Source organism: Pelophylax lessonae (assembly GCF_965119305.1).
Source record: "Pelophylax lessonae genome assembly, chromosome: 6".
NCBI lineage: Eukaryota > Metazoa > Chordata > Amphibia > Anura > Ranidae > Pelophylax > Pelophylax lessonae.
This window is the reverse complement of record NC_138773.1, coordinates 95238305-95382483: the sequence shown is the minus strand read 5'-3', so window position 1 is coordinate 95382483 and position 144179 is coordinate 95238305. Positions and strand designations below refer to the sequence as shown.

The 144179-nt window shown below is 42.9% G+C and overlaps 1 protein-coding gene across 1 annotated transcript; it reads left to right on the top strand.

Annotated features, from left to right (window-relative positions):
- The first annotated feature begins 68269 nt into the window (after window positions 1-68269).
- On the top strand, window positions 68270-130724 carry CYP2W1 (cytochrome P450 family 2 subfamily W member 1). Its single transcript, XM_082261865.1, has 9 exons — window positions 68270-68603; window positions 73899-74061; window positions 90132-90281; window positions 91004-91161; window positions 95363-95536; window positions 100576-100717; window positions 104607-104791; window positions 129870-130011; window positions 130486-130724. Exons 1-9 carry the CDS (start codon window positions 68403-68405, stop codon window positions 130671-130673), a joined length of 1503 nt encoding a protein of 500 aa, XP_082117991.1. The 5' UTR covers window positions 68270-68402; the 3' UTR covers window positions 130674-130724.
- Window positions 130725-144179: the final 13455 nt, after the last annotated feature.

The window sequence follows — 144179 nt, the reverse complement described above, 5'->3', positions numbered from 1 at the left end:
GTATCAGTGTCAACACAGCAAAAGAGGCAATATTGTTGCAGGACACAAACACACTTATAAAAGTATACTCAGATAACACCCCACTTCAATATGTGGTATTGGGGGGCCACTGATCTATCACACCAGTTGTACAAAAAAAATGGCCAGGGAGTTTGGCACTGTGTGTATCAGAGTTAACACAGCAGAAGAGGCAATATTGTTGCAGGACACAATACACTTATAAAAGTATACTCAGATGACACCCCACTTCAATATGTGGTATTGGGGGGCCACTGGTTTATCACACCAGTTGTTAAAAAATTGGCCAGGGAATTTGGCACCGTGTGTATCAGAGTTAACACAGCAAAAGAGGCAATATTGTTGCAGGACACAAATACACTCATGAAAGTATACTCAGATAACACCCCACTTCAATATTTGGTATTGGGGGGCCACAATTTTATCACACCAGTTCTACAAATAATTGGCCAGTAACTGTTGTCACTGTGTGTAGCACGGTTAACGCAGCAAAAGAGGCCCAATTGTTTTAGGACTACAATACACTCTTAGAAAAGTATACTGTAAAATAACACCCCACTTCAATATGTGGTATTGGGGGGCCACTGGTCTATCACACCAGGTATAAAACAATAAAAGTGCTTTTGTCACTGTTTGTAGTATTGCTGCAGCAACGCTCAACACACCAGTCAGTGTGCACAATACAAATCCACTATAATATGCTTTTTATATTACAAAGTATATTATACGTGGATTACACCCCTATATAGTGCACTTCACACCTATACCAAATAGCAGCCCTTAAAGGGACTTTTGTGGACCTTAACAAAGCAATTTGTGTCACTGGCAATCTCTGTCACTGATGAACACAGCATACCTGTCCCTACACTGAAAAGAGACTGCAGCCGATCTGTCCCTGATGAACACAGCATTCCTGTCCCTAAACTGAAAAGAGACTGCAGACCTATACCAAATTTCAGCCCTTAAAAGGACTTTTGTGGATCTTAACAGAGCGATTTGTGTCCCTGCCAATCTCTCCCTGATGAACACAGCATACCTGTCCCTAAACTGAAAAGAGACTGTAGTAGACCTGTACCAAATACCAGCCCTGAAAAGGACTTTTGTGGATTTTAACAGAGCTATTTGTGTCACTGGCAATCTCTCCCTGAGGAACACAGCAGACCTCTCCCTACGCTGACAAAAAGCAGAATGGAAAATGGCCGACAGCTCTGGTCTATTTATAAGGTAGGGGGCATGTTCATGTGCTGAAATGTTTCAATTGGCTGTCCTGTTCCACCTGACGGCTGATTCATGGGTCAAAGTTCTCCCCACTGTAAACTAATACAGCCGCCGTGAACAACGCCATGTGTTGCAAACAAGCAAAATTCGCTGCGAACTGACCGCCGGGCGAACCACAAGGCCATCTCTACTGATTAGCACTTCACTGACGCTGGTTAACGCTTCACTGATGCTGGGTAACGCTACACTGGCACTGGTTAACACTGACTGACGCTGGCCTCAGCTAGGCCAGTTGCTAGAACTTCACCTTTGACTGTGGAAAAGTCCCTTTGAGCTCCTCAAACTTCAGGGCTTTACTACTTAGCACCTCCTTTACTGTACACTCCTGGTTAGCTGGCTCCTGGATCCCCTTTAACCTCTCTGGAGTGGTCCCCTCTCCTAGGCAGACCCCTGGGCAGATTTTGAGTACTCACGACACTGCCCAGCAGCTCCACTCGGTCAGCAACTCTGGATCCCTTGCAGCCCAGCTCAACCTCCGGGTCCCTAGGCCGACTGCCTGGACCACCTTCTCACTTTTACAGGAAGAGAGACAGCCATCACCTCCTCCTGGGACTGATGCTCCTGCCAAGAGACACTCTGTCACATGCTCCCCTCCAATTTATGTCCAATCCAGGATGCCTTGCAGAAATGCCCTCCCACTGGAACTGACATAAACCAATGTGTGCCACTGGCTAGGTTTCCTCCACTGTCCAACGAGCTCCCTCATTGGTTGCAGTGGAGACACTCCCTCAGACCCAGTGAATCACACTTGGAAACATGTAACAGGCTAAACTAATAGATCAGGCCCTCCTGATAAGCTTTTTCTAGCACCAACTTAGGAGGGTGCTACACATTTAAAGAGGAAGTATCTTTACATTATCTGTGATGCCAGAGTCAGATGGCTTCTTTAGAAAGCAAGGATAATTTGAGATTAAAAATAAATTCTGGCCTGCCTCATTCTAAAACAACAGATCACTACAGAAGAGATCTATCCCTTGTTAACAACAAGTACTAGATCATAATTAGGAGTGGTCTGCTGCCACAGGCATGTATGAGGGGGCTGGATCAAACGTAAAAAAAATAATAAATAAATAAAGCAATAAAGAAATCCATTTTCCAAGTAAATTTCAGGTCTCAGAAAAATACATTAGATGCTTTTGATGGCATTTGCCTTTGTTCTGTGAGCACCAAACACTTCAGTAAGCAATAGCAATGTCATTAAGTATTTTTGGAAACAATAAAAAGGTTGCATAGCTGTCATTTCGTTCTGTGATAAGAAAAATTACAAGACAGTTTTTTTTAGCAGCTTTTTCCATAATCCTCCCCAAACAAAACCAGAGGAAATAGAAATGTCGGTATCTAAATCTGCTACAAAATAAAGCAAAAAAAAAAAAACATATCATGTTCCCTTAAAGCATGGTATACATCACTTGTGCTGTGTCATTTGCCTCCTGTATCACCTAAAAAACCTGGCTGATCTTGCCAGTTTCTACACTCCCCCCTGTACACTGACCAAGGTATATCATGGCTGCTGAGCCCGTGGTCAGTTTTTGTGCCTCTGTCATTCACAGCCCTGCTCTGTCCTCTCTGCCCTCCTCTCCCCCTCTCCTCCATGCCCGCCCCCTCCTGCTGCTCCTATATTTAACCACTTAAGCCCCAGAGGATTTGGCTGCTGAAAGACCAGAGGTCTTTTTTCAACTTGGCACTTTGTGATTTTAACTGACAATTGTGCAGTCATGCAATGCTGTACCCAAACAAAATTTTCGTCCTTTTTTCCCACAAACAGAGCTTTCTTTTGGTGGTATTTGATCACTTCTGGGCTTTTTATTTTTTGTGATATTAATAAAAAAAGAGCAAAAATTTTAAGAAAAAATTACATTTTCAACTTTGTCTTTTAAAAAATATCCAATATACTCAATTTATGTCATATATTTTGGCCAAAATGTATTTAGCTACATGTCTTTGACAAAAAAAATCTCAATGAGCGTATTTTTATTGGTTTGCGCAAAAGTTATAGTGTCTACAAACTATGGTGTAAATACTGAAATTTACGCAGCTTTAATTTCTGACTGCCTATCTCATTTCATGAAGTGCTAAAATGGCAGGGCAATACAAACAACCCCCCCCCCCCCAATTACCACTTTTTGGAAAGTAGACATCCTAAGGAATGTCCTGAGAGGCATGTTGAGCTCATTGAATATTTAATTTTTTTGTCACAGGTGTTTTAAAAATGACAAAAAAAAATTTTTTTTTACACAAAGTTGTCATTGAAATGATATATTGCTCACACATGCCATGGGTATATGTGTAATTGCACCCCAAAATATATTCTGCTGCTTCTCCTGAGTACAGGGATACCACATATGTGAGACTTTTTGGGAGTCTAGCTGTGTACGGGAGCCCGAAAACCAATCTCCACCATCAGAATTTCAAAGGGCGTACATTTTTCATTGCATTTTCTCACTACCTATAACGGTTTAGGAGGCCCTGAAATGTCAAGATACCACAAAACCCCCCAAAATGACCCCATTTTGGAAAGTAGACACACCAAGCTGTTTGCTGAGAGGCATGGTGAGTCCATGGAATATTTTATATTTTGCCAAGAAAGTTTTGGGGAAATTACAATATTTTTCTTTTATTTATTTTTTTAACACAAAGTTGTCACTAAAAGATAAATTTCTCACACATGACATGGATATATGTGGAATGACACCCCAAAATACATTCTGCCGCTTCTCCTGAGTATGGGGATACCCCATGTGTGAGACTTTTTGGGAGCCTAGCTGTGTACGGGACCCCGAAAATCAATCACCATCTTCAGGTTTTCTAATGACGTAAATTATTGATTTTACTCCTCACTACCCATCAAGGTTTCGGAGGCCCTGAAATTTCAAGATAGCACAAAACCCCCCCAAATTACACCATTTTGGAAAGTAGACACCCCAAGCTATTTGCTGAGAGGCATGGTGAGTCCATGGAATATTTTATATTTTGTCACAAGTTTCGGGAAAATTACATTTTTTTATTTTTTTTTAACACAAAGTTGTCACTAAATGATAAATTGCTCACACATGCCATGGGTATATGTGGAATGACACCCCAAAATACATTCTACTGCTTCCCCTGAGTACAGGGATACCACATGTGTGAGACTTTTTGGGAGCCTAGCTGTGTACAGGACCCCAAAAACCAATCAACACTCTCAGGTTTTCTAATGGCGTAAATTGTGCATTTCACCTCTGCACTACCTGTCACAGTTTCGGAGGCCCTAAAATTCCAAGATAGCACAAACCCCCCCCCCCCCCAAATGACCCCATTTTGGAAAGTAGACACCCCAAGCTATTTGCTGAGAGGCATGGTGAGTCCATTGAATATTTTATATTTTGCCACAAGTTCCGGGAAACATATATATATATTTTTTTTCTTTTTACACAAAGTTGTCACTAAATGACATATTGCTCACACATGCCATGGGTATATGTGAAATTACACCCCAAAATACATTCTGCTGCCTCTCCTGAGTACAGGGATACCCCATGTGTGAGACTTTTTTGCAGTCTAGCCGAGTACAGGACCCCGAAAACATATCCCCACTTTCAGGCTTTCCAAGGGCGTAAATTGTTGATTTCAAGAGACAGTATGGATGAAGGGGGAGATTAGGGTCTTTTTAATCAGAGGTTATAATGGCACCTTCCCCCATGTACAAACAATGGAAAAAGTTCTAGCAAGGGCATAGACCTGTCCCTAGGAAAGAGGTCAAGACTACGTCCCTACAAGAGGAAAAGGGGGTTTAAATGTGCCTCTACAAAAAGTCAAAGTATGCACATGTTCATGTCACATAACAACAGTACACAGCTGTTAAAAAAATCATAAATCTTTATTTATACATGATAAAAACAATAAGTATATAACTCTGATAGATTAAATAGTCAATACATAGTGACAGGATTTGTACAATTACAGATAAAATGCTGGAGCTACGCGTTTCGCATTATGTGCTTCCTCAGGGTCCAGCAAGGGAAAGTATGTAAACAAAGATTCAGTCTTTAATAATCTAAAGGTACATAAAACAGTTATTAGATTTATAAATATACAAATATGTCTATAACATTTTTATTATCAATTTATTATTTTCAGCTCTCAATTGTATGTTGCTTACACTGTTATCTTAGCCTTGAACACATCAATTTTACTCTAATTATTTCAAAATTATAGAGGTAAATCAAATATAAATTTCCCACAGATATAGCTGGTTAATATATTGGTTAATATACTGTAGATTCATTTAGATAACAAAGAGAAAAAGAGAAACTTTTCTACTTATTTATCTCTTTATTCTTTGCTTATCAAAGAGTCAAAGGACTACATCCTACAACTAGAAAGGGAAAACAGGAAAGGGTAAGAGAAGGAGAAAAGAGAAAGGGGATGTAGTCCTTTGACTCTTTGATAAGATGGAACTTATAAACTGATAATGGGGTACTTTGACGCAGTAGTGGGCTTGAGCACGATATGGCCATATGGTGGGACCAAACCCCCATTTTTATTTATGGACTCTCTTCAGATTTGGTAGTAATTTCTTTTGCATTTGCGCGCTATTCTTTTTTAATATACATGTCTTTTGGTTCATAGCTGCAGCAGCTTTGGAAATACATGGGTATGCTCCCCCAAATTTTTTGCCTGTTTATTATGTATTCGGTCTGACCAGACTATCGAGGTTGAGCAGCCCTCCCCACCCCCCACACACACCTGTACTCAATCAGTGTCCACCATCAAGTGGATATAGGAGGAGTCCCCTGTAGTGCATTTGCACATCTCTCCCAGCAAGGAGTATTATCTCCAAGGGTTAGAAAGGCTGGATTCATCTCTTTTTCATGGATAGTGTAGGACCCACTGATAATGGGGTACTTTGACGCAGTAGTGGGCTTGAGCACGATATGGCCATATGGTGGGACCAAACCCCCATTTTTATTTATGGACTCTCTTCAGATTTGGTAGTAATTTCTTTTGCATTTGCGCGCTATTCTTTTTTAATATACATGTCTTTTGGTTCATAGCTGCAGCAGCTTTGGAAATACATGGGTATGCTCCCCCAAATTTTTTGCCTGTTTAGAATACATGAAGGATCTTTGATTATGGGGTTTCTTGCTTAAGTTTGATTTATATAGAATTATTGTGGAACTTATAAACAATAATAATAGTTTCAACCCATGAAAGTAAACACAGATTTGACATGATGACATTGTCAGTAAATGATTTTAATGGAAATAATAGTGACGACTTTATAATTCAAATAATTCCCTGAAACAAAAAGCCTTTTGCAGCATTTACAGCCTGGCAGACCTTAGACATGAAGGATTGGGTGCCAATGCCATGATACTGCTATGCTAAAGAGGAAGTCTCCCATACTACCACATCATTTCTCACTCTAACATCATAATGCCCTGGTATGTTTGCAATATCTTCTATGCAGGATAAGCTCATGTGTGTTTCCATATAAAAAAAAAAATTAAAAGTAATCCCCAATATTTGAGCGGTACTGCTGTATGTGTGACTTCGTGATTGCACATTGGTAAAATACACAATAATGCACCCATACTACACTATATATCTTACCTATTTTGATTGTCTCCACCTCCTGTGTCCAATTTGTCCTGAATTTTGGAAGCAGAATAGCAGCGGCCACCAGCTCTGGGTCTTCCATCATAGAGCCAAAGCGATTCTCAATGCCCACCTGCAAGGCATCCACAAGCGGCTTGCAATACTTCAGAGGCATCTTCATCCTGTTCAGCTTGATTTTCAGGAGCTTGACGGTTGGGAGCAGCCACCCCATCTGGACATTGGTTTCAGCTTGCAAAATGTTAGTTGCTTGGGCGACTGGAGACATGACAGCAGAATACTCAGACAAGAATGCAAGTTCAGCTGGATTAAACATATGAAGAAGACAAGAACATATAAACAATAAGAAACAAAAAACAGCATTGCTAGATGATTGGATGTGGTGATTATCATGCAATGAATTTGGTACATCGTTCAATGTTAATCATTCAATTAAATGTTGTACAAGTAGACAATATGGACCAGAATTGAGTTTGAACAGAAAGAGTACCATAAAACATTTTTAAACTTACATTGGAACCTTCAAATCTGTGCAGAAAACTCTCATTGTTGCCTCTCCCTTTTCTTTCACTATCCTGAGGAGTCTCTCCACAGCCATGAACACAGAGTTCCACCTTGTTGCATTTGGTTGCACAAGCTGGAGGGAGCAAGCATCTTCCACAATTTCAGCTGCTGATGAGGATCTTGAACACTTATTCCAAAGTGCATTGCACTTGGCAAATGTTGAGTAGTATAATTTCTTGTACGCGTCATTGGACACTGCTTTGCTGGCATCGGCAGTGGCTATTAGGTGAAGAATGTGGCATGCACAACGCTGGTGCTTCGGGAGCTGGAACTCAAAACCATCATCCTCATCCAAAAGTGAAGATACATCGACAGACTCGACCTCCTCCTCATCTTTGTCTGCTTCTTCCTCCTCCTCCTCCTGAACTAGAGCACCAGCATTTCCATCTTCACCGAAGAGTTTGAAGGCTTTAATGGAGTTGGAGCCATTGTCCGTGGTTGTTCTGACTATCTTCCCCCAAATGTCATACTCAGCATGGATATCATTAAGTGCATTTGCCAGAAGGTCGAAAGTGTGAGAGCCTCTTAATATTTTACAGGCCAGGGCCACTGAGCACCTTTTTAAACTTTCCGGGTCCAGCCAGTGAGCTGTGACCCCAATGAAACTACGCTGCCTGGCTGACCAACAGTCAGTGGTTGTCGCGATGTGGTCAACAGTTTGCATGGCCTCCATAATGTTGATCTTCATCTGTTTGGCAGCATCATCAATCATAGATGTGAGTGTGATTCTTGTCATTATTTTGCTATTTGGTACCAGGTCTAACACAAAATCGTGGAAAGCTGCTTGCTCTACAATGTTGAAAGGCTGAAGTCCTCGGACAACATACTTCATGATTGCCTTGTCGATGGATCTCTGAGGCATCGTGCTCCAAATACCCATTCATGTGGCCTGCTTGATGGAAGGGGAGGGAATCCCAGTCTTCTTCTTTCGCTTTGCAGATGTGAGTTCCTCAAATCTACTCAAGTGGCAGTCATGCTTGCTCTGAAAAGAGACCAAAAAATATATCGTTTTACCTTCACAGAATTATAACGTGACTGAGCAACATTATAGGTGAGTGTATAACCCTCTGTGACACTATTAATAAAAAGCAAAATTAATTCAATTAAAGTCAGTTATACTTATCCACCATAATTTTATATACAAAAAACTAAGCAAGAAACCCCATAAGCAAAGATCCTTCATGGATTCTGCTTTAGTACTTCTTCTGTGCATTCTTGCTGCAAAACCCTGTAGGCCTAACACTTGATACAACAAGCATGGTTCATGAGAAACATGAGTGCGCGAAGAAGACCACTTGAGATGCATGCAAACAAGTTGAGATGCTTTGTTTGTTGTCAGTCAGCAGCACTTTGATTTCATCACCAAAAGTTTATTTTGACTAATAGTCTAATTTTCTACCATATAATTGAATAAAATTAACAGCTAGCCAACTTGCTTTGCACTTTTTTTCCTGTTTTCACCTCACTCCAGTCCAGTCTAAACTAGGCTAAAATATTTTTTAGGGAATTTTTCTACACATTGTCATATATAATTTTATAAATAACCTGAAATTACTGCAGTACACCAAGATTAAATCCTAGTACTAATTGGGGTGTCAAAGTGACAAATACCCAATAAAGAAGTACCTAGGTCCTAAAATCAATTGTAGAAAGGAAAAGGGAGGAGGAAGCATGAGGACTTTCTAGGTACACTAAGGCTACATTATGTTAAAAAATCATATAAGTTTATTTGGTCACAATATATTAAGAAAGTTCAGAAAGAGTAAGACACAAACAAGGCGTCTAAAAACAACACATATCTTGTCCGCTTCGTATAGGGGTCTTATGTTAACAGAGAGTTCCTAAACATCTAAAGAGAGAGCTTGCATTCAAATCTATCTATCAAAGAAATAGATAAGTTAGAAAAATAATATAAGAACAATATATATTCATATTAATGTTTGCCTCGCATCCCTTGCTAAACAAAAGCAGGTGCAAGCAGAAAAATATATGTGTATATATATATATATATATATATATATCTATATTACACACACATGTAAAAGTACTGTTTATAATATCAGCAGTCCAGTCAGCAGCACTCAGTCAGCAGACAAAGAGACTCACCAGGGCAGGGAAGGAAGGAGGGATGGTAAAGAGGTGCCTCAAAAAAAAATGGTCAATTAATGAGAAAAGGAAGACTAGCAGCAGGTCACAAACACACACCGAATGCATTTTTCTTACCAAGTTTAACCTCCGTCCCGTCCTGGGCCGTCCGTGGAGCCTGCTGTACTGTCTGTCTGTGTAGTCGTGGCCGAGGCTGGCTGACCGGCATCTGCCGAAATTCTATAGGACTCCTGTCCGGCCGCTCACGCCCATCTGCGTGTGACGCGGCCGGACCCAGACCCATAATGCACATGCGCAGATGGCTAGCGCAGCTGACTGTGTCTGTACGACGGCAGGCGGGGAGGCAGATGATGGACATCTCCCCACCCCCCGCCCGGCCAATCAGCACCCGGAAATTCGGAATGGAGAGCCATTCCGGGTTATGGGGCGGGGCGGGCCGCACCGCATGTCTGCCCAAGGGAGAATCCATCCAGCGTTGGAGTGGCCCGCCCATCTGACCAGTCACACTCACCAGCGCTGCGTAACCATATAGCGGCCATGATGGAAAGGGGAAAGACAGTACTTTTACACATACATTTTTCTGCTTGCACCTGCTTTTGTTTAACAAGGGATGTGCAAATAGAGGCAAATTAATATGAATATCGTGAACATTTCTTTCTATTTTGGAGGAAAGTTCTCTTTCTCTCCTGGTCCTGGACTGGTCCTATGATCCCTTTAACATTACAAGTTTGATACACTTTAATATATATGTGTATAGATTAAATAATTAAATGCATATATACACATTTCCAATATTATGCTTTAGTTACTGTATACCATTTCTAATGCCCTGTACACACTATCAGATTATCTGAAGACTTTTGTCTGCAGACTTACCAAAACCATATAATATGAGGTCAAACCTAAACACTTTCAATTTGTATGCAATCCGGCAGGCCCTTGCACTACATAGAAAAGGTAAATCTGAAGACAAAAGTCTTCAGATAATCTGATAGTGTGTACAGGGCATTACTCCAACATAGGACTCCCATGTCCGCCTGGGAGGCGTTTTTTGGTATCCGCTCAGTTTTTGGTGGTGGCCTCCCCCTCTTTCCCCCGGACCATCTTGGCTAAGTCTAAATGGGGCTTTCCTTCGCGGGGTTAAATGTAATGTATGTCACCAACCATCAAGCTATGTAATGTATAAATAAAATAAATGATGTTATGTTATGCTATGCTTTACTTTACATTACCAGGCTGAGCGGCTCTGACCTTCTTTTTGGTCAGTGGCTTTTTGATATATTGCTCTCTTATATTATTTTTCTAACTTATCTATTTGTTTGATAGATCTTTTATTTGAATGCAAGCTCTCTGTTTAGATGTTTAGGAAGGACGTAGGAACAAATTCTCTGTTAACATGATAAGACCCCTTACGAAGCGGAGAAGATACCGCAAAACATGTTGGGCAGCAACAGGGCAAGAAATCTACACATAGGCACTGTGTCCTTTGTGGTAGTCATGATGAGAGTATTCCATTCCCTCATTTATATGTGTTGTTTTTAGACGCCTTGTTGTTTGTGTCTTATATGAACTTTTTTAATGTGACCAAATAAACTTGATTTTTTTAACATAATGTAAGATTAAATCTTACTAACCCTCTCTCACTAAAAAAAATAATGGGCTTTGGTGGCCGCCAAAAACATTTCAATGTAGGAAAACTCCTGAGTCCTGCTGCTGCATTACTTATGTCAGTGACAACAATCTATAACCTAAAAAACACTACTACACAAAAAAACGGGTGTGTGATTATTTTAAGCAGCACCAAAGAAGACATGCTCTAGGATTTATTTTGGCTATGTCATAAAATTAGAGAAAGCTGACAATTAGTGATGGATGGGTCAAAAACATGATTCAACGCGTGATAGCCATTATGAAATTTATGACAGCTAGTTAACGTGTTAAGTGAACGCCGCAGCATGTCGCTACTCGCTACGCTAAAGGGCTTACAGTTACAGCTGATAGCTCAAGCTGGTGTGATTTTGATATTTGTAAAAAATTGTAACTTACCTTGATATGTTTCTTCAAATTCGACGGTGAATTTTTGAAGGCCAGTATTTCACAACCTTTCGGGCAGCAGAGTAAGCACCTCATTCTATATGACTTATCTTTCACACCGACATATGAGAACATCGACTCTAAGTAGGGCCAGGGGTGGTCTCCTTCCTGAGCTTCCTCACTCTCACAGCCAGGCAGATCACTTGAAGTTGAAGGGCCAGGGGTGGAAGGTGGTGTTTTTGGTTCCTCCATCTTTTCAGCTGATCAAAAGGCAGAACGGGAGCATGCGCAGTCTTCTTAATCGCGGTTTGATTTGATTCGCTCAACAATGATTGATGATGATGCCAGCTTCATCAAACCTACAACCCTTTAAGTGAAAAATGCATCAAAAACTACTAACAAAGTGGCTGTGCTAAATGCTAATAAAGTGCCTGCAATTATATATATATATATATATATATATATATATATATATATATATATATATATATATATATATTCTTGTATTCAAAATCATCGCCCACAGTATCAAAAATAAAGTGACATGTCTGTGCTAAATGCAGTGCAAATCATTCCCACAATGTAAATTTAATTCATATAAAATATATATGACAATACAATAAATCACAATAAAATAAGTTGTGATTGTGAATAAGTTAGGTGCAAGTTGAAGTGTGTAAACTTTATAACGAAAAGTCCATAACTGAATTCCAGTGTGCAATCTAAGAAGTGCTTGTCACTTGCTGTCAGATGCTTCCTTCAGTGATCTGCTCAAGTAAAGTGGTGGACTGGATAGCCTCTCTCTCTGCCTCTCACCTTAGTAGCACTGGCACTGCACTGGTTCAAAAAGCTGTCTATATTATTTTCATTATAAGAACTTGTCAGAACATGCTTCCACCACCTGTCCTTCACACTAGTGCTCATTTGCTTTGCTCAAGTGGCCAGGCACAGCCGCACAGGCAGAGGCAGGCCGCAGGAAGCACAGGCACCACCAACACAACACTTATGGTTCATGGACCATGGTCGGATAATCATCATAGCCGTCAGTCTCACTCTCCTTGGTTCAAAAAAGCCGCCCGTGACCCGTGTATATAATATATTAATATTTTATATTGATTGATTTGATTCTCAAATGGCACATTTGCCATGGCAAGGCCATTAGGGCCTCTCCACGGTCCACCTCACTCACATCATAGAAGAAGATGACAAAGAAAATGCTCCGAGTCCTGCTCCCGCCGCCCGCGTCACAACTCCTCTCAGTAAGGGCCCTAAGGGGTGGAGTCTGAGTGACACAACACGTTTAGAGGTGGAGACCTCAAGCGGGGAGACGGCAGCACGGCTCCTCCAGTGCGGTCTTAAATTGATGATCATGACAGTGAGTCCACGGGCCGCGGCACGAGCGAGGCTGTGGATTGATTGAATTGAGTTGTGCTGCCTACTGCTACACGCTACCTACTACTAAATTGTGAGTCAGTATATTTTATTTCATTTTTATATCTAAAAGAGGTATTGTTGAGCACTACTAGCCACTAGATCTCCTGGCTGTCACTTTGTCACATGTTGGGGATGGGAATCACAGCGGCTCGGCTCCAGAAGTGGCGGGTGTCCCCGTCATCCTGCCAGGGCCGCCAAGAAGTTCATCACCTAATCTTAAGTTATAAATAGTGTTGAGCGAACACGGACTGTATTATTCGGGTTCGTACCGGATAATTGGATTTTTGCTACCCGCACACGGACCCGAAAACTTTACTGTATGTTCGGGTTTAAAATCCGTGTTCGGTAAATTAATTTCCTGTTTTGTATGCAATGGCGGGCTTTCAACAGCCAATCAACAAGTGTTTAACTGGTGTGCCTTAAGCCATCCCAGCCATGCCTACTAATGTATTAGTAGCTGTGATTGGCCATCTGAAGCATGTGACCCATGTCTTTATAAGTTCGAGAGACACAGCGCGGTGCATCATTCTCCTGTAGTGTAGGGAGAGAGCACACATCATACGTGCTGGCTGCTGATTAGAGACAGACAGTGAAAAATTGTGCCTGAAAAGAATGCAGGGACAGGTCGGAGTGTAGGCAGGGAAAGTTATTTGAGCATTTTAGGGACAGGCTGGAGAGATTAGGCAGGGACAGAACAATCGTCCGTTAGCGATCTACATCGATTTTGCAGTGTGGGGGGTGGTGCAGTGAACAATCTTTTTGCCCTCACTTGAGCCCACTGAGGAGGAGGGAGAAAAAAATATATTTTTATCAGTCTGTTGTGTGCAGCGTTCAGCTATATTTTACTACAGATTGCTGTTCTAATCTGCTATTTAAAAATTACAAAGTTAAAGGGGAATTTTTTTTTTTCCCTTCATAGCCTGCTGCAGAGCTGACCGTGACATAAGACACTGCTGTGTTCACATGTGCTATTGAGTGATTTTCAATTTTATATACTTTTTTCTATTCCACTATTCAATATACACCCTTTTGGGTTAAAAAAAATTTAATTGTGGCATAGTCTGTACTAATCTGCGATTTAAAAATTACAAAGTTAAAGGGGAATTTTTTTTTTCTCCCTTCATAGCCTGCTGCAGAGCTGACCGTGACATAAAACATAAGACACTGCTGTGTTCACATGTGCTATTGAAAAATCACCAATTTTATATCATATTTTCTATTCGGCTATTCAATCTACACCCTTTTGGGGTAAAAAAAATTAAATTGCAGCACAGTCTGTATCGGTACGTGTGAGATACACCTTCCAAATTTTTGGGGCGCATCTTGCACCGCCGAGGATTGAAGGGTGCTTCAGTTTGCCTCCTGTTGCGAACTCCTCCTACTCCTCATCCTGCCTTTAGGGTACAAAAAATTGTAATCGGGGCCTAGTCTGGGTCTGTACGTGTGAGATACACCTTTTTATATCATATTTTCTATTCCGGGTAAAAAAAATTAAATTGCGGCATAGTCTGTATCGGTACGTGTGAGATACACCTTCCAAATTTATGGGGCGCATCTTCCACCGCCGAGGATTGCAGGGTGCTTCAGTTTGCCTCCTGTTCCGAACTCCTCCTACTCCTCATCCTGCCTTTAGGGTACAAAAAATTGTAATCGGGGCCTAGTCTGGGTTTGTACGTGTGAGATACACCTTTTTATATCATATTTTCTATTCCGCTATTCAATCTACACCCTTTTGGGGTAAAAAAAATTAAATTGCGGCATAATCTGTATCGGTACGTGTGAGATACACCTTCCAAATTTTTGGGGCGCATCTTCCACCGCCGAGGATTGCAGGGTGCTTCAGTTTGCCTCCTGTTCTGAACTCCTCCTACTCCTCATCCTGCCTTTAGGGTACAAAAAATTGTAATCGGGGGCCTAGTCTGGGTCTGTACGTGGAGATACACCTTTTTATATCATATTTTCTATTCCGCTATTCAATCTACACCCTTTTGGGGTAAAAAAAATTAAATTGCGGCATAGTCTGTATCGGTACGTGTGAGATACACCTTCCAAATTTTTGGGGCGCATCTTGCACCGCCGAGGATTGCAGGGTGCTTCAGTTTGCCTCCTGTTCCGAACTCCTCCTACTCCTCATCCTGCCTTTAGGGTACAAAAAATTGTAATCGGGGCCTAGTCTGGGTCTGTACGTGTGAGATACACCTTCCAAATTTGTGGGGCGCATCTTCCACCGCCGAGGATTGCAGGGTGCTTCAGTTTTTCTCCTGTTCCGAACTCCTCCTACTCCTCATCCTGCCTTTAGGGTACAAAAAATTGTAATCGGGGCCTAGTATGGGTTTGTACGTGTGAGATACACCTTTTTATATCATATTTTCTATTCCGCTATTCAATCTACACCCTTTTGGGGTGAAAAAAATTAAATTACAGCATTGTCTGTATCGGTACGTGTGAGATACACCTTCCAAATTTTTGGGGCGCATCTTCCACCGCCGAGGATTGCAGGGTGCTTCAGTTTGCCTCCTGTTCTGAACTCCTCCTACTCCTCATCCTGCCTTTAGGGTACAAAAAATTGTAATCGGGGGCCTAGTCTGGGTCTGTACTTGTGAGATACACCTTTTTATATCATATTTTCTATTCCGCTATTCAATCTACACCCTTTTGGGGTGAAAAAAATTAAATTATAGCATAGTCTGTATCGGTACGTGTGAGATACACCTTCCAAATTTTTGGGGCGCATCTTCCACCGCCGAGGATTGCAGGGTGCTTCAGTTTGCCTCCTGTTCTGAACTCCTCCTACTCCTCATCCTGCCTTTAGGGTACAAAAAATTGTAATCGGGGGCCTAGTCTGGGTCTGTACATGGAGATACACCTTTTTATATCATATTTTCTATTCCGCTATTCAATCTACACCCTTTTGGGGTAAAAAAAATTAAATTGCGGCATAGTCTGTATCGGTACGTGTGAGATACACCTTCCAAATTTTTGGGGCGCATCTTGCACCGCCGAGGATTGAAGGGTGCTTCAGTTTGCCTCCTGTTGCGAACTCCTCCTACTCCTCATCCTGCCTTTAGGGTACAAAAAATTGTAATCGGGGCCTAGTCTGGGTCTGTACGTGTGAGATACACCTTCCAAATTTTTGGGGCGCATCTTCCACCGCCGAGGATTGCAGGGTGCTTCAGTTTTTCTCCTGTTCCGAACTCCTCCTACTCCTCATCCTGCCTTTAGGGTACAAAAAATTGTAATCGGGGCCTAGTATGGGTTTGTACGTGTGAGATACACCTTTTTATATCATATTTTCTATTCCGCTATTCAATCTACACCCTTTTGGGGTGAAAAAAATTAAATTACAGCATAGTCTGTATCGGTACGTGTGAGATACACCTTCCAAATTTTTGGGGCGCATCTTCCACCGCCGAGGATTGCAGGGTGCTTCAGTTTGCCTCCTGTTCTGAACTCCTCCTACTCCTCATCCTGCCTTTACGGTACAAAAAATTGTAATCGGGGGCCTAGTCTGGGTCTGTACTTGTGAGATACACCTTTTTATATCATATTTTCTATTCCGCTATTCAATCTACACCCTTTGGGGTAAAAAGAATTAAATTGCGGCATAGTCTGTATCGGTACGTGTGAGATACAGCTTCCAAATTTTTGGGGCGCATCTTCCACCGCCGAGGATTGCAGGGTGCTTCAGTTTGCCTCCTGTTCCGAACTCCTCCTACTCCTCATCCTGCCTTTAGGGTACAAAAAATTGTAATCTGGGCCTAGTCTGTGTCTGTACGTGTGAGATACACCTTTTTAAATCATATTTTCTATTCCGCTATTCAATCTACACCCTTTGGGGTAAAAAGAATTAAATTGCGGCATAGTCTGTATCGGTACGTGTGAGATACAGCTTCCAAATTTTTGGGGCGCATCTTCCACCGCCGAGGATTGCAGGGTGCTTCAGTTTGCCTCCTGTTCCGAACTCCTCCTACTCCTCATCCTGCCTTTAGGGTACAAAAAATTGTAATCTGGGCCTAGTCTGTGTCTGTACGTGTGAGATACACCTTTTTAAATCATATTTTCTATTCCGCTATTCAATCTACACCCTTTGGGGTAAAAAGAATTAAATTGCGGCATAGTCTGTATCGGTACGTGTGAGATACAGCTTCCAAATTTTTGGGGCGCATCTTCCTAGGCCGAGGATTGCAGGGTGCTTCAGTTTGCCTCCTGTTCCGAACTCCTCCTACTCCTCATCCTGCCTTTAGGGTACAAAAAATTGTAATCGGGGCCTAGTCTGGGTCTGTACGTGGAGATACACCTTTTTATATCATATTTTCTATTCCGCTATTCAATCTACACCCTTTTGGGGTAAAAAAAATTAAATTGCGGCATAGTCTGTATCGGTAAGTGTGAGATACACCTTCCAAATTTTTGGGGCGCATCTTGCACCGCCGAGGATTGCAGGGAGCTTCAGTTTGCCTCCTGTTCCGAACTCCTCCTACTCCTCATCCTGCCTTTAGGGTACAAAAAATTGTAATCGGGGCCTAGTCTGGGTCTGTACGTGTGAGATACACCTTCCAAATTTTTGGGGCGCATCTTCCACCGCCGAGGATTGCAGGGTGCTTCAGTTTTTCTCCTGTTCCGAACTCCTCCTACTCCTCATCCTGCCTTTAGGGTACAAAAAAATTGTAATCGGGGCCTAGTATGGGTTTGTACGTGTGAGATACACCTTTTTATATCATATTTTCTATTCCGCTATTCAATCTACACCCTTTTGGGGTGAAAAAAATTAAATTACAGCATAGTCTGTATCGGTACGTGTGAGATACACCTTCTAAATTTTTGGGGCGCATCTTCCACCGCCAAGGATTGCAGGGTGCTTCAGTTTGCCTCCTGTTCTGAACTCCTCCTACTCCTCATCCTGCCTTTAGGGTACAAAAAATTGAAATCGGGGCCTAGTCTGTGTCTGTACGTGTGAGATACACCTTTTTAAATTATATTTTCTATTCCGCTATTCAATCTACACCCTTTGGGGTAAAAAGAATTAAATTGCGGCATAGTCTGTATCGGTTCGTGTGAGATACACCTTCCAAATTTTTGGGGCGCGTCTTCCTCCGCCGAGGATTGCAGGGTGCTTCAGTTTGCCTCCTGTTCCGAACTCCTCCTACTCCTCATCCTGCCTTTAGGGTACAAAAAATTGTAATCGGGGCCTAGTCTGGGTCTGTACGTGTGAGATACACCTTTTTATATCATATTTTATATTCCGCTATTCAATCTACACCCTTTTGGGGTAAAAAAAATTAAATTGCGGCATAGTCTGTATCGGTCGGTACGTGTGATATACACCTTCCAGATTTTTGGGGTGCATCTTCCACCGACGAGGATTGCAGGGTGCTTCAGTTTGCCTCCTGTTCCAAAATCCTCCTACTCCTCATCCTGCCTTTAGGGTACAAAAAAAATTGTAATCGGGGCCTAGTCTTGGTCTGTACGTGTGAGATACACCTTTATATATCATATTTTCTATTCCGCTATTCAATCTACACCCTTTTGGGGTAAAAAAAATTAAATTGCGGCATAGTCTGTATCGGTACGTGTGAGATACACCTTCCAAATTTTTGGGGCGCATCTTCCACCGCCGAGGATTGCAGGGTGCTTCAGTTTGCCTCCTGTTCCGAACTCCTCCTACTCCTCATCCTGCCTTTAGGGTACAAAAAGTTATAATCGGGGCCTAGTCTGGGTCTGTACGTGTGAGATACACCTTTTTATATCATATTTTCTATTCCGCTATTCAATCTACACCCTTTTGGGGTAAAAAAACATTTAATTGCGGCATAGTCTGTATCGGTACGTGTGAGATACACCTTCCAAATTTTTGGGGCGCATCTTCCACCGCCGAGGATTGCAGGGTGCTTCAGTTTGCCTCCTGTTCCGAACTCCTCCTACTCCTCATCCTGCCTTTAGGGTACAAAAAGGTATAATCGGGGCCTAGTCTGGGTCTGTACGTGTGAGATACACCTTTATATATCATATTTTCTATTCCGCTATTCAATCTACACCCTTTTGGGGTAAAAAAAATTAAATTGCGGCCATAGTCTGTATCGGTACGTGTGAGATACACCTTCCAAATTTTTGGGGCGCATCTTCCACCGCCGAGGATTGCAGGGTGCTTCAGTTTGCCTCCTGTTCCGAACTCCTCCTACTCCTCATCCTGCCTTTAGGGTACAAAAAGTTATAATCGGGGCCTAGTCTGGGTCTGTACGTGTGAGATACAACTTTTTATATCATATTTTCTATTCCGCTACTCAATCTACACCCTTTTGGGGTAAAAAAACATTTAATTGCGGCATAGTCTGTATCGGTACGTGTGAGATACACCTTCCAAATTTTTGGGGCGCATCTTCCACCGCCGAGGATTGCAGGGTGCTTCAGTTTGCCTCCTGTTCCGAACTCCTCCTACTCCTCATCCTGCCTTTAGGGTACAAAAAATTGTAATCGGGGCCTAGTCTGGGTCTGTACGTTTGAGATACACCTTTTTATATCATATTTTCTATTCCGCTATTCAATCTACACCCTTTTGGGGTAAAAAAATTAAATTGCGGCATAATCTGTATCGGTACGTGTGAGATACACCTTCCAAATTTTTGGGGCGCATCTTCCACCGCCGAGGATTGCAGGGTGCTTCAGTTTGCCTCCTGTTCCGAACTCCTCCTACTCCTCATCCTGCCTTTAGGGTACAAAAAATTGTAATCGGGGCCTAGTCTGGGTCTGTACGTGTGAGATACACCTTTTTATATCATATTTTCTATTCCGCTATTCAATCTACACCCTTTTGGGGTGAAAAAAATTAAATTACAGCATAGTCTGTATCGGTACGTGTGAGATACAGCTTCCAAATTTTTGGATTGCAGGATGCTTCAGTTTGCCTCCTGTTCTGAACTCCTCCTACTCCTCATCCTGCCTTTAGGGTACAAAAAATTGTAATCGGGGCCTAGTCTGGGTTTGTACGTGTGAGATACACCTTTTTATATCATATTTTCTATTCCGCTATTCAATCTACACCTTTTGGGGTAAAAAGAATTAAATGGCGGCATAGTCTGTATCGGTACGTGTGAGATACAGCTTCCAAATTTTTGGGGCGCATCTTCCACCGCCGAGGATTGCAGGGTGCTTCAGTTTGCCTCCTGTTCCGAACTCCTCCTACTCCTCATCCTGCCTTTAGGGTACAAAAAAAAATTGTAATCGGGGCCTAGTCTTGGTCTGTACGTGTGAGATACACCTTTATATATCATATTTTCTATTCCGCTATTCAATCTACACCCTTTTGGGGTAAAAAAAAAAAAATTGCGGCATAGTCTGTATCGGTACGTGTGAGATACACCTTCCAAATTTTTGGGGCGCATCTTCCACCGCCGAGGATTGCAGGGTGCTTCAGTTTTGCCTCCTGTTCCGAACTCCTCCTACTCCTCATCCTGCCTTTAGGGTACAAAAAGTTATAATCGGGGCCTAGTCTGGGTCTGTACGTGTGAGATACACCTTTATATATCATATTTTCTATTCCGCTATTCAATCTACACCCTTTTGGGGTAAAAAAAATTAAATTGCGGCCATAGTCTGTATCGGTACGTGTGAGATACACCTTCCAAATTTTTGGGGCGCATCTTCCACCGCCGAGGATTGCAGGGTGCTTCAGTTTGCCTCCTGTTCCGAACTCCTCCTACTCCTCATCCTGCCTTTAGGGTACAAAAAGTTATAATCGGGGCCTAGTCTGGGTCTGTAAGTGTGAGATACACCTTTTTATATCATATTTTCTATTCCGCTACTCAATCTACACCCTTTTGGGGTAAAAAAACATTTAATTGCTGCATAGTCTGTATCGGTACGTGTGAGATACACCTTCCAAATTTTTGGGGCGCATCTTCCACCGCCGAGGATTGCAGGGTGCTTCAGTTTGCCTCCTGTTCCGAACTCCTCCTACTCCTCATCCTGCCTTTAGGGTACAAAAAATTGTAATCGGGGCCTAGTCTGGGTCTGTACGTGTGAGATACACCTTTTTATATCATATTTTCTATTCCGCTATTCAATCTACACCCTTTTGGGGTAAAAAAAATTAAATTGCGGCATAATCTGTATCGGTACGTGTGAGATACACCTTCCAAATTTTTGGGGCGCATCTTCCACCGCCGAGGATTGCAGGGTGCTTCAGTTTGCCTCCTGTTCTGAACTCCTCCTACTCCTCATCCTGCCTTAAGGGTACAAAAAATTGTAATCGGGGGCCTAGTCTGGGTCTGTACGTGGAGATACACCTTTTTATATCATATTTTCTATTCCGCTATTCAATCTACACCCTTTTGGGGTGAAAAAAATTAAATTACAGCATAGTCTGTATCGGTACGTGTGAGATACAGCTTCCAAATTTTTGGATTGCAGGATGCTTCAGTTTGCCTCTTGTTCTGAACTCCTCCTACTCCTCATCCTGCCTTTAGGGTACAAAAAATTGTAATCGGGGCCTAGTCTGGGTTTGTACGTGTGAGATACACCTTTTTATATCATATTTTCTATTCCGCTATTCAATCTACACCTTTTGGGGTAAAAAGAATTAAATGGCGGCATAGTCTGTATCGGTACGTGTGAGATACAGCTTCCAAATTTTTGGGGCGCATCTTCCACCGCCGAGGATTGCAGGGTGCTTCAGTTTGCCTCCTGTTCCGAACTCCTCCTACTCCTCATCCTGCCTTTAGGGTACAAAAAAAAATTGTAATCGGGGCCTAGTCTTGGTCTGTACGTGTGAGATACACCTTTATATATCATATTTTCTATTCCGCTATTCAATCTACACCCTTTTGGGGTAAAAAAAAATAAATTGCGGCATAGTCTGTATCGGTACGTGTGAGATACACCATCCAAATTTTTGGGGCGCATCTTCCACCGCCGAGGATTGCAGGGTGCTTCAGTTTTGCCTCCTGTTCCGAACTCCTCCTACTCCTCATCCTGCCTTTAGGGTACAAAAAGTTATAATCGGGGCCTAGTCTGGGTCTGTACGTGTGAGATACACCTTTATATATCATATTTTCTATTCCGCTATTCAATCTACACCCTTTTGGGGTAAAAAAAATTAAATTGCGGCCATAGTCTGTATCGGTACGTGTGAGATACACCTTCCAAATTTTTGGGGCGCATCTTCCACCGCCGAGGATTGCAGGGTGCTTCAGTTTGCCTCCTGTTCCGAACTCCTCCTACTCCTCATCCTGCCTTTAGGGTACAAAAAGTTATAATCGGGGCCTAGTCTGGGTCTGTACGTGTGAGATACACCTTTTTATATCATATTTTCTATTCCGCTACTCAATCTACACCCTTTTGGGGTAAAAAAACATTTAATTGCGGCATAGTCTGTATCGGTACGTGTGAGATACACCTTCCAAATTTTTGGGGCGCATCTTCCACCGCCGAGGATTGCAGGGTGCTTCAGTTTGCCTCCTGTTCCGAACTCCTCCTACTCCTCATCCTGCCTTTAGGGTACAAAAAATTGTAATCGGGGCCTAGTCTGGGTCTGTACGTGTGAGATACACCTTTTTATATCATATTTTCTATTCCGCTATTCAATCTACACCCTTTTGGGGTGAAAAAAATTAAATTGCGGCATAATCTGTATCGGTACGTGTGAGATACACCTTCCAAATTTTTGGATTGCAGGATGCTTCAGTTTGCCTCCTGTTCTGAACTCCTCCTACTCCTCATCCTGCCTTTAGGGTACAAAAAGTTATAATCGGGGCCTAGTCTGGGTCTGTACGTGTGAGATACACCTTTATATATCATATTTTCTATTCCGCTATTCAATCTACACCCTTTTGGGGAAAAAAAAATTAAATTGCGGCCATAGTCTGTATCGGTACGTGTGAGATACACCTTCCAAATTTTTGGGGCGCATCTTCCACTGCCGAGGATTGCAGGGTGCTTCAGTTTGCCTCCTGTTCCGAACTCCTCCTACTCCTCATCCTGCCTTTAGGGTACAAAAAGTTATAATCGGGGCCTAGTCTGGGTCTGTACGTGTGAGATACACCTTTTTATATCATATTTTCTATTCCGCTACTCAATCTACACCCTTTTGGGGTAAAAAAACATTTAATTGCGGCATAGTCTGTATCGGTACGTGTGAGATACACCTTCCAAATTTTTGGGGCGCATCTTCCACCGCCGAGGATTGCAGGGTGCTTCAGTTTGCCTCCTGTTCCGAACTCCTCCTACTCCTCATCCTGCCTTTAGGGTACAAAAAATTGTAATCGGGGCCTAGTCTGGGTCTGTACGTGTGAGATACACCTTTTTATATCATATTTTCTATTCCGCTATTCAATCTACACCCTTTTGGGGTAAAAAAAATTAAATTGCGGCATAATCTGTATCGGTACGTGTGAGATACACCTTCCAAATTTTTGGGGCGCATCTTCCACCGCCGAGGATTGCAGGGTGCTTCAGTTTGCCTCCTGTTCCGAACTCCTCCTACTCCTCATCCTGCCTTTAGGGTACAAAAAATTGTAATCGGGGCCTAGTCTGGGTCTGTACGTGTGAGATACACCTTTTTATATCATATTTTCTATTCCGCTATTCAATCTACACCCTTTTGGGGTGAAAAAAATTAAATTACAGCATAGTCTGTATCGGTACGTGTGAGATACAGCTTCCAAATTTTTGGATTGCAGGATGCTTCAGTTTGCCTCCTGTTCTGAACTCCTCCTACTCCTCATCCTGCCTTTAGGGTACAAAAAATTGTAATCGGGGCCTAGTCTGGGTTTGTACGTGTGAGATACACCTTTTTATATCATATTTTCTATTCCGCTATTCAATCTACACCTTTTGGGGTAAAAAGAATTAAATGGCGGCATAGTCTGTATCGGTACGTGTGAGATAAAGCTTCCAAATTTTTGGGGCGCATCTTCCACCGCCGAGGATTGCAGGGTGCTTCAGTTTGCCTCCTGTTCCGAACTCCTCCTACTCCTCATCCTGCCTTTAGGGTACAAAAAATTGTAATTGGGCCTAGTCTGTGTCTGTACGTGTGAGATACACCTTTTTAAATCATATTTTCTATTCCGCTATTCAATCTACACCCTTTGGGCTAAAAAGAATTAAATTGCGGCATAGTCTGTATCGGTACGTGTGAGATACACCTTCCAAATTTTTGGGGCGCATCTTCCACCGCCGAGGATTGCAGGGTGCTTCAGTTTGCCTCCTGTTCCGAACTCCTCCTACTCCTCATCCTGCCTTTAGGGTACAAAAAAAATTGTAATCGGGGCCTAGTCTGGGTCTGTACGTGTGAGATACACCTTTATATATCATATTTTCTATTCCGCTATTCAATCCACACCCTTTGGGGTAAAAAGAATTAAATTGCGGCATAGTCTGTATCGGTACGTGTGAGATACACCTTCCAAATTTTTGGGGCGCATCTTCCAACGCCGAGGATTGCAGGGCGCTTCAGTTTGGCTCCGGTTCTGAACTCCTCCTACTCCTCATCCTGCCTTTAGGGTACAAAAAAATTGTAATCGGGGCCTAGTCTAGGTCTGTACGTATGAGATACACCTTTATATATCATATTTTCTATTCCGCTATTCAATCTACACCCTTTGGGGTAAAAAGAATTAAATTGCGGCATAGTCTGTATCGGTACGTGTGAGATACACCATCCAAATTTTTGGGGCGCATCTTCCACCGCCGAGGATTGCAGGAGCCTCAGTTTGCCTCCTGTTCCGACCTCCTCCTACTCCTCATCCTGCCTTTAGTGTACAAAAAATTGTAATCGGGGCCTAGTCTGGGTCTGTACGTGTGAGATACACCTTTTTATATCATATTTTCTATTCCGCTATTCAATCTACACCCTTTGGGCTAAAAATAATTAAATTGCGGCATAGTCTGTATCGGTACGTGTGAGATACACCTTCCAAATTTTTGGGGCGCATCTTCCACCGCCGAGGATTGCAGGGTGCTTCAGTTTGCCTCCTGTTCCGAACTCTTCCTATTCCTCATCCTGCCTTTAGGGTACAAAAAATTGTAATCGGGGCCTAGTCTGTGTCTGTACGTGTGAGATACACCTTTTTAAATCATATTTTCTATTCCGCTATTCAATCTACACCCTTTGGGGTAAAAATAATTAAATTGCGGCATAGTCTGTATCGGTACGTGTGAGATACAGCTTCCAAATTTTTGGGGCGCATCTTCCACCGCCGAGGATTGCAGGGTGCTTCAGTTTGCCTCCTGTTCCGAACTCCTCCTACTCCTCATCCTGCCTTTAGGGCACAAAAAAAATTGTAATCGGGGCCTAGTCTGGGTCTGTACGTGTGAGATACACCTTTTTATATCATATTTTCTATTCCGCTATTCAATCTACACCCTTTGGGGTAAAAAGAATTAAATTGCGGCATAGTCTGTATCGGTACGTGTGAGATACACCTTCCAAATTTTTGGGGCGCATCTTCCACCGCCGAGGATTGCAGGGCGCTTCAGTTTGCCTCCTGTTCCTAACTCCTCTTTCTCCTCATCCTGCCTTTAGGGTACAAAAAAATTGTAATCGGGGCCTAGTCTAGGTCTGTACGTGTGAGATACACCTTTGTATATCATATTTTCTATTCCGCTATTCAATCGACACCCTTTGGGGTAAAAAGAATTAAATTGCGGCATAGTCTGTATCGGTACGTGTGAGATACACCTTCCAAATTTTTGGGGCGCATCTTCCACCGCCGAGGATTGCAGGGAGCCTCAGTTTGCCTCCTGTTCCGACCTCCTCCTACTCCTCATCCTGCCTTTAGGGTACAAAAAATTGTAATCTGGGCCTAGTCTGGGTCTGTACGTGTGAGATACACCTTTTTATATCATATTTTCTATTCCGCTGTTCAATCTACACCCTTTGGGCTAAAAAGAATTAAATTGCGGCATAGTCTGTATCGGTACGTGTGAGATACACCTTCCAAGTTTTTGGGGCGCATCTTCCACCGCCGAGGATTGCAGGGTGCTTCAGTTTGCCTCCTGTTCCGAACTCCTCCTACTCCTCATCCTGCCTTTAGGGTACAAAAAATTGTAATCGGGTCTAGTCTGGGTCTGTACGTGTGAGATACACCTTTTTATATCATATTTTCTATTCCGCTATTCAATCTACACCCTTTGGGGTAAAAAGAATTAAATTGCGGCATAGTCTGTATCGGTACGTGTGAGATACACCTTTTTAAAATTGTTTGGCGCATCTCCTTCCACCGCCGAGGATTGCAGGGCGCTTCAGTTTGCCTCCTTTTCCGAACTCCTCCTACTCCACTTCCTCATCCTCATCCTGCCTTTAGGGTACAAAAAATTGTAATCGGGGCCTAGTCTGTGTTTGTACGTGTGAGATACACCGTTTTATACATTTTTTCCTATTCCGCTATTCAATATACACCCTTTTGGAGTGTAAAAAATGAAATTACGGCATAGTCTGTATCGGTACATGTGAGATACACCTTTTTAAAATTGTTTGGCGCATCTCCTTCCACCGCCGAGGATTCCAGGGCGCTTCAGTTTGCCTCTTGTTACGAACTCCTCCTACTCCTCTTCCTTATCCTCATCCTGCCTTTAGGGTACAAAAAATTGTAATCTATTCCTAGTCTGTGTTTGTAAGTGTGAGATACACCGTTTTATAAAAAAATTTCTATTCCGCTATTCAATATACACCCTTTTGGAGTGTAAAAAATTAAATTACGGCATAGTATGTATCGGTACGTGTGAGATACACCTTTTAAATTTGTTTTGCGCATCTCCTTCCACCGCCGAGGATTGCAGGGCGCTTCAGTTTGCCTCCTGTTCCGAACTCCTCCTACTCCTCTTCCTCATCCTCATCCTCCCTTTAGGGTACAAAAAATTGTAATCGGGGCCTAGTCTGTGTTTGTACGTGTGAGATACACCGTTTTTTAAAAAAATGTCTATTCCGCTATTCAATATACACCCTTTTTGAGTGTAAAAAATTTAATTACGGCATAGTCTGTATCGGTACGTGTGAGATACACCTTTTAAATTTGTTTGGCGCATCTCCTTCCACCGCCGAGGATTGCAAGGCGCTTCAGTTTGCCTCCTGTTCCGAATTCCTCCTACTTCTCTTCCTCATCCTCCCTTTAGGGTACAAAAAATTGTAATCGGGGCCTAGTCTGTGTTTGTACATGTGAGATACACCGTTTTATATCCTTTATTCTATTCCGCTATTCAATATACACCCTTTTGGGGTGAAAAAAATTAAATTGCGGCATACTTTGCATATTTGACTGTGAGATACACCCGTTGTATTTGTATACTGTTTTTCTATTCCGCTATTTAATAAACACCCTTTTGGGGTAAAAAAAAAATTAAATTGCGGCATAGTTTGCATATTTGAGATACACCCGTTTGATACTGTTGTTGTTTTGTTCTAGGGCACACCTTTCTAGGGCAAGATCATAAATTACAGAAATATGAGGAGACCGTCAGATAGGGGCCGTGGCCTTGGTCGTGGTGCTGCTGGTAGAGCTCCTGTTGCAGAACGGGAGCATGCGCAGTCTTCTTAATCGCGGTTTGATTTGATTCGCTCAACAATGATTGATGATGATGCCAGCTTCATCAAACCTACAACCCTTTAAGTGAAAAATGCATCAAAAACTACTAACAAAGTGGCTGTGCTAAATGCTAATAAAGTGCCTGCAATTATATATATATATATATATATATATATATATATTCTTGTATTCAAAATCATCGCCCACAGTATCAAAAATAAAGTGACATGTCTGTGCTAAATGCAGTGCAAATCATTCCCACAATGTAAATTTAATTCATATAAAATATATATGACAATACAATAAATCACAATAAAATAAGTTGATTTGATTCGCTCAACAATGATTGATGATGATGCCAGCTTCATCAAACCTACAACCCTTTAAGTGAAAAATGCATCAAAAACTACTAACAAAGTGGCTGTGCTAAATGCTAATAAAGTGCCTGCAATTATATATATATATATATATATATATATATATATATATATATATATATATATTCTTGTATTCAAAATCATCGCCCACAGTATCAAAAATAAAGTGACATGTCTGTGCTAAATGCAGTGCAAATCATTCCCACAATGTAAATTTAATTCATATAAAATATATATGACAATACAATAAATCACAATAAAATAAGTTGTGATTGTGAATAAGTTAGGTGCAAGTTGAAGTGTGTAAACTTTATAACGAAAAGTCCATAACTGAATTCCAGTGTGCAATCTAAGAAGTGCTTGTCACTTGCTGTCAGATGCTTCCTTCAGTGATCTGCTCAAGTAAAGTGGTGGACTGGATAGCCTCTCTCTCTGCCTCTCACCTTAGTAGCACTGGCACTGCACTGGTTCAAAAAGCTGTCTATATTATTTTCATTATAAGAACTTGTCAGAACATGCTTCCACCACCTGTCCTTCACACTAGTGCTCATTTGCTTTGCTCAAGTGGCCAGGCACAGCCGCACAGGCAGAGGCAGGCCGCAGGAAGCACAGGCACCACCAACACAACACTTATGGTTCATGGACCATGGTCGGATAATCATCATAGCCGTCAGTCTCACTCTCCTTGGTTCAAAAAAGCCGCCCGTGACCCGTGTATATAATATATTAATATTTTATATTGATTGATTTGATTCTCAAATGGCACATTTGCCATGGCAAGGCCATTAGGGCCTCTCCACGGTCCACCTCACTCACATCATAGAAGAAGATGACAAAGAAAATGCTCCGAGTCCTGCTCCCGCCGCCCGCGTCACAACTCCTCTCAGTAAGGGCCCTAAGGGGTGGAGTCTGAGTGACACAACACGTTTAGAGGTGGAGACCTCAAGCGGGGAGACGGCAGCACGGCTCCTCCAGTGCGGTCTTAAATTGATGATCATGACAGTGAGTCCACGGGCCGCGGCACGAGCGAGGCTGTGGATTGATTGAATTGAGTTGTGCTGCCTACTGCTACACGCTACCTACTACTAAATTGTGAGTCAGTATATTTTATTTCATTTTTATATCTAAAAGAGGTATTGTTGAGCACTACTAGCCACTAGATCTCCTGGCTGTCACTTTGTCACATGTTGGGGATGGGAATCACAGCGGCTCGGCTCCAGAAGTGGCGGGTGTCCCCGTCATCCTGCCAGGGCCGCCAAGAAGTTCATCACCTAATCTTAAGTTATAAATAGTGTTGAGCGAACACGGACTGTATTATTCGGGTTCGTACCGGATAATTGGATTTTTGCTACCCGCACACGGACCCGAAAACTTTACTGTATGTTCGGGTTTAAAATCCGTGTTCGGTAAATTAATTTCCTGTTTTGTATGCAATGGCGGGCTTTCAACAGCCAATCAACAAGTGTTTAACTGGTGTGCCTTAAGCCATCCCAGCCATGCCTACTAATGTATTAGTAGCTGTGATTGGCCATCTGAAGCATGTGACCCATGTCTTTATAAGTTCGAGAGACACAGCGCGGTGCATCATTCTCCTGTAGTGTAGGGAGAGAGCACACATCATACGTGCTGGCTGCTGATTAGAGACAGACAGTGAAAAATTGTGCCTGAAAAGAATGCAGGGACAGGTCGGAGTGTAGGCAGGGAAAGTTATTTGAGCATTTTAGGGACAGGCTGGAGAGATTAGGCAGGGACAGAACAATCGTCCGTTAGCGATCTACATCGATTTTGCAGTGTGGGGGGTGGTGCAGTGAACAATCTTTTTGCCCTCACTTGAGCCCACTGAGGAGGAGGGAGAAAAAAATATATTTTTATCAGTCTGTTGTGTGCAGCGTTCAGCTATATTTTACTACAGATTGCTGTTCTAATCTGCTATTTAAAAATTACAAAGTTAAAGGGGAATTTTTTTTTTTCCCTTCATAGCCTGCTGTAGAGCTGACCGTGACATAAAACACTGCTGTGTTCACATGTGCTATTGAGTGATTTTCAATTTTATATACTTTTTTCTATTCCACTATTCAATATACACCCTTTTGGGTTAAAAAAAATTTAATTGTGGCATAGTCTGTACTAATCTGCGATTTAAAAATTACAAAGTTAAAGGGGAATTTTTTTTTTTCTCCCTTCATAGCCTGCTGCAGAGCTGACCGTGACATAAAACATAAGACACTGCTGTGTTCACATGTGCTATTGAAAAATCACCAATTTTATATCATATTTTCTATTCGGCTATTCAATCTACACCCTTTTGGGGTAAAAAAAATTAAATTGCAGCACAGTCTGTATGGGTACGTGTGAGATACACCTTCCAAATTTTTGGGGCGCATCTTCCACCGTCGAGGATTGCAGGGTGCTTCAGTTTGCCTCCTTTTCCGAACTCCTCCTACTCCTCATCCTGCCTTTAGGGTACAAAAAATTGTAATCGGGGCCTAGTCTGGGTCTGTACGTGTGAGATACACCTTTTTATATCATATTTTCTATTCCGGGTAAAAAAAATTAAATTGCGGCATAGTCTGTATCGGTACGTGTGAGATACACCTTCCAAATTTATGGGGCGCATCTTCCACCGCCGAGGATTGCAGGGTGCTTCAGTTTGCCTCCTGTTCCGAACTCCTCCTACTCCTCATCCTGCCTTTAGGGTACAAAAAATTGTAATCGGGGCCTAGTCTGGGTTTGTACGTGTGAGATACACCTTTTTATATCATATTTTCTATTCCGCTATTCAATCTACACCCTTTTGGGGTAAAAAAAATTAAATTGCGGCATAATCTGTATCGGTACGTGTGAGATACACCTTCCAAATTTTTGGGGCGCATCTTCCACCGCCGAGGATTGCAGGGTGCTTCAGTTTGCCTCCTGTTCTGAACTCCTCCTACTCCTCATCCTGCCTTTAGGGTACAAAAAATTGTAATCGGGGGCCTAGTCTGGGTCTGTACGTGTGAGATACACCTTCCAAATTTGTGGGGCGCATCTTCCACCGCCGAGGATTGCAGGGTGCTTCAGTTTTTCTCCTGTTCCGAACTCCTCCTACTCCTCATCCTGCCTTTAGGGTACAAAAAATTGTAATCGGGGCCTAGTATGGGTTTGTACGTGTGAGATACACCTTTTTATATCATATTTTCTATTCCGCTATTCAATCTACACCCTTTTGGGGTGAAAAAAATTAAATTACAGCATTGTCTGTATCGGTACGTGTGAGATACACCTTCCAAATTTTTGGGGCGCATCTTCCACCGCCGAGGATTGCAGGGTGCTTCAGTTTGCCTCCTGTTCTGAACTCCTCCTACTCCTCATCCTGCCTTTAGGGTACAAAAAATTGTAATCGGGGGCCTAGTCTGGGTCTGTACTTGTGAGATACACCTTTTTATATCATATTTTCTATTCCGCTATTCAATCTACACCCTTTTGGGGTGAAAAAAATTAAATTATAGCATAGTCTGTATCGGTACATGTGAGATACACCTTCCAAATTTTTGGGGCGCATCTTCCACCGCCGAGGATTGCAGGGTGCTTCAGTTTGCCTCCTGTTCTGAACTCCTCCTACTCCTCATCCTGCCTTTAGGGTACAAAAAATTGTAATCGGGGGCCTAGTCTGGGTCTGTACGTGGAGATACACCTTTTTATATCATATTTTCTATTCCGCTATTCAATCTACACCCTTTTGGGGTAAAAAAAATTAAATTGCGGCATAGTCTGTATCGGTACGTGTGAGATACACCTTCCAAATTTTTGGGGCGCATCTTGCACCGCCGAGGATTGAAGGGTGCTTCAGTTTGCCTCCTGTTGCGAACTCCTCCTACTCCTCATCCTGCCTTTAGGGTACAAAAAATTGTAATCGGGGCCTAGTCTGGGTCTGTACGTGTGAGATACACCTTCCAAATTTTTGGGGCGCATCTTCCACCGCCGAGGATTGCAGGGTGCTTCAGTTTTTCTCCTGTTCCGAACTCCTCCTACTCCTCATCCTGCCTTTAGGGTACAAAAAATTGTAATCGGGGCCTAGTATGGGTTTGTACGTGTGAGATACACCTTTTTATATCATATTTTCTATTCCGCTATTCAATCTACACCCTTTTGGGGTGAAAAAAATTAAATTACAGCATAGTCTGTATCGGTACGTGTGAGATACACCTTCCAAATTTTTGGGGCGCATCTTCCACCGCCGAGGATTGCAGGGTGCTTCAGTTTGCCTCCTGTTCTGAACTCCTCCTACTCCTCATCCTGCCTTTACGGTACAAAAAATTGTAATCGGGGGCCTAGTCTGGGTCTGTACTTGTGAGATACACCTTTTTATATCATATTTTCTATTCCGCTATTCAATCTACACCCTTTGGGGTAAAAAGAATTAAATTGCGGCATAGTCTGTATCGGTACGTGTGAGATACAGCTTCCAAATTTTTGGGGCGCATCTTCCACCGCCGAGGATTGCAGGGTGCTTCAGTTTGCCTCCTGTTCCGAACTCCTCCTACTCCTCATCCTGCCTTTAGGGTACAAAAAATTGTAATCTGGGCCTAGTCTGTGTCTGTACGTGTGAGATACACCTTTTTAAATCATATTTTCTATTCCGCTATTCAATCTACACCCTTTGGGGTAAAAAGAATTAAATTGCGGCATAGTCTGTATCGGTACGTGTGAGATACAGCTTCCAAATTTTTGGGGCGCATCTTCCACCGCCGAGGATTGCAGGGTGCTTCAGTTTGCCTCCTGTTTCGAACTCCTCCTACTCCTCATCCTGCCTTTAGGGTACAAAAAATTGTAATCGGGGCCTAGTCTGGGTCTGTACGTGGAGATACACCTTTTTATATCATATTTTCTATTCCGCTATTCAATCTACACCCTTTTGGGGTAAAAAAAATTAAATTGCGGCATAGTCTGTATCGGTAAGTGTGAGATACACCTTCCAAATTTTTGGGGCGCATCTTGCACCGCCGAGGATTGCAGGGAGCTTCAGTTTGCCTCCTGTTCCGAACTCCTCCTACTCCTTATCCTGCCTTTAGGGTACAAAAAATTGTAATCGGGGCCTAGTCTGGGTCTGTACGTGTGAGATACACCTTCCAAATTTTTGGGGCGCATCTTCCACCGCCGAGGATTGCAGGGTGCTTCAGTTTTTCTCCTGTTCCGAACTCCTCCTACTCCTCATCCTGCCTTTAGGGTACAAAAAAATTGTAATCGGGGCCTAGTATGGGTTTGTACGTGTGAGATACACCTTTTTATATCATATTTTCTATTCCGCTATTCAATCTACACCCTTTTGGGGTGAAAAAAATTAAATTACAGCATAGTCTGTATCGGTACGTGTGAGATACACCTTCTAAATTTTTGGGGCGCATCTTCCACCGCCAAGGATTGCAGGGTGCTTCAGTTTGCCTCCTGTTCTGAACTCCTCCTACTCCTCATCCTGCCTTTAGGGTACAAAAAATTGAAATCGGGGCCTAGTCTGTGTCTGTACGTGTGAGATACACCTTTTTAAATTATATTTTCTATTCCGCTATTCAATCTACACCCTTTGGGGTAAAAAGAATTAAATTGCGGCATAGTCTGTATCGGTTCGTGTGAGATACACCTTCCAAATTTTTGGGGCGCGTCTTCCTCCGCCGAGGATTGCAGGGTGCTTCAGTTTGCCTCCTGTTCCGAACTCCTCCTACTCCTCATCCTGCCTTTAGGGTACAAAAAATTGTAATCTGGGCCTAGTCTGTGTCTGTACGTGTGAGATACACCTTTTTAAATCATATTTTCTATTCCGCTATTCAATCTACACCCTTTGGGGTAAAAAGAATTAAATTGCGGCATAGTCTGTATCGGTACGTGTGAGATACAGCTTCCAAATTTTTGGGGCGCATCTTCCACCGCCGAGGATTGCAGGGTGCTTCAGTTTGCCTCCTGTTTCGAACTCCTCCTACTCCTCATCCTGCCTTTAGGGTACAAAAAATTGTAATCGGGGCCTAGTCTGGGTCTGTACGTGGAGATACACCTTTTTATATCATATTTTCTATTCCGCTATTCAATCTACACCCTTTTGGGGTAAAAAAAATTAAATTGCGGCATAGTCTGTATCGGTAAGTGTGAGATACACCTTCCAAATTTTTGGGGCGCATCTTGCACCGCCGAGGATTGCAGGGAGCTTCAGTTTGCCTCCTGTTCCGAACTCCTCCTACTCCTTATCCTGCCTTTAGGGTACAAAAAATTGTAATCGGGGCCTAGTCTGGGTCTGTACGTGTGAGATACACCTTCCAAATTTTTGGGGCGCATCTTCCACCGCCGAGGATTGCAGGGTGCTTCAGTTTTTCTCCTGTTCCGAACTCCTCCTACTCCTCATCCTGCCTTTAGGGTACAAAAAAATTGTAATCGGGGCCTAGTATGGGTTTGTACGTGTGAGATACACCTTTTTATATCATATTTTCTATTCCGCTATTCAATCTACACCCTTTTGGGGTGAAAAAAATTAAATTACAGCATAGTCTGTATCGGTACGTGTGAGATACACCTTCTAAATTTTTGGGGCGCATCTTCCACCGCCAAGGATTGCAGGGTGCTTCAGTTTGCCTCCTGTTCTGAACTCCTCCTACTCCTCATCCTGCCTTTAGGGTACAAAAAATTGAAATCGGGGCCTAGTCTGTGTCTGTACGTGTGAGATACACCTTTTTAAATTATATTTTCTATTCCGCTATTCAATCTACACCCTTTGGGGTAAAAAGAATTAAATTGCGGCATAGTCTGTATCGGTTCGTGTGAGATACACCTTCCAAATTTTTGGGGCGCGTCTTCCTCCGCCGAGGATTGCAGGGTGCTTCAGTTTGCCTCCTGTTCCGAACTCCTCCTACTCCTCATCCTGCCTTTAGGGTACAAAAAATTGTAATCTGGGCCTAGTCTGTGTCTGTACGTGTGAGATACACCTTTTTAAATCATATTTTCTATTCCGCTATTCAATCTACACCCTTTGGGGTAAAAAGAATTAAATTGCGGCATAGTCTGTATCGGTACGTGTGAGATACAGCTTCCAAATTTTTGGGGCGCATCTTCCACCGCCGAGGATTGCAGGGTGCTTCAGTTTGCCTCCTGTTTCGAACTCCTCCTACTCCTCATCCTGCCTTTAGGGTACAAAAAATTGTAATCGGGGCCTAGTCTGGGTCTGTACGTGGAGATACACCTTTTTATATCATATTTTCTATTCCGCTATTCAATCTACACCCTTTTGGGGTAAAAAAAATTAAATTGCGGCATAGTCTGTATCGGTAAGTGTGAGATACACCTTCCAAATTTTTGGGGCGCATCTTGCACCGCCGAGGATTGCAGGGAGCTTCAGTTTGCCTCCTGTTCCGAACTCCTCCTACTCCTCATCCTGCCTTTAGGGTACAAAAAATTGTAATCGGGGCCTAGTCTGGGTCTGTACGTGTGAGATACACCTTCCAAATTTTTGGGGCGCATCTTCCACCGCCGAGGATTGCAGGGTGCTTCAGTTTTTCTCCTGTTCCGAACTCCTCCTACTCCTCATCCTGCCTTTAGGGTACAAAAAAATTGTAATCGGGGCCTAGTATGGGTTTGTACGTGTGAGATACACCTTTTTATATCATATTTTCTATTCCGCTATTCAATCTACACCCTTTTGGGGTGAAAAAAATTAAATTACAGCATAGTCTGTATCGGTACGTGTGAGATACACCTTCTAAATTTTTGGGGCGCATCTTCCACCGCCAAGGATTGCAGGGTGCTTCAGTTTGCCTCCTGTTCTGAACTCCTCCTACTCCTCATCCTGCCTTTAGGGTACAAAAAATTGAAATCGGGGCCTAGTCTGTGTCTGTTCGTGTGAGATACACCTTTTTAAATTATATTTTCTATTCCGCTATTCAATCTACACCCTTTGGGGTAAAAAGAATTAAATTGCGGCATAGTCTGTATCGGTTCGTGTGAGATACACCTTCCAAATTTTTGGGGCGCGTCTTCCTCCGCCGAGGATTGCAGGGTGCTTCAGTTTGCCTCCTGTTCCGAACTCCTCCTACTCCTCATCCTGCCTTTAGGGTACAAAAAATTGTAATCGGGGCCTAGTCTGGGTCTGTATGTGTGAGATACACCTTTTTATATCATATTTTATATTCCGCTATTCAATCTACACCCTTTTGGGGTAAAAAAAATTAAATTGCGGCATAGTCTGTATCGGTCGGTACGTGTGATATACACCTTCCAGATTTTTGGGGTGCATCTTCCACCGACGAGGATTGCAGGGTGCTTCAGTTTGCCTCCTGTTCCAAAATCCTCCTACTCCTCATCCTGCCTTTAGGGTACAAAAAAAATTGTAATCGGGGCCTAGTCTTGGTCTGTACGTGTGAGATACACCTTTATATATCATATTTTCTATTCCGCTATTCAATCTACACCCTTTTGGGGTAAAAAAAATTAAATTGCGGCATAGTCTGTATCGGTACGTGTGAGATACACCTTCCAAATTTTTGGGGCGCATCTTCCACCGCCGAGGATTGCAGGGTGCTTCAGTTTGCCTCCTGTTCCGAACTCCTCCTACTCCTCATCCTGCCTTTAGGGTACAAAAAGTTATAATCGGGGCCTAGTCTGGGTCTGTACGTGTGAGATACACCTTTTTATATCATATTTTCTATTCCGCTATTCAATCTACACCCTTTTGGGGTAAAAAAACATTTAATTGCGGCATAGTCTGTATCGGTACGTGTGAGATACACCTTCCAAATTTTTGGGGCGCATCTTCCACCGCCGAGGATTGCAGGGTGCTTCAGTTTGCCTCCTGTTCCGAACTCCTCCTACTCCTCATCCTGCCTTTAGGGTACAAAAAGGTATAATCGGGGCCTAGTCTGGGTCTGTACGTGTGAGATACACCTTTATATATCATATTTTCTATTCCGCTATTCAATCTACACCCTTTTGGGGTAAAAAAAATTAAATTGCGGCCATAGTCTGTATCGGTACGTGTGAGATACACCTTCCAAATTTTTGGGGCGCATCTTCCACCGCCGAGGATTGCAGGGTGCTTCAGTTTGCCTCCTGTTCCGAACTCCTCCTACTCCTCATCCTGCCTTTAGGGTACAAAAAGTTATAATCGGGGCCTAGTCTGGGTCTGTACGTGTGAGATACACCTTTTTATATCATATTTTCTATTCCGCTACTCAATCTACACCCTTTTGGGGTAAAAAAACATTTAATTGCGGCATAGTCTGTATCGGTACGTGTGAGATACACCTTCCAAATTTTTGGGGCGCATCTTCCACCGCCGAGGATTGCAGGGTGCTTCAGTTTGCCTCCTGTTCCGAACTCCTCCTACTCCTCATCCTGCCTTTAGGGTACAAAAAATTGTAATCGGGGCCTAGTCTGGGTCTGTACGTGTGAGATACACCTTTTTATATCATATTTTCTATTCCGCTATTCAATCTACACCCTTTTGGGGTAAAAAAAATTAAATTGCGGCATAATCTGTATCGGTACGTGTGAGATACACCTTCCAAATTTTTGGGGCGCATCTTCCACCGCCGAGGATTGCAGGGTGCTTCAGTTTGCCTCCTGTTCCAAACTCCTCCTACTCCTCATCCTGCCTTTAGGGTACAAAAAATTGTAATCGGGGCCTAGTCTGGGTCTGTACGTGTGAGATACACCTTTTTATATCATATTTTCTATTCCGCTATTCAATCTACACCCTTTTGGGGTGAAAAAAATTAAATTACAGCATAGTCTGTATCGGTACGTGTGAGATACACCTTCCAAATTTTTGGATTGCAGGATGCTTCAGTTTGCCTCCTGTTCTGAACTCCTCCTACTCCTCATCCTGCCTTTAGGGTACAAAAAATTGTAATCGGGGCCTAGTCTGGGTTTGTACGTGTGAGATACACCTTTTTATATCATATTTTCTATTCCGCTATTCAATCTACACCTTTTGGGGTAAAAAGAATTAAATGGCGGCATAGTCTGTATCGGTACGTGTGAGATACAGCTTCCAAATTTTTGGGGCGCATCTTCCACCGCCGAGGATTGCAGGGTGCTTCAGTTTGCCTCCTGTTCCGAACTCCTCCTACTCCTCATCCTGCCTTTAGGGTACAAAAAAAAATTGTAATCGGGGCCTAGTCTTGGTCTGTACGTGTGAGATACACCTTTATATATCATATTTTCTATTCCGCTATTCAATCTACACCCTTTTGGGGTAAAAAAAAAAAAATTGCGGCATAGTCTGTATCGGTACGTGTGAGATACACCTTCCAAATTTTTGGGGCGCATCTTCCACCGCCGAGGATTGCAGGGTGCTTCAGTTTTGCCTCCTGTTCCGAACTCCTCCTACTCCTCATCCTGCCTTTAGGGTACAAAAAGTTATAATCGGGGCCTAGTCTGGGTCTGTACGTGTGAGATACACCTTTATATATCATATTTTCTATTCCGCTATTCAATCTACACCCTTTTGGGGTAAAAAAAATTAAATTGCGGCCATAGTCTGTATCGGTACGTGTGAGATACACCTTCCAAATTTTTGGGGCGCATCTTCCACCGCCGAGGATTGCAGGGTGCTTCAGTTTGCCTCCTGTTCCGAACTCCTCCTACTCCTCATCCTGCCTTTAGGGTACAAAAAGTTATAATCGGGGCCTAGTCTGGGTCTGTACGTGTGAGATACACCTTTTTATATCATATTTTCTATTCCGCTACTCAATCTACACCCTTTTGGGGTAAAAAAACATTTAATTGCTGCATAGTCTGTATCGGTACGTGTGAGATACACCTTCCAAATTTTTGGGGCGCATCTTCCACCGCCGAGGATTGCAGGGTGCTTCAGTTTGCCTCCTGTTCCGAACTCCTCCTACTCCTCATCCTGCCTTTAGGGTACAAAAAATTGTAATCGGGGCCTAGTCTGGGTCTGTACGTGTGAGATACACCTTTTTATATCATATTTTCTATTCCGCTATTCAATCTACACCCTTTTGGGGTAAAAAAAATTAAATTGCGGCATAATCTGTATCGGTACGTGTGAGATACACCTTCCAAATTTTTGGGGCGCATCTTCCACCGCCGAGGATTGCAGGGTGCTTCAGTTTGCCTCCTGTTCTGAACTCCTCCTACTCCTCATCCTGCCTTAAGGGTACAAAAAATTGTAATCGGGGGCCTAGTCTGGGTCTGTACGTGGAGATACACCTTTTTATATCATATTTTCTATTCCGCTATTCAATCTACACCCTTTTGGGGTGAAAAAAATTAAATTACAGCATAGTCTGTATCGGTACGTGTGAGATACAGCTTCCAAATTTTTGGATTGCAGGATGCTTCAGTTTGCCTCCTGTTCTGAACTCCTCCTACTCCTCATCCTGCCTTTAGGGTACAAAAAATTGTAATCGGGGCCTAGTCTGGGTTTGTACGTGTGAGATACACCTTTTTATATCATATTTTCTATTCCGCTATTCAATCTACACCTTTTGGGGTAAAAAGAATTAAATGGCGGCATAGTCTGTATCGGTACGTGTGAGATACAGCTTCCAAATTTTTGGGGCGCATCTTCCACCGCCGAGGATTGCAGGGTGCTTCAGTTTGCCTCCTGTTCCGAACTCCTCCTACTCCTCATCCTGCCTTTAGGGTACAAAAAAAAATTGTAATCGGGGCCTAGTCTTGGTCTGTACGTGTGAGATACACCTTTATATATCATATTTTCTATTCCGCTATTCAATCTACACCCTTTTGGGGTAAAAAAAAATAAATTGCGGCATAGTCTGTATCGGTACGTGTGAGATACACCATCCAAATTTTTGGGGCGCATCTTCCACCGCCGAGGATTGCAGGGTGCTTCAGTTTTGTCTCCTGTTCCGAACTCCTCCTACTCCTCATCCTGCCTTTAGGGTACAAAAAGTTATAATCGGGGCCTAGTCTGGGTCTGTACGTGTGAGATACACCTTTATATATCATATTTTCTATTCCGCTATTCAATCTACACCCTTTTGGGGTAAAAAAAATTAAATTGCGGCCATAGTCTGTATCGGTACGTGTGAGATACACCTTCCAAATTTTTGGGGCGCATCTTCCACCGCCGAGGATTGCAGGGTGCTTCAGTTTGCCTCCTGTTCCGAACTCCTCCTACTCCTCATCCTGCCTTTAGGGTACAAAAAGTTATAATCGGGGCCTAGTCTGGGTCTGTACGTGTGAGATACACCTTTTTATATCATATTTTCTATTCCGCTACTCAATCTACACCCTTTTGGGGTAAAAAAACATTTAATTGCGGCATAGTCTGTATCGGTACGTGTGAGATACACCTTCCAAATTTTTGGGGCGCATCTTCCACCGTCGAGGATTGCAGGGTGCTTCAGTTTGCCTCCTGTTCCGAACTCCTCCTACTCCTCATCCTGCCTTTAGGGTACAAAAAATTGTAATCGGGGCCTAGTCTGGGTCTGTACGTGTGAGATACACCTTTTTATATCATATTTTCTATTCCGCTATTCAATCTACACCCTTTTGGGGTAAAAAAAATTAAATTGCGGCATAATCTGTATCGGTACGTGTGAGATACACCTTCCAAATTTTTGGGGCGCATCTTCCACCGCCGAGGATTGCAGGGTGCTTCAGTTTGCCTCCTGTTCCGAACTCCTCCTACTCCTTATCCTGCCTTTAGGGTACAAAAAATTGTAATCGGGGCCTAGTCTGGGTCTGTACGTGTGAGATACACCTTTTTATATCATATTTTCTATTCCGCTATTCAATCTACACCCTTTTGGGGTGAAAAAAATTAAATTACAGCATAGTCTGTATCGGTACGTGTGAGATACAGCTTCCAAATTTTTGGATTGCAGGATGCTTCAGTTTGCCTCCTGTTCTGAACTCCTCCTACTCCTCATCCTGCCTTTAGGGTACAAAAAGTTATAATCGGGGCCTAGTCTGGGTCTGTACGTGTGAGATACACCTTTATATATCATATTTTCTATTCCGCTATTCAATCTACACCCTTTTGGGGTAAAAAAAATTAAATTGCGGCCATAGTCTGTATCGGTACGTGTGAGATACACCTTCCAAATTTTTGGGGCGCATCTTCCACCGCCGAGGATTGCAGGGTGCTTCAGTTTGCCTCCTGTTCCGAACTCCTCCTACTCCTCATCCTGCCTTTAGGGTACAAAAAGTTATAATCGGGGCCTAGTCTGGGTCTGTACGTGTGAGATACACCTTTTTATATCATATTTTCTATTCCGCTACTCAATCTACACCCTTTTGGGGTAAAAAAACATTTAATTGCGGCATAGTCTGTATCGGTACGTGTGAGATACACCTTCCAAATTTTTGGGGCGCATCTTCCACCGCCGAGGATTGCAGGGTGCTTCAGTTTGCCTCCTGTTCCGAACTCCTCCTACTCCTCATCCTGCCTTTAGGGTACAAAAAATTGTAATCGGGGCCTAGTCTGGGTCTGTACGTGTGAGATACACCTTTTTATATCATATTTTCTATTCCGCTATTCAATCTACACCCTTTTGGGGTAAAAAAAATTAAATTGCGGCATAATCTGTATCGGTACGTGTGAGATACACCTTCCAAATTTTTGGGGCGCATCTTCCACCGCCGAGGATTGCAGGGTGCTTCAGTTTGCCTCCTGTTCCGAACTCCTCCTACTCCTCATCCTGCCTTTAGGGTACAAAAAATTGTAATCGGGGCCTAGTCTGGGTCTGTACGTGTGAGATACACCTTTTTATATCATATTTTCTATTCCGCTATTCAATCTACACCCTTTTGGGGTGAAAAAAATTAAATTACAGCATAGTCTGTATCGGTACGTGTGAGATACAGCTTCCAAATTTTTGGATTGCAGGATGCTTCAGTTTGCCTCCTGTTCTGAACTCCTCCTACTCCTCATCCTGCCTTTAGGGTACAAAAAATTGTAATCGGGGCCTAGTCTGGGTTTGTACGTGTGAGATACACCTTTTTATATCATATTTTCTATTCCGCTATTCAATCTACACCTTTTGGGGTAAAAAGAATTAAATGGCGGCATAGTCTGTATCGGTACGTGTGAGATAAAGCTTCCAAATTTTTGGGGCGCATCTTCCACCGCCGAGGATTGCAGGGTGCTTCAGTTTGCCTCCTGTTCCGAACTCCTCCTACTCCTCATCCTGCCTTTAGGGTACAAAAAATTGTAATTGGGCCTAGTCTGTGTCTGTACGTGTGAGATACACCTTTTTAAATCATATTTTCTATTCCGCTATTCAATCTACACCCTTTGGGCTAAAAATAATTAAATTGCGGCATAGTCTGTATCGGTACGTGTGAGATACACCTTCCAAATTTTTGGGGCGCATCTTCCACCGCCGAGGATTGCAGGGTGCTTCAGTTTGCCTCCTGTTCCGAACTCCTCCTACTCCTCATCCTGCCTTTAGGGTACAAAAAAAATTGTAATCGGGGCCTAGTCTGGGTCTGTACGTGTGAGATACACCTTTATATATCATATTTTCTATTCCGCTATTCAATCCACACCCTTTGGGGTAAAAAGAATTAAATTGCGGCATAGTCTGTATCGGTACGTGTGAGATACACCTTCCAAATTTTTGGGGCGCATCTTCCACCGCCGAGGATTGCAGGGCGCTTCAGTTTGGCTCCGGTTCTGAACTCCTCCTACTCCTCATCCTGCCTTTAGGGTACAAAAAAATTGTAATCGGGGCCTAGTCTAGGTCTGTACGTATGAGATACACCTTTATATATCATATTTTCTATTCCGCTATTCAATCTACACCCTTTGGGGTAAAAAGAATTAAATTGCGGCATAGTCTGTATCGGTACGTGTGAGATACACCATCCAAATTTTTGGGGCGCATCTTCCACCGCCGAGGATTGCAGGAGCCTCAGTTTGCCTCCTGTTCCGACCTCCTCCTACTCCTCATCCTGCCTTTAGTGTACAAAAAATTGTAATCGGGGCCTAGTCTGGGTCTGTACGTGTGAGATACACCTTTTTATATCATATTTTCTATTCCGCTATTCAATCTACACCCTTTGGGCTAAAAATAATTAAATTGCGGCATAGTCTGTATCGGTACGTGTGAGATACACCTTCCAAATTTTTGGGGCGCATCTTCCACCGCCGAGGATTGCAGGGTGCTTCAGTTTGCCTCCTGTTCCGAACTCTTCCTATTCCTCATCCTGCCTTTAGGGTACAAAAAATTGTAATCGGGGCCTAGTCTGTGTCTGTACGTGTGAGATACACCTTTTTAAATCATATTTTCTATTCCGCTATTCAATCTACACCCTTTGGGGTAAAAATAATTAAATTGCGGCATAGTCTGTATCGGTACGTGTGAGATACAGCTTCCAAATTTTTGGGGCGCATCTTCCACCGCCGAGGATTGCAGGGTGCTTCAGTTTGCCTCCTGTTCCGAACTCCTCCTACTCCTCATCCTGCCTTTAGGGCACAAAAAAAATTGTAATCGGGGCCTAGTCTGGGTCTGTACGTGTGAGATACACCTTTTTATATCATATTTTCTATTCCGCTATTCAATCTACACCCTTTGGGGTAAAAAGAATTAAATTGCGGCATAGTCTGTATCGGTACGTGTGAGATACACCTTCCAAATTTTTGGGGCGCATCTTCCACCGCCGAGGATTGCAGGGCGCTTCAGTTTGCCTCCTGTTCCTAACTCCTCTTTCTCCTCATCCTGCCTTTAGGGTACAAAAAAATTGTAATCGGGGCCTAGTCTAGGTCTGTACGTGTGAGATACACCTTTGTATATCATATTTTCTATTCCGCTATTCAATCGACACCCTTTGGGGTAAAAAGAATTAAATTGCGGCATAGTCTGTATCGGTACGTGTGAGATACACCTTCCAAATTTTTGGGGCGCATCTTCCACCGCCGAGGATTGCAGGGAGCCTCAGTTTGCCTCCTGTTCCGACCTCCTCCTACTCCTCATCCTGCCTTTAGGGTACAAAAAATTGTAATCGGGGCCTAGTCTGGGTCTGTACGTGTGAGATACACCTTTTTATATCATATTTTCTATTCCGCTGTTCAATCTACACCCTTTGGGCTAAAAAGAATTAAATTGCGGCATAGTCTGTATCGGTACGTGTGAGATACACCTTCCAAGTTTTTGGGGCGCATCTTCCACCGCCGAGGATTGCAGGGTGCTTCAGTTTGCCTCCTGTTCCGAACTCCTCCTACTCCTCATCCTGCCTTTAGGGTACAAAAAATTGTAATCGGGTCTAGTCTGGGTCTGTACGTGTGAGATACACCTTTTTATATCATATTTTCTATTCCGCTATTCAATCTACACCCTTTGGGGTAAAAAGAATTAAATTGCGGCATAGTCTGTATCGGTACGTGTGAGATACACCTTTTTAAAATTGTTTGGCGCATCTCCTTCCACCGCCGAGGATTGCAGGGCGCTTCAGTTTGCCTCCTTTTCCGAACTCCTCCTACTCCACTTCCTCATCCTCATCCTGCCTTTAGGGTACAAAAAATTGTAATCGGGGCCTAGTCTGTGTTTGTACGTGTGAGATACACCGTTTTATAAATTTTTTCCTATTCCGCTATTCAATATACACCCTTTTGGAGTGTAAAAAATGAAATTACGGCATAGTCTGTATCGGTACATGTGAGATACACCTTTTTAAAATTGTTTGGCGCATCTCCTTCCACCGCCGAGGATTCCAGGGCGCTTCAGTTTGCCTCTTGTTACGAACTCCTCCTACTCCTCTTCCTTATCCTCATCCTGCCTTTAGGGTACAAAAAATTGTAATCTATTCCTAGTCTGTGTTTGTAAGTGTGAGATACACCGTTTTATAAAAAAATTTCTATTCCGCTATTCAATATACACCCTTTTGGAGTGTAAAAAATTAAATTACGGCATAGTATGTATCGGTACGTGTGAGATACACCTTTTAAATTTGTTTTGCGCATCTCCTTCCACCGCCGAGGATTGCAGGGCGCTTCAGTTTGCCTCCTGTTCCGAACTCCTCCTACTCCTCTTCCTCATCCTCATCCTCCCTTTAGGGTACAAAAAATTGTAATCGGGGCCTAGTCTGTGTTTGTACGTGTGAGATACACCGTTTTTTAAAAAAATGTCTATTCCGCTATTCAATATACACCCTTTTTGAGTGTAAAAAATTTAATTACGGCATAGTCTGTATCGGTACGTGTGAGATACACCTTTTAAATTTGTTTGGCGCATCTCCTTCCACCGCCGAGGATTGCAAGGCGCTTCAGTTTGCCTCCTGTTCCGAATTCCTCCTACTTCTCTTCCTCATCCTCCCTTTAGGGTACAAAAAATTGTAATCGGGGCCTAGTCTGTGTTTGTACATGTGAGATACACCGTTTTATATCCTTTATTCTATTCCGCTATTCAATATACACCCTTTTGGGGTGAAAAAAATTAAATATCGGCATACTTTGCATATTTGACTGTGAGATACACCCGTTGTATTTGTATACTGTTTTTCTATTCCGCTATTTAATAAACACCCTTTTGGGGTAAAAAAAAAATTAAATTGCGGCATAGTTTGCATATTTGACTGTGAGATACACCCGTTTGATACTGTTGTTGTTTTGTTCTAGGGCACACCTTTCTAGGGCAAGATCATAAATTACAGAAATATGAGGAGACCGTCAGATAGGGGCCGTGGCCTGGGTCGTGGTGCTGCTGGTAGAGCTCCTGTTGCAAGGAGAGGACGTGGTCGATCTGTGCCAGCTACACGCACAAGTGAAACACCTTCCTCAAGTGTGAGTAGGCGACAGAACCTGCAGCAGTATTTGGTAGGGCATCATGCGCCTCTACAAGTGTTGAGGCCAGAACAAGTAGAGGCGATAGTAGATTGGTTTGCTGCTGACAGTGCCTCCAGTTCCTTCACATTGTCTCCCACCCAGTCTACTGCAGAAAGGTCAGAGTTGGCACCTACAGCCGATGTCCAACCATCTTTCACCTCACTCCCTTGCAAATCAGGCAAACAGTCTGAGCCCCAAGTCATGCAGCAGTCTCTTCTTCTTTTTGATGACTCTGTCAGCAGGGTTTCCCAGGGCCATCCACCTAGCCCTGCCCCAGAAGTGGAAGAGATCGAGTGCAGCGATGCCCAACCACTTATTTCTCAGGATGAGTACATGGAAGGACCATCGCAGCAAGTCTCCTATGATGACGAAACGCAGGTGCCAACTGCTGCGGCACTCAGAAATGTGGAGACCGACAAGAAGGGGAGGGGTGAAGACTGGGTGGAAGATGATGTGGAGGACGATGAGGTCCTCGACCCCACATGGAATGAAGGTCATGCAGGTGACCTGAGTAGTTTGGAGGAAGAGGCGGTGGTCGCACAGAGCCACCAGCACAGCAGAAGAGGGAGCAGGGTGCAGAAGCGGAGCGGCCGTGCCCTAGACACTACGCCTGCTACTGCCCAACGCAGCAAGGGACCGAGCGCACCAAAGCCAGCTCAAAGGAGTTCTCTAGCGTGGAAGTTCTTCAGAAAATGTGCTGATGATAGGACACAAGTGGTTTGCACCCTGTGCAATCAGAGCCTGAAGCGAGGCATAAACCTTCTTAACCTGAACACAACCTGCATGATCAGGCATCTAAGTGCAAAGCACGAGCTGCAGTGGAGTAGACACCTTCAAAACCAAGAAAGGTCTCTGGCTCCTCCTGCTTCCTCTTCTGCTACAGTCTCTGCCTCTTCCTCCACCTCTGTAGTGATACCGGCACCTGCCACCCCGCAAACAGACGATCTGTCAGCAACACCACCACCTGGGTCACCAACCATCTCCACAATGTCCCGTGGAAGCGTTCAGCTTTCCATCTCCCAAACACTTCAGAGGAAGACGAAGTACCCCCCTACCCACCCGCGATCCCTGGCCCTGAATGCCAGCATTTCAAAATTCTTGGCCTTTGAAATGCTGTCATTCCGTCTGGTGGAGACGCACAGTTTTAAAAGCCTTATGTGGGTGGCTGTCCCACAGTACGTTGTGCCCAGCCGCCACTACTTTTCCAGGCAAGCCATCCCTTCCCTGCACAACCAAGTGGGGGAAAAAATCAGGTGTGCACTGCGCAATGCCATCTGTGGCAAGGTCCACCTAACTACCAATACGTGGACCAGTAAGCACGGTCAGGGGCGTTATATCTCCCTAACGGCACACAGTGGCGGATGGGCCTGAGGCGGATAGCAATTTGGCGCATGTCCTTCCACCACCGAGGATTGCAGGGCGCTTCAGTTTGCCTCCTGTTCCTAACTCCTCCTACTCCGCTTCCTCATCCTCTACCACCTTCACCACCAACTTCAGCACAGCCAGGGGTAAACGACAGCAGGCATTTTTAAAACTTGCCTGTTTGGGGGAAAAACCACACACCACGCAGGAGTTGTGGAGGAGCATGGAACAGCAGACAAATGAGTGGTTGCTGCCAGCGAGCCTCAAGCCCGGCCTTGTGGTGTGCGATAACTGGCGAAATCTCATAGCAGCTCTGGGCCTAGCCAGTTTGACGGACATCCCTTGCCTGGCGCATGTGCGGAATTTGGTGGTGCAGAGGTTCCTTAAAAATTACCCCGATATGTCAGAGCTGCTGCAGAAAGTGCGGGCCATCTGTGCGCACTTTCGGCGTTCTCACCCTGCTGCTGCTCGCCTGTCAGCGCTGCAGCGTAACTTCGGCCTTCCCGCTCACCGCCTCATATGTGACGTGCCCACAAGGTGGAACTCCACCTTGCACATGCTGGAAAGACTGTGCGAGCAGCAGCAGGCCGTAGTGGAGTTTCAGCTGCAGCACGCACGTGTGAGTCGCTCTGCGGAACAGCACCACTTCACCACCAATAACTGGGCCTCCATGCGAGACCTGTGTGCCTTGTTGCGCTGTTTTGAGTACTCCACCAACATGGCCAGTGCCGATGACGCCATTGTCAGCTTAACTATCCCACTTCTATGCCTCCTTCAAAAAACGATTCGGGCGATGATGGAAGAGGATGTGGCACAGGATGAGGAGGAGGAAGAGGAGGATGAAGAGGTAACATTTCCAAGGCTTTCAGGGCAGTCATTCGCAAGTGGCTCTGAGGGTGGGTTCCTGCACACACAAACGCCAGGTACACAATTGTCCAGCAGGGGCACAATTCTGGAGGATGAGGAGGATGAGGAGGAGGAGATGGAGGAGGAAATGGAACCATGTTCACAGCATGGTGGCACCCAGGCCAGCTCATGGCCATCACTGGTGCGTGGCTGGTGGGATACAGAGGACACAGACGATACACCTCCCACAGAGGACAGCCTTTCATTGCCTTTGGGCAGCCTGGCACACATGAGCGATTACATGCTGCAGTGTCTCCACAATGACCGCCGAGTTGCCCACATTCTAACTTGTGCTGATTACTGGGTGGCCACGCTGCTGGATCCCTGTTACAAGGACAACGTACCGTCCTTAATTCACTCACTGGAGCGCGATCGCAAGATGCGCGAGTACAAGCGCACGCTGGTAGACGCAATGCTGCTGGCATTCCCACCTGACAGCGGGGCCACAGTGGAAGCACAAGGCCAAGGCAGAGGAGGAGGAGGAAGAGGTCGCCAACGCAACCAGGGCACCGCCAGCACCTCAGAAGGCAGGGTTAGCATGGCCGAAATGTGGAAAAGCTTTGTCAGCACGCCACAACAAACAGCAGCACCAGCAGCTCATATGGAACGTCTTAGCAGGAGGCAGCATTTCACCAACATGGTGGAGCAGTATGTGTTCACACGCCTACATGTAGTGAATGATGGGTCTGCCCCCTTCAACTTCTGGGTCTCCAAATTGGGCACATGGCCTGAGCTTGCCCTTTACGCCTTGGAGGTGCTGGCGTGCCCTGCAGCCAGTGTATTATCTGAACGTGTATTTAGCATGGCTGGGGGCGTTATCACAGACAAGCGCAGCCGTCTGTCCAGAGACAATGTGGACAAGCTCACGTTCATTAAAATGAACCAGGCATGGATCCCACAGGACTTTTCCGTACCTTGTGCAAAATAGAGATGGATACCGACCTTACCCAGCCATTGTTATATTTTTGATCTTTCTCACTCTTTTGGGGTGTACCCTAATTAAAAATGACTGAAAAAAAACAGTGTTGGCTACCTCGTCCCCCTCCACCGCCGCTTCCACATCCACCGCCACCTCAACCTCCCTCCTACTCCATATGGGCCTTGTCCTTCACAGATGAAGAAAATTGTTTTATTTTTCTGTTTTTTTTGTTGTTTTAAGTTATTTCCCTATCCACATTTGTTTGCAGAGCACTTGCCATGCTCTTAACTACATTTTGCTGCAATTTGCAGCACTCTAGCCCTTTCCATTGGTGTTTTAGAGCCATTTTAGTGCCTGAAAGTTCGGGTCCCCATTGACTTCAATGGGGTTCGGTGTCCGGGTAAAGTTTTTTTTTTAAGTTCGGCCGAACCCGCCGAACACGGACATCCAGGTGTCCGCTCAACTCTAGTTATAAATTAATATCTTATGAGGAGAGGACCTATGAGAATTGAAATAATGAAATATATATATCTTTTTGAACCAGTGCAGTCAGTGCCAGTGCCACCCAGACGCTATCCACCATTAATAAGTGTGTTGGTCGGTCACTCGAGCACTGAAGGAGGTGGAAGCATCTGACAAGTGAAGTGACACTTTAGATTTGCACACTGGAATTCATTTATGGACTTTTCGTTATAGATAGGTTTACACACTTCAACTTGTAGCACGCACCTGACCTAACTTATTTCATAACTTATTTTATTGTGATTTTATTGTCATATTTTATATGAATTGAATTTACTGTTACATTGTGGGAATAATTATTTGCACTGCATTTAGGCTTTAGCACATTCATGTCACTTTATTTTTGATAATGCGTGGAGTGCGGGCACTGGGGGCAACGATGATATTATATCGATTGCACAGGCACTTTATTCGCACAGCCAAGTTGTTGTTAGTAGTTTTTTGATGCACTTTAAGCGCTGTAGCACCATTTATTTGTTTGTTTCATATTTTCTTTTTATTGGAAAGATTTGGTATAGCAGCTTTTATTTATACACAGCATTTATTTTCGTATGCGCTGATTTACAAATGACATTATACACATTTTTTTGAGCTTTATGCAACCTGCCATCTACTGTTCTGGCAGTAGTATTTTTTATAAAAGTAACGAGTAACGATGCAGCACAAAAAAAAATATCGGAGTAGAAGTATTGAAATCATCGAAAAAATGTAGTGAAGTAAAAGTGGAAGTAGGAGAAAAAAAGTCTACTCCAGGAAAGTACAGATACCACATTTTGGTACTTAAGTACAGTAGTGAAGTAGTTCTACTTCGTTACTATACATCTCTGACAATTGGTACATATTCATGGTTGGCTCTTCCCTCAGAGGGGTACTGCGGCTACGGCTGTCGAGGCTGCGGTCGTTTCCTCATATGAGACACTCGCTAATCTTATTTACAGGCGCAGCGTTGCGCCCTCTGAGGGTACAGCACTTTTGACATCTTCTCTGAAGCTTTACCTCAGGTGTGAGACACTGTTGGCAGCATCTCCGGGCCTCTTTTCTCCAAATCAGCCTTTGTGGTGTAATCCTAGTTTGCCTCACTTCTCCGCGTCCCAAGATGCGGTGAAGTGGGCAGAGCGGGGCCTGAAGTATGCTCACCAACTGTTTGAGGAGGGGATTTTTAAGACATTTCACCAGTTCCGGATGGACTTTCGGATACTCGGCTCTTGGCATTACCGCTATCTTCAATTGCGACATGCAGCCTTAGCCCAATTTGGGCCCGACACTGTCTCTCTCTGCAACTCTCCTATGGAAAAGGAGTTGTTGCGGGATGAGCACACCAAATTAACTAGCTCCTACTATAGTGTTCTCATTGGTAGTGTGTCGTCTAGACTGGAGGCCATCAAGGCCAGGTGGACGACAGACATTCCGGATCTTTCGGACGATGACTGGGAGGAATTGTTGGAGGTATATTTTAAGACTCCTATATCTGCCAGGGAGCGTTTGATACAACTACGTATTTTTCATAGAACTTATTATACACCTTATAGGTTGTTCATAATGAAACAGAGACCCACTCAGGAGTGTCATAAATGCCGTGGGGATCGAGGGGATTTGCTTCATATGTTGTGGAGCTGTCCAAAAATCAGGCCTTTTTGGTCTCAGGTTACGCACTTCCTCTCGGCATCCCTGGGCTTCCCTAATGTTTGCAATCCTAAGTGGTGCATATTGGGGATTCTCGGTGAGGTTGATCTTCGCTCTCACCAAAAACAATTTCTTAGACTTCTGTTATTTTATGCCAGAAAAACTGTGGTGATGCAGTGGGTATGTACGGACAGAATTCCACTTGACCTCTGGAAGAACCTGATTAACCATGTTCTACCTCTATATAAATTGACTTATGAAGCCAGGGGTTGTCCAAAAAAATTTCTGAAGCTCTGGGGTGACTGGGTTGACCTGGCTGACACGTGTGGCTCTACTATGGTCTAATTGAGTAGGGCGTAGGGGCACGGTGGGGCCCGTCCTGTGTCTACACTCCGCTTAGGGGAATGGGTATTACTCTGACTCTGAGTTTCTTGTATTATGCTATGCAAGCAAACTATGTTGTGGCACTGCCACCTTCATTCATTAAGGCATATTTGTGAATGTGTATTGTCGCTCCTATTCTTGTTCTACCTTACCTTTATAGGATCTATGCTGAATTTTGCTGATACTGTGCACGGTATTTTTCTGTAATGTAACTATACTTGTGTTTTATCTTGTTGTTTGATGGATAAAATTAATAAAAAGAAGTTTAAATAAAAGCACCTGGTTGTGTTCATCCTCTACAGACCTCATTCATTCTAGACTCCACAAAATTCTGTTTAACTCACAATTATTTTCAGTTTGATGGTGACTACTATATTCAAACTAATGGTACAGCGATGGGCGCTAATTTAGCCCCCTCATACGCCAATTTAACCATGGGATATTGGGAAGACCTCTACATATGGAAAAATAACCCATTCGCAAAACATTTAATTTTTTTCGGCAGATACATTGATGACATCCTCATTATATGGGATGGTCAGGCCTCTGATATAGAAACTTTTGTACAATATTGCAATAATAACCGTTTAGGCCTCTCCTTCACTTTTGAATCCAATCCCGACACCCTACCTTTTTTGGACCTTAAGTTAGGCTATGATAATCAGCAGAATTTTGACCGTAATTATACTAAACCTACGGCCGGAAACTCTTACCTTCATTTATAAGAGTTGTCATCATCCTGCATGGGTGAACAATATACCAAAAGGACAATTCTGTCAGCTTCGACAGAATTGTACAAAAGACTAAGACTATACTGCTCAGAGCTCCCACTTGAAACAAAAGTTTCTTGATAAGGGTTATCCCTCTGATATAGTAGACCAGGCTTGTAGAACATATTCTGATGGCAAACCACCTAAAACTGAAAAACCTGTAGGGGATCCTCCCCCCACCAGATTTATAACTAGATTCCACAACAAGTACAAAAAGATGGAAGGAATCCTTAACCACTTAAGCCCCGGAGGATTTGGCTGCCTTAAAGACCAGGGCCAATTTTGCGATTCGGCACTGTGTGAATTTAACGGATAATTGTGCGGTCGTGCGACGCTGTACCCAAATTAAATTGACGTCCTTTTTTCCCACAAACAGAGCTTTCTTTTGGGGGTATTTGATCACCTGTGAAATTTTTACTTTTTGCGCTATAAACAAAAAAAGAGCGACAATTTTGAGAAAATAACAATATTTTTCAAATTTTTTTTATATGAAATTCCCCCCAAAAAAATGTAAAAACTGTTACTGTAAAAATGACACTGGCAGGGAAGGGGTTAACTTTATTAGTGATCAAGGGGTTAAGTGTGTCCCTAGAGGGGTGCTTCTTACTGTCAAGGGGCGTGGCTTGTGATGTAACCACAGAGACATACGATCCTACATAGCAGGATCGTATGATCTCTGCAGTTACACCAGGGAGAATAACAGGCGGCTGTGTTTACATCAGCCGCCTGCCTTTCTCCCTCTCCAGCGGGAGTTCGAGAGTGGCCGGCGGACATCAGAGCCACCGGTCACTCGCACGGGGATGTCAGGGAACGAGCTGGGGTGGGAGCGCGCCTCAGGCGGTGTGTGCTCGCTCCCAAGACGCTCGTGGGCAAGCGACGTACCGGTACTTCGCTTTGCTCAGGAGGAGCTGACTGCCGCCGTATATAGTCGTGCGGCGGTCGGCAAGTGGTTAATAGACACTGGACCATCTTACTACAAGACCCTCACCTTAAGAACATTCTTGATCCACGACCAAAAATCACCTACCGTAGAGCCCCTACACTCAAAAATAAAATTGCCCCTAGCAAACTACTAGAACAAAAAACAGCTAATCCTTTAAATCTTATTCCTCTTAAAGGAATGTATTCGTGCAAGAAAAAACTTTGCAAAACTTGTGATTTCATTACCTATGGACAAAAATCTTTCACTCATAATGGTCAGACTTATCTGTTTGACAATTTCTTCAATTGTTCCACGGACTATGTAGTTTATTGTTTAACTTGTCCCTGTAACTTATAATACGTAGGCTGCACAATATGTCCTCTCTGACAACGCTTTGGTAAACATCGCTGGCTTATTAAAGAAGGCTCAGATAAGCACAGCGTTCCCAGACACTTTTTAGAAACCCATAACAAATCCACTGAGGGATTGTGTGTCTGGATCTTGGAGGCCATTCCCAATAAATTCCCAGAGGCTCAACGCTTTTCCAAATTATGTCAGCATGAGACTTTTTGGATTTATAGCCTAAATACGCTCAAGCCACATGGCCTCAATGAGGAGCTAGAAATCAGCACTATTCTTTAGCTACATGTCCATATCTTTTATTTAGCATTAATTTGAATCATTATTGTTTATCCCATTCATTATTACCATTAGTATCTTTTTTCCTTTTTTACTGTTATTTTTGTTATTTTTTCTTTTTTTTTTAATTGTTAATTTTTATTTTTATTTTTGTTTAATTATTATTATTATTTTTATTTTTATCTCCACTTTTATTTTTATATTCATATTTACTTTCATTTTCATTTTTATTTCTATTTTTAAATTTTTTTCCACTTTCATTTTTTTTCCGTTCTTATCTTATTCTATTTACACTTTTACTTTTAGTTTGATTTATATTTGTTTATTTTTATTTTCATTTTCTATATCATTCCTGCATTTAAACTTCAATTTTTTCTTTATTCTTCAAATTTATTTTTATTTTTTCCTTACTTTTATTTCAACTTCCAGGAGTATTTCCTCCCTTGTATATTCCATATTGTTCCATTACTTCATCATATTGTTAAACTGTGAGTTTTTAATTACTTTTATAATTCTTTGTAATCATATTATTGAATTTACGACCATAAGATATTTGGTCTTATAAGTGTGTCTTGTTATTGCACATGCAATTCTTGATGCCCCATGCTAAAATCTGACAATACATTCTTCCTGATGATTTAAAACAGGCTCCTGTCCACCTATCAGCATTCACGCTGTGAGCTTGGCCCATGCTCTGAAATGCGTCGTGTTCTTCCCATTGACTTTGGTGACGTCACGCGGCTTTGCGCTGCATTCCAGCCCGACACGCGGAAGTACTGGATCCCAGATGACAACGGCCGGCTCAGTCTGTCTTCCCGCTGTATCCCTCGGCTTCCACCTGTATTCCACCTTCGGATACTGGATCTACTACCATCTGCCGCCACCATTGTTTGAGCCTTACACAACTGTACCCCATGTGAGTTGTTATATTGTATGTGTAATCGTGGATTAAAGCATACTGCACTTAGAGTCGCTCCGTGTTTCTTTTCTCTCATCCTTTTCACAGAGCCCTGACTTTCTTGTGTTGTGGAGCTGGCCCTTTGTTGCGGACTGTCTCATTTTCCTTGATGGACTTCCATATTCTCACAGTATGTTTTATGCACACTTGCACCATTGTCATCTAGAGTTATGACAATTTTATCATATGCTGGTCACACTGATCTCTAGTAACCATCCTGAGCGCCAGTCTACCCACCGACTGTAATATATGCAGACAGGGCTGCAATACACTTTTTTTGCCCCTAAATGAGTTTTTTTATTGCAATGCGCAATACAACAGTATGCAATGGGTGTATCTCACTGTAACATATACAGACAGGGCCGCAATCAATTTTTTTTGCCCCTAAGTGGGTTTTTTTATTGCAAAGCGCAATACAACAGTATGCAATGGGTGTATGTCACTGTAACATATGCAGACAGGGCCGCAATCAACTTTTTTTGCCCCTAAGTGTATTTTTTTATTGCAAATTGCAATACACAGTATGCAATGGGTGTATCTCACTGTAACATATGCAGACAGGGCCGCAGTAAACTTTTTTTGCCCCTAAATGGTTTTTTTTTATTGCAATGCGCAATACAACAGTATGCAATGGGTGTATCTCACTGTAACATATGCAGACAGGGCTGCAATCAACTTTTTTTGCCCCTAAAATGTTTTTTTTTATTGCAAAGTGGAATAAAACAGTATGCAATGGGTGTATCTAACTGTAACATATGCAGACAGGGCCGCAGTAAACTTTTTTTGCCCCTAAATGGGTTTTTTTATTGCAATGCGCAATACAACAGTATGCAATGGGTGTATCTCAGTGTAACATATGCAGACAGGGCCGCAAGCAACTTTTTTTGCCCCTAAATGTTTTTTTTTATTGCAATGCGCAATACAACAGTATGCAATGGGTGTATCTCACTGTAACATATGCAGACAGGGCCGCAATAAACTTTTTTTGCTCCTAAATGTTTTTTTTTATTGCAATGCGCAATACAACAGTATGCAATGGGTGTATCTCACTGTAACATATGCAGACAGGGCCGCAAGCAACTTTTTTTGCCCCTAAATGTTTTTTTTTTATTGTAATGCGCAATACAACAGTATGCAATGGGTGTATCTCACTGTAACATATGCAGACAGGGCCGCAATCAACTTTTTTTGCCCCTAAGTGTTTTTTTATTGCAATGTGCAAAACAACAGTATGCAGTGGATCTATGTCACTTTAACATATGCAGACAGGGCCGCAATAAACTTTTTTTGCCCCTAAATGTTTTTTTTATTGCAATGCGCAATACAACAGTATGCAATGGGTGTATCTCACTGTAATATATGCAGACAGGGCCGCAAGCAACTTTTTTTGCCCCTAAATGTTTTTTTTATTGCAATGCTCAATACAACAGTATGCAATGGGTGTATCTCACTGTAACATATGCAGACAGGGCCGCAATAAACTTTTTTTGCCCCCTAAATGGGTTTTTTTATTGCAATGCGCAATACAACACTATGCAATGGGTGTATCTCACTGTAACATATGCAGACAGGGCCGAAAGCAACTTTTTTTGCCCCTAAATGTTTTTATTTTATTGCAATACGCAATACAACAGTATGCAACGGGTGTATCTCACTGTAACATATGCAGACAGGGCCGCAAGCAACTTTTTTTGCCCCTAAGTGTTTTTTTATTGCAATGTGCAAAACAACAGTATGCAGTGGGTCTATGTCACTTTAACATATGCAGACAGGGCCGCAAGCAACTTTTTTTGCCCCTAAATGTTTTTTTTTATTGCAATGCTCAATACAACAGTATGCAATGGGTGTATCTCACTGTAACATATGCAGACAGGGCCGCAATAAACTTTTTTTGCCCCCTAAATGGGTTTTTTTATTGCAATGCGCAATACAACACTATGCAATGGGTGTATCTCACTGTAACATATGCAGACAGGGCCGAAAGCAACTTTTTTTGCCCCTAAATGTTTTTTTTGTATTGCAATGCGCAATACAACAGTATGCAATGGGTGTATCTCACTGTAACATATGCAGACAGGGCCGCAATCAACTTGTTTTGCCCCTAAGTGGGTTTTTTTACTGCAAAGCGCAATACAACAGTATGCAATGGGTGTATGTCACTGTAACATATGCAGACAGGGCCGCAATCAACTTTTTTTGCCCCTAAATGTTTTGTTTTTATTGCAAAGTGGAATACAACAGTATGCAATGGGTGTATCTAACTGTAACATATGCAGACAGGGCCGCAGTAAACTTTTTTTGCCCCTAAATGGGTTTCTTTATTGCAATGCGCAATACAACAGTATGCAATGGGTGTATGTCACTGTAACATATGCAGACAGGGCCGCAATAAACTTTTTTTTCCCCTAAATGTTTTTTTTTATTGCAATGCGCAATACAACAGTATGCAATGGGTGTATCTCACTGTAACATATGCAGATAGGGCCGCAATCAACTTTTTTTGCACCTAAGTGTTTTTTTATCGCAATGTGCAAAACAACAGTATGCAGTGGGTGTACGTTACTTTAACATATGCAGACAGGGCCGCAATAAACTTTTTTTGCCCCTAAATGGGTTTTTTTATTGCAATGCGCAATACAACAGTATGCAATGGGTGTATCTCAGTGTAACATATGCAGACAGGGCCGCAAGCAACTTTTTTTGCCCCTAAATGTTTTTTTTATTGCAATGCGCAATACAACAGTATGCAATGGGTGTATCTCACTGTAACATATGCAGACAGGGCCGCAATAAACTTTTTTTGCCCCTAAATGTTTTTTTTATAGCAATGCGCAATACAACAGTATGCAATGGGTGTATCTCACTGTAACATATGCATACAGGGCCGCAAGCAACTTTTTTTGCCCCTAAATGTTTTTTTTTTTATTGCAATGCGCAGTACAACAGTATGCAATGGGTGTATCTCACTGTAACATATGCAGACAGGGCCGCAATCAACTTTTTTTGCCCCTAAATGTTTTTTTTTATTGCAAAGTGGAATACAACAGCATGCAATGGGTGTATCGCACTGTAACATATGCAGACAGGGCCGCAGTAAACTTTTTTGCCCCTAAATGGGTTTCTTTATTGCAATGCGCAATACAACAGTATGCAATGGGTGTATCTCACTGTAACATATGCACACAGGGCCGCAATAAACTTTTTTTTTCCCTAAATGTTTTTTTTTATTGCAATGCGCAATACAACAGTATGCAATGGGTGTATTTCACTGTAACATACGCAGACAGGGCCGCAAACAACTTTTTTTGCCCCTAAGTGTTTTTTTATTGCAATGTGCAATACAACAGTATGCAATGGGTGTATCTCACTGTAATATATGCAGACAGGGCCGCAAGCAACTTTTTTTGCCCCTAAATGTTTTTTTTTTATTGCAATGCACAATACAACAGTATGCAATGGGTGTATCTTACTGTAACATATGCAGACAGGGCCGCAATAAACTTTTTTTGCCCCCTAAATGGGTTTTTTTATTGCAATGCGCAATACAACAGTATGCAATGGGTGTATCTCACTGTAACATATGCAGACAGGGCCGAAAGCAACTTTTTTTGCCCCTAAATGTTTTTATTTTATTGCAATGCGCAATACAACAGTATGCAGTGGGTGTACGTCACTTTAACATATGCAGACAGGGCCGCAATAAACGTTTTTTGCCCCTAAATGTGTTTTTTTATTGCAATGCGCAATACAACAGTATGCAATGGGTGTATCTCACTGTAACATATGCACACACGGCCGCAAGCAACTTTTTTTGCCCCTAAATTTTTTTTTTTTTCATTGCAATGCGCAATACAACAGTATGCAATGGGTGTATCTCACTGTAACATATGCAGACAGGGCTGCAATCAACTTTTTTTTGCCCCTAAGTGTTTTTTTATTGCAATGTGCAAAACAACAGTATGCAGTGGGTGTACGTTACTTTAACATATGCAGACAGGGCCGCAATAAACTTTTTTTGCCCCTAAATGGGTTTTTTTATTGCAATGCGCAATACAACAGTATGCAATGGGTGTATCTCACTGTAACATATGCAGACAGGGCCGCAAGCAACTTTTTTTGCCCCTAAATGTTTTTTTATAGCAATGCGCAATACAACAGTATGCAATGGGTGTATCTCACTGTAACATATGCATACAGGGCCGCAAGCAACTTTTTTTGCCCCTAAATGTTTTTTTTTTATTGCAATGCGCAGTACAACAGTATGCAATGGGTGTATCTCACTGTAACATATGCAGACAGGGCCGCAATCAACTTTTTTTGCCCCTAAGTGTTTTTTTATTGCAATGTACAAAACAACAGTATGCAGTGGGTGTACGTCACTTTAACATATGCAGACAGGGCCGCAACAAACTTTTTTTGCCGCTAAATGTTTTTTTTATTGCAATGCGCAATACAACAGTATGCAATGGGTGTATCTCACTGTAATATATGCAGACAGGGCCGCAAGCAACTTTTTTTGCCCCTAAATGTTTTTTTTTATTGCAATGCACAATACAACAGTATGCAATGGGTGTATCTTACTGTAACATATGCAGACAGGGCCGCAATAAACTTTTTTTGCCCCCTAAATGGGTTTTTTATTGCAATGCGCAATACAACAGTATGCAATGGGTGTATCTCACTGTAACATATGCAGACAGGGCCGAAAGCAACTTTTTTTGCCCCTAAATGTTTTTATTTTATTGCAATGCGCAATACAACAGTATGCAATGGGTGTATCTCACTGTAACATATGCAGACAGGGCCGCAATCAACTTTTTTTGCCCCTAAGTGGGTTTTTTACTGCAAAGCACAATACAACAGTATGCAATGGGTGTATGTCACTGTAACATATGCAGACAGGGCCGCAAGCAACTTTTTTTGCCCCTAAATGTTTTTTTTTTATTGCAAAGTGGAATACAACAGCATGCAATGGGTGTATCGCACTGTAACATATGCAGATAGGGCCACAATGAACTTTTTTTGCTCCTAAGTAGGTTTTTTTATTGCAAAGCACAATACAACAGTATGCAATGGGTGTATGTCACTGTAACATATGCAGACAGGGCCGCAATAAACGTTTTTTGCCCCTAAATGTTTTTTTTTTATTGCAATGTGCAATACAACAGTATGCAATGGGTGTATCTAACTGTAACATATGCAGACAGGGCCGCAGTAAACTTTTTTTGCCCCTAAATGGGTTTCTTTATTGCAATGCGCAATACAACAGTATGCAATGGGTGTATCTCACTGTAACATATGCACACAGGGCCGCAATAAACTTTTTTTTTCCCTAAATGTTTTTTTTTATTGCAATGCGCAATACAACAGTATGCAATGGGTGTATTTCACTGTAACATACGCAGACAGGGCCGCAAACAACTTTTTTTGCCCCTAAGTGTTTTTTTATTGCAATGTGCAATACAACAGTATGCAATGGGTGTATCTCACTGTAATATATGCAGACAGGGCGGCAAGCAACTTTTTTTGCCCCTAAATGTTTTTTTTTATTGCAATGCACAATACAACAGTATGCAATGGGTGTATCTTACTGTAACATATGCAGACAGGGCCGCAATAAACTTTTTTTGCCCCCTAAATGGGTTTTTTTATTGCAATGCGCAATACAACAGTATGCAATGGGTGTATCTCACTGTAACATATGCAGACAGGGCCGAAAGCAACTTTTTTTGCCCCTAAATGTTTTTATTTTATTGCAATGCGCAATACAACAGTATGCAGTGGGTGTACGTCACTTTAACATATGCAGACAGGGCCGCAATAAACGTTTTTTGCCCCTAAATGTGTTTTTTTATTGCAATGCGCAATACAACAGTATGCAATGGGTGTATCTCACTGTAACATATGCACACACGGCCGCAAGCAACTTTTTTTGCCCCTAAATGTTTTTTTTTCATTGCAATGCGCAATACAACAGTATGCAATGGGTGTATCTCACTGTAACATATGCAGACAGGGCTGCAATCAACTTTTTTTTGCCCCTAAGTGTTTTTTTATTGCAATGTGCAAAACAACAGTATGCAGTGGGTGTACGTTACTTTAACATATGCAGACAGGGCCGCAATAAACTTTTTTTGCCCCTAAATGGGTTTTTTTATTGCAATGAGCAATACAACAGTATGCAATGGGTGTATCTCACTGTAACATATGCAGACAGGGCCGCAAGCAACTTTTTTTGCCCCTAAATGTTTTTTTTTATTGCAATGCGCAATACAACAGTATGCAATGGGTGTATCTCACTGTAACATATGCAGACAGGGCCGCAATAAACTTTTTTTGCCCCTAAAAGTTTTTTTTTAATGCAATGCGCAATACAACAGTATGCAATGGGTGTATGTCACTGTAACATATGCAGACAGGGCCGCAAGCAACTTTTTTTGCCCCTAAATGTTTTTTTTTTATTGCAATGCGCAATACAACAGTATGCAATAGGTGTATCTCACTGTAACATATGCAGACAGGGCCGCAATCAACTTTTTTTTCCCCTAAGTGTTTTTTTATTGCAATGTGCAAAACAACAGTATGCAGTGGGTGTACGTCACTTTAACATATGCAGACAGGGCCGCAATAAACTTTTTTTGCCCCTAAATGTTTTTTTTATTGCAATGCGCAATACAACAGTATGCAATGGGTGTATCTCACTGTAACATATGCCGACAGGGCCGCAAGCAACTTTTTTTGCCCCTAAATGTTTTTTTATTGCAATGCGCAATACAACAGTATGCAATGGTTGTATCTCACTGTAACATATGCAGACAGGGCCGCAATCAACTTTTTTTGCCCCTAAATGGGTTTTTTTATTGCAATGCGCAATACAACAGTATGCAATGGGTGTATCTCACTGTAACATATGCAGACAGGGCCGAAAGCAACTTTTTTTGCCCCTAAATGTTTTTTTTTTTATTGCAATGTGCAATACAACAGTATGCAATGGGTGTATCTCACTGTAACATATGCCGACAGGGCCGCAAGCAACTTTTTTTGCCCCTAAATGTTTTTTTTTTGCAATGCGCAATACAACAGTTAGCAATGGGTGTATCTCACTGTAACAAAAGCAGACAGGGCCGCAATCAACTTTTTTTGCCCCTAAATGGTTTTTTTTATTGCAATGCGCAATACAACAGTATGCAATGGGTGTATCTCACTGTAACATATGCAGACAGGGCTGAAAGCAAATTTTTTTGCCCCTAAATGTTTTTATTTTATTGCAATGCGCAATACAACAGTATGCAATGGGTGTATCTCACTGTAACATATGCAGACAGGGCCGCAATCAACTTTTTTTGCCCCTAAGTGGGTTTTTTTACTGCAAAGCGCAATACAACAGTATGCAATGGGTGTATGTCACTGTAACATATGCAGACAGGGCCGCAAGCAACTTTTTTTGCCCCTAAATGTTTTTTTTTATTGCAAAGTGGAATACAACAGTATGCAATGGGTGTATCGCACTGTAACATATGCAGACAGGGCCACAATCAACTTTTTTTGCTCCTAAGTAGGTCTTTTTATTGCAAAGCACAATACAACAGTATGCAATGGGTGTATGTCACTGTAACATATGCAGACAGGGCCGAAATAAACTTTTTTTGCCCCTAAATGTTTTTTTCTTAATTGCAATGTGCAATAGAACAGTATGCAATGGGTGTATCTAACTGTAACATATGCAGACAGGGCCGCAGTAAACTTTTTTTGCCCCTAAATGGGTTGCTTTATTGCAATGCGCAATACAACAGTATGCAATGGGTGTATGTCACTGTAACATATGCAGACAGGGCCTCAATAAACTTTTTTTTCCCCTAAATGTTTTTTTTTATTGCAATGCGCAATACAACAGTATGCAATGGGTGTATCTCACTGTAACATATGCAGACAGGGCCGCAATCAACTTTTTTTGCCCCTAAGTGTTTTTTTATTGCAATGTGCAAAACAACAGTATGCAGTGGGTGTACGTCACTTTAACATATGCAGACAGGGCCGCAATAAACTTTTTTTGCCCCTAAATGGGTTTTTTTATTGCAATGCGCAATACAACAGTATGCAATGGGTGTATCTCACTGTAACATATGCAGACACGGCCGCAAGCAACTTTTTTTGCCCCTAAATGTTTTTTTTTATTGCAATGCGCAATACAACAGTATGCAATGGGTGTATCTCACTGTAACATATGCAGACAGGGCCGCTATCAACTTTTTTTGCCCCTAAATGCTTTTTTTTTTATTGCAATGTGCAATACAACAGTATGCAATGGGTGTATCTCACTGTAACATATGTAGACAGGGCCGCAACCAACTTTTTTTGCCCCTAAGTGGGTTTTTTTATTGCAAAGCACAATACAACAGTATGCAATGGGTGTATGTCACTGTAACATATGCAGACAGGGCCGCAATAAACTTTTTTTGCCCCTAAATGGGTTTTTTTATTCCAATGCACGATACAACAGTATGCAATGGGTGTATGTCACGGTAACATATGCAGACAGGGCCGCAATAAACTTTTTTTGCCCCTAAATGGGTTTTTTTATTGCAATGCACAATACAACAGTATGCAATGGGTGTATCTCACTGTAACATATGCAGACAGGGCCGCAAGCAACTTTTTTTGCCCCTAAATGTTTTTTTTTTTATTGCAATGCGCAATACAACAGTATGCAATGGGTGTATCTCACTGTAACAAAAGCAGACAGGGCCGCAATCAACTTTTTTTGCCCCTAAGTGGGTTTTTTTACTGCAAAGCGCAATACAACAGTATGCAATGGGTGTATGTCACTTTAACATATGCAGACAGGGCCGCAAGCAACTTTTTTTGCCCATAAATGTTTTTTTTTTATTTCAAAGTGGAATACAACAGTATGCAATGGGTGTATCGCACTGTAACATATGCAGACAGGGCCACAATCAACTTTTTTTGCCCCTAAGTGGGGTTTTTTTATTGCAATGCGCAATACATCAGTATGCAATGGGTGTATCTCACTGTAACATATGCAGACAGGTCCGCAATCAACTTTTTTTTTCCCCTAAGTGTTTTTTTTTTTACTGCCAAGCGCAATACAACAGTATGCAATGGGTGTATGTCACTGTAACATATGCAGACAGGGCTGCAAGCAACTATTTTTGCCCCTAAATGTTTTTTTTTATTGCAAAGTGGAATACAACAGTATGCAATGGGTGTATTGCACTGTAACATATGCAGACAGGGCCACAATCAACTTTTTTTGCCCCTAAGTGGGTTTTTTTATTGCAAAGCACAATACAACAGTATGCAATGGGTTTATGTCACTGTAACATATGCAGACATGGCCGCAATAAACATTTTTTGCCCCTAAATGGGTTTTTTTATTCCAATGCACGATACAACAGTATGCAATGGGTGTATGTCACTGTAACATATGCAGACAGGGCCTCAATTAACTTTTTTTGCCCCTAAATGTTTTTTTTTTTTTTATTGCAATGCGCAATACAACAGTATGCAATGGGTGTATCTCACTGTAACATATGCAGACAGGGCCGCAATCAACTTTTTTTGCCCCTAAGTGGGTTTTTTCATTGCAAAGCGCAATACAACAGTATGCAATGGGTGTATCTCACTGTAACATATGCAGACAGGGCCGCAATAAACTTTTTTTGCCCCTAAATGTTTTTTTTTATTGCAATGCGCAATACAACAGTATGCAATGGGTGTATCTCACTGTAACATATGGAGAAAGGGCCGCAAGCAACTTTTTTTGCCCCTAAATGTTTTTTTTTTTATTGCAATGCACAATACAACAGTATGCAATGGGTGTATCTCACTGTAACATATGCAGACAGGGCCGCAATCAACTTTTTTTGCCCCTAAGTGGGTTTTTTTACTGCAAAGTGCAATACAACAGTATGCAATGGGTGTATGTCACTGTAACATATGCAGACAGGGCCGCAAGCAACTTTTTTTGCCCCTAAATGTTTTTTTTTTATTGCAAAGTGGAATACAACAGTATGTAATGTGTGTATCGAACTGTAACATATGCAGACAGGGCCACAATCAACTTTTTTTGCCCCTAAGTGGGTTTTTTTATTGCAAAGCACAATACAACAGTATGCAATGGGTGTATGTCACTGTAACATATGCAGACAGGACCGCAATAAACTTTTTTTGCCCCTAAATGTTTTTTTTTATTGCAATGTGCAATACAACAGTATGCAATGGGTGTATATAACTGTAACATATGCAGACAGGGCCGCAGTAAACTTTTTTTGCCCCTAAATGGGTTTCTTTATTGCAATGCGCAATACAACAGTATGCAATGGGTGTATCTCACTGTAACATATGCAGACAGGGCCGCAATAAACTTTTTTTTCCCCTAAATGTTTTTTTTTTTATTGCAATGCGCAATACAACAGTATGCAATGGGTGTATCTCACTGTAACATATGCAGACAGGGCCGCAACCAACTTTTTTTGCCCCTAAATGTTTTTTTTTATTGCAATGCGCAATACAACAGTATGCAATGGGTGTATCTCACTGTAACATATGCAGACAGGGCCGCAATCAACTTTTTTTGCCCCTAAATGTTTTTTTTTATTGCAATGCGCAATACAACAGTATGCAATGGGTGTATCTCACTGTAACATATGCAGACAGGGCCGTAATCAACTTTTTTTTGCCCCTAAGTGGGTTTTTTTTACTGCAAAGCGCAATACAACAGTATGCAATGGGTGTATGTCACTGTAATATATGCAGACAGGGCCGCAAGCAACTTTTTTTGCCCCTAAATGTTTTTTTTTATTGCCAAGTGGAATACAACAGTATGCAATGGGTGTATCGCACTGTAACATATGCAGACAGGGCCACAATCAACTTTTTTTGCCCCTAAGTGGGTTTTTTTATTGCAAAGCACAATACAACAGTATGCAATGGGTGTATGTCACTGTAACATATGTAGACAGGGCCGCAATAAACTTTTTTTGCCCCTAAATGTTTTTTTTTTATTCCAATGCACGATACAACAGTATGCAATGGGTGTATGTCACGGTAACATATGCAGACAGGGTCGCAATAAACTTTTTTTGCCCCTAAATGTTTTTTTTTTTATTGCAATGTGCAATACAACAGTATGCAATGGGTGTATGTCACTGTAACATATGCAGACAGGGCCTCAATAAACTTTTTTTGCCCCTAAGTGGGTTTTTTCATTGCAAAGCGCAATACAACAGTATGCAATGGGTGTATGTCACTGTAACATATGCAGACTGGGCCGCAAGCAACTTTTTTTGCCCCTAAATGTTTGTTTTTTATTGCAAAGCGGAATGCAACAGTATGCAATGGGTGTATCGCACTGTAACGTATGAATGAAAAACTGAAAAATAATTGTCCCCTTAATTGGTGCTTGTTGAATAGCAGATTTGAAATGCAGTGTCTGTCTAAACGCTGTAAGTCAGAGTAATATGAAGGAAAAAAGTTTTTTTCTTTTTTAAATGCAGATTAAGCAGACACATATGCACTCAGCTTGCAGTAAATGGCTGCTACACACCGCACGCCTAACAGGTTGGATACTGTTGTTTTTCTATTCCGCTATTGAATAAAAAAAAAAAAACATTTGAATAAAAAACTGAAAAATATTTTTTTTCCCTAAATACTGAAAAATAATTATCTTCCCCTTACATTTGTGCTTTTGAAGAGCAGGTTAGAAAAGCAATGTTTGTCTAAAGACGGTGTGTCAAAGTTAAATATGAAGGAAAACATATTTTTTCTTTTTTAAATGCAGATTAAGCAGACACATATGCACTGAGCTTGCATTAAATGTGCAGTACCGCAAGCCGCCCACCTAACAGACTGATAAAAGGTTTTTTTTCTCCCTCCTCCTGCTCACTGGACTTAGGTCTGGGCATAAAGATCGTTCACTGCACCCCCACACAATACAATCAATGTAGATCGCTGTATGATTAAAGAAGATTGTTCCTATCTATGCTTTCCCTCAAAGCAATCTCCAGCCTGACCCTACAGTAATCTCCTATCTCTCCCTCCGGGCAAAAAGATTGTGCACTGCACCCCCACACAATAAAATCAATGTAGATCGCTGTATGATTATTGAAGATTGTTCCTATGCTTTCCCTCAAAGCAATCTCCAGCCTGCCCCTACAATAATCTCCTATCTCTCCCTCAGCATAAATATCAGGAACTTCGCCCTAGTATAGTTATAGCAGAGTGATGCTCGGCGATGTGACTCCAGCTTATATAGACTTTGGGTCACATGCTGCACTGGCCAATCACAGTCATGCCATTAGTAGGCATGGCTGTGATGGCTTCTAGGGCACACTAGTTAAACGCTTGCTGATTGGCTGCCTTGCACCTGTTGAAAGCGCGCCATTAAAACCGCGCCAAAACATCAAATAACGTTACCGAACAACAGACATACCCGAACATACAGTGAAATGTTCTGGTTCGGCTCCGGGTACCGAATACCCAAAAGTCCGGTACGAACCCGAACAATACAGTCCGGGTTCGCTCAACACTAGTTAAAATGGGCAGAATCAAGACATCTTCAAAAGAAAAGAAGAAATTCTCTGAAAAGCAAAGGAATAAAGAGGGAAAACATTCAAATGCTTAAAGTCAAACTCACCTAGCACCCCGTTGCATTTGAAAAAAAAAATAAAAAAGCTTTACTATTCATATTTTTTGCCCCTGTCTTTACTCTGGTCATGTGACATCCCCCAGAACTCTTCATCTCCTTTCTGCACTCATGTAACATAGTGTACTGTTTATTATGTTTCAGTAAATATGAACTTTTGCTTAGAAATGGTATGTAGTCTTTTATCAAGCCAGCAGGTGGAGCACCTGGGCCCTTTGCACATGCTTTTTAGTTTCTCTTTAACAAACCATTGTAAAGATCCAACAGACAATGAGAAACCTTTCTAAAGTGAAGTAGAAATTCCCTGCATAGACAATTGTCACCAGAACAGGTGTTCCCATTGTGGGATGTCTCCTCACCCCCTGTTTTGGTGACAACTGTATTACTTGATCTGTACCCCATGCAGTACTATGTTTACCTGCATAGAGATACACAGGTGTTTTGTGCTTCCCTGTGCCAACAGTGCCATTCATGTCTTTTTGGGACACAGCGACTGCAGGAACACAACCACTGCTCCCAATATGACATCCGTGTGAGTGCTGATGTGGGTGCGTCTCCCCAAACTCACGCTGGGTGCATTCTGGGCGATTCACCGGCACCCACACGGATGTCACATTGGAAGCAGCAGCTATGTCCTAATAGACAACTATGGGATCAAATCACCCCCTGTAAACAAGGCCTAAACTATCATAGTTGTCCCATAATGTGCATTATCAAAACACAGAGAGGCTACTACAGTGCTCAGTGCAAAGGAAACTGGAGCAAAGTGGAGCAAGTACTCAGCACAATCCAACTGCCTACTCTTTGCAATAAGATGGAAAATAATGGTTTGTTTAATGGTTGTGAAATTAGAGCTCTTCTGCTAGATGGTAATAAAACATAATATAACCCTCTATAAAACCTTCAATCATTAGAGCAAATGCAATATGCAAGTCAGTCTCCTCCTTTACTTATCCCTATATAAAAACACATTACAAGTACAGCAGGTTAATGACTTCACACCTTTAGACAGGAGCAGTCCAAGGATTTTTTTCTCTGATAATGTTCCATTTTTTCAACTTGGTGTGTGATTCTGCCACCACCTATTTCATACTCGTGTTAGTCATGCTGATTTACTTGATGTACTTGACCAATGCATTTAAGATGAAAACGTATAATCTTCCTCCTGGTCCAACTCCGCTACCTATCATTGGAAACCTGCACTTGATAAATCTCAGAAGACAGGACCTATCCCTTTTAAAGGTAGGCTGATTGTATTTTCTGTATTGAGTTGCCTACTTTCTCAAAAGGAGAGTATGATGTGTTTTCACTGCATTTTGCAATTTTTACTTATTTTTTTGATGTTACCTACCTTTTTCTTTCAGCAATTGTACAAATAACTAAATGGGAATGTATAGAAAATAAGTAATAAGTACTTATATGACATTTCTTAGGGATAGAGGGGTAGTATAGTATAACCTTAAAAACAATGCTATGTTATATAGGATACATAAGATTGTATCTGTAAATTCTCCTAATGAAATTACCTTGTAAAATATAGTGATAGTGCTGTCATTGTCCATAATGACTATAATATATACACCATATGAGTATATATATATATATATATATATATATATATATATTTTACAGTTGAAAAAAAGAAAGCACATAAAAGAAAAAATAAATAGGGAAAATTAAAAGAAAGAAAAGACAGATGGAAAGAAAAATGGGAGCAGGGTAGAGTAGATAGAGAGGGAGTTGGAAGGAAGGTTGACTGTAGGTGGAGGGGGGAATAATAACAATAGAGTAGGTCTATTAGCAGAGGTTTTATGTAACCCCTCTAAAACTGGTCATCGATGAAAATAATTTTGAATGAAAATTCTTAAGAACAGTCTTCTGGAAATTTATACGAAAATTCTCAGAACAATTCAAATACTGTTCAAAATATTTTGTTTGCTTTTAACATCTGATTTTGAAATGAAAGGACATTACCAAACAAAAACCACATACACTGTTAGAAATGTGTTCCTACCAAAAACATTTTCCATCCTGCTCCTTCAATTTTCTTGTCACTGTGGTCAAAAACAAACATTAATTTGACCCACTAGTGAACAAATGAAAAAACTACAATACAGGTAATGTGTTTGATTTATTCTTTCAGGCAGCCAAAATTGTTAGAGGGAAAGGATTAAAGTCAAACATAAGCTTTTGCTTTTTATTTTATATTATTATTATTAATAGCCTTGCAGGGGTTAAAAAAAGCAGCTTAGCCTGCAGTTCTCAACCTATCCCTGGCACCGTTCCCTCCAACTTACCACGATCCAGTGCTGGTCCTCTTCCAGGTTGAATGTCTCCCAGCATCATTCAACCCTTATCTTGTAACCCCAGTATGTCAAGGAACTGGACACAGGAGAATGAGTCATTCTCTGCAACATTTTACAGTTTTTTAACAGGAAAATGTGTGTGCCTCAAGAGCTCTGACTTTGCTGGCTGCATCCTTGTTCCAGGCCAGTAACTCAGCAAATAATAAAGTCAAAGGGTCAACATGGTAGCCAGGCAGTTAACATTTATTGGAGGAAGCCAGTGATAACAGTCCACTATTTCATTGAGCACATTCTTCCTTTAAATAAAGCAGTGTGAAGCCCAGTAATTCATGTTAAAAAAAAACATTCAAGGATGTCACACAGTGCAAAAAGAGTTTCAAACAAAATGAGTGCAGCAGCTCATCCAAAGCTCAGATCCTCCACAAAATAGTAAAATCATACTCAGGAAACAGTATTAAACTCAGAAATAGTAATGACCCGAAAAACCCCCTGTTCGGTTCGCACCAGAACATCTCGAACAGGGGAAATGTTCTAGCGAACATGCGAGCTCCATTAAAGTCTATGGGACACGAACATAAAAAATCAAAAGTCCTAATTTTAAAGGCTTAAATTATTGACCCAAAAAAGTTTATGGGGACCTGGGTACTGCCCTGGGTGACATGAGTAAATGCAAAAAATATTTTTTAAAACAATCGTTTTTTACAGAGGCATTGATTTTATTATTGCTTAAAGTGAAATCTGGAAGACCCCTTTAACAGAGTCCATGCTTTGGCCAATCACATAATGCATTGCCAGTGCGCCGTGCATTATGGATGCGGGAACTCAAAGTTCCTGCGAAGAAGCCCATTTGTTCGCCATTCGACGAACGGGCTGTGTTCGAGTCGAACTTAGGTTCGACTTCGAACACGAAGCCCATCCCTACTCAGAAACAGTAGTAGGTCATACTCACACTGATTATTCAAACTAAACAGAAATCGTCCATAAACTGAAACCATCAGTGCGAGCAGGACCTAATACTGTTTTCATGGTAAAATGAACTCGTCAATTTACCATCACTCTTTGACTATACACCCATCAACAATAACAATAAATTGAATAACATTGATTAGACTGTTACAGTGGCATCTGAAAGTTGGTGGGATATATTAGAAAGTGGGTGAACTTGTTGACCCTGAAGTTGATGTGTTTAAAGCAGAAAAAAGGAGCAAGAGTAAGGATTTGAGTGACTCTTACAAGGGCCAAATTGTAATGGCTAGACAACTGAGTCATTACAAATCCAAAACTGCAGCTCTCGTGGGATGTTCCTGGTCTGCAGTGGTCAGCACCTAACAGGTGAACTGGTGACAGAGTCATGGGCAGCTAAGGCTCATTGATGCACAAGGGGAGCGAAGGCTGGCCTGTGTAGTCCGATCCAATAGAACAGCTACTGTAGTTTGAATTCCTGAAAAAGTTCATGCTGGTTCATATAGAAAGGTGTCAGAACACACAGTGCAATGCAGTTTGTTGTGTATTGGGCTGCATAGCTATAGACCAGTGAGGGTGCCCATGTTGATCTGTGTCCACAGTCAAAAGTGCCCTCAGTGGGCACATGAGCATCAGAAGAAGTTAATTATTTTACATTATGTTGATGGCCATGTGCTTGGGCTTCGCCTACCGAGGCAGTGTGATGCTTTGTCTAGTGGAGTCCGTGCCTCGTTGAGTTACGGCTGTTTCAGTGGCATAAGGGTTACTTACTCAATATTACGTGTGTAGTCATAATGTTATGGTGGGTATTTATAATGTTATGGCTGATCGGTATAAGTCCACAGTGCTAAAGAAGACATTTATCAACTTGCACAGGCCCAACAAGTACATTTTTGCTTTTCCAGGATTGTAATTTGTGTTTCAGTAATCTGCAAGATAAAAGTGTGACAGGACTAAAACATTTACTATTATGTAAATGTGCTGGGTGTGCCTGGGCACGCTCTAATAACCCCATGTGCATTAGCATTATCCAGGGCTTCTTTTCAGCCAGAATGTCGTGAAACTCTATCCGCCATCTCCAGCCCAGCCTCCAAGAAGGGGATATGTTAGTGGGTGCCCGGGTCCCTGCGCCACAACTACCTGAATTCCTGTGGCGCTTTGGAAGGCGGCTTCTGTCCCCACCCCCACCCATCAGACATGATAGGTGGGGATGACATGATGTAGTACAGAGCCAAGAGCTCTCAAACTTCCTCGGCTCTGTGCTACTCTCCTTATTGGTGGAGACTGTACTTTGTTCGCTGCACTTCTCTGAAGCTTTTGTGAAGAGGTGAGAAAGAGCTGTGAAAAAGTGTGTGTGTGTGGGGGGGGGGGGTTATGGAGAGAGGCAGCTGTAGGGAGGTTGGAGGTGTAGTGAAGAGGTAACAGCTGGGGGAATGATGTATTTGTGAAGAGATGAGTGCTGTAAAGGGAAACGAGGGTGGATGTGCAGACAGACAGCTGTTTGGAGGCTGGGGGTGTTGTGCCGAGATGAGAGCTAAGGAGTGGGGAACTTTTCAGAGGTGAGAGCTAGGGAGAGGGGATTTGTGCAGAGTGGGAGCTGGGGGGGTGGATTTTGGAAAGGTGACAGCTTTGGATGGAAAGGAGGAGGGGGGTAATTGTGCAGAAAAGCAGCTGTGGAGAGGTTGGGGTGTTGTGAAGACTGTGGAGTGGGGGGAAGTTGAAGATTGTTTAGAGGTGGCTGGAGGTTTAGAGATGAAAGATGGGGAGTTGAAGAGGTGAAAGTTGTGGATTGGGGTGAGCTGTAGATGGAGGTGCAGAAAGGAACTGTGGAAGGGGGCAGAGATAAGCTATAGTTGGGGATGGGGGGTGCGGAGATGAGTTGTTGATGGGGAATATAAAAGTGAGTTGTGGACAGGAGGGTTCTAAGGTGAACTGTGGACAGGAGTGCAGAGTTAAGCTCTGGCCAAGGGTACAGAGGTGAGCTGTGGAAGAGGGAAAAAAGTTGAGCTGTGGACGAGAAGAAGAGGTGCGTTGTGGATAAAGGAAGAAGAGGTAAACTATGGACAAAGAAAGAAAAGGGTGTGCTGTGGACGGAGGAAGACGAGGTGAGCTGCAGATGGGGGAAGACGAGATGAGCTGTGAATGGGGAAGAAGAGGTGAGCTGTGAACGGGGGGGGGGGGAGTTGGGGGAGGAGAAGTCATGGACAATGGTTGGATGGTTGGAGAGGCGAACTGTGGACAATGATTGCAGAGATGAGCTGCAGACAGGGGGTACAGAGGTGAGCTGTGGATGGGAGAATCAGAGGTTTTTCTGTGACATGTGTGAGACTTACACCTCACCCTTGCACAATACACACTCCTGTGTCCTGTGTGCTCTGCATTCCTGAGTGTGATACTCTGTGTTTCTGATACAGTATTCCTAAACCTTGCATCTTGTTGTAATGCATAGATTATTTGGCGCTGCTTTACTTCTCTTCCCCAAGAAACAGCAGAGTTGAGGGGGGAGTTGGCCATGGAGCTTTAGGTTGCACACCCTAATGTAATAGGCTGGGTACATCTATGTTTACTATGATAGGGGAAGAGACCACAATAAGTGAAGAATATAATTGGTAGAGATTACATAGACAAGAACACTTACCAAGGATGCCTTTTGGTTTACTTATGGCTGAATTGTAAAGCTGGCCATTGGTGGGTCAAAATTTGACTGGGCTAGCTGGGACAGCCAAATTTCACCTTATCTATGGCAGTTCCAGTTCGAGGGGAGTTAGCCTACTGATCAACTCCGCTCTATCGGGACTGCTGGAAAATTTGTGTTCAATCAGCTGCAGTGTGAATCAGTATATTCGACAGTGAGGGAGCCCTCCTGTCAGAATACAATAACACAGCAGGGAGGATACCTTCGTCCACCTCGAATGTGTGGATAGGGGAATCCCTTTAATTGTTTTAATCAGCCCGCTGGCTGCTCACAAAAAAAAAAAAAAAAAAATGATCTATTTCTGTCCAGCTTAAGTCTTGCCTGCAGTTCTTCTCTATATCCAGCATCAGACTGATTATGAAAGGGTCAGTCCATGTATAATAAAATAAAATTTGAATTTTTTAAAGTAATGGTCTCATGGTGGGCTCCTATACTGTAACTCATTTAATTGGTGTTCGCAGTCCAATAAGAATATGACTTGTATGTATTATGTGTGCATATATATATATATATTTTTTTTTTATATACAGTTAGAAAAGATCAAATATTTAGCTGCCATGTGTCTCATTAAAGCTTTCAGAAAAATATGGCCCGATATTTACCATTCATCTGGGTATGAATAGAGTCGTCGTCCTCACAGGACTGGAAACCATAAAAGAGGCCTTGGTGGAGGCTGGAGATACATTTTCCGAAAGAACCGTCTTACCCATATTTAATGCCATCCAGCATGGAAATGGTAGCCAATTGAAAATTTCTTTCTTGTACTACTTTCTTTGTGGCCAACACTTGCAAAAATGTCTTCCTTTTTGAAGGAGGGATCAAAATAGCAAAGGTTAAAGTAGAACTATAAGCAAAACTTTTCTTTTCATTTTGTATGTAAGGGAGGGCTGTAACCCCTGAAAGGTTTATTTTTGTCGTCTTTCTCTCATTGGTGTGATTTACCTTCTCTTCCTGTCCCATAGCAAAACAGGAAGTGAGAGGAAATCCCTGAAAAATTGGATTTTTGTAAGATCTTACCGTAAAATCCTTTTCTCTTAGCTCATTGACAGACGTAGTCCTCTTTGATTCACATCAATTGGGTTATGCTGCCTCCGCAGGAGTAGGACTAGGCAGAAAGAAAAAACGTTCTGGCTCCACCCCAGGGGCAGTCCCAGAGGGTATATCCTCTTCCTGTCTGCTACAGAGAATCAGTTCTGTTACGAAGCAGTGTCAGAGAATTTAACCCAACCCAACTCAATGATAGAGGGGCGGGTACTACGTCTGTCAATGAGCTAAGAGAAAAGGATTTTACGGTAAGATCTTACAAAAATCCAATTTTCTCTGTCGCTCATTGACAGACGTAGTCCTCTTTGATTCACATCAATTGGGACATCCAGAAGCAGTGCCACAAATGAGGGGTGGGATTGACAGAAATCAAAATCCAATCTAGAAGGCCCAACCGGAGCCAACCAGAAGTATCAAGGGACTCATCGAGCAAACAGATGAGACCTACCCAACAAACCCTCGAGGTAGACCAACAGTCTCCTCAAACAGCGGCCTGCAGGAACCTTGCGGCCAGAAGAGGCATCCGACGATGCCATCACATAAACCTTATACAATATTGTAAAGGTATGAACTGACGACCAAACAGTCGCCTTGAAAACCTGAACCACTGACGCCTGAAGGCGGAAGGTCCAGGAAACTCTAAGCGCCCGAGTAGAATGCGCCTTAACAGGGAACGGGGGATCCCGACCCTTAGATAGAATAAGCCTATACCAACGTCTGTCTGATCCATCTAAAGATGGTCGCGGCAGAAACAGGCAACCCCTTCTTAGGGCCATCCGTGATCACAAACAGTGAATCCGTCTTACAAAATGAATCCGTAGTATTCAAATATATCCTGATCGCCCGAACTACATCCAAGAAATGCAACGCAATTCTCGAAGATGATAGGGCTTAGGACATAGGAAAGACAATACAATGTCCTCATTCAAATGAAACTTTGAAACCACCTTAGGAAGGAAGGGTGGATTCGGATGAAGAACAACCTTATCCCTATGAACCACCAGATCTGGGGAACAACAGGATAATGCAGCCAGTTCTGACACCCTGCGTGCAGAAGTAATGGCCACCAAGAAGGCCACCTTCTGGGATAAAGTAAGCAAGGGAATCTCCCTGATATTTTCAAAGGGAGGTGTCTGAAGAACCGACAGCACCAAATTAAGATCCCAGGATGGTAACGGCGCGCGCACTGGCGGAGCCAGGTGTCGCACCCCCTGGATGAAATTCCGCACCAAGGAATGAGTAGCCAAAACCTTCTGAAAGAAGATAGCTAATGCTGAAAACAGACCCTTGAACACTCAAGGCCAGCTTCAACTCCCTGTTGCAGAAAAAGCCAATATTCGGGCTACCGAATAAAGACGTGGAGGGAACCCAAGGGATTCACACCACGCAATATAAGACTTCCATGTACGATGATACATCTTTCTGGAAGTCGCTTTCCTTGCTTTAACTAGAGTAGGAATAACTGAAGCTGACAATCCCTTGTCCTTCAGCACCTGGGTCTCAATAACCGGGCCGTTAAAGCCAGCGATCGTAAAGCAGGATGAAAGATCGGTCCCTGCGACAGCAGATTCTCCGTAAGAGGAAGTCGCCAAGGAACGTCTGTGATCAGCCTGACCAGGTCGGCGTACCAGGCCGACTAGGCCAGTCCTGATCTACCAGGATAACTGGGATTCCCTCCACCTCTATCCGGCGAAGAAGCTTCGGCAGTAACTTGAGAGGAGGGAAGTAGCTGATACTGCCCCCACGGGGCGATCAGCATGTCTGCGGTGTCTGCTAGAAGATTGTGGGAGCGAACCACAAACCTCCGCACTTTCCTGTTGAGCTGAGATGCCAACAGCTCCCATTCGGAGTGCCCCAACGGGGGCACAGTTGGTGGAATATCCCTGGATAAAGAGATCATACCCCTTGATCCAGAATCTGACGGCTGAGATAATCTGCCTGCCAATTCACCCCCGGAATGAATACCGCAGAGAGAGCTGGATTTGTTCCGCCCAAAGAAGAATGCTGGCCACTTCTATGGCCGCCAGGACACTCCTGGTGCCCCTTTGATGATTGACATAAGCCACTGCTGTGGCATTGTCCGACTGGATCCGAACCGGGCTGCCCTGGAGCTGCTCGGTCCAGTGAATCAGACAAAGTCTGATCGCTCTCAGTTTCAATACATTTATCGGTAACCTGGACTCTTCCAGGGACCAAAGCCCCTGAGCCGAGAATTTCTCCTCACCCGGATAGACTGGCATCCGTGGTGATAAGCGTCCAAATATTGGTAGGAATGACTTCCCCTGGCTGAGCATCGGAGACCGAAGCCGCCAGACCAGGGACTCCCTGGTCCGCTCGCTCAGCCGGATCCGATTGTCCAGGGAATCTGGATTTCGGTTACACCTGAGAAGAATCTCTCCTTGAAGGATTCGGGTATGGGACTGGGCAACTGGTACTGCTTCAAAGGAAGCCACCATCAAACCCAGGACCCTCATGCAAGCCTGGATGTGTCTAAAATTAGACCCAAATATTCCAGCCTTCTGGTGGGAACCAGGGCCGGACTGGCCATAGGGCAGACCGGGCATATGCCCGGTGGGCCGAGGCCTCTGCTCTGGGCGCATGATTTTTATTAGTGAAGTGTCCCTCCGCTGAGTCCGCTCTGATGCCGGTTGCCGCTGGCCTCTCCGCGGCCGATTCCGCGGAGAGGGCCGGCCACCGCATTACCGGCCGGTGCCCGCTACCGCTTATTCTTCTAGCCGCCCGCCCCGGATGTGTCCCCAACTCCCTGTCACTCCTAAGGCACTGTTTGGGCTGGCCGCTCACTGCCGCCGTCTCCGCAGACACCCAGCGTCCAGGGGTGGACCAGGTGACCGTGTCATACTGTGAAGGGGGTGGAGCTAGATGGAACCCCTTCTGCCTGTCGGGTCTCGGGTTGAGAAGAAGCGGGAACAGTGTCTCTGGCTCTGCAGCCGCACGCACCGCAGACAACAACACACCACCCAAGCCAAGGCCGGCTGCAAGGTAAGGAAAGGGCATCCCATCCCTCCCCCCGCTCCCCTCTCCTGGATCCCACCATCCCTCCCACTGCCACCCCTCTCCTGGATCCCACCATCCCTCCCACTGCCACCCCTCTCCTGGATCCCACCATCCCTCTCACTGCCACCCCTCTCCTGGATCCCACCATCCCTCCCACTGCCACCCCTCTCCTGGATCCCACCATCCCTCCCACTGCCACCCCTCTCCTGGATCCCACCATCCCTCTCACTGCCACCCCTCTCCTGGATCCCACCATCCCTCCCACTGCCACCCCTCTCCTGGATCCCACCATCCCTCCCACTGCCACCCCTCTCCTGGATCCCACCATCCCTCCCACTGCCACCCCTCTCCTGGATCCCACCATCCCTCCCACTGCCACCCCTCTCCTGGATCCCACCATCCCTCTCACTGCCACCCCTCTCCTGGATCCCACCATCCCTCCCACTGCCACCCCTCTCCTGGATCCCACCATCCCTCCCACTGCCACCCCTCTCTTGGATCCCACCATCCCTCTCACTGCCACCCCTCTCCTGGATCCCACCATCCCTCCCACTGCCACCCCTCTCCTGGATCCCACCATCCCTCCCACTGCCACCCCTCTCCTGGATCCCACCATCCCTCCCACTGCCACCCCTCTCCTGGATCCCACCATCCCTCCCACTGCCACCCCTCTCCTGGATCCCACCATCCCTCCCAATGCCACCCCTCTCCTGGATCCCACCATCCCTCCCACTGCCACCCCTCTCCTGGATCCCACCATCCCTCTCACTGCCACCCCTCTCCTGGATCCCACCATCCCTCCCACTGCCACCCCTCTCCTGGATCCCACCATCCCTCTCACTGCCACCCCTCTCCTGGATCCCACCATCCCTCCCACTGCCACCCCTCTCCTGGATCCCACCATCCCTCCCACTGCCACCCCTCTCCTGGATCCCACCATCCCTCCCACTGCCACCCCTCTCCTGGATCCCACCATCCCTCTCACTGCCACCCCTCTCCTGGATCCCACCATCCCTCCCACTGCCACCCCTCTCCTGGATCCCACCATCCCTCCCACTGCCACCCCTCTCCTGGATCCCACCATCCCTCTCACTGCCACCCCTCTCCTGGATCCCACCATCCCTCCCACTGCCACCCCTCTCCTGGATCCCACCATCCCTCCCACTGCCACCCCTCTCCTGGATCCCACCATCCCTCCCACTGCCACCCCTCTCCTGGATCCCACCATCCCTCCCACTGCCACCCCTCTCCTGGATCCCACCATCCATCTCACTGCCACCCCTCTCCTGGATCCCACTATCCCTCCCACTGCCACCCCTCTCCTGGATCCCACCATCCCTCCCACTGACACCCCTCTCTTGGATCCCACCATCCCTCCCACTGCCACCCCTCTCCTGGATCCCACCATCCCTCTCACTGCCACCCCTCTCCTGGATCCCACCATCCCTCTCACTGCCACCCCTCTCCTGGATCCCACCATCCCTCTCACTGCCACCCCTCTCCTGGATCCCACCATCCCTCCCACTGCCACCCCTCTCCTGGATCCCACCATCCCTCCCACTGCCACCCCTCTCCTGGATCCCACCATCCCTCTCACTGCCACCCCTCTCCTGGATCCCACCATCCCTCTCACTGCCACCCCTCTCCTGGATCCCACCATCCCTCTCACTGCCACCCCTCTCCTGGATCCCACCATCCCTCCCACTGCCACCCCTCTCCTGGATCCCACCATCCCTCCCACTGCCACCCCTCTCCTGGATCCCACCATCCCTCTCACTGCCACCCCTCTCCTGGATCCCACCATCCCTCCCACTGCCACCCCTCTCCTGGATCCCACCATCCCTCTCACTGCCACCCCTCTCCTGGATCCCACCATCCCTCCCACTGCCACCCCTCTCCTGGATCCCACCATCCCTCTCACTGCCACCCCTCTCCTGGATCCCACCATCCCTCCCACTGCCACTGATGTCATCCTTATCCCCACCACCACTGCCACTGATGTTATTCCTATCCTTACCACCACTCCCACTGATGTCACCCCTATCCTCATCATTCCCACTGATGTCATCCCTATCCTTAACACCGTCACTGATGTCATCCCTATCCTCATCATTCCCACTGATGTCATCCCTATCCTCAACACCGCCACTGATGTCATCCCTATCCTCAACACCGCCACTGATGTTATCCCTATCCCAACCACTGCCACTGATGTCACCCCAATCCCCACTATCACTGATGTCATTCCTATTCCCACTGCCACTGATGTAACCCCTATCCCCACCACCACTGCCACTGCTGTCACCCCTATCCCCACCACCACTGATGTCACCCCTATCCCCACCACCACTCACTGCCACGGATGTCACCCCTATCCCCACCACCACTGCCACTGATGTCCCCCCTATCCCCCACCACCACTGATGTCACCCCTATCCCCCACCACCACTGATGTCACCCCTATCCCCACCACCACTGCCACTGATGTCATCCCAATCCCCACTACCACTGATGTCATCCCTATCCCCACCACCACTGATGTCACCCCTATCCCCACCACCACTCACTGCCACGGATGTCACCCCTATCCCCCACCACCACTGATGTCACCCCTATCCCCCACCACCACTGATGTCACCCCTATCCCCACCACCACTGCCACTGATGTAATCCCAATCCCCACTACCACTGATGTCATCCCTATCCCCACTACCACCACTACTGATGTCATCCCTATCCCCACTACCACCACTGCTACTGATGTCATCCCTATCCCACCAATACCATAAGAAACTACATACACATTTTGGGGGCGCTTGTGAACAAAAACCATGATTTTACTACACGTGTAATATATGACCCTGCACACTGGAATGAGAGCAATAATTATAGGATCATTTTTCATAGTTAACTCTGAACTGATGACCTTTATGATCTTTAATAGCTTTGCCTATGGAAAATATAGGGTACTGAAATGTGTTGCTATTTTCGGGCATGCATAGTCTTAAGGTTTGACATGTTGGGTATTTATTTACTTGACACAAACTCATCTTTTATATTTTACCCAAAAATTCGGTAATATATTTTTAATGTACCCTAAAATTACCATTATCTCTTAGCCTGGGTTCACACTAAATGCGGACTGCATCTAAATAGCAACCCGTCCATGCAAACAGATTGCGGAGTGTATGTTAGGTTAACGACACCCCGCAATCGGTTTTCAAAACACAGTGCGATTTGCAGAATCGGATTGCATGGGTGTGCAGGCTAAATATAACTAAACATAGAGAAACCGGTAGTTGTTCATCATTGGTCATTTTGTTTTAAAAAAAAAAAAACATGGGCTGCTCAGCCTAAAATGCCCGGGCCTATTTTATGTCCCAGTCCGGGCCTGGTGGGAACCAAAGATAACTTCTGCAGGTTCACCAGCCACCCGAACTCTTGCAAAGAGGTCATGGTGATCTCTAAGTTTAGTAATAGAGTCTGCGGAGACTCCACACGGAGCAGAAGATCGTCTAGGTGACCTAGAATCGATATGTCTCGTTGTCGTAACAACGTCAAGACTGGGGCCCCCACCTTTGTGAAGACCCGGAGAGTCGAGGCGAGACCAAGGAGTAACGCCAGAAACTGAAAATGGTACTCTTTCTACGGAAAAACGCAGGAAACGCTGATGTCCTGCATAAATAAGAAAGAGAAGATAGGCATCCTAGATGTCTATGGACGCCAGAAAATCCCCCTGATGCAGGGAGGCCGTTACTGTGCAAATGGACTCCATCTTGAATTTTTGTACCCTGACAAAAAAGATTAAGTGCTCTTTAGTCCAGAATTGGACGCACTTTGCCCTCTTTTCTGGGTATTGTGAAAAGGTTCGAATAGAACCCTTGAAATGCTCTGTCCAAGGAACGTGGACCACCACTCCTTGTTGTATTAAATCCGTGACTGCCCCCCGTAAGCTCTTAAGCGATCCGGGGATAGTCGAATATTGCGGAAACCGGCGAAGACGTCCCCCTGCCCCAGCTATGGGCGGGGGCGCACCTACAGGCTTTAGTAGTCTTATCTTCAGGTCTGGAAGAGCCGGGCTTTTGCTTGCCCGACCAGCACCCCTTAAAAAAACCTCCCGAAGGAGTTTTGGCGCACTTTGCTTTTTTCGCCCGTGGGCTGAAAAAGCTTTTTATGAGCGGAAAAAGAAGGCCCCCGTCTCTGACGGGATCTTTTACCCTTAGTACTTGGTGGCAAGAAAGTACTCTTTCCTCTAGTGAGATCCTTAATAATCTCATCTAAATTGGCCCCAAGATAGGCGCACACCCTGAAAAGGGAGATTTAACCAAAGCTGCCTTGGAGCCTTGGTCTGCCGACCAATATTTTAGTCACAGTGTACGCCTGAGGACCACTGCTGAAAACTGATGCTCGCCCCAATAGTGGAGTGGCATCTAGTGCAATGTCGCAGACAAACTGTAACTCTTGTATCATCTGTTCCACCAGATCTGATACCGCCTGGGGGATATCTCTCCCCTCTAAGCCACTTGGTCCATTCTAGACCAGTAGCAATTACTGGTCTGAAAGCTGACCCAATTAGGGAAAGGATGGCGCGAGACACAGTTTCCACCTTATGATCATCTTTAAAGGATGGAGCATCCTCCAATAGGATAACCGTAGCTTTGTTCAATCTGGAGATTGGAAAATCCACCACAGATGGTACTATCCATCTCTTGAGGAGTGATTCCTCGAACGGATAACGCCTATTAATGCGTTTAGGAAATAGTAGGGGCTCGTCCTAGATGACCCCATACCTCCTTAGTTACATTACCGAAACACTTGGGTGAGGAAAATACTTTCGCCATCTTGGTGCGTCTCTTAGTACCAAATGGGATCTCAGTATCAGCTACTTTTGATGGTGTAACCTCCGATCAGATACAATTAGTGCGTTTACTAACGCTTCCTCCCGGCTATGGTAGATGCCGAAACATCTTCCTCACTGTCTGAAGAGACAGTACCCGAGTCACCAACCCCAGCTGAGGTACCTGCAACTGCAGGAATAGGCTCAGACTGAAGTTTCAGATGAAAATGGGGTTAGGCGGGGGTCGCTTCCTTGCGCCCTGTCCCTGACAAGCCAATTCCACCCGGGATAGACAAAAAATCTACAAAAACTGCTGACAATGACTCACTATTGAGCCCCTGTTCACACTTGTGCGAGTGCCGGGTTCGCATGTAATGTCGGAGCGCACTGCTCCTTCATTACATGCGATCGGCTGTGCGGTGCGAGTTTAGCCATACACTTTGTATGGCTAAATTCGCACTGCAGCCGCAGCAAACACGCACAGGGACCCTTTTTGGAAGCCGCATCAGGATCGGATCGCACAGCGGTTCACACTTGTGCGATCCGATCCTGTGCGAACTGCACGATCGCACTGCGATATGCGATCAAACTGGGGGTGTCGTTAAGATTACATTGACACCCCCAGCGTATCGCATATGGCAGTGTGAACTGCCGGGGGTGCGTGTGCGATGCGGGAACAGGCTGCGGATTCGCAGCCTTCCCGCACTCGCACAAGTGTGAACCGGGGCTAAGTGGGGAACTGGAGGGTCCTGCAGCCACTTCGAGGGGATCAGGTGGAGATACATGTGGCAGGGTCCATGTTAATTCAGGACACTTTGCCGGTAAAAAAGAAAAAACATTTTTTTTTTTTTTTAAATAAAAAATACCTCTTTTAATTCACCAGCGCAATCGCGCCCCTCAGCGTACCTGCTTAGGACCCCCAGAGAGAGAGAGAGACCCCAAGGGCTCATCACCAGATGCAAAGAAGTTTCTTATTAAAACTGCTGTCAGCGTTGTCTTGTGCAGACTGGAAGTCTTGCACTAGATTTTACGGGTGAAAGGAAGTGGCTCCGCCCCCTGTGTACGCCTTCCGGCGTTCCCAGCTGCTCCTCGAGGTTTGCTGGGCACATCAAACATGGCCGCCCCCATGCAGGAGACAATAGGCTACGAAAAAATGGCGGCCTGCGTGACCTGCGGGCGGCTTGTGTAGACAATGCAGACATGCGGTCTACAACAAAATGGCGGCGGACTGACGATCTAGCGTGGCTCCTCCAGTACAGCGGCCTGCATGCTTTGAAAACAGCTGATGGCGGCCTGTCGGCCTGCGGGAGTATGGCGATCTAAGGTAGGCTATACCTCCTATGTGTTTACTATAGCAAATCGAACTCGGCTTCCTTGCTAGAGAACCCAAGACTTGCTGAAGTATCAGCTCCCAAACCAAGCCTGCTGGAGTGTCAGCTCCTAAACCAAGGTTGCTAGAGTGTCAGCTCCCAAACCGAGGTTTGTTTAAAGTGTTAGCTCCCAAACCAAGCCTGCTGGAGTGTCAGCTCCCAAACCAGATCACACTATCACAGGGGATATGTGAACATGTCATAGGCTACAAGGGGGAACTTTAATGTCAGAAAGGATCCGACCATACACAGAGGGGCCCGTATCCCAAAGACCCCACAGGAGGGAAGGGGGAACATTTACTCACCATACCGAACCGACAGGCACCCTCTCTTCACAATACCCTCTCCACCGGGGTGGGGGGTTGTTGACCACTCCGGACGCCTTGACTCTCTGGTTCCTGGCGTCCAAGCGAGACCTTTTAACTCGCAAGGTCAGTCCCTCCAATGGGACTATGTCGCGGCCGACCCAGCGCAGAGCTCTGGTCTGCACGCGCTCGTAGGCTGAACCGGGGTGACCACTGGATCTCAACATCCAGCCCGTCGCCTGGTCCCGCATACTTACTTGAATGTGTCGCGGCCGACCAAGCGCGATGCAATGGTCTGCGCGCGCTCGTAGGCCGGCTGGGGTGACCACTGGATCTCAACATCCAGCCCGTCACCCAGATGACTAGACAGAAAAAAACTGATTCTCTGTAGCAGACAGGAAGAGGATATACCCTCTGGGACTGCCCCTAGGGTGGAGCCAGAACATTTTTTCTTTCTGCCTAGTCCTACTCCTGCGGAGGCAGCATAACCCAATTGATGTGAATCAAAGAGGACTACGTCTGTCAATGAGCGACAGAGAAATTAAGGGAACCTCTTGGAGATCCCCAGGTCACCAGAACTAGTGTCCCCATTGGAGGATTTCCCCTCTATTACCTTTCTGGGAACAACCCAAAATTTGGGTTTTTCTTTTACTTTCACTTTCAATGATAATGGTAAACAGGACAAATAGAGAGGGTGAATATCCCTAACGGGGACACAGACTGCAATAAAAACAGTTGTTCTAATCCATTCCCCCTCTGTTCAAAACTAAAAGAAAAAAGTTTTGGCTTTAGTTATACTTTAACAATTGCTGCTCCACTATTTGTTGCTGTTGTAAAATGAAATTACTATTTAAAATGTAGATTTCAATAAAATATAAAAGGTAGAACATACAGGGAATCTGGAAAGTATTCACAGTGCTTCACTTTTTCCACATTTTGTTATGTTACAGCCTTATTCCAAAATGAATTAAATCCACTATTTTACTCAAAATTCTACAAACGATACCCCATAATGACAATTTGAAAGAGGTTTGTTTAAAATCTTTGCAAATGTATTAAATAAAAAAAAACAAAAAAGATTGCATGTACATAAGTATTCACAGCCTTTGCCTATTACATGACAGTTGAGATATTACCTGACATATGACACTATGAATCTCTATGCATATCTTCCCAAAGTTCTGTATACAGTGTTTGCCTGTATGACTAAAAAATAGCTATTGTAGGGTTGGAAGTCTAAATGTATGTACAGTATAATATGATAGCATGTGAATATCTGGTTGGTGTTCTGTACACCTCTTTTTTCTTTTTTGTTGTTTTTTTCCCCATTGTTTGTTTTGTTGTATAAATGTAAAAACTTTAATAAAAATGATTGAAAAATAAATGTATTTTCAGGTGCATCCTGTTTTTACTAATCATCCTTGAGATGTTTCTACAACTTGATTGGAATCCATCTATGGTAAATTCAGTTGATTGGACATGATTTGGAAAGGTACATACCTGTCTTCATAAGGTCCCATAATTACCAGTGCATGTCAGAGAACAGACCATGCCATGAAGTCTGTAAACCTCCAAGACAGGATTGTATTGAGGCACAGATCTGGGGGAGGGTACAGAAATATTTCTGCAGCATTGAAGGTCCCAATGAGCACAGTGACCTCCATAATCCATAAATAGAAGAAGTTTGGAACCACCAAGAACCCGATGGTCACTCTGACAGAGCTCCAGCTTTTCTCTGTGGAGAGAGGAGAATCTTCCAGAAGAACAACCTTCTCTGCAGCACTCTACTAATCAGGCCTGTATGGTAGAGTGCCATACAGGCCAGACGGAAGCCACTCCTCAGTAAAAGGCACATGACAGCCTTCCTGGAATTTGCCAAAAGGCACCTGAAGGACTATCAGACCATGAGAAACAAAATTCTCTGGTCTGATGAAACAAAGATTGAACCCTTTGGCCTGAATGGCAAGCATTATGTCTGAAGGAAACCAGGCACCGCTCATCAAGAAGGAAGTGGGGGACTAGTCAGGATCGAGGGAAAGATGAATGCAGAAATGTAAATAGACATTCTTGATGAAAACCTGCACCAGAGCGCTCTGGATCTCAGACTGGGGAGAAGGTTCATCTTCCAACAGAAAAACGACCCTAAGCACACAGCCAAGATAACAAAGGAGTGCCTATGGGACAATTCTGTGAATGTCCTTGAGTGGCCCAGCCAGAGCCCAGACTTGAACCTGATTGAACATTTCTGGAAAGATCTGAAAATGGCTGTGCAGTGACGCTCCCCATCCTACCTGATGGAGCTTGAGAGGTCATTCAAAGAAGAATGGGAGAAACTGCCCAAAGATAGGTGTGCCAAGCATGTAGCATCATACTCAAAAATACTTGATCTGTAATTGGTGCCAAAGGTGTGTCAACAGAGTATTGTGCACAGATTGTGAAGACTTCCAGTATGTGCGTGTGATTTTTTTATTTTTTTATTTTTTAGTAAATTTGCAAAGATTTCAAACAAACTTCTTTCACATTGTCATTATGGGGTATTGTTTATAGAATTTTGAGGAATATAATGAATTTAATCCATTTTGGAATAAGGCTGTAACATTACAAAATGTGGAAAAAGTGAAGCGCTGTGAATTCTTCCTGGATGCACTGTAATCTTTTAATTTATAAGTAGTGCAATTACGTGAAGTCTTTCTTTATGTATCTTGTGATGCCACGTGAGAGTCGGGAGCAGAGCTAAATCGTGCTGTGTGTGTCAATAGCCACAGTCCGGCTCGGTATCAAGCCCACAGGTGTGTCACCATAGGAAGCAGGTTCCTATGGTGGCACACAGAGAAGAGGGATTGCCTAGAGCACCGACAGGGAAACCCAGGAGAATAGGTTCAGATGACGCAGTATCATTGTACAGAACAGGTAAGCATAATGTTTGTTATTTTAGGGGAAAAAAGGCCTTTACAACAACTTTAAAATCAAACTGCCTGTGAAAGGAGATAAATAATAGGCAGTACTGGGCAGGCCACTAAAAGCGGTATGGTAAAAACACTTAAAAAATATACCATGCCCTATTAAAAATGAATCATATACTGTACATAAAATATATAAAATAAACAGATCGAACAAAACAAAATGTAAACAAATGAACTTGAAGTCCATCTAATTGTGGAATTCTTAATCTACCTTCAAACAAGTGCAAAACACACCAGGTTTATCTGAATGAACATCGGAAGTATGCAACTTCACCCATATATACAGTATCTCAGAGAACTGAGTACAACCCTCACCTTTTTGTAAATATATTTAATTATATCTTTTCATGTGACAACACTGAAGAAATGACACTTTGCTACAATGTAAAGTAGTGAGTGTACAGCTTGTATAACAGTGTAAATTTGCTGTCCCCTAAAAATAACTCAACACACAACCGAAAATGTCCAAATTAGGCCCAATTAGCCATTTTCCCCCCCAGTGTCATGTAACTTGTAAGCTCTCAGGTGTAAATGGGAAGCAGGTGTCTAAAATTTGGTGTTATCGCTCTTGCTCTCTCATACTGGTCACTGGAAGTTCAACATGGCACCTCATGGCAAAGAACTCTGTGGGGATCTGAAAAAAAGAATTGCTCTACATAAAGATGGCCTAGGCTATAAGAAGATTGACAAGACCCTGAAACTGATCTGCAGCATGGTGGCCAAGGCCATACAGTGGTTTAACAGGACAGGTTCCGCTCAGAAGGCCTCGCCATGGTCAAACAAAGAAGTTGAGTGCACTTGCTCAGCCTCATATCCAGAGGTTGTATTTGGGAAATAGACGTATGAGTGCTGCCAGAATTGCTGCAGAGGTTGAAGCTGTGGGGGGGTCAGCCTGTCAGTGCTCAGACAATACGCCGTACACTGTATCAAATTGGTCTGCATGGCTGTCGTCCCAGAAGAAAGCCTCTTCTAAAGATGATGCACAAGAAAGCCCGCAAACAGCTTGCTGAAGACAAGTAGACTAAGCATATGGATTACTGGAACCATGTCCTGTGGTCTGATGAGACCAAGATAAACGTATTTGGTTCAGATGGTGTCAAGCCTGTGTGGAGGCAACCAGTTGAGGAGTATAAAGACAAGTGTGTCTTGCCTACAGTTAAGCATGGTGGTGGGAGCGTCATGGTCTGGGGCTGCATGAGTGCTGCCAGCACTGGGGAGCTACAGTTCATTGAGGGAACCATGTATGTAATATGACATACTGAAGCAGAGCATGATCCCCTCCCTTCGGAGACTGGGTCACAGGGCAGTATTCCAACATGACCCCAAACACACCTCCAAGACGACCACTGCCGTGCTACAGAAGCTAAGGGTAAAGGTGATGGACTGGCCGAGCATGAGTAAGCACTTTGTGTGAAACGCGTCTGCTGACTAGTGTGTTGTCCTGTATGTCGGGTGTTGGACCTATTATTTTTGAATAAATTATTTGTTTTCCTCATCGCTGGAAGTGCCACCTTCTCTTTTTTGCTACAAGCATGTCTCTAGAACCTAAACCCTATTGAGCATCTGTGGGGCATCCTCAAACGGAAGGTGGAGGAACTCAAGGTCTCTAACATCCACCAGCACAATGATATCATCATGGAGGAGTGGAAGAGGACTCCAGTGACAACCTGTGAAGCTCTGGTGAACTCCATACCCAAGAGGGTTAAGGCAGTGCTGGAAAATTATGGTGGCCACACAAAATATTGACACTTTGGACCCAATTTGGACATTTCCACTTAGAGGTGTACTCACTTTTGTTGCCAGCGGTTTAGACATTAATGACTGTGTGTTGAGCTATTTTGAGGGGACACTGAATTTACACTGTTATACAAGCTGTACACTCACTTATTTGCATTGTTACAAGTGTAATTTCTTCAGTGTTGTCACATAAAAAGATATAATAAAATATTTACAAAAATGTGAGGGATGTAATCACTTTTGTGAGATATTGTACATGGAGGATGTTTGCTACTAAAGATACACTATATTAACAAAAGTATTGGGACACCTGCCTTTACACCCACATGAACTTTAATGGCATACCGGTCTTAATCTGTAGGGTTCATTATTGAGTTGGCCCTTTACAGCTATAACAGCTTCAACTCTCCTGGGAAGGCTGTCCACAAGGTCTCAGAGTGTGCCTATGGGAATGTTTGACCCTTCTTGCAGAAGCACATTTGCAAAGTCAAGCACTGATGCTGGAGAAGATTATGAACAGTGAACCTATTTGCTTGTTTGACATCCCACATTAATACAAAGATGTCACCCCCCCCCCCCTTCCTGTGCAGTTATAACAGCCTCTCATCTTTTGGAAAGGCTTTCTACAATATTCTGGAGAATATTTGTGGGAATATGTGCCCATTCAGCCAAAAGAACCTTTGTGAGGTACTGATGCTGGATAAGAGGACTTGACTTGTATTCAGCTTGCCAATTCATCCTAAAGGAATTTAGTAGGGTTACATTCACTGTACTGTACAGGCAAATTGCATTCCTTCATACTGGACCCAGAGGAAACATGTCTTTATGGATCTCGCATTGTGCACAGAGAACAGACATTCCGGAACAGAAAATAACTCTCCAAGCAATTGTCCAAATTGTCTGTAGTATTAAATGCTGTAGTATTAAATTTACTCTTCACTGGAAATACTTGAACTCAATAACTTGGAAAGGTGTTTACAAATTTGGTCATAGAGGTAGGTGTAATGATCAGGTGTCCTCAAATGTTTAGCACCTTGACTTATGTGCAATATCTTTAGAATTAAGGCTCCTTTCTCACGGATGTTCTAACCATGTCTGCCTGTCCATTTTTCAGGTGGACCCAATCAGAACATACATTCTTCTCTATGGAGTGGCAAGTATAAAGGGGCATTTGTCCATTTACACCCGCCTTCATCTATTCCAATCCTCCAAAAAGAGACAGGTGGAGATCTTCCCCCCTTCTGTCCAGTGGATCAGAACAGATGGCAGTCGGGTGTAAAGGAACAGCCGATCCGTTTACATCGGACTGCTTGTAGAAGAGAGCAGTCTGTGTCTGTGTCCACTCTGCATAAGCGAGGTTGGACACGGGCCTGTCATTCACCTGCTCATCAGGGATTAGCAGACAGATTTCCTGCTGAGCATGTAGATCGCAGCCGCAGTCTGCCCCGTGTGAAAGGGGCCCAAAAGCTGTGATAACAGTACTTCTTTTGTAATGTTTCAAATGTTTTCAAACAAATTCCCTTGATATTTGGAAGGTGTGTTTTTTACATCGGGAGAAAAGTGGAAGACAACAAGAAGATTCACAATATCCAGCATGAAGAACCTTGGAATGGGAAAGAAAATGATTGAGGATAAGATGATAGAGGAACTTCAGTTTCTTAATGACAAAATTCAGTCTTTTAACGGTAAGTGCATTATGTGAAATGGGTTTACATAATTAAGACAGGCAGATACCACACACAGATGAACTCTGTCCATTTTTAAAACATTCCCATCAGTGATACCAGTGTATCACATCCTTAATCCACAAGGGTTTAAAGGTTCAACATTGCCCTTTGTTTAATTCATTTGGAGGTTGTCGACCAGGATGAAATAGGAAAATGTACCCTTTGTTCCCAGTTCCCACCTGTGGGCCATGCTGTATAATTATCCAAAAGGTTTTCCCAGCAAACCCCTGCTCGTGTCTATCAAAAGATCATTCAGTGTCACTATTTAGCCAGTATCTGGAGTAGTTAATTTAGTGTAAAGGTTTCATCTAGGTTTTGTTTAGCGTTAGGTTTTAGAGGGCTATGTGTTAGGTAAAGTTGTTGGTGTACTTGTTTTTTTCTGAATGAATATGATATAGCATTAATACAATCGGTTATATTCAGCAAGCTTTTCTTATATTCTCTTTCAGTCAGAGCAAGTATTACAAACTGATAACTGACACACACACACACACACCATGTATTATGAATATTTACCTAAATGTCCCAATTAATTGGTATGCAACCAGTCAGGCAATTGTTCAATCAGAATGTAACTTGTATCGTAAGCTTTAGAAAGCAAAATTGAAGAATGCATTTGGATGGAGATGAAGTTCAGCATACTTTTTAGGTAATTTTAACTTATTTTCTTTATAATTAAGGTAAACAATTCGGATTGAGAGAGTTTGCCTGTGCACCAACAAATATTACCTTTTCTATGTTATTTGGTCATCGTTTTGACTACAAGGATTCAACTTACATGCGTATGATGGAACTAATTGATGATATTGTTGTCCTGCTTGGCTCACCCTACTTACAGGTTAGTACCTCTGTCTGAACTGCCAAGAAAACAAATATTATTTGTTCTATTAAATTATGAAAGTTATTTAGATTACAATTTTCTGCACATACATTCTGCACAAAATGTAAATAAGCATAAAAACTGCATTTTATTATAAATGTACATGGCCCTGTTAAAATACATTTTATTGTGTTTTCCTTCTATTCTGTATAATTTATTTTTTAATGTAAATATGAATTATTTCCCTGTATGTAGCAGATGGCAAGAGTTGGATGTATGTTGGTTTACAAGCAGGATCTCAGATTACAAAAAAAAAACACATGGCTAGATAAGTCAGCGGAAGAGGTAGGACACACGCCCATACTTTTCAATGGAGATGGTGCCATCTAGATCTTCATTCTGAGGCAGTAGTCAACAAGGACAAAGCCAGTGCAGTGTATTGACATTAGGTGTGAAAAGCATGCACCCTGTACTAATGTTTTTTGAAAGCTTAGTGTTTATTTAAAAAAAATAGTTTATAAATGTATAAATTAAAAATCGTGAATTCAATTAACGAAACCCCTACTGTCACCAGTTACTCTTTCTTTCTCCCCAGATCTGTATAGAAAATAAAATATCTGAGCAGATTTGAAGAGAATTTGAAACTTCTCTTGATAGCCCACTTCTTCTGCTATGGATACTTACCCTCCTCAGAGTGTCTTGTCACTCCATGCCCTGACTGGAGCCCTAAAAATAAGCCTCCATGTAAGCTCAGTGTTGGGTCTTTCTCTCACTCTCCATGTGACAGTTCTCTGGCCTGGTGATTGACAGCTTATGCTCTGAGCACTGCATACTGGGAGGAAGGGGACTGAAGGTAGCTGGGCACAGGTTAGCAAATGGGGAGATAAAGAGTGAGTATTTACAATGTAAGGAGAGGACAATCATAAGAACCTGTTGCTTTCTGATGCCTTGCCTATTTGTTATCAACCATTTACAGTCAGGTCCATAAATATTGGGACATGGACACAATTCTAATATTTTTGGCTATATACACCACCACAGTGGATTTGAAATGAAACAAACAAGATGTGCTTTAACTGCAGACTTTCAGCTTTAATTTGAGGGTATTTACATCCAAATCAGGTGAACGGTGTAGGAATTATAACAGTTTGTATATGTGCCTCCCACTTTTTAAGGGACCAAAAGTAATGGGACAGATTAACAATCATAAATCAAACTTTCACTTTTTAATACTTGGTTGCAAATCCTTTGCGGTCAATTACAGCCTGAAGTCTGGAACGCATATACATCACCAGACACAGGGTTTCATCCCTGGTGATGCTCTGCCAGGCCTCTACTGCCACTGTCTTCAGTTCCTGCTTGTTCTTGGGGCATTTTCCCTTCAGTTTTGTCTTCAGCAAGTGAAATGCATGCTCAATCGGATGCAGGTCAGGCGATTGACTTGGCCATTGCATAACATTCCACTTCTTTCCCTTAAAAACTCTTTGGTTGCTTTCGCAGTATGCTTCGGGCCATTGTCCATCTGCACTGTGAAGCGCCGTCCAATGAGTTCTGAAGCATTTGGCTGAATCTGAGCAGATAATATTGCCCGAAACACTTCAGAATTCATCCTGCTGCTTTTGTCAGCAGTCACATCATCAATAAATACAAGAGAACCAGTTCCATTAGCAGCCATACATGCCCACGCCATAACACTACCACCACCATGCTTCACTGATGAGGTAGTATGCTTTGAATCATGAGCAGTTCCTTTCCTTCTCCATACTCTTCTCTTCCCATCACTCGGGTACAAGTTGATCTTGGTCTCATCTGTCCATAGGATGTTGTTCCAGACTGGAGAGTTTGCCAAACAACATCTAAAAAAGCCTTCAATCTGGCCTTCCTGTTTTTGAGGCTCACCAATGGTTTACATCTTGTGGTGAACCCTCTGTATTCACTCTGGTGAAGTCTTCTCCTGATTGTTGACTTTTACACACATGCACCTACCTCCTGGAGAGTGTTCTTGATCTGGCCAACTCTTGTGAAGGGTATTTTCTTCACCAGGGAAAGAATTCTTCAGTCATCCACCACAGTTATTTTCCGCGGTCTTCCGGGTCTTTTGGTCTTGCTGAGCTCACCGATGCGTTCTTTCTTTTTAAGGATGTTCCAAACAGTTGATTTGGCCACACCTAATGTTTTTGCTATCTCTCTGATGGGCTTGTTTTGTTTTTTCAGCCTAATGATGGCTTGCTTTACTGATAGTGACAGCTCTTTGGATCTCATATTGAGAGTTGACAGCAACAGATTCCAAATGCAAATAGCACACTTGAAATGAACTCTGGACCTTTGATCTGCTCCTTGTAAATGGGATAATGAGGGAATAACACACACCTGGCCATGGAATAGATGAGCAGCCAATTGTCCCATTACTTTTGGTCCCTTAAAAAGTGGGAGGCACATCTACAAACTGTTGTAATTCTTACACCGTTCACCTGATTTCGGTGTAAATACCCTTAAATTAAAGCTGAACGTCTGCAGTTAAAGCACATCTTGTTTGTTTGATTTCAAATCCATTGTGGTGGTGTATAGAGCCCAAAAAAATAGAATTGTGTCCATGTCCCAATATTTATGGACCTGACTGTATGTGTACTGGGTCATCTAGACTGGGTCATTATGTATATACTTGTAAAATATGCAGGCTGTTTTTTTCTGTTTGCTATCAATGTGACCTTGCTTCACTGTTTATCTCTCTAGGTGCAAATATATGGGTTGGTTTCTCCTGACTAAAAACACTGCTCTATATCGAAACCAACACAGATTATATGATAGTCGAACAGTCTTTAATCAGGCAATAAACATGCTATGGGTTCACTGTCAGCAGTTGACCGGTGGAATGAGCATTCGATCATTTGATCGTTTAGAAAAACTGTCCCATACAGGTGCATCTCAAAAAATTTTAATTTCATCAAAAAGTTAATTTATTTCAGTAATTCAATTCAAATATATTTGAATTATATATTTTATATAGATGTGTTACACACAGAGTGATATGTTTCAAGCATTTCTTTGTTTTTTTGATAGTTATGGCTTACAGCTAGTGAAAACCCGAAATTCAGTATCTCAGAAAATTAGATTATTACATAAGACCAATAACAAAGAAATGTTGGCTTACTGAAAAGTATGTCCATGTACAGTAAAAAAAGCACTATGGTCGGGCTCCTTTTGCATGAATTACTGCATCAATGCAGCATGGCATGGGGGCGATCAACCTCTGGCAGTGCTGAGGTGTTATAGAAACCCAGGCTGCTCTTATAATGGCCTTCAGCTTGTCTGCATTGTTGGGTCTGGTTTTTTTCATGTTCCTCTTGACAATACTCCCACAGATTCTCTATGGGGTTTAGGTGAGACAAGTTTGCTGGCCGATCATCCACAGTGATACTGTGATCATTAAACCAGGTATTGGTACTTTTGGCAGTGTGCCAAGTCCTGATGGAAAATAAAATCAGCATCTGCATAAAGCTGCTCAGCAGAGGGAAGCATGATGTGCTCTAGAATTTCGTAGTAGAGGGTTGCGTTGACTTAGGACTTGATAAAACAGAGTGGACCAACACCAGCAGATTACATGGCTCCCCAAAACATCACATACTGTGGAAAATGTTGCATTTCATTTGGAAATCAAGGTCCCAGAGTCTAGAGGAAGAGTGGAGAGGCACAGAATCCAAGTTGCACGAGGTCTATAGTGAAGTTTTTACAGTCAGGACAACATCCTTGCGACTTTTGTGATTTTAGCATTGCAGTCTATTGTAGTGAAGGAACTTTTGTTGCTACGACTCGAGTCAGCACCCATTGAAATTAATTTATTTTTATTTATCATGTGACTTTCTGTGTCGCAGTCACAGCACATCGCATGGCAAGTTGCAGCAGTGTGAACTGGGGCTTAGAGAAACACTTCCCTGGTCAAGACCAGGAGAACTAAGCAAATTGTAAAAATATATCATATTTAAGTCCAATTATATTGTTCCAAACCTACTGGCTGCAATAATACTGCTCCTGGGACCTGCACAGATAAGTACTTTTTACATGTTCCGTTCCAATTCCTTGGTTCTTAATTTGTTTCAGTAAGAGGTAATTAATTTTTAGAAGTCCACGATGAGACCAGATAAATCTATAGGTCAAAACTACAAAAAAATAAATCAATCCTTACTTGATAAGCTTTAAGTCTCAAACTCTTCTTTTTCAGATATTTAATTTTTATCCTGTGCTTGGGATCTTTTTGAGGACTCACAAAAAAATATTACATAAGATCGACGAAATATCTATGATGCTGAAAGCTGATATGAAAGCCAAAAGGCAGACAATGGATCATAACTGCTTGCACACGTTTATTGAATCTTTTATTGCCAAGCAAGAAGTGGTAATTATTTTCATTGCTATCATTGATCACAGTTTTATTAATCTTCCTCATTATTGTCACCTTATTCTATTAGAGTGGCAGGGCAGGCCAGGCCAGATACTTCCTTGGCAATGGACTGATACTCTTCCTAGGTGAACTCTTGGCCTTCTGGGCAAAAATAAAAGACATGAATTTTGGAAGTTCATCCCTAGAAACCCTCCAATATTATCCTTCAAGGGCAATCTGCTAAAACCCTTTCACGTCGACCGTATGCAAATAAGCAGCCCCACTGGACTGGGCTGTTTTCCAAGGTGCGGCAAATTTGCGTATCACTCTTTGTTTTGGGAGTGCTCCTCATGGCGTGCTCCCAGCACAGGGACCGGGGTCTCCCTGTTCTAACAATCAGGACCCGGAACATCTGATTCCGGGTCACCAGATCGCTGTGATAGCCTCTGATTGGCTGATATCACAGAGGCCAGTCACTGTAAAGTACACCAACCATGTTTTCTTTCTCTGTAAATGGACGAGACAGATACATTGTATCTCTGTCTGTCCTTGTAGATCTAGGTCCTTGTTTGATCTAGGTGGGCCTCAGGGTTAGTGGTTGGGCCAAGAACAGGGTCAGTATTTTCTTTTTTTTTTTTAAACAGGATTTATTTACTTTTTTAAATTACTATCAGTGTCAGGTGCATTTTATGCAGGATTAAAAAAAAAGAAGCAAAATGTGCTCTATTGTTTCTGGACTGTACTATGGGCACAAACAACAAATACCATACACATATGTGTTATCGCTGCGATCGTCAGGAGCTGGAGAATTTTTTACTATTTTGGGCCAGGTTTCTTTATAATACAAAAAAAAATCAGGAGATATCCATTACCATTTACCACCAAATTAAAGCCCAATGTGCCCTGAAAAAAACAAGGTATAATCCACCTGGATGCACAAAGTAGTTATGATTATATGTACAGGTTTACTAACACATTTCAAAGTAGCAAAATTGGGCTTAGGCATTAAGATTTGTTTTATCCTTAGGTTCGAAGTGGTTAAGAAAGGTTTGAAATTGTCTTTGAATCAATTATGTGTTTTAAATTTCTATATCTAAGACTTAATAGAGAGTTAATAGAGACATTATACTACATTCCAGCTGTTCTGACATCCCCAGGTAACACTTAAAAATTTTAAATTTAAAAAACTATGACAAAAATAAATAGCCTGAAAAAAGTAACAGAGAATAACCTGGGGGCTGATAAACAACAACTGAGCATCCAAGCTCTGTATTCAGGGATCCTGTACACAGAATACCATTTGAAAAACCACAAAGAGCCTTGAGAATATTGAGAATAACTTTACCTTTCAATTCTGCTGCTGGATTTACCAACAAAGATCCGGGATTAAAAAAAGAAGGGAAGATGGAGACAGCAGCAGTAAGGCACAAAAAACGGCGCTAAAAACCTTTCCTATGTATGCTAGAAAACATTTTTTGGCTGCAGTCTCTGTTCTCATTGTATAAATGCTCCCTCCAGTGCCCCCTATCATCTGGACAGTAAGTATGGTAAAGAATCCACAAAGTGGACAAAAAGTATGATATATATTCTAGCTTTTCTCACCCTATGCAAGAGAAATGTTTTGCTGAGGTTAGGCTTTTAAATCATCTACTCCAGCAGTTCATTAGCTGCTCATTCAGTTCTCTTCATTGGGTTTGGGGCTGCCAATCTGCCATCTTTAGACTTAAGAGCTGTCCACTGGCATTGGAGCAGGAGCAGAGGACAGGAGCAGGCCAGTGTTTTAAGAGAAAATGGTCAAAGGGCAAGTAAAACATAACCAAAAAGCTGATGTCAAGATGAAAGGATTATGAGGAAGCCCAGCATTCTGCTTAATGTGTCAATTCACAGATGGAATAATACAGTGTAACTATTACACATACTTAGATGAGTTTTAGTTTAAATGGGAAAAGATCCAGCATGGGAAGCTAAAACAAAGAGATGATTCCTTAGAATCACATTTATTACTTTTAGAATTAATAACCTTTTTTTTTCTCCTTAATCAAATAAATGTTTTTTGGCCTGTTTGGTAACTCTCTGTATAATAGATGGAAAAGGGTCAAGCTTACCTACCCAAAGGTTGAGTTAACCAAACCACCCACCAAATGTCTGGTGCCTACTCCTGGGAGCGAATGCCTGGTGCCATTTGAGAAGATGTGGCAAGCAGTGTTATTATAGGTCCCTCCTCTGGAAACACCAGCCCTATGCCCAGGCATGGAGTATGGATTCAATAGAGCATAGGGCCATGAGATCGCCAACTATTTTGCTTTTTACTTAAAACAAACTGTTAAAAACAGGATATGCTCCAGGAAATCAGAAGCTGGGCAGAAACTGAACTTCGGGTGGAATCTTGTCTAAGTAGAAAGATTGACTCATCTTAAAGCTGGATAAGCAAAAATGGAACTAAAAAAACAACACAAAAAATTAAATGTTGCACTTTTGCTCTGCTGTTCCTTTACGGCCATAGTCACAAATGTGTGTATAAATAGCCAAGATATATTTATTTGGCCAGTTTACTGCCCTTCAGATCTTAGAGGGGCTGGACTGTGTACAGTGAGAGTAGATAATGCACTAGGCTTGGTGGTCAGTGGGAGTAAAAAAAAAAAATACATGGCATCCCTGTAGTCAGGAGGCGAAGGAATAATGCCCAGTCATTGGTATCAGTGGGTGGAATAGTGTCCGATTATTGGTATCAGCGGGAGGAATAGTGTCCCATCATTGGTATCAGTGGGAGGGATAGTGCCCCATCGTTAGTGTCAGTTGGGGGAAATAGTGCCCCATTGTTGGTGTAAGTGGGAAGAATAGTGCCCAATCATTGGTATCAGTGGGAGGAATATTGCCCCATCATTGGTATCAGTGGGAGAAATAGTGCCCTATCAATGATATTAGTGGAAGGAATGGTTTCCCATCATTGGTGTAAGTGGGAGGAATAGTGCCTAATCACTGGTGCCAATGGGAGGAATAGTGCATCCATAGTTGGTGTTAGTGGGAAGCATAGTGCCCCATTGTTGGTTTCAGTGGGAGAAATAGTGCCCCATCTTTGGTGTTAGTGGAAGGAATAGTGCCCCATCATTGGTGTCAGAAGAAGAATGTATGCTCCATGATTGGTGTCAGTGGGAAGAATAATACCCCGTTGTTGACGTCTGAAGGAAGAATAGTGTTTTAAGGACCAGGTAAAGGCAAGCAAAGGGTCACAGTTTGGAGGTCACTGGTCTAAAGAATCAAATAAGCTCAAAAATCTTGCTCCACATCTAGTCAATCTACAGTAAAAATGGAGATGATTAGCAAGCAGTGTAGTTTTATTGCTTCTACTCCTTACAGTTTCCTTAGAAAAAAAAATAAATAAATTCTTTCCAACTGCTTTAACTTTGGTATAACTTTAAGAATTACACAGTTATGAATTATTTTCTGTTATACTTGCATCTACCCAGTTAGAGCAGTAATTGTCTATGTTGCATAGTCTAGATCACGTGTCAAACACAAGACCCTTGGGGCAAATTTGGCCCACCTAGCCATTTCTTGTGGCCCTTGCACCCCTTTTGCAGTTGTGGCACCCCCTCGCCTCTGACCCCATCTTGTTTCAGCAGTTGGCAGGAGAGAGGAAGACAGAACTCCACCTACAAATCCTGCACCTCTCTGTGCAGCCTCAGAACACCCTTGTCACCGCCTCCCCTGGTCTTAGTATTCAGCAGACTTCGACACCAGACACCATGACAACAGCCCTCTTCTGGTCCTACTCCAGACCCTGCACTTTCTGCTTCCAAGCTCCACCCCCAACTTCTTCCCAGCAGCAGCACAACGTAGGGGGTCATGTAAGGGAAGGTGTGGGACTCTATGTTTTTGTTTTTTTTTCTCTGTTTATGGCTTTGCATATTACAAACATTATGCAAAACTCACGGCACAAAAGGCAAAATAACAAAGTTGTAACCAGCCCTTAAGTACAACACTTTTTTAGAGAATTAAAACAAAAACACAAAGAGCAAAGCTGAGCAAAACAAGTCAAAAAAACAAAATAGAAAGTCATAACACTCAACATATCCAGAAATAATGCTCAGTTCGACAAGCCTGGCTCAAAAGAAGGTCATAACTTGGCTAAGACTAGGACCCATAACTGGTCTTATGGTAGTTATGCACTGCACAAGAACAAGTATCAGTAAAAGTAAAGTAAACCAAACAAGGAATAAAACATCTTCGATCCAATTGTACCGACTGTGTGTAGATTCTAAAAATATGGTAAGATGGAAATCACAGATGAGAAGGGTGTGGGACTCTTGACTTCTGGTGTAAAGGGGGGGGGGTGCTCTGGACATCAAGTCTTACACATACAACAGGTCCTTTGAGGGCAAAAGTGGCTGATGTGGCCTGTGATAAAATTGAGTTTGACACCCCTGGTCTAAATTGTGGGATTGTAGTTGAAATCAAAATTGTGGGAAAACATAGGCTGTTGTACCCAGGAGTTTATATTAGTCATGCTCAACTGGAACAAGAGAGCAAGTAAGAATCAGTCTGTTCTTAACAATGATCAGTTATATACTTGAGCTGTTTTGTAGCTTATAAATCTCTGAGCTAGGTTCTTCTTCCACAGCCTCAGGGGCCATGTTTTAAGATACCAGTTCCTCTTCTTGAAGTCGTCAATGAACAGAATTTAAGCTCAGACATCAGCCCTGTAATCATTAAGATATCTGACAACTATATTTTAACTCCAATATTAAAATTGCAGCCAGTTTAGACTAATCATATAAAATTGTGGGCCCAAATTTCAAGCTAAGGCTGTAGGACACCCCATTCCCCTACTGGCTGCATAGGAGCACAAGCTAGCAGACTTCATTACAAAATATTATACTCTAAAGATGTGCTCTGTGATACCCAACATGCATCAGCATTATATAATAAGAGTACTTTCCTTATTATCTGCTTAACTCCACTACTTTTGTACAGAATCCATGCAACTCTGGGCCCCATTGCTGTTACATGCACCATAGTCTAACATGTCATTTTTATGTGGGTTTGTGTCACAGGAAAGGACAAATAAGGACACTCTGTTTGATGATGATAATATATTGGCCACTGCCCTGGACTTGGTTATGGCTGGTACAGAGACCACCGCTACAACACTGCAGTGGGGAATACTGCTAATGATGAAATATCCTGACATACAAAGTAGGTTCTGTGTCTTCTAAACTAATTGTGTTCAAAGCCTAGCTTGCAAGGCATGTTCACCCCACTACCAGGTATTACCCTGTGTAAGAGAAACATTTTATATGTGAGTCTGTTAATAGACCTGAAAGGTTTCACTGGCGGCTTTGTGGTTGGGCACTAACAACCCGATTTTATACTTTCCATCATTAAAATACACTATATTACCAAAAGTATTGGGACGCCTGCCTTTATACGCACATGAACTTTAATGGCATCCCAGTCTAAGACAGTAGTGTTCAATATTGAGTTGGCCCACCCTTTGCAGCTATAACAGCTTTAACCATTCTGGGAAGGCTGTCAACAAGGTTTAGGAGTGTGTCTATGGGAATGTTTGACCTTTCTTCCAGAAGCATATTTGTAACAGCAGGCACGGATGTTGGACCAGAAGGCCTGGCTCACAGTCTCCACTCTAATTCCTCCCAAAGGTGTTCTATGGGGTTGAGGTCAGAACTCTGTGAAGGTCAGTCAAGTTCCTCCACTCCAAACTCACTCATCCATGTGTTTATGAACCTTGCTTTGTGCACTGGTCCAAAATAATTGTTGGAGAAGGAATTTTGGTGTGGGGTTGTTTTTCAGGGGTTAAGCTTGGCCTCTTAGTTCCAGTGAAGGGAACTCTGAAGGCATCAGCATACCAAGACATTTTGGACAATTTCTTGCTTCTACTTTGTGGGAACAGTTTGGGAAGGCCCCTTCCTGTTCCAATATGACTGCGCACCAGTGCACAAAGCAAGGTCCATAAAGACATGGATGAGCAAGTCTGGGGTGGAGGAACTTGATTGGCCTGCACAGAGTCCTGACTTCAACTTGATAGAACACCTTTAGATTTAATTAGAGCAGAGAAGGCGAGCCAGGTCTTTTTGTCCACATCAGTGCCTGACCTCCCAAATGCGCTTCTGGAAGAATGGTCAAACATTCCCATAGACATACTCCTAAACCTTGTGGACAGCCTTCCCAGAAGAGTTGAAGCTGTTATAGCTGCAAAGGGTGGGCCAACTCTATATTGAATCCGACGGACTAAGACTGGGATGCCATTAAAGTTCATGTCCATGTAAAGGCAGCTGTCTCAATACTATTTTTACTTAGGGGTGTACTCACTTTTGTTGAGAGTGATTTAGACATTAATGGCTGTGTGTTGAGTTATTTTGAGGGAACAGAAAATTTACACTGTTATACAAGTTGTACACACCTTTCCATTGTAGCAAAGTGTAATTTCTTCAGTGTTGTCACATGAAAAGATATAATAAAATATTTACAAAAATGTGAGGGGTGTACTCACTTTTGTGAGATACTGTATATAATTAAAGGTGAATACACAAATTAATACTTCTGTATAAAATAATAAATCATGAAATTTATTTTTGAAATGAAAGCAGTGCAAGTACTTGAGTTTGACCTGGTGTCTGCTTCTTGCAGTCTCTATACAACAGAGCTGGAATGTAGAAGTGTCACAAGGAGCCAAAAGTTCCTGTACTGACAAGAAGCATGCTGATAGGAAGAGAAAGCAGAGTGGCGGAGAGATGAGTTCAATACTGTGATGTTTCACCTTCGGCTGTACAGTCACAGGCTGGGATGGGTTTAGGATGACCTGGGCTCCGAAAAGTGGGTTAAATGCTGCTGGCCATCCCATACAGGGCATCTAGTGGAAGAAAAAGTTCTGTGGGTGAAATCTCTGGGGTGGAGTTCTGATTTAAGCAGTTTTTAAATAAAAGCACACGTGTCCCTGCTGTGTCCTTATACCTCCTTTCTTTTAGTTTTTAATAATGCACCTCAGTAGAAAGCATGTAAAATTACTGCATACTAAGTCACAACATATTAAAAACATATTTCATTAAACTAGAATCGAGTTCACCAGAAGGTTGTTATTCTAATATATATAACACAAAGTCACATTGCTGGCTTTGTCTATCATTGGAGGATTCCAAAGGCAAAATATCCCAGATTTCTAATTTCTGCCTATGAGCTGGAGGCATTACATAATCAAATGATGTTGCTATGCTCCCTGTTGGATTTTCCTTAACCACTTAAGCCCCGGAAGATTTTACCCCCTTCCTGACCAGGGGGTATTTTGCAATTCGGCACTGCGTGACTTTAACGGACAATTGCGCGGTCGTGCGACGCTGTACCTAAACGAATTTGGCGTCCTTTTTTTCCCACAAACAGAGCTTTCTTTTGGCGGTATTTGATCACCTGTGCGATTTTTTGATCACGCGCTATAAACAAAAAAAGAGCGTAAATTTTGCAAAAATAGCAATATTTTTCCCTTTTTTTTATATGAAATTCCCCCAAAAATAAATGTAAAAATCAAAATTTTTTAATATTTTCGGCCAATTTGTTTTATGCTACCTATGTTTGGTAAAAAAAATCGCAAAAAGCGTATTTTGATTGGTTTGCGCAAAAGTTATTGCGTTTACTAACAAAGGGAAAGATTTTTGTCATTTTTGTTGTTTTTTTTTTTAACGCGTAATGGCGGCGATCTGCGATTTTTTTTGCGGTACTGCGACAATGTGGCGGAGAGATCGGACCCTTGACTGACATTTTTGACACTTTTGGGGTTACCAGTGACATTTCTACAGTAATCAGTGCTATATATATGCACTGTTACTGTAAAAATACACTGGTAGTGAAGGGGTTAACTTTATTTGAGAGGGAGGGGCTGTGTGTGTCCCTAGGGGCGTGCTTCTAACTGTGATTGGCTGGGGCTTCAACTGTATGCAGAGTGATCAATGGATCTACATAGTAGATCCATGTGATCATCTCTCATACAGAGAGGAGAATGACAGGCAGCTTGTTTACACAAGCTGCCTGACTTTCTCCCTCTCCCCCGCCGATCGCAGAGTGGCCGGCGGCGATCGGGTCCGCCGGTCACACGCGCGGGGGGGTCCGTGACCACGCGGGAGCGGGAGCGCGCCTCCGGCGGCGCGCGCTCGCTCCCTAAACCCTCACAGGCGAGCGACGTAGACCTACGTCACTTTGCCTGTGAGGGGCTGACCGCCCACGTAGATAGTCGTGCGGCGGTCGGCAAGTGGTTAAAGTGTTTGCAAACCCCATTCATGAAATCTGACCTATGCACATATATCTGTAATGTTTGCGTATCTATCTCTAAAGCTCTAGGTACGTGTCTTTTTGCTGCTCCGTTCCTCTGTTATCAGCATGATAACTTCTGACAAGTTCTCCGACACACGAGATAAAAGCAGCTGGAAATTTGTGTCGGGGAGGGAGTTTAGGGATAGATTGTCTATTCAGAGTAAAGCTCTGCAAGTTTCTTCCTTCCTCTGCCTATGAGGAGTGGGGGTGTTTGCCTTTCCTCCAATCAGCTCACGCACAGTGTATGCTCAGACTCCCCTCCCACTGCTGAATGAGGAAACAAGATTTGTAACACGATGTGCACTTTCTAAACAATGTAGAAAGCTGAAGACAGGACATATTCAAATTAAACTTATGTAGAAGGATTTATTTCATCTCTGTGTATCATCTGAGGCTATTCACTTCACTGGGTTTATGTGAGGGTTTACATTCACTTAAATGTAGAAAATAATTTGGGAGATCAGCTGAAAAATGTGACATCTCTGATATGACCTTAGAGGGGAAGGAAGCACTGTATGCTGCCAGAGACTCTCATCTCAGGAATTTCTGAGAGATGTTATAACTGATTCTGCCCATCACAATCGAAAATCCAATATTGAGCATGGTTGTTTTTTTAAGATTCGTGGTAGTGTTAAATTTTCTAAAGATAACGCCTTGATTTTTTTCAGCCACTGCCACAGGGAAGGAGAAAAATGTAGGCTTCTCTCTCTACAGATAAAATGAGTAACAACTTCAACCACTAAACTCAATATGCATGTATTTTTAGAACAAGTGCAAAAAGAAATCCACACGATTCTAGGATCGGGGCGCCCTCCAACTTTTGAAGACAGGAAAGCCATGCCATATACCCTGGCTGTGATACATGAGATCCAGAGGTTTGCCAATGTTCTTCCCCATATCCCTCATGCCACATCCACAAAAATAAAGTTCAAGGGTTATGACATCCCCAAGGTGAGTCACCTGTGAAGGAGTGATTGGAAGCATTCTCAAATTCAGCCATAATGGTTTCTGTCATGACTTTTAGAATGTCCATACTATTCTATCTTATATAATGTTAAGGTTTAGTGCCACTTATACTTTCAGATGGGAGATTTTGCTTGCAGTACAGTGAGGTTCTACCCCCAGCACACCCATTGGTCTTTCCACTCTATCCCACCCCAGTACACACGCCTCACTTTTCAGTATCCATGCCAGCATTGGCCTTTCCAGTACAGCTATCCTTTCTATATTGTGTAAAGCAGTGTTAATTTCATAGACTAAAATAATTTTGTCAACAAAATTACCACTATTTTAGTCGACTAAAAAAAACAATTCAGATGACTAAAATACGACTAAAACTAAAATGACATTTTATTCAAAAGACTATGACTAAAACTAAATCAAAAATTGACATCAAAATGAACACTACTCTGCTGGCCATTTCTAAATCTGCAACACAATTCCTTCCAGAGCCTGTAATGATAGCGCATTAAAGTTTAAACATGTATTTTACTACCGCATAAGCATAAGTAAGGCTTTTCTTATATTCTTTCTTAATATTTAATGGTGGTCATATATTCAGGTAATATGTGCAATGACATTATAGCCAATAGAGTTGACAGTTTTTTGTATTTATTTGTATTTTAAAGTTGAATTTCTGTTTGTCAAGAGCAAAATTTTTGTTTGTTTATGAAACATGGTTTAATTCATAAAGACGTTATATATTACAATGGTTAAATCTGTGTCTGTATGCATGTTTAAACCTTAATACATAAATAATAACATATTATTAGATTTTTACTCCAGGAGTATATCATGTGTTTGGAAATTCTAGAGAAATGTTTAAATAATGCATTACAATTTACCTAAACCCATTCGATTTGTAGTTGACTAAAATGTATCAGATTTTAGTCGACTAAAATATGACTAAAACTAAAACAATTCAGATGACTTAAATATGACTAAAACTAAAATAGCATATTAGTCAAAAGACTAAAATAAGACTAAAATGGCATTTTAGTCAAAGGACTATGACTAAAATTAAATCAAAATGTGCTGCCAAAATTAACACTGGTGTAAAGTTCTATATGGTATTAAAAGAGCATTGGAGGCTTCTTGCACAGAAGCCTTAATGCCCAATTACCAGTGTGTGTGTGCATTAACATTCCATTATCCAGTTCCCAGTATATGTGTATTACCCCTCAGAAGCCAGCTAGTGTGCATACACCCCTCAATATCCAGACCCCAATGCATATGCATTAACCCCTAAGTGTCTAGTTACCAGTGCATATGCATTAACCCCTAAGTGCTCAGTCCCAGCGCACGTGCATTAATTCCTCAGTGCCCAATCCTCAGAGCATGTTATCTATATACAGTGGACTTGACCCTTACACAGAACATTTATATATTAAAAAAAAACATTCCACTTTTACAAAATAACCACAAAATTCCTCAATGAAAGCGCTGGCTGATTGTGTAAGTCTGTACAGCCACAGACCAGTGCTGTAGAAGCTAATGGCTGATAATTGTAGTTCCACATAAATGGAAGACCAAAGCAACAGTTGATGCAAACATGTAAAATAATTTGTTTATTGGTCAAACAACAAACGTTAAAAATAAGGGAGAGAGAAGCTCCTGTGTAAACAGACTGAACTGGATAAATGTCACATATTGCCACAATCCCACACGGAAGTGACTTGAGAGGCTGAAAGCACATACCATTATACAGACAGGTGCTGGAGGGGAGAAAGTAGATGGTCTGCCCAGATGAACCCAAAAAAAGATGGTAAAAAGTAGATACTGTGTAGAGGTTATGGTGGAGAGCACAACATATATCGTTGTAATGAACTTCTGGTACAATGTAAAAGATGTGTGGTGGCAGCCAGAGATGACATAAGGCTGTGCAGCAGGGCCGAGGGCTCGCCTGTCAATCCCAAGGCAAACTCTGGAGATTCAGGCAGAGGATTGGTAAAAAAAGCTTCCGGACGGCGTGCCAGATGTGATGTCATGACCGCGATGATGAACTAGATGCAGTAAGTGGACGGTCAGTGGAGCAATCTCTCAGAAGGGTCTCAACATGACGATGCGTTTCGGGTGTGGCCCATCTTCAGGTCATGCCTTTTACAAAATAACAACAATCAATAATCTGCAGCCACTACAAATATGACCCTGTTCATAAACAGGCACATATTTTCCAGCAGATATAATCATTGGGCTAATTGCTTAGATTAGTAGGCAAGCAATACAATAGATTTAGCCATATTCACAAACAACCAGCCTGCCAACCTGTGATCGCCTGGAGGGTGACATGATGGATGTGTGGATAAGGAGTAGGTTTTATACGTTAATTTACCCTGAAAAGATCACCCAATAAGTCATAGGTGGGAATAAAGAACCATTGCTATAGAATACTGGATACTGGGATATAGCTAGCAGAGCAGCTAGCTGCACATGGTAAATGCTAAATTGAGACTTACAGTAGTTCAGCAGGTAGGCTGTGTTGCAAAGGTTTGAATGCAAACTTTTCTTGGTTTACTAAATTGATGCACAAATATCTAATCTGAGCAAACCTCACCCCAATTTTACAATATTTAGAGAGACCATGGTCACAATTTAATGCCTTGACTCTGTAAGCACCATTTGAAAAAGTATGTAGTAAGTAATAATTCATACGTTCAGGGGTATGTCCACTCACACCTACACAGGTTGAACTGGATGGACTATTGTCTTTATTCAACCTCAACTACTATGTAACTATGTAATAAAGGCTAGTAAAAATAATATAGGGGCAGTTAGACACAGCACAAGACATTGCTCCCTTTAGATCTGATTACTGTTATAACTCTGTTCAAAACCCATAGCCAATGGAACCAGCATACTACAGGTCTGGTCAACTATATACTTACTGCATACTATAAAACATTAACCGCAGTCCCTTAAATACTTAGTTTACAAAGTTCCCCTTTACCCATTTACTTTGCATGGTGGATAACAGTGGAAATCTAAACAACATAAAAATAATGTTGGTTTATTAGCTGCTCTGGCAGACATACAGAAGGCACTTTGAACTAGTGATCGACTGATATCGTTTTTTCGTTGCCAATACCGATATTTTACCGATCGCATATCGGTATTGGCCGATATTTTCACACATGTAAAAATTAGACCCAAAAAACACAAAAATCAGCGGAAATCTCTTAATAAACATGTTAATCTTTATTTATTAACATTTTTAACATTAAGTGCTCGTTCTTCACACCTTAACTGCATAAAAACTGATATGAAAACTTCAATTCCAGGGACATTTGTTTTGCATTTCAAATCCTGACTGCACTGCAGTAACATATTGCAGTGTGTGAGTCCACTACTGCAGCACTTTTATGATAAAAGTGCAGCAGTAGTGGACTAGTCTCACACACTGCAATATGTTACTTCAGTGCAGTCAGTGCAAAACAGCTAGAAAAAAACTAGGCATTGTAGGCAACAACAGCTACACAAAATACACATACAGTGGATTGGATGGACTGGAGTCAGTGGAAGAGGTCTACCTCTGCAGTAAGGCACTGACTGCAACTAATGCAGTGCAGACAGTGCAAATATGCCAGAAAAAGAGCAAGGGAACAGCTATACAATGTCACAGTGGATTGGACTGGAGTCAGTGGAGGACTACCCTCTGCAGTAAGGCACTGACTGCAACTAATGCAGTGCAGTCAGTGCAAAACTGCTAGAAAAAGAGCAAGGCAACAGCTACACAATGTCACAGTGGATTGGACTGGACTGGAGTCAGTGGAGGATTACCCTCTGCAGTAAGGCACTGACTGCAACTAATGCAGCGCAGACAGTGCAAAACTGCTAGAAGAACATTTAGGCAACAGCTAGACAGTGGATTGGATTGGACTCTTAGCAGTAGGGCACTAGCTGCAACTACAGCAGTCAGTGCAAAACTGCTAGAACAAAGCTAGGCAACAGCTAGACAGTGGATTGGATTAGAGTCAGTGGACTATCTCTGCAGTAGGGCACTCACTGCAACTACAGCAGTCAGTGCAAAACTGCTAGAAAAAGAGCAAGGCAACAGCTACACAATGTGGATTGGACTGGACTGGAGTCAGTGGAGGACTACCCTCTGCAGTAAGGCATTGACTGCAACTAATGCAGTCCAGTCAGTGCAAAACTGCTAGAAAGGAGCTAGGCAACAGCTAGACAGTGGATTGGATTGGACTCTTAGCAGTAGGGCACTAGCTGCAACTACAGCAGTCAGTGCAAAACTGCTAGAAAAAAGCTAGGCAACAGCTAGACAGTGGATTGGATTAGAGTCAGTGGACTACCTCTGCAGTAGGGCACTCACTGTAACTACAGCAGTCAGTGCAAAACTGCTAGAAAAAAAGGTAGGCAACAGATAGACAGTGGATTGGAGTGGATTAGAGTGGATACTACTCTTTTCAATTCTCCCAGTTAAGTAGAACAATATTATAATGCAGAAACCGGAACATTTGAGCTTGTCCATGGTCACCAGTTAAAGGTCTTCTGTTTTGTTCAAACAATGCTGCAACTTTGTAAACATGCTCAGGAGTGGAGGACAGAGGCGCAGAGAGAAAGAGGTATCTTCTAGCATGGGAAGCATGTCTTTTGTAACGTGAGTGAAAGGCAAGGGTGACCAGCGCTATGGAGTCTGAGGTAGAACAGTGTATAACGAGTGTGAAGGTGTAAGCAGCCAACAACCAAACCCCAAAGGGTTAAGGATAAAGTGAAATGTGCAACAAGGGTTGAAAACGGCGCTACCTGAAAAGTGATTGATAATATAGTGCAATAATGTGCAAATGCCTTATTAAAGGGAAGTGACACCGGCAAATAATAAATAACGTGAAAAATAATAATATTTCAAAAAAGTAGAAAACCACACATATCCTTATCAATAACCACAACCGATATGGTCTGTTCGTGTGTGGTGAATTTTATCTGTAAAGTAATAATAATAGTGCCAACAAGTGAGCAATTCTTATAGTGGGTTTATTCAAATAGTGATACAGTGTAAATCAAACAATATATAATACATAAATCCCTGGTGGTGAAGTGATGGATATAGGTGACCAAAGTGAATACTGAAGTGCTGTATTCCTTAGAAGTGTAGGTGTTGTAGTACCCCAAGTGACCACTAAGTGAGGTATATACGACCTGTTCACATGAAGTGGTCCCAAGAGGGGTGGCTAGTGGGGTCCTCTCCTTGTCCCGCAAGGCACCGGCTGGTAATCTCACGGAAAGAAAAGAAAGGGGAGCCCCATCAAGTAGTATGCAAGGTTAAACCGATGCAGAAAGCAGTAAAAACTCACGGTGAAGCTGCCTCGGATCAGTGTAGAGAGACGCCGGGAAGCTTCCGCGTTCCACGGCTCCCAAGTCCGAGACCGGAAGTGACGTAATGACGCAATGGACCCGCCCTACGCGTTTCGTCAGAGGACGTCTGCTGGAGCGGCGTCACCATCACGCACTCCCGGAATCTTTATAGTCAGCCGATGTCATAGCAACCAAACGGCTACCCGCGGCCATCTTGGTGCTCCTCAATGAACTGCCGGACGTGCGCCATCTTGCTCCGCGATAAACAAAAAAGATGTGTAATAAAAGGTAATATATCCATACACACTAGGGGGTGCTCTCACATAAATAAAGGAGCATAGGACACGTGTCCACTCCCGGGGAGATTGAAACACAAGAGTTGCAAAATAAAAACTTTCATTCCTTTACCTTTTTTATTTTTGGAATTACATTAAAGTTTAAAGTTTTTTACAAATATTTTTCCTTTTTTTCTTTTTTTCTTTTTTAATTAGTACGTTTTGCTTCACAAGAATCAGACTAGTTCCGTGTAGGTATCCGGTGAAAGCTGCTTTGCGCATGATGTGAAACATAGCAGCCGTATGAAAAATTGCTTAATATGTCTGAACGCCGTGCGTAATCATCTTGTGGAATGGGTGAGCAAGATGGCGCACGTCCGGCAGTTCATTGAGGAGCACCAAGATGGCCGCGGGTAGCCGTTTGGTTGCTATGACATCGGCTGACTATAAAGATTCCGGGAGTGCGTGATGGTGACGCCGCTCCAGCAGACGTCCTCTGACGAAACGCGTAGGGCGGGTCCATTGCGTCATTACGTCACTTCCGGTCTCGGACTTGGGAGCCGTGGAACGCGGAAGCTTCGTGGCGTCTCTCTACACTGATCCGAGGCAGCTTCACCGTGAATTTTTACTGCTTTCTGCATCGGTTTAACCTTGCATACTACTTGATGGGGCTCCCCTTTCTTTTCTTTCCGTGAGATTACCAGCCGGTGCCTTGCGGGACAAGGAGAGGACCCCACTAGCCACCCCTCTTGGGACCACTTCATGTGAACAGGTCGTATATACCTCACTTAGTGGTCACTTGGGGTACTACAACACCTACACTTCTAAGGAATACAGCACTTCAGTATTCACTTTGGTCACCTATATCCATCACTTCACCACCAGGGATTTATGTATTATATATTGTTTGATTTACACTGTATCACTATTTGAATAAACCCACTATAAGAATTGCTCACTTGTTGGCACTATTATTATTACTTTACAGATAAAATTCACCACACACGAACAGACCATATCGGTTGTGGTTATTGATAAGGATATGTGTGGTTTTCTACTTTTTTGAAATATTATTATTTTTCACATTATTTATTATTTGCCGGTGTCACTTCCCTTTAATAAGGCATTTGCACATTATTGCACTATATTATCAATCACTTTTCAGGTAGCGCCGTTTTCAACCCTTGTTGCACATTTCACTTTATCCTTAACCCTTTGGGGTTTGGTTGTTGGCTGCTTACACCTTCACACTCGTTATACACTGTTCTACCTCAGACTCCATAGCGCTGGTCACCCTTGCCTTTCACTCATATCTGTGTAACCACTTTGGTGGAATCACCCAGACCTAGCTGCAAAATGGAGATTTTTAAATATATGACGTCAAGAACAGTGAATGTCGAGAAAATATTCGACCAGGACACCGTGGTACAAAGACAGGACATGGAAGGTTGTCTTAAACAATTAAAACACAATATGGAAAAACAGTTGAGGGTTTGGTGGGATATAGCCACCCTAGAGAAATACACCAGAGAGAACATAGCACCCAGGAGATTACGTTGGGACATTTCTCCCAATGACCACATCTCAGATCCAGCCCTCCTGGACAACTGGTATGCTTTTTTTAATAAATGCGAGAAAGAATTATTATTACTGATTATAAAAAGAAGACAATTCAAACTCAAAAAAATAGAGAATACCATTATACTACTCAAGGAACAGCTAGCCCCATATGCAGAGAGAGCCGAATATAAAACTAAAGAAAAGGCACTTCAGGAGGCCATACAGAAATATGACAAAACCATCCAAGCCAAAAAACAAAAAAAGTACAAGAGGGATATTATGGACTACAGAAATAGAGAGGTATACAAATGGCAATCTGATGAAATATATAATGGTCAAGGTACAAGTGTGGACCCGGTAGACATAGATTCCAGGGAATCATCTGATATGGAAGATGAGGACGGGGACACTTGGACAGAGGTTGCTACACCAAGAACCCCCAGAACACCATTAACCCCATACAATGGAGACAGAAACACTGGGGAGAGAATTAATGAACCCAGGGATATGTACAACAACCACTGGGATAACTGGAGGGATAATTCACACCAGAGAAGAGATAGAACACCAACATATACCTATGATCGAATTGATACATACAATAGATTTTCACCTCTCAGACAATATCAACAACCCAATTATGAAAGAAGAGGCTCACCCCCTAGAAGGGATTTTTTTCCAAGGGGAAACAGAGGAAGACCCCCAAGGAGAGGAGGGAGACCACAAGGGCAACATGGCCATTGGAGGAACTACGGATGGCAACAACCGTGGAGGCGCGGAGACTACCAAGGAGGCCCGAGAGAAACACGGAGACCGCAAGGAGGATATCACATCAATTGGAGAGAGGAAGGGAGAAGACCCCAACAGGAGGATCACAGGCATACACCGAGACAAGGAGGGTCCGGTTTGAACAGGAGAGAGGAACCCCCCAGATCCTTCGACCACACAAGAGGCGGAAACCAAGGGGAAAACGCGGAGGGTCGAAGAAAAAGAAGAAGAGAATTTTAGGGAAAGGGATTTTTAATTTAAGCAATGTTGTTTTTAATAAAGAGGAATTGGTACTTTTAGATTTAGGCCTGAAGTATGCACCAGACAAAAATTTAGACAAATTTGAAGCATACATAGACTTACAGAAATACATAAGGAAAATTAATATTAAAAAGTTTTTTGAATTAAAGAAGGATAGAGGAACACCAAGAACAAACACCGAATTTAAACGGACCACATTGAGGAATAAGTCAGTCTTCAATCCCAAGAACCCTCAGAATGAAAACCTAGAGGTCTTTAAAAGAATGGTTGAAGAAGAAATCAGAAATCTAAAGATTAAAAATAAGAAGGAAAAAGAAATATGGGAGACTATCAAAACATTGGAAAAGAAAAAAGGGATAGTTATCAGACCAGCAGACAAAGGAGGAGGTCTGGTCATCCTGAATCAGAAGGATTACGAAGAAGAATTGGAAAATCTACTGAGTGCAGAGGACACGTATAAAAAACTACCAGGAGACCCAAAAAGAAAATTCAAGGAAAATCTACAAACATATGTCCAAAAAGGAAAGGATTTGGGCATTCTGAATAAAAAGGAGGCCAATTATCTGAATATAGAAACGGCCAGAACACCCATTATTTATTATTTACCCAAAATACATAAGAATGAGGAAAAACCACCTGGCCGGCCCATAGTAAGCGGGATAAATTCTGTACATTCCAGGTTAGGAGAATACCTGGACAAATTTTTACAACCTATAGTGCCGAAAGGAAAGTCATATCTCCGTGACAGTAAACAGCTACTAACGGATATCCAGGATTTGAGGATTAGAGATGAAGATTTCTTGGTGACAATTGATGTAAATTCACTTTACACCAACATAGTACAGAAAGATGGGTTGGACAGTGTGGAATGGGCTCTTTTTAACCATACAGATTTGAAACATGCACAGGTGCACTTTATTTTGGAAGGATTAAAAATGGCAATGAACTCCAATTATTTTTGGTATAAGGGAAAGTACTATGCACAGACAAAAGGCGTTGCAATGGGGGCTAAGTATGCCCCCAGTGTTGCCAACATTTTTATGCAGAAATGGGAAGAGGAACAGGTTTTTAGCGTGGAAAGACCAGATCTAATTTATTACCGTAGATACATAGACGACATCATTTTAATCTGGAGAGGCAACATGGAAACATTACAAGCATTTTTTGATGAGATCAGCAGCAACGCATATGGCATTACCTTTACAGGTAATTGGAACCAAGAAAGAGTGTCCTATTTGGATTTAGAACCTTTTAAAGAAGGGGGAAAAATTGCCAGTAAAACTTATTTTAAAAAAACGGACAAGAATGGGTATATCCCAACCAGGAGTTGTCACCACCCAAAATGGTTGGGGAATATTCCTAAGGGGCAACTCCTGAGGATAAGGAGAAACTGCAGTAATATACATGATTTTGACATCCAAGCAGATATACTAATACAACGATTTGTTGAAAAGGGCTATAAACGAAAAGATCTGGAACATTTAAAACAACTAGTCAGAAACACTAAAAGAGAGGAACTTATAAAGGAAAAACCAAGTAAAGAAAGAAACAACAAATACGAGTTTGCGTTCATAACGGGCTATAACAGACAACATAAACAATTGGAAGGCATCATTAAGAAGCACTGGCCTATACTAACAGCAGACAGAACCTTGAAAAAGATATTACCAAAGGCACCAAGTTTTATCTACAGGAGGGCACCAACACTTAAAGACAGGTTGGTACACAACGTGGTGAACCCACCTAAGACCATTTCCTTGCCCACAAGTATTAACGGTTTTTTCAGGTGCCAAAAATGCCTGCCATGCAGAACAAATAGGAGACAACCCAAAAAGATTAAGAATTTTAAATCACATACTACAGGCGTAGAATACAAAATAAAAGACACCATCACTTGCACCAGCACACATGTGACATATGTCATCGAATGCCCTTGTCACTTACAATATATAGGGAGAACTACGCGTCCCCTATACGTAAGAATTAGAGAACATGTGAAAAATATAAAGAAGGGATTCGAGAAGCATAGCCTATCCAGGCATTTCAAGGAAATGCACTCCCAGGACCCATCAGGTTTTACGTTCTATGGTATTGATAAAATAAAAGGGGACTGGAGAGGCAGCAACAAGAGAAGACTGGTCTCAAGAAACGAAACAAAATGGATCTTTTTAATGAAATCTTTGCGTCCTGATGGTTTGAACGCTGACATTGATTTAAACTGTTTTATTACAGATGTTTGAAACCGTTTTTCCTTTATCCTAAGCATTCTAATTTTTTATAATATTTTTTAATAATTCTTACACCAACTTTTAGAATTTCTTAGAATTTTTGGAATTTTTAGAATAAGTTGTCCCAACAAGGGTATAACAGTATGATTCATTCAGTGCACAAACCCACTATACCCCCTTTTATATGTTTTTAACATGTGGCCCATGTCTGTAGCACCTTCCAGATGGCCCCTTTTTTTGATAAACCCCTTCGTTTCCTCCTTTATGTTATTTATTATTTTTTATTTTTTACTCTTATCCAATTTCTCCTTTTAGCAATATATTTTAATATCCTTTATATGGTTTTTATATATTGCAATATGGTACAGCATGTAGACTCCTCCCACACAATGGGAAGGATTGTTACCCCTTCCAGTATCTAGAAGTCTCCTCATGGATGATTATTTTATTCATTTCGTCCTGCTTATTTTTAACCCACCATGTTTCTTCATTTTATTATTATACGTTCCAATTCCTTTTAATCCCTCACTAGGTTATTAGTATTTAAAATAGATTTTTAATCAATTTATCCAAGCGACCCCTTCGGTCTTTACCTACTCTTTGAAACACTATTCTTTTATCTGAATTTTTATATAGTGTGATCTTATTTGAACCTTCTCGTCCAACATCCTTCTCACCAATAAATATTAAATAATTCCTCTCTTTTATCAATATAAAATCCCTTTGTTTTAAACATAAATTTTAATAAGTTTTTTATATTTTTTACATTTATTGCATATAATTTTATCTATTTTACTTGGTAAACTCCTTCCCCGCGATAAACAAAAAAGATGTGTAATAAAAGGTAATATATCCATACACACTAGGGGGTGCTCTCACATAAATAAAGGAGCATAGGACACGTGTCCACTCCCGGGGAGATTGAAACACAAGAGTTGCAAAATAAAAACTTTCATTCCTTTACCTTTTTTATTTTTGGAATTACATTAAAGTTTAAAGTTTTTTACAAATATTTTTCCTTTTTTTCTTTTTTAATTAGTACGTTTTGCTTCACAAGAATCAGACTAGTTCCGTGTAGGTATCCGGTGAAAGCTGCTTTGCGCATGATGTGAAACATAGCAGCCGTATGAAAAATTGCTTAATATGTCTGAACGCCGTGCGTAATCATCTTGTGGAATGGGTGAGCAAGATGGCGCACGTCCGGCAGTTCATTGAGGAGCACCAAGATGGCCGCGGGTAGCCGTTTGGTTGCTATGACATCGGCTGACTATAAAGATTCCGGGAGTGCGTGATGGTGACGCCGCTCCAGCAGACGTCCTCTGACGAAACGCGTAGGGCGGGTCCATTGCGTCATTACGTCACTTCCGGTCTCGGACTTGGGAGCCGTGGAACGCGGAAGCTTCCCGGCGTCTCTCTACACTGATCCGAGGCAGCTTCACCGTGAGTTTTTACTGCTTTCTGCATCGGTTTAACCTTGCATACTACTTGATGGGGCTCCCCTTTCTTTTCTTTCCGTGAGATTACCAGCCGGTGCCTTGCGGGACAAGGAGAGGACCCCACTAGCCACCCCTCTTGGGACCACTTTATGTGAACAGGTCGTATATACCTCACTTAGTGGTCACTTGGGGTACTACAACACCTACACTTCTAAGGAATACAGCACTTCAGTATTCACTTTGGTCACCTATATCATTCACTTCACCACCAGGGATTTATGTATTATATATTGTTTGATTTACACTGTATCACTATTTGAATAAACCCACTATAAGAATTGCTCACTTGTTGGCACTATTATTATTACTTTACAGATAAAATTCACCACACACGAACAGACCATATCGGTTGTGGTTATTGATAAGGATATGTGTGGTTTTCTACTTTTTTGAAATATTATTATTTTTCACGTTATTTATTATTTGCCGGTGTCACTTCCCTTTAATAAGGCATTTGCACATTATTGCACTATATTATCAATCACTTTTCAGGTAGCGCCGTTTTCAACCCTTGTTGCACATTTCTCTTTTGTAACGTGCCTCATTTTCTCTCCACCACTGAAGAGGATGACTTCTTCTGTCAATTACAGCTTCTTTCAAATAGAGATGAAGTTCATCATCCAGGCTCATCATTGCAGATTCAGAAGAAATCGAATCCTCCGCATGAGGCCTCTATAAAACACAGAAAATATCCTGATCAATTCAACGACAATGAAGCAGATTCTCTTCTGTTCCTTGATGCATTTTTGGACATTTGACTGTTTTTTCAGCATGCTGCTCTTTATAAAAGTAGTGTTCTGGACTCTTATTTTCGGCAGGAACCTCCTTCACCTCCATATCTTCTGTTAGCCATTGTTTGGCCTTAGCCAATACATCATCAGAAGAGAAAGCATGGTTCTTGTATCGAGGATTCAAAAGACTTGCAAGCACAACATGTTTAATCTCTTCATGCTTCTCAAAACATATATCAAGCAAAGATCTTTGGCTTGACAGACCATAATTTGAAAGTTGGAGGGTGTTGTGTGCCATGATGACACAGAGCTCTGACGTATCAGCAAGCCTCACTCCTTTAGGCATGTTTGCTCCACTGTCTCTAAGTTGCGCAAGCATCACTCAGTCTTTGTTGATTCTCCATTCATCATGCATGCCTAGAAACATTTCTATACTGTACTCAGCTGTGTGGGATTCTTGCATCACTTTTGTATTCAACACCAATTGCCTATTTGTCTATCCACTGTCAATGAAGTGGCATGTAAGAATGAGTAGTGACTCGGACTCTGTTTGTGACCAGCAGTCCGTCGTGAATGAGAGCAAGTTGCCAGCATTCTCTGGTTGCAGCATATCCTTTACTTTGTCAACTACCTTTTGATGTAGCTTTGCCAGTATTTTGGTTCGATAATGGTTCTCACTCTTCAGTGTGTAGCTTGGCTCTAGCATGGACATCAACCGCTTCAATCCTGACTCAGACACCATTGTAAATGGCTGGCTATCAGTGACAATCATCTCCGTGATTACTCTGTCCAGCAGTTGGGATCTTCCATCTGAATCTAGACAGTGATTTCTGTTTTTTTCACAAACATATGTGTTATTGTTGCCTGAGATAGTGGAGGAGGTATTTCAAAATCACACTGATATTCATTTTGTTTTTTTCTGTGCTGCATGATACAACTCTATATGATGAATTCTTAAATGGGCCCAAAGATTTGAGGTATTTTTGTTTTTTGCAGTTACTGATCCCATGCTTATATTGTTTGTACATGTGTTGCACACTGCTGCTTTTCCTGGAGAAGGTTGAGACGAGAAATAGCCCCAGACCACACTTTTACTCTTCCTCTCCTCATCCATCTCCATTTAAACTTGAAAGACACAAAATAGATTAAAGAAATGGCTTGCTGAAGCTGAAGTTGCTGCTGATGCTGGCACTGGCACCATGTTGTGGGTTGGTGGCTGACGTCTGGCAGTGTGGCTGGCTTGGTGTCACCCTGTTGTGGGAGGCTTGCTTGCCGCAACATGGTGGTGTCTGGCTGGCGTCACCCTGTTCTGGGTGGCTGGCTTGCAGGAACACTGTGGTGGCACTGGCTGGCTGGCTTGGTGTCACCCTGTTCTGGGTGGCTGGCTTGCAGGAACACTGTGGAGGCACTTGCTGGCTGGCTGGCTTGGTGTCACCCTGTTATGGGTGCCTGGCTGGCTTGGTGACTGGTGTCACCTTGTTGTTGGTGGCTGGCTTTCAGGAACAATCTGTGGTGTGGTGGCTGGTTGCCTGGCTTGGTGTCACCCTTTTATGGGTGCCTGGCTGGCTTGGTGACTGGTGTCACCTTGTTGTTGGTGGCTGGCTTTCAGGAACAATCTGTGGTGTGGTGGCTGGTTGCCTGGCTTGATGGTGTCACCCTGTTATGGATGGGTGGCTGGCTGGCTTGGTGACTGGAGTCACCTTGTTATTGGTGGCTGGCTTTCAGGAACAGTCTGTGGTGGCTGGTTGAATGGCTTGGTGTCACCCTGTTATGGGTGGCTGGCTTGCAGGAACACTCTGGTGGGTGGCTGGCTTGGTGTCATCCTGTTATGGGTGACTGGCTTGCGGGAACACTGTGGTGGGTGGCTGGCTTGCAGGAACACTGTGGTGGGTGGCTGGCTTGCAGAAGCACTGTGGTGGGTGGCTGGCTTGCAGAAGCACTGTGGTGGGTGGCTGGCTTGCAGGAACAGTCTCTGTGGTGCCTGGTTGGCTTACTTGGTGTCACCCTGTTATGGGTGGCTGGCTTGCAGGAACACTGTGGTGGCTGGCTGGATTGGTGTCACCCTCTTATGGGTGGCTGACTTGCAGGAACACTGTGGTGGGTGGCTGGTTTGCCGGAACACTGTGGTGGGTGGCTGGCTTGCAGGAATAGTCTCTGTGGTGCCTGGTTGGCTTGCTTGATGTGACCCTGTTATGGGTTGCTGGCTTGCAGGAACACTGTGGTGGCTGGCTGGATTGGTGTCCCCCTCTTATGGGTTGCTGGCTTGCAGGAACACTGTGGTGGGTGGCTAGCTTGCAGGAACACTGTGGTGGGTGGCTAGCTTGCCAGAACAGTCTCTATGGTGCCTGGTTGGCTTGCTTGGTGTCACCCTGTTATGGGTGACTGGCTTGCAAGAACACTGTGGTGGCTGGCTGGATTGGTGTCACCCTCTTATGGGGGACTGGCTTACAGGAATACTGTGGGGGGTGGCTGGCTTGCAGGAACAGTCTCTGTGGTGCCTGGTTGGCTTGCTTGGTGTCACCCTGTTATGGTTGGCTGGCTTGCAGGAACACTGTGGTGGCTGGTTGGATTGGTGTCACCCTCTTATGGGTGGCTGGCTTGCAGGAACACTGTGATGGATGGATGGCTGGCTTGCAGGAACACTGTGGTGGCTGGCTGGATTGGTGTCACCCTCTTATGGGTGGCTGGCTTGCAGGAACACTGTGGTGGGTGCCTGGCTTGCAGAAACACTGTGGTGGGTGGCTGGTTTTCAGGAACAGTCTCTGTGGTGCCTGGTTGGCTTGCTTGGTGTCACCCTGTTATGGGTGGCTGGCTTGCAGGAACACTGTAGTGGGTGTCTGGCTTGCAGGAACACTGTGGTGGGTGGCTGGCTTGCTGGAACACTGTGGTGGGTGGCTGGCTTGCTGGAACACTGTGGTGGGTGGCTGGCTTGCAGGAACACTGTGGTGGGGGCTGGCTTGGGGTCACCCTGTTGTGTGGGTGGCTGGCTTGGTGTCACTCACTCACCCTGGCCTGTTGTGGTGGGTAGCTTCTGGCTTGCTGTAACACTGGTCACTGTGGCGGGTGGCTGCGGGTGGCTGGCTTGGTGTCATCTGGGTGGCTGGTTGCTTGCTCGCTTTAGCTGGCACCCTGTTGTGTTGGGTGGCTGAGGCCAGGGCCTGTGGGTGGATGGATGGCTGGCAGCGTGACTGGACCGGACTGCAGCTGGCTGTAACATGAGGCTGAGGGAGGCATGGGAGGCGGTCTTAAGTGCAGTGCGCGCGGTGAAATGGCATCACGTACGGGCCGCGCAGGCGTGGGAGGCGGTGTGAGAAGGCAGAATGTGTGCGCACAACATATGGATTGAGTTACAAAAAAGATTGCTCATGTAGTCTAAATCCCAATGGTGCCACATCCCGGGAATAGCTACTAAACCAGAAAGGAAAATTCCCCTAGGGGTGGGACTTTTTAGGCACCAATAAATTGTATACAACAGATCAGTTTATATAAAAGTTAGATTCTTTATTAGTTGATACAGAAAAAAGATTAAAACAAAAAGGCAAGCTGGAACATATTGCACATGAGACAGTCGAACTTAATACCACATAACCCCCGGGCTGTGACCCGACGCGTTTCGGAGTCTTTTGGGCTCCTTCCTCAGGGGTGCGCCCTTAAAGGGTGGTCTGTGGATCATTAATACATAACATATTAATTTCAACATAATAGATATAGTTACATTGTGTTTGAGTAGAAAGTTTAATAACAACTTACATAGTTCACTGTGATAATGAGCATGGATAGCCTGCCTGGTGATTAAAAACAAATGGGCCGCATATGCTTGTTGTCGATCAGGAGTGCCGTATTCGCGGTGTTATAGGTCAAAACCAGAGATCTTAGGTCTTGAAGTGTTTCAGGACTTTTAGTGCTAACCAAGTCTTGGTAAAAGACTGGGTAGGAGCAGCTGGAACCTCAAATGACAGCAGGTCTGCTGGGCAAAAATTGCATAATTACTGCAAGGTCCAATCAAACAAGACCACACATGTGCAGGGTGCCCAAAAACTTATATCCTCTGCCCACCATATCTCTCATATAGAGTCAAAGAGAAATTTATCAACCATATTAGTTCAACAAGTGAGATAAATGAGCAAAATAAAGACCAAATATCCATATAAATGTGTCATGCTAGGTATTATGACCATAGCCAGGCATATAAAACACTTTAAGAAGAATGGTGAAGGCTGAGGAGTCTTATTGGGCATCATGCACAGATCATGAAGTCAAAAAAAACATCACCCCGATCACATAGATCAGCAGTATTCAGGTGGCAATCTCTTAAGGGTGTAAATCTTTTCTTACCTTGAAGACAGCTGTATTTTGTTCACAAAAAATGGAAGTCCTCACAGGACCTGTGTATCCGGCAAAAGAGCAGATAGCTCTGACGCCAGATACACAGGATTTAAAAAGCGTGGCAATCAGCTGAAAGGTAAATCAGCTGGATTGCCTGCTCTCAGCTGATCGCCGTCAAAGGTTCCCTGAAACGTAAGGGCCGGACACGCCCCCTAACCGGATATCCGGCGGAAGCGTGAGCGGCCGATGCGTTCCACTGACACGGAAGCGTCACTGGTGTGCATGAAACGCAGACCAGTGTACTAGACATACACGGCCGCGCTCTGAAAGAGGACGGGATGGACACGTGAATGCCTATATCTGCGGGCGCCAGTAGATGGCGTCCGCCTTTCCGTGCCGGGCTGATCCTACAAAAGAGCACTAAACAAGAGCAGTGTTTAGATAAGACATAAAGAGAGCTAAACATGGCAAAAAGATCCAAAACCTCATTATAAATTGGGAACTAAGAAATTGGAGTGAATCCAAAACATAGATACCTCCCTCATAGCTCCCAATGTGTAAAAATATTCCAAGATTTCTGCAATTGAATTGGAACATTATTCTTTTCCTAATAGAAAAAAGAAAATATATGGGAACCGGACTTCGCTTCTGATGGACTAACTTCAGCATATGTTGGACAAATGGTGGAGGAACTGTTTAGGATAGCAAAAGACAACCATTCCAAATTCACCCAAACCTGGGCCTGTTGGTACCACTTTTAAGAATCCTTAACCTTACAACCTTAATCTTACCTTCAGATCCTAATTGACTATTATTTTCTTCTAAACCTGATACCTATGAAATGGAGAACCTCTATACTCATTCTTCTGTCAAATGTCCCTAACCGCAATCAATATACCTGATATCACCTCCCCTGCACTTTCTAAGTGACACCTGACCAATATATCTTAAATTATCAATGCTCATAAATAGCAGTCCCTGCTCCATCCCCCTCCTATTGCCCCACTTCCCCTTTATCTTCTAAAGCTTACAACATCCTTCTTTAACCTATCCCCCCTAGTCTCAATTATTTTCTCCTACCACCCCCATCTCCCTTTTATCCTCCCTATGGGCTCCTCAGCCTGATATTACCCTTTTTCTTCATACATGCTGTTATACATCGGCCCTTATTCAAAGAATAAAAATACAGAAATGCCGTAATATAGCACACTCCCGATAACAAATTAACCTGAGTTATTATAACTCTTTATGCTTAGATCAGGAGCTTGTGTCTATTACATACCTAATCCTACTTTCTACGACTAGTATATTCCTTTGAAATTTCAATATTTACGTGTTTATTTAATGAGTACTATCATTTTCTTGCATTATTGTATTTCCCTCTCCTCCTGGCACTTCAAGACATTTTCATATTCCCTGTCATGTTCTTTGTATTCACGGATACATTGTACCCTTTAATTGAGTTCACATCAGTGATATTCTTTACTGTATTTTTGTATTTTTAAAAGATTGCACTCACATGTGTCACAGGGAAATCCAAACAGCACAGATAGTAGGTCTCAACACAGCTCAAACAGCATCACAGTACAACCAACCATGTCCTCAGCCCACCTAGCGTGATGTCGTCCGCAAGGCCATGCCCACCTAAGAAGTATCTCCCCACCAAAATTTCTCAAAGGATACTTATGAGAAAGTCCAGAGGGGTGATAACTATCAGGTGTGGTGGGAAAGATACATGGGGGAGGCGGAGGAAGAATCGCACAGGGTGCTCAGGCACACCGGGCATACCCTGTGCGGACACCTATGTTGGAAGCGGTGCACTATGTTTTGGCTCCTAAGGTTGTCTCTGAGCCAATGAGGAGGTAGAGAGCCAAGAGAGCCACTGCTCTAGTGCACAACGCTTGATCGAGATCAGGCTCAGGTAAGTATAAGGAGGGCTAGGGGGGAGTTGCACTCAGAAGGTTTTTAACTCTAATTTATAGAATGCATTAAGGTAAAAACCCCTCTGCCTTTAGATCCACTTGAAACTTGTGCCTACTCAAAATTTTTCATTTTGTGCCTTCCACTTCCTCCAGGTGCAGGGCAGAATCATGGGGATTTGCTGTGCCCCCTCCTACAACAATCGGTACCTGGGGAAGTGGGAGCAAGTCTTCATCCCAGGTGGTGGGTCGTGTATATACTGTATATATACTATATATATATATATATATATATATGTGACACATTCTTACAGGGCACAGGTATATAGACAACATTTCTATCATCTGGGATAGTTCTGAGACTGAGCTATAATATTGTCTATCCCACATGAATTTCAATAGATGAAATCTAAACGTCACAGTGTTTCATCATTCTGAGAACATTGCCTTCCTTGATGTTGAGATACGAGTGGGGAGGTCTGGACCCAGAAAGGTATTTTGTTCAGAAAGTCTACAGCAGGAAACACTATCCTGGAGGTGAATAGTCTCCATCCAAAATCATTAATAAACTCAATTCCATACAGTCAATATGTACGCCCAAGGTGTAACTTCTCTGAGAGTAGTTTTAAAAATGAAGCGCTAGTCCTAAAATCTTTGGTCCTAGAGCGATTTTACAGTAAGATATGCCTAAAAAAAGCCTTTGACAGAGTTGAGCTGTACAACAAGCATATTCTGATTTGTTATATCAAACCAAACAGACAGATACTGTTGAATCCACTACCTGTGGCATTATGAAGTACTCAAATCAGTACAAATCTAAATGTAGAAAAATTATTTCAAACTATTGGCCCCTTTTGAAGTCTGATCCGGAAATAGGAAAATTTGTTGAGATAAAATGGAGATTAAATTTAGATGGGGTCCTTCCCTGCAAGGTAAATTAAAGTGAATTTCAAGGGGATTTAGAGTGATCCACATACAACAGTAGGAGCTTTTACATGTGGGAGTTGTAAATACTGCGGATATCTATGTACAGATAATTCTATATTCTTACCTAATGGTATGAAAAATTTTACAACTTTGCAAATTGTAACACCAGGAGAATAATCTTTCTTGTTCCCTTGGGGTGCACATTATGTAGGTAAAACTAAACTGACATGGTGGAAGCAGATATATGATCATATCCACGCCATAGAAACAGGAAATATATACGGCACAAGTTTGAACCATTCCTGGTTTATAACTAGAGGTTTTTTGTATGTTTAAGCAATATTTGCAAAATCCAGATCAGGTCAGTAAATAAACTGTAACTTGTTTGTCACTATAGAGTTTATTGAGAAGGTTGAGAAATATCACACATCTACCTGCCCTCAATGCAACATCTGATGTGATGTCAGGCAAGTTATTTAAGGTTACCTGGACTTTCAAATTGTAGTCTCTTCTCAATGAGAACCAATTGCTTTTGCACTGCTTCTGTCCATCGAGCGAGTCAGGAAATTGACAGCAGCAAGTCCAAAAGGCAGAGGCATAAGAGGCAGATGTCTCCTTACCAGTTGTTCTTAAACGATATCGGCTCATTTACAGTGCCTTGAAAAAGTATTCATACCCCTTGAAATTTTCCAAATTTTGTCATGTTACAACCAAAAACATAAATGTATTTCATTGGGACTTTGTGTGATAGACCAACACAAAGTGGCACATAATTGTGAAGTGGAAGCAAAATGATAAATGGTTTTCAGATTTTTTTTACAAATAAACATCTGAAAAGTGTGGTGTGCATTTGTATTCAGCCCCCCTGAGTCAATACATTGTAGAAACACCTTTTTCTGCAATTACAGCTGCAAGTCTTTTTGGGTATGTCTCAACCAGCTTTGCTCATCTAGAGAGTCACATTTTTGCCCATTCTTCTTTGCCAAATAGCTCAAGCTCTGTCAGATTGGATAGAGAGCATCTGTGAACAGCAATTTTTAAGAATTGCCACAGATTCTCAATTGGATTTAGGTCTGGACTTTGACTGGGCCATTCTAACACATGAATATGTTTTGATCTAATATAGGAAAATGAAGAATCTGCGCACACTAATAGAAAAAGCAGCTAACAATGATAAAGCCAACACCCATCTATAAAAAGTATATATATAAAATTGCAGCGCTGTAAATAAAAGTCTTAGCTGGGCAGTACTCACACCCTAATTCAAGGGAAGTCTGCACATACAGTGCATTGAGAAAGTATTAGACCCCCTTCAACTTTTCGACCTTTTGCCACATTTCAGGCTTCAAACATAAAGATATAAAACTGTAATTTTTTTTGAAGAATCAGCAACAAGTGGGACATAATCATGAAGTTGAAAGAAATTTATTGGATATTTCAAACTTTTGTAACAAATAAAAAACTGAAAAATTGGGCGTGCAAAATTATTCAGCCCCCTTAAGTTAATACTTTGTAGCGCCACCTTTTGCTGCGATTACAGCTGGAAGTCGCTTGGGGTATGTCTCTATCAGTTTTGCACATCAAGAGACTGAAATTGTTGCCCATTCCTCCTTGCAAAACAGCTCGAGCTCAGTGAGGTTGGATGGAGAGCGTTTGTGAACAGCAGTTTTCAGTTCTTTCCACAGATTCTCGATTGGATTCAAGTCTGGACTTTGACTTGGCCATTCTAACACCTGGATATGTTTATTTGTGAACCATTCCATTGTAGATTTTGCTTTATGTTTTGGATCATTGTCTTGTTGGAAGACAAATCTCCGTCCCAGTCTCAGGTCTTCTTTCAGAATGGTCCTGTATTTGGCTCCATCCACCTTCCCATTCATTTTAACCATCTTCCCTGTCCCTGAAGAAGAAAAGCAGGCCCAAACCATGATGCTGCCACAACCAGCAGTTTGACAGTGGGGATGGTGTGTTCAGGGTGATGAGCTGTGTTGCTTTTACGCCAAACTTAAAGTTTTGCATTGTTGACAAAAAGTTCGATTTTGGTTTCATCTGACCAGAGCACCTTCTTCCACATGTTTGGTGTGTCTCCCAGGTGGCTTGTGGCTAACTTTAAATGACACTTTTTATGGATATCTTTAAGAAATGGCTTTCTTCTTGCCACTCTTCCATAAAGGCCAGATTTGTGCAGTATACGACTGATTGGTGTCCTATGGACAGAGTCTCCCACCTGAGCTGTATATCTCTGCAGTTCATCCAGAGTGATCATGGGCCTCTTGGCTGCATCTCTGATCAGTCTTCTCCTTGTATGAGCTGAATGTTTAGAGGGACGGCCAGGTCTTCGTAGATTTGCAGTGGTCTGACACTCCTTCCATTTCAATATTATCACTTGCACAGTGCTCCTTTGGATGTTTAAAGCTTGGGAAATCTTTTTGTATCCAAATCCAGCTTTAAACTTCTCCAAAACAGTATCTCGGACCTGCCTGGTGTGTTCCTTGTTCTTCATGATGCTCTCTACGCTTTAAACGGACCTCTGAGACTATCACAGTGCAGGTGCATTTATACGGAGACTTGATTACACACAGGTGGATTCTATGTATCATCATTAGTCATTTAGGTCAACATTGGATCATTCAGAGATCCTCACTGAACTTCTGTGGAGAGAGTTTGCTGCACTGAAAGTAAAGGGGCTGAATCATTTTGTACGCCCAATTTTTCAGTTTTTATTTGTTAACAAAGTTTGAAATATCCAATAAAATTTGTTCCACTTCATGATTGTGTCCCACTTGTTGTTGATTCTTCAAAAAAAATTACATTTGTATATCTTTATGTTTGAAGCCTAAATTGTGGCAAAAGGTCGAAAAGTTCAAGGGGGCCGAATACTTTCGCAATGCACTGTAGTCCAAGGTATATACAACTGACCAAATAAAGAGTCCACATAAATAATTCCGGTGTCAACATGTGAATAAAAAAACAACAAAATCCACAATAGTGTGATAATGCGATGAGCAGATATAATGAACAGGGGACCAGGTCACACCAGTGATGGAAGTCCTAGAGTAATACCACGTGCATTTCTCCTTCTTCCCCACATGTAGTGCAAACTCACCAGATTAAAATCCAAAAAGGCATATCCAGTATATCATAATCCCTGTCATCATGGCTCCATCTCAGACACTCCACACGAAAATTCACACGTATATTCAATGGAGGAGACACCAGTATTAACATAAAAGGAAATCCTATTTATTGGTTAAAATAAAAATACAAAAAACATGGTAACTCACATGCGTCACGCCGCTGCAAACATCACAGCGGCGCAACCAGGAATTGCCACCACACCCAACGCGTTTCCCTGATGATCAACACTTGTTTGAAAGGCAGTGGGTGTGGTGGCTATTCCTCGTTGGCGTGATGCATGTGAGTTACCATGTTTTTTGTATTTTTATTTTAACCAATAAATGGGATTTGCTTTTATGTTAATACTGGTGTCTCCTCCATTGAATATACATGTGAATTTTCGTGTGGAGTGTCTGAGATGGAGCCATGATGACGGGGATTATGATATACATGATATGCCTTTTTGAATTTTAATCTGGTGAGTTTGCACTACATGTGGGGAAGAAGGAGCTATGCATGTGGTGTTACTCTAGGATTTCCATCACTGGTGTGACCAGGTCCCCTGTTCATTATATCTGCTCATCGCATTATCACACTATTGTGGATTTTGTTGTTTTTTTATTCACATGTTGACACCGGGATTATTTCCGTGGACTTTATTTGGTCAGTTGTATATACCTTGGACTTCCCTTGAATAAGGGTATGAGTACTGCCCAGCTAAAACTTTTTTTTTACAGCGCTGCAATTTTATGTATATATATATATATATATATATATATATATATATATATATATATATATGTTTTGATCTAAACCATGCTCTGGCTGTATCCATGGGTCCATGTTCTGCTGGAAGGTGAACCCCCACCACAGTCTCAAGTCTTTTGCAGACTCTAACAGGTTTTCTTCTAAGATTGCCCTGTTTTTGGCTCCATCCATCTTCCCATCAACTCTGACCAGCTTCCCTTTCCTTGCTGAAGAAAAGCATCCCCAAAACATGATGCTGCTACTGTCATGTTTCACGGTGGGTGTTGTGTGTTTAGGGTGATGTGAAGTGTTAGTTTTCCACCACACATAGCATTTTGGTTTTAGGCCACAAAATTCAAATTTGGTCTCCTTTGACCAGAGCACTTTTTTCCACATGTTTGCTCTGTCCCCTACATGGCTTCTCACAAACTGCAAATGGGACTTCTTATGGCTTTCTTTCAACAATGGCTTTTTTCTTGCCACCTTTTCCATAAATGGCAGATTTGTGGAGTGCTCGACTAATAGTTGTCCTGTGGACAGAATCTCTCACCTGAACTGTGGATCTCTGCAGCTCCTCCGGAGTTATCATGGGCCTCTTGGCTGCTTCTCTGCTTAATGCTCTCCTTGCCCGGCCTGTCAGTTTAGGTAGACGGCCATACCTTGGTAGGTTTGAAGTGCCATACTCATTTTCTATTTTCGGATGTTGGATTGAACAGTGCTTTGTGAGATGTTCAAAGTTTGGGAGATTTTTTTTATAACCTAACCCTGCTTTAAACTTCTCCACAACTTTATCCCTGACCTGTCTGGTGTGTTCATTGGCCTTCATGATGCTGTTTGTTCACTAAGGTTCTCTAAAAAACCTCTGAGGTCTTCACAGAACAGCTGTATTTATACTGAGATTAAATAACACACAGGTGGACTAAACTTACTAATTAGGTGACTTCTATAGGCAATTGGTTCCACTAGATTTTAGTTAGGGGTATCAGAATAAACAAGGCTGAACACAAATGCACGCCACACTTTTCAGATACTTATTTGTAAAAAAATTTGAAAACCATTTATCATTTTTCTTCCACTTTACAATTATGTGCCACTTTGTGTTGGTCTATCACATAAAATCCCAATAAAATACATTTACGTTTTTGGTTGTAACATGACAAAATGTGGAAAATTTCAAGGGGTATGAAAACTTTTTCAAGGCACTGTATTTTATAGCCAGCCCTGGGTACAGATGCACAAGTTTGTTAGTTTAAGTATTGACCTGATTCCGGTTAAAAAATAAAATATCTCTCTGTCTATATATATATATATATATATATACAGTATTTATACCATGCTTCAATCTCTCCTTTTGTTGACCATCACCAGGGCACAATTATAATCCCACTGCTTACATCTGTTCTGTATGACCCACTGTACTGGGAGAAACCGTACCAGTTTAATCCCAATCATTTCCTGGATGCAGAGGGGAAGTTTGTGAAGAAAGAAGCTTTTGTGCCATTTTCAATAGGTAACTCTTTTTAATTTGGTAGATTTGTAATTCTTTTCCTGTTCCTTTCAGTGATGCTTTCTGCAGTCGTTCCAACATTCATACACTTTACATTACTTCTCCAATCTATAAGGGCAGATAGATTTTAAGGACCAAGACAAGGCCTAAACTTTATCTCCTATAGTTTGTGATGTCTGAGGCTGTAATTTGTCTGCCTTCAGGTCCTTGGACATTTGCTGCAGCATGTGTTGAAGGAATATGAATGTCTAACTATATAATCATAGCAATGCTAATTGTGAGGCAGATTTATATTTGCTTAGTCAAATTTGACTACAAATACACAATAGATGAAATTTTTACTGCTCGGAGTTACTCCACATTTATATTTTCCCAGAAATCCACTGTCATATAGAAACCAAAACTAGTTTTTTTTTATCAAATCGAGTTATAAAATATACTAAAACAGTCTTCATAAACAATGGGATCTTTTCACAGGACGCAGAGCATGCGTAGGAGAGAGTTTGGTAAAAATGGAACTCTTCATATTCTTCACCGGATTACTTCAAAAATTCACATTCTCAGCCCCTCCTGGTATAGGTGAATGCAGCTTGGTCCTCGATGCAGATCCATGTTTCACAATGAGGCCTCAGCCTCACCTGGAGTGTTGTGCTGAGATAAACTAAGAACGCATTCTGGAGAAATGATGCTATATTTTTAAATCAGACTTTGGGATTGTAAACCCTATGTATTCCTCTAATGTTTAAATGTGTAAATGAAAAAACAAATCCATGTAAATCTTTCTTACTGTATGTGAGATTTTATTAGATTTATAATATGGGTACCAAACATACCTTATGCACAGCCTGGCCAAAAAAAAGTCGCCACCTGGAATTAACTAAGCAACTAACTAAACTAAGCATGCATTAACCATCCTATTGGATAGGTACTGCATGTGCCCAAAGAACGAGGTCAGCTGACTACCTGAATATACTGAATGATCAGGTTATTCCATCAATGGATTTTTTCTCCTCTGATGGCATATTCCAAGATGACAATGCCAGGATTCATCGGGCTCAAATTGTGAGAGAGTGGTTCAGAGAGCATGAGACATTTTCCCACATGAATTGGTCACCACAGAGTCCAGAACTTAACCCCGTTGAGAATCTTTGGGATGTGCTGGAGAAGGCTTTGCGCAGTGGTCTGACTCTCCCATCATCAATACAAGATCTTGGTGAAAAATGAATGCAACACTGGACAGAAATAAATCTTGTGACATTGCAGAAGCTTATCGAAACAATGCCACAGCGAATGCGTGCCGTAATCAAAGTCAACGAAATATTAGAGTGTGTGACCTTTTTCTTTTTTGGTGGCGACTTTTTTTTTTTCGGCCAGGCAAGGTATATATGGTATACCTCATGCTGAATCAAAAAATGAAAAAAATAAATAAAAAGATTGCTGCAGTCTGAACAATTTCCTCTAAATAAATAAACAAATAATGTAAAAACAGTGAAAAATGCTCTAACTTATGACCATGTGTTAAAATGAATTTTCCAATCAGTGAACAATCACATAGTGATAAAAAATACACATAACAGAAATTTTGTGTCAAATAAGTAAAAAATAGTGTCCATATTTCAATAAAATATAAACAAATCAATCTGTTTGTTGTACTCCAAAACGTGAGTGATGAAAAAAAAAAATACACAGCTCCCAGTGATAAACAATATTTCTCAGTGCTCCCCCCGTGTATAGAGATAATGTACCTCTTACTGGAATCCTATGATCTCTAAGTTATAGGAGATTAAAATCAGCTCTGGATACCAAATATTGTGTGCAGCTCCTTAATCACAAGCGCAGACACCTCTCAGATGGATGGATCGCATGCCTTATGATGTGCAGCTCAGCCTTCACACCCAGCTTTCCTCCCACTCAGACCATGTTAGGTATGTGGATAAGCAAAGAGGAAAGACTCATAAGTGCAGTACGTAAGCTTAAAATTTTATTAAAAAAACAGCTATTTCACTTACAATCAGATAAAAACAGTCATGCGGTATAGAGGAAAGTCTGACTGTGGATTGCCCCAGCACGTTCGGATCACAATAGCGTCTCAGCACCTGTCTTCTTCTGACACGTTTCCCCGTAAAAGGCTACGCCTGGGAATGGAGGTCCTCAGAAGCTTCTGAGGATGCTTCCTGGGTGGAGCGAAATGCATTAAATGGGTGGATATGTCAGGTTACGTCACGTCGGCTCTTTGGAACGCAAACCGCAACTTTTGCATGTTCACATGCAAGAGGAGAGTTTTGGAAGTGCACAATTGTCTTTTATATGTTTTTTAATAATAAAAACGGAATTACACTATGGATTTCTCCTGGTTCTATCTCTATAAAATCATTTTTTGACACTGGAGGATTATTTTTGAGACACAGGCGTTTGACCCATCACTAGTCAGTGAGTAAGGGCACATAAGGAGGGGAGCACAATGGCACTTGTTGAAACATACTGGCATCTGAAGAATAAGATAACCAGCACTTTAAAGGAATAAGTGTATATTGATTAGTTTGCGCAAATGTTATAGCGTTTACAAACTATAGGATAGATTTATAAAAAGTTTAATTTTTTTTACTAGAAATGGCGGCAATCAGCGATTTTTAAAGGGATTGCGACATTGCAGTGGACAAATTTGACACTAAGTGACACTTTTTGAAGAGCAGTGACACCAATACAGTGATTAGTGCTAAAAAAAATGCACTGTTACTGTATAAATAACACTGGCAGGGAAGGGGTTAACATCAGGGGTGTTCAAAGGGTTAAGTGTACTCTTAGAGTGTGCTTTTTAACTGTGTGGGGGGTGGCCTAACTGGAGGAAGACAGAGATCTGTGTTTCTGCTTAGCAGAAATACAAGATATCCATCTTCCTCTCTGACAGAACAGGGGTCTACCTTATTTACATAGGCAAACTCTGCCTCTCTTAAGAATGATCCACGGGTCCCAGCGGCCATCGGGGGCCACCAGACCCGCTGATTGTCCCCTGCCTTGTCCAATCACAGTGGGGGGCAGGTTGCAGGTGGCACGCGGGCCCCCAGATCCAGAGCACGAGCCAACGTAAAGGTGCATCGGTTTGCGCAGGAGGGCCGCCCGCCGCAGTATCTCTGCGTGGGCCAGTCTTCAAGTGGCAACTGGCAACTGCACAGTTATGCAACACTGAACAGAAATCAAATTTGGATAATTTTTGTTTCACTTAAATAGAGCTTTTTTATGGTATTTTATCACCACTGGGTTTTTTATTATCTAATAAATGAAAAAAAAGACCAAAAATTTTGAAAATAACAATATTGTCTATTTTCTGTTATTAAATATACACAATTAAAAAAAAATAAAAAAATCTAGTTTCTTCATAAATTTTGGCTAAAATGTATTCTGCTACATGTCTTTGGTAAAACAAAATCCCAATAAGTGTATATAAATTTGCTTGTGTGACAGTTATAGCGTCTAAAAACGATGGTGTACATACTGGAATGCACACAGATAATAACACCATACTGTAATGGCGGTGATCAGTGTCTTATAGCGGGACAGTGATAGAGTGGCGGACGATCTGGCACTAACAGACACTATCTGGGAGGGTCATTAACTGTCAGTGATGTCGCCAGTGACACTAATACAGTGATCAGTGAGAATACTGTACATTGACACTGCCTGAGAAGGGGTTAATATCTAAGGGCAATCAAGGGGTTAACTGTGTGCCTAACAATGTATATTTTGTGTAATGCACATTTACTTTCTTATCTGGCAGCTGTTTATCCCTGTTTTTTTCCGGGAGAAGAAAGAGCTAGCTAATTTCAGCCTAAATCATTAAAATCTGCTGCCAAATGTGCTGTGTCCAGTAAAATCACAGGTCTGCAGGGGGCACATGCATGCGTCCCCCAAAACCGGAATAAGGCCACCACATACATTTATGACCTGCTGTTCACTCGCAGTATATTTAAAAATGCTTTCACACACAAGTACTCTATAATCATAATACAAACCTCTTTAAACTCTAGCAACTTTTTTGTAGAACTGCAAACCTCAGCTCCTCAAAATTAACTCTCAAATAGAAAAGGGGGAACGCTCACCAATTAAAAGCCTTAAATCCAGCTTATTGAGGTCCCACCTGGTATATGCAATTCCAACGTACAAGCTATTGTTGGCTACTCTTGTATGCTCAGCTATAATATCTGGTTCCTATGTCCAGACTGGAGGAAGCTATATCTTGATGGAAACACCCAAGCTGGGTGCTGGATGGTACAAGATCTCCATCTTTCTCTCTGACAGAACGGTGGTCTGCCTCATTTACATAGGCAGACCGTCATTTTGCCTCTCCTCCGAAGGATCCGCGGGTCTCAGCTGGCATCGCGGCCACCAGACCAGCTGATTGGCCCCCCGCTGTGTCCAATCACAGCGGGGGGGCGGGTTGCCGGCGGCACGTGGGCCCCCAGATCCAGAGCACGAGCCAACGTACAGGTACATCGGTTTGCGCAGGAGGTCCGCCCTGCCGCAGTATATCTGCTTGGGCCGGTCTTCAAGTGGTTAACTGGCAACTGCGCAGTCATGCAACAACGTACAGAAATCAAATTTGTATAATTTTTGTTTCACCTAAATAGAGCTTTTTTTATGGTATTTTATTAGGTTTTTTTATTATATAACATACACAATTAAAAAAATCAAAAAATCTAGTTTCTTCATAAATTTGGGCTTAAATGTGTTCTGCTACATGTCTTTGGTAAAACAAAATCCCAATAAGTGTATATAAATTTGTTTGTGTGACAGTTATAGCGCCTAAAAATGATGGTGTACATACTGGAATGCACACAGATAATAACGCCATACTGTAATGGCGGTGATCAGTGTCTTATAGCGGGACAGTGATAGTGTCTGTTAGTGCCAGATTGTCCGCCACTCTATCTGGGAGGGGTCATTAACTGTCAGTAATGTCGCCAGTGACACTAATACAGTGATCCGTGATAATACTGTACACTGACACTGGCTGAGAAGGGGTTAATATCTAGGGGCAATCAAGGGGTTAACTGTGTGCCTAACAATGTATATTTTGTGTAATGCACATTTACTTTCTTATCTGGCAGCTATTTATCTCTGTTTTTACAGAGAGAAAAAACAGCCAGATCAGCTAATTTCAGCCGAAATCATTGAAATCTGCTGCCAAATGTGCTGTGTTCAATAAAATCACAGGTCTGCAGGGGGCACATGCATGCATCCCCCAAAACCGGAATAAGGCCCTCACGTACATGTATGACCTGCTGTTCACTCGCAGTATATTTAAAAATGCTCTTACACACAAGTACTCTATAATCATAATACAAACCTCTTTAAACTCTAGCAACTTTTTTGTAGAACTGCAAACCTCAGCTCCACACATTAACTCTCAAATAAAAAAGGGGGACCACTCACCAATTAAAAGCCTTAAATGCAGCTTATAGAGGTCCCACCTGGTATATGCAATTCCAACGTACAAGCTATTGTTGGCTAGTCTTGTATGCTCAGCTATAATATCTGGTTCCTATGTCCAGACTGGAGGAAGCTATATCTTGATGGAAACACCCAAGCTGGGTGCTGGATGGTTCCGTCACATCAGTCTTAGTCTGTAGGGTTCAATATTGAGTTGGCCCACGCTTTGCAGCTATAACAGCTTCAACTCTTCTGGGAAGGCTGTCCACAAGGTTTAGGAGTGTGTCTATGGGAATATTTGACCATTCTTCCAAAAGCACATTTGTGAGATCAGGCACTGATGTGAACGAGAAGGTCTGGCTCGCAGTCTCCACTCTAATTCATCCCAAAGGTGTTCTATCAGATTGAGGTAAGGATTCTGTGCAGGCCCGTCAAGTTCCTCCAACCCAAATGCGCTCATCCCTGGGGTTGTTTTTCAGGGGTTGGGCTTGGCCCCTTAGTTCCAGTGAAGGCAGTGGCGGCTGGTGAAGTATTAAGATGGTGGGGCGCAAGACCCCGCCCTTCCATTTTGACACCTCCCATTTCTCAGAAGCCCCGCCCCTTTTGGACTCCATCCATTTTGTCCCCTGTATTTTGCTTGCGTGAACACATTCTCCCAATATATCACATATTAAGGGGTCCATCAGTTTTAGTATATCCCATAATAGGGAGCAGGGGCCCCATTATGGGATATACTGTGAGAGACACCCTATTATGGGATACACTGACTGAGAGTGGCACAAACCCCACAGTAAAGACCCCCCCAGCACAAACCCCTCAAGCAAAAACCCCACAGTACAGGCCCCCTAGCACCAATCCCACAGTACAGACCCCCCCCCCCCCAGCACAAACCCCTCAAGCACAAACCCCCTAGCACAAACCCCACAGTACAGGCCCCCTAGCACAAACCCCACAGTACATGCCCCCTAGCACTAATCCCACAGTACAGACCGCTAGCACAAACTCCACAGTACAGACCCCCCCAGCACAAACCCCTCAAGCACAAACCCCTCAAGCACAAACCCCCTAGCGCTAATCCAACAGTGCAGGCCCCCTAGCACAAACCCCACAGTACAGACCCCCTAGCACAAACCCCACAGTACAGCCCCCTAGCACTAATCCCACAGTACAGGCCCCCTAGCACTAATCCCACAGTACAGACCCCCTAGCACTAACCCCACAGTGCAGGCCCCCTAGCACAAACCCTACAGTACAGACCCCCTAGCACAAACCCCACAGTACAGGCCCCCTAGCACTAATCCAACAGCACAGACCCCCTAGCACAAACCCCACAGTACAGACCCCCTAGCACTAATCCCACAGTACAGACCCCCTAGCACTAATCCCACAGTACAGGCCCCCTAGCACTAATCCAACAGCACAGACCCCCTAGCACAAACCCCACAGTACAGACCCCTTAGCACCAATCCCACAGTACAGGCCCCCTAGCACTAATCCCACAGTACAGACCCCCTAGCACTAATCCCACAGTACAGACCCCCTAGCACTAATCCAACAGTACAGACCCCCTAGCACTAATCCCACAGTACAGGCCCCCTAGCACTAATCCTACAGTACAGGCCCCCTAGCACAAACCCCACAGTACAGACCCCCTAGCAAAAACCCCACAGTACAGACCCCCTAGCACAAACCCCACAGTACAGGCCCCCTAGCACAAACCCCACAGTACAGGCCCCCTTTCAATGCAGTAACCAGCGTACATGCCCCCTTCAATGTAGTGACCAGTATACTTGCCCCATTTCAATGTAGTGACCAGTATACATGCCCCTTTCAATGTAGTGACCAGTATACATGCCCCCTTTCAATGTAGTGACCAGTATACATGCCCCCTTCAATGTAGTGACCAGTATACATGCCCCCTTTCAATGTAGTGATCAGTATACATGCCCCCTTTCAATGTAGTGACCAGTATACATGCCCCTCAATGTAGTGACCAGTATACATGCCCCTCAATGTAGTGACCAGTATACATGCCCCTCAATGTAGTGACCAGTATACATGCCCCTCAATGTAGTGACCAGCATACATGCCCCTCAATGTAGTGACCAGTATACATGCCTCTCAATGTAGTGACCAGCATACATGCCTCTCAATGTAGTGACCAGCATACATGCCTCTCAATGTAGTGACCAGCGTGCGTGCCCCCTTCAATGCAGACACAGTACTGTGTCAGTGACAGACAGTGTGTGGGCCGGGCCGGGCCCCGGGGCGGTGGCGGGAGTCACTCTTGGTCGGATGCGGATGGTGGGATGCGATGCGGACAGGAAGCTCTCCTCTCTGCGGGCGGGTGGGACTGGCGCACGCACCGCCCCCTACGCATTCACGTCACCAGGTCGCCGGGAATCATGTCCTCCTGTGTGATTGGTCCAGGCTGGAGTCTGGACCAATCACAGCCAGGACATCACAAAAGTGGGGAGTGTCAGGGCGCCCCGATGACTCCCAGAAGGCCACCAATCGGAGCCTCTACACCGCCGCACACGGGGTGAAAAAACCCACCCCCCCCCCATACCCACCACTAGTCCGGCGCCCCTAGTGGGCTGAAAAATAAATTTTCTTTTTTTTTTTTTTTTTTTTTTTAAGCTTTTTTTTTTTTTCTTTTCTTAAGCTTTTTTTTTTCTGTGGCCACAGATTGGGGGGGGGGGCGGCGCCCCTGCGCCCCCTATAGAGCGGATGCCACTGAGTGAAGGTCTGTAAAGGATGTCTTTATGGACCTTGCTTTGTGCAATGGTGCGCATTCGTGTTGGGAAAGGAAGGGTCAACCCCAAACTGTTCCCGCAAAGTTAAGAGCATGAAATTGTCCATAATGTCTTGGTATGCTAACACCTTAAGAGTTCCCTTCACTGGAATTAAGGGGCCAAGCCCAGCCCTGAAAAACAACCCCACACCATAATCCCCCCCCCCCTCCACAAAATGATTTGGACCAGTGCACAAGGCACATGTATGAATGAGTTTGTGGTGGAGGAACTTGACTGGCTTGCATAGAATCCTGGCCTCAACCCAATAGAATACCTTTGGGGTAAATTAGAGTGCAGACTGCGAGCCAGGTCTTCTCTCTAACATCGGTTTCTGAGCTCATAAATGCGCTTCTGGAAGAATGGTCAAACATTTCCATAGACACACTCCTAAACCTTGTGGACAGCCTTCCCAGAAGAGTTGAAGCTGTTATAGCTGCAAAGGGTGGGCTAACTCAATATTGAACCCTACAGGCTAAGACTGGGATGCCATTACAGTTCATGTGCGTGTAAAGGCAGGCGTCCACATACTTTTGGTAATATAGTGTATATTGGGGTTGAGTTGCTAAACATGGAGAGTGCAAAATCTGGTGCAGCTGTGCATGGTGGCCAATTAGTTTCAAACTTCAGCTTGTTCAATTAAGCTTTGACAAAAAAACTATTGGAAGCTGATTGGTTTCTATGCAGAGCTGCACCAGATTTTGCCAGATTACTTTGTCTTCAAACAAAAAATTCAAATCTAAAGTCATACCAATAGAGCAGTGTTAAATAGTGATGTCGCGAACATAAAATTTAATGTTCGCGAACGGCGAACATCGGCAAATGTTCGCGAACCGGCGAACATTGCGAACCGCCATAGACTTCAATAGGCAGGCGAATTTTAAAACCCACAGGGACTCTTTATGGCCACAATAGTGATGGAAAAGTTGTTTCAAGGGGACTAACGCCTGGACTGTGGCATGCCGGAGGGGGATCCATGGCAAAACTCCCATGGAAAATTACGTAGTTGACGCAGAGTCGGGTTTTAATCCATAAAGGGCATAAATCACCTAACATTCCTAAATTGTTTGGAATAACGTGCTTTAAAACATCCAGTGTGTGTATACGATCAGGTATGATGTTGTATCGATCAGGTAGTGTAAGGGTTACGCCCGCTTCACAGTGACAGACCAAACTCCCCGTTTAACGCTTCGCAAACATCTGCATACAGACCACAATCGACCAAAATGGGACAGGAACTGGGCTTTAAGGGTTAGGGTTAGGTTTAGTGTTAGGGGATAGGGTTAGGGTTATGGTGAGATGCTTAGGGTTAGAGTTAGTAACCCTACCCCTATGCCTCTAACCCTAACCCTCTAACCCTAAGCACTAAAAATAACCCTAACCCTAGCCCTAACCCTAATTCTAATTTTTTTTTCTGGTTCTGGACATGCTACAGAGCTGAAACTTCACAGTTACACTTTTTAGACCCCCCAGACACCAAATCACACAAAAAAAGTTCTTAAAATTTGTCATTTTTGATAGAGAGAAAATTATTGGAAAAATTAAAAAAAAAAAAAATTTCTTTGGATTTAGTGTCTGGGGGGTCTAAAAAGTGTACCTGTGAAGCTTCAGCTCTGTAGCATACCCAGAACCATAAAAAAATTACAAATTAGGGTTAGGGCTAGGGTTAGGGCTAGGGTTAGGGGTTTAAGTTTAAGGTTAGAGGGTTAGGGTTAGGTTTAGGGTTATTTTTATGGCTAGGCTTAGAGGGTTAGGGTTAAGGTTAGAGGGTTAGGGTTATGGTTAGAGGGTTAGAGTTAGGTTTAGTGTTAGGGGATAGGGTTAGGGTTACGGTGAGATACGTAGGGTTAGAGTTAGTACCCTCTAACCCTAACCCTCTAACCCTAAGCACTAAAAATAACCCTAACCTTAGCCCTGACCCTAACCCTAGCCCTAACCCTAATTTTTTTCTGGTTTTGGACATGCTACAGAGCTGAAACTTCACAGGTACACTTTTTAGACCCCCCAGGCAATAAATCCAAAGACATTTTTTTTTATTTATTTTTTAAAATTTTTCCAATAATTGGCTCTCTATCAAAAATGACTTTTTTTTAAGAACTTTTTTTGTGTGATTTAGTGTCTGGGGGTCTAAAAAGTGTACCTGTGAAGTTTCAGCTCTGTAGCATGTCCAGAACCAGAAAAAAAGATCATTTTTCAGTAGAGCAGGGATGGTGGGAACCCTCCTTTTACACCTATATGATCTTTTTTTTCTGGTTCTGGGCATGCTACAGAGCTGAAACTTCACAGGTATACTTTTTAGACCCCCCCCCCCCCCGACACTAATCCCAAAAAAGTCATGCCTGCCTCCAAAAATGCCTGATAAATATATAGAAAAAAATACTCAAATACCAGCCCTAAAAATGGCTTTTGGGGACAATATATATATATATATATATATATATATATATATTATATATATATATAAATTACACAAATACCAGCCCTAAAAAGGGCTTTTTGGGGACAATAGATATATATATATATATCCAAAAAAAAACAACTCAAATACCAGCCCTAAGAAGGGCTTTTTGGGGTGCTGTCCTTACAGCAGGAGTGTACCAAGAACACTGACTAGCAAGACCAGGAACACTGACTAACAACTGTCCCTAGCTATTAACAGCAGCAGCAGCAGCACTTTCCCTGCTCTCACTAACACACACTGCTTCAGAAATGATCTAAGATGGATGTTACCCTTGCTTATTTATAGGAGGTGGGAGGGTGTGGGAGGGAGGTATGCTGATTGGCCTGGAATGTGTCTGCTGACTGTGAGGTTCGGGGTCAAAGTTTGCCTCAATGATGATGTATAGGAGGCGGACCGAACATCGCATATGTTCGCCACAAGCGCAGACACCTCTCAGATGGATGGATCGCATGCCTTATGATGTGCAGCTCAGCCTTCACACCCAGCTTTCCTCCCACTCAGACCATGTTAGGTATGTGGATAAGCAAAGAGGAAAGACTCATAAGTGCAGTACATAAGCTTAAAATTTTATTAAAAAACAACTATTTCACTTACAATCAGATAAAAACAGTCATGCGGTATAGAGGAAAGTCTCACTGTGGATTGCCCCAGCAGGTCCAGATCACAATAAGGTCCCAACACCTGTCTTCTTCTTACACGTTTCCCCGTAAAAGGCTACGCTTGGGAATGGAGGAAGGGTTAACATCAGGGGCAATCAAAGGGTTAAGTGTGCTCCTAGTGAGTGCTTTTTAACTATGTGGGGAGGTGGCCTAACTGGAGAAAGACAGAGATCTGTGTTTCTGCTTAGCAGAAATACAAGATCTCCATCTTTCTCTCTGACAGAACGGTGGTCTGCCTCATTTACATAGGCAGACCGTCATTTTGCCTCTCCTCCGAAGGATCCGCGGGTCTCAGCTGGCATCGCGGCCACCAGACCAGCTGATTGGCCCCCCGCTGTGTCCAATCACAGCGGGGGGGGGGTTGCCGGCGGCACGTGGGCCCCCAGATCCAGAGCACGAGCCAACGTACAGGTACATCGGTTTGCGCAGGAGGTCCGCCCTGCCGCAGTATATCTGCTTGGGCCGGTCTTCAAGTGGTTAACTGGCAACTGCGCAGTCATGCAACAACGTACAGAAATCAAATTTGTATAATTTTTGTTTCACCTAAATAGAGCTTTTTTTATGGTATTTTATTAGGTTTTTTTATTATATAACATACACAATTAAAAAAATCAAAAAATCTAGTTGGGCTTAAATGTGTTCTGCTACATGTCTTTGGTAAAACAAAATCCCAATAAGTGTATATAAATTTGTTTGTGTGACAGTTATAGCGCCTAAAAATGATGGTGTACATACTGGAATGCACACAGATAATAACGCCATACTGTAATGGCGGTGATCAGTGTCTTATAGCGGGACAGTGATAGAGTGGCGGACAATCTGGCACTAACAGACACTATCTGGGAGGGGTCATTAACTGTCAGTAATGTCGCCAGTGACACTAATACAGTGATCCGTGATAATACTGTACACTGACACTGGCTGAGAAGGGGTTAATATCTAGGGGCAATCAAGGGGTTAACTGTGTGCCTAACAATGTATATTTTGTGTAATGCACATTTACTTTCTTATCTGGCAGCTATTTATCTCTGTTTTTACAGAGAGAAAAAACAGCCAGATCAGCTAATTTCAGCCGAAATCATTGAAATCTGCTGCCAAATGTGCTGTGTTCAATAAAATCACAGGTCTGCAGGGGGCACATGCATGCATCCCCCAAAACCGGAATAAGGCCCTCACGTACATGTATGACCTGCTGTTCACTCGCAGTATATTTAAAAATGCTCTTACACACAAGTACTCTATAATCATAATACAAACCTCTTTAAACTCTAGCAACTTTTTTGTAGAACTGCAAACCTCAGCTCCACACATTAACTCTCAAATAAAAAAGGGGGACCACTCACCAATTAAAAGCCTTAAATGCAGCTTATAGAGGTCCCACCTGGTATATGCAATTCCAACGTACAAGCTATTGTTGGCTAGTCTTGTATGCTCAGCTATAATATCTGGTTCCTATGTCCAGACTGCATAAAACTATATCTTGATGGAAACACCCAAGCTGGGTGCTGGATGGTTCCGTCACATCAGTCTTAGTCTGTAGGGTTCAATATTGAGTTGGCCCACCCTTTGCAGCTATAACAGCTTCAACTCTTCTGGGAAGGCTATCCACAAGGTTTAGGAGTGTGTCTATGGGAATATTTGACCATTCTTCCAAAAGCACATTTGTGAGATCATGCACTGATGTGAACGAGAAGGTCTGGCTCGCAGTCTCCGCTCTAATTCATCCCAAAGGTGTTCTATCAGGTTGAGGTAAGGATTCTGTGCAGGCCCGTCAAGTTACTCCAACCCAAATGCGCTCATCCCTGTCTTTATGGACCTTGCTTTGTGCACTGGTCCAAATCATTTGGTGGAGGGGGGATTATGGTGTGGGGTTGTTTTTCAGGGGTTGGGCTTGGCCCCTTAGTTCCAGTGAAGGTCTGTAAAGGATGTCTTTATGGACCTTGCTTTGTGCACTGGTGCGCATTCGTGTTGGGAAAGGAAGGGCCAACCCCAAACTGTTCCCACAAAGTTAGGAGCATGAAATTGTCCATAATGTCTTGGTATGCTAACACCTTAAGAGGTCCCTTCACTGGAATTAAGGGGCCAAGCACAACCCCTGAAAAACAACTCCACACCATAATCCCCCCCTCCACCAAATGATTTGGACCAGTGCACAAGGCAAGGTCCTTAAAGACATGTATGAATGGGTTTGTGGTGGAGGAACTTGACCGGCTTGCACAGAATCCTGACCTCAACCCAATAGAACACCTTTGGGGTGAATTAGAGTGTAGACTGTGAGCCAGGCCTTATCTCCAACATCAGTTTCTGAGCTCACAAATGCGCTTCTGGAAGAATGGTCAAACACTTCCATAGACACACTCCTAATCCTTGTGGACAGTGTTCCCAGAAGAGTTGAAGCTGTTATAGCTGCAAAGGGTGGGCTAACTCAATATTGAACCCTACAGACTAAGACTGGGATGCCATTACAGTTCATGTGTGTGTAAAGGCAGGCGTCCTAATACTTTTGGTAATATAGTGTATATTGGGGTTGAGTTGCTAAACCTGGAGAGTGCAAAATCTGGTGCAGCTGTGCATGGTGGCCAATTAGTTTCTAACTTCAGCTTATTCAATTAAGCTTTGAAAAAAAACATTAATGGGAGCTGATTGGTTTCTATGCAGAGCTGCACCAGATTTTGCATTCTACAATTTTAGTAAATTATCCCCTGTGTCAGTGGACACTACAGGCTGCTCCAGAGTTATTCAGGGGGCCCTCATCAACATTTTTCTATGGGGCCCCATGATTTGTAGTTATGCCCCTGTCTGGGCCCCTTCACCATGGTGATCCCAGTACCT

Coding starts and splice junctions, on each gene's coding strand:
- CYP2W1 (XM_082261865.1), top strand. CDS start 68,403: ATGTTCCATTTTTTCAACTTGGTGTGTGATTCTGCCACCACCTATTTC. Junction 74,062..90,131: donor TGCCATCCAGCATGGAAATG/GTAGCCAATTGA, acceptor GATATTTGGAAG/GTGTGTTTTTTACATCGGGA. Junction 95,537..100,575: donor TTATTGCCAAGCAAGAAGTG/GTAATTATTTTC, acceptor TTTGTGTCACAG/GAAAGGACAAATAAGGACAC.